The sequence below is a fragment of the Onychostruthus taczanowskii genome, unplaced genomic scaffold (genome assembly GCF_017590055.1).
Source record: "Onychostruthus taczanowskii isolate IOZ18803 unplaced genomic scaffold, ASM1759005v1 scaffold28, whole genome shotgun sequence".
Taxonomy (NCBI): Eukaryota; Metazoa; Chordata; class Aves; order Passeriformes; family Passeridae; genus Onychostruthus; species Onychostruthus taczanowskii.
In genome coordinates this window covers 5,670,014-5,791,529 of record NW_024500128.1, presented here as the reverse complement: position 1 = coordinate 5,791,529, position 121,516 = coordinate 5,670,014, and the positions used below count along the sequence as shown (strand labels likewise).

Here is a 121,516-nt window from a genome sequence, read left to right as displayed (position 1 = left end):
ATCAGCAGTCTGGACAGGGCGGATGCATTTCTAGGACTCTGCCCACAGCTTACCTGCATCTGAAAGGAGCCACATTTCTGCACCCCAGGGTTGAATGGGGATTGCTTACTGCTTCTTGGTGGGGAGAGCCAGCAGTGGAGCCTGGCAGAGCTGGGAGCTTGGGTAGCTTGTCCTCCCCACTCACCCTAGGGAGGTGAGCAGGGCCAGGTCTGCTTGCTGGCTCAGAGGAGTGCCAGACAAAGGCAGTGCTCATGCATGAAAGGACCCTGGTTTGTATGTTCTCTCTAAAATAGCATCTGCCAGTGCTGCTGTCCAGCACAGACTAACCCTTCATTTGACTTGAAGTGCGATACTGGTGTCCTCATGTTGCACAGTGCGAACCAAACAAGAAGTGAGAAGAAACCAGAAACTCTCTGAAGATGTGAGTGAATTCTTGACCTGAGACAGGGTTAATGCAGATGCACCCTATGATTTCCACTGAGAGCATAGGGAGATGACATTCTGGCTCTCATCTTAGTTCCTGACTTAGACTTAGACTTAGACTTAGACTCTGATGGCTTAACCCACAGCAGCTAACAGTTACAATTGCCAGGAAAGTGTGATGTGTTAATTTTTTTCCCACTTCTGCCACCCCAGCTTAGAGTCTACCAAATGTTAGTCAAATTCCTCCATAGTTCAGAGGTTCAGCTAGCAAATCTTGTTCACATGCAAACAGCAGGTTTTTTTTAAGGTGGGAGCAGCCCAGGTTTGGCTCCTTGTTTGTCAGGGAGGGCAGAAGGCAACATCTTGCCCTTCTGAGAACATTCAAATTCCAGCACAAGGCAGTGGTGAAGCTTATCATACAAAAAGGATGCCACTTGTTTCTTGGGTTTGTTGGGGTTTGTATGTTGGATTTGTTTTTTCTTTTTTAACAAAGGCAAAGCAGTATCTTTAACTTCCTTGTGGTAAATGAATGGTGTGTGTTGGTCCATGTCATGGTTTGACACTGGCTAAACACCAGGCACCCATGAAAGCTGTTTGCTGATCTTCTCTTGCTCTCAGCTGGGCAGAGGAGAGGAAAAAAAAATGAAGGGTTCATGAGTTGAGATGAGGACTGGAAGAAAACACTCTAAGGGCAAAAGAGGTTCAAATTTAAATGTATAAAGTAAATTTATTATTAACAGAGTCAGAGGAGGATAATGAGAAGTAAAATAAACCTTTAAACAATATTTTCCCCCCCCAGCCCCTCCCTCTTTCCCACTGACAGTGCAGGGAGACAGGGTGTGGGGGCTTTGGTCAGATTGTCACTTGAGATTTTTTTCTGTTCAGGGAGAGGAGTCTTTCCTCTGCTATGCCCTGGGGTCCCTCCCATGGGCAAACAGTCTTCTTGAAACTGCTGTGGCATGGGTCACTCATCCATGGGGTGCAGTCCTCTAAGGATAGGCTGCTCTAGTTTGGAAGCAGGGGCTCTCTTTCTGCATTCAGGTCTCCTGCTGGATCACAGTTTTCCCTGGCATCCACCTGCTCCAGCATGAGTACTTCTCTCATGTGCTGTGAGTGGATCTCCGCATCCCCCCTGGACCTCATGGGCTGCCAGGGGACAGCCTGCTTTACCATGGTCCCCACCACAGCCTGCAGAGGAATCTCAGCTCTGGCGCTTGGAGCACCTCCTCCCCTTCCTTTTCCACTGACCTGGGTGCCACCGTGTCGTTCTCCCTCACATGTCCTCACTTCCTCCTCTTCTCTGACTAGAAGAAAAACTGCTTGTAGGTACCATGGTAAACAAGTTCCACCAATTCAAAGATTCTTGCAGGATCCTGCAGTGCTCAGAGGTTGATCTCGTCTAGGTTCCGCATCAGGGAGTCAAGTGGGCAGTGGCGGCCACCCCAGCACTGGCGCTATTGAGTGCCTCTCCTCATGCAGGGCACCAGGAAGGAGAAGCCACCACCACTGCCACCCCTGCCCTTCTGCTCGCAGCACAGTTGGCCAGGGGTGGCCAAGCAGGCAAAGCTCACTGCGGGTCACGCACAGATGGTGATGGCCATGGTGCATAGCCATACGCTGTGCCGGGATGGCCCTGGTGGCACCTCACCACCCCTGGAAAAAACTGCCTGTGCACTGTTTTGATTTTCTTCTTAAATGTGTCATCACAGAGGCATTACCAGCCTCTCTAATTGGGCCAGCAGCATGTTCATCTTCAGAGCCACCAGATCGGCTCTGTCAGATGTGGTCAAAGCTTCTAGCAACTTCTCACAGAGGCCACTTCTGGCCTTCCCCCACTACCAAAAAAACAGGCTGTGCCAAATCAACACAGCCCAAATAAAGCCAGCCTGAGGCAAACCCCTAAATTGTGAAGATTTGCACTGCATGATTAATACCTGGGCAAGGCCACAAAGACTGGAAGCAGTGGCTTGACATGGACAGTGTCAAGCAAACTCAGCCCTTGCTCTGGCTCTGAACATGACACCTGCAGTGAAGCGCTCTGTCACAGAATCACAGTCACAGAACAGGTATGGTTGGACCACTGTGGGTCATCTGGTCCAACCTCCCTGCTCTAGCAGGGCTGTCCTAGAGCACACGGCACAGGATTGTGTCCAGACAGTTCTTAGTATCTCCAGTGAGGCAGACTCTACAACCTCTCTGTACAACTTCTTCCAGTGTTTACCCACACAGTAAAGAAGTTCTTCCTCATGTTCAGGTGGAACTTGCTGTGCATCAGTTTCTGCCACTCGCATCCTAGTGCTTGGCACCACTGAGAGGAGCCCAGCTCCGTCTCTGGCACACTCACATGCCCCTCATTTTAGAGATTCATACACATTAATGACGTCCCCTCTCAGTAGTCTCTTCTCGAGACTGAACAGTCCCAACTCCCTGAGAATGTTACTCCTTCCAGAATGATACTCCCTGAGAATGATACTCCAGTCCCCCGGTCCTCACTGCTCTGCATTGTACGGCTCCTCCCTGGGTGCCAACAGTTTTGGATCCCTGCAAACCAAAACTACCCTGGGTCTCAGAGGTGCCCGCTGAGGCAGAACCATCTGTTCCGTGTCAAAACAAAAAAAGTGTGGGGTTTTTCCTCACAAAACCCGCATTTCCCCCCAGGAACCCGCACGCCCGGGCCGTTAACGCGCAGTCGGCACATGCGGTCCGCAGCAACACGGGGCCAGCCGCCGGTGCCCGTCCGTGGGCCGGGGAGCCCTTGGCGGGGCGGGGAAGGGCAGGGCCGGGACGCGCTGCCTCTCGCCGCCGCCGTTCACTTCCTGGTTCCTCCCGGCGGCCGCTCCTGGGGGGCGGGCAGGTGTGAGCGCTGGCGGAGCGGGGCGGGAGCGGGAACTGGGAGTAGAGAGCTGGGAACCGGGCCGCCGGTAGATGCCATCCCGCCGCTGCCTGCGCCGCTCCACCAGCCGCCCCCCGGCCCCGCCGCTGTCCCTGGTGTCCCCGGCCCCGCGGCCGTGCGGGAGCCCGCGGGTGGCGCGGCCGTCCAAGGGCCGCGCAGTGCTCCGCATCCCTCGGCGGGGCCCCGGGCCAGGGCCGGGCGGCGGGTCGTGTCCCGCAGCGGCGTCCCCAGGACGTGTGGGCATCGGTCGGGAAACGGGAGGAGGGCTCCCGCTCTGTCCTCGCCGCCTTCCAGCGCTGGGCTTTAAATACCGGGAAGCTGAGCACGTTAAATGATAGCGTGCTAAATACGCGGTTTAGGTCTACTCCGCGGCCTTTCGGAGCAGCGTTGAGTCCCTTCGGCAGGAAATTTAAAGTCGGAGCCTCCAGCGATTTCGTCCGGGTCCTGTGACCCGTCAGTGGATTGCAGTGGTCTTGTAATTTGCCAGTGCATTGCAGCGATGGGACGTGCTCGCCAGCGAGCAGCTGGACAGCGAGTGGAGCTGACCCTGTCGCTTCCGAGGTGGCCCTATGGTCACCGGGCGTGTGGCTGCGGCTGTCCGATGGCACCATCGGCCAGGTGCGCCCCCGGCATCGGGAGTAATCCGTGGCGAAAGCATGGCGCTGTGCTGTGGCGGGTTCAGTTGAAATGGATGGTGAGTTTTACGTGGCACTAGCAAGCGATCCGGACTGGTTTAGAACGGCAGCTTCTAGGTGTTACTGGAATAGTTCTGTAAGGTAAATTTTTAAGAAGAAGCAGGAGTTCACGATGGCTCACCAGAAAATAATCTTCAAGAAAACAATCAAGAAAACAGGCCTTGGGGAGGAGGGGGCAGCCGCCTGATGGGCTCTCCACTTAGTGTGTGCCATTGAGGGATGTGGGATGGACAGCAAAGTTCGTTTAGATATTTTTCCTTTGATCCCGATTCAGAAAAGATAAACTGTGTTTTTCAACATGAGAGAGAGAGTGACAGTGTGCCAGACTCCTGGCACAGCAAAGGTGTGTGCGGAATGTCAGATCTGTGGGAAAGGAGCCCAGATTTGGATGATTGTTCTGATACGGTGGAATCACAGAGAGGGAAGGGACTGGTGACTTGCGGTGGGTGACTGCATTGGGTGTCTTGTGGTGTACATAGCAAGGCATTAGTGAGGACCATGTTTTCCTTTGCTTAATGAAAGCAACAAGTCTTTTACATAGCGTTACAGGCATTTCAGTGATAAGAGTCATCATAAGGGAGCCACGCCATTCTTACGTCTTTTAAAAATGCAGCCCCATGTGCAATAAAGATCCTCTCCTTCAAAGGCTATGACTGTCAGCGTAGCTCTTGGTGTGGCTCACTGATGCAATAGTGTTTGTCACGCCAGAGGGACCTGCTGCTGGTAGTAAGTTGTGTGTGACTGAATGTTCATTGAGATTTAGAAGGTGCGGCCCAGAAACTCTTGTGTGTTTATAGGTTTATAAAAGGGAAAATATCAGGTCTGCCTAAAACCCAAAATGCTTGTTGTGACTTTTAGTACCTATAGCAATAACGTCTATTGGGTATTCTCATGTATATTTCTGCTTCCTTTTAATTTTCATTTTAAGTGGTGTAGTTACAGACAAGGGTGTCTATTTCAGTTTGAAATTGCTTGTTTGGTTGTAGACAAAAGTACACAAATGTAATTTAATCCAAATAATGGGAGCAGGCTGCAAGAAGATGAATGCCTAATTCCTCAGCAGATGCAGGTCTGCTGTGCCTAAGTAGTTATGTGTTTTTTCTGGGCAGTTTCCTTTGCGTCAGCAAAGGGGAACAGCTGACAGTCTTCACCAGTATGTGTGTATCCTGAGCAGTGGTAGCTTAGCTTTGGTGAATCTTTTTCTTACCTAATATGAATTTACTTTTCTCAGTGGGTGGGTTGCTGTGCACCTTCAGCAGAACAGGAGCCAGCAGTGTTGCATAGTCCATGCAGTTTAAACCTGTGTGTTGCGTTATTTCAGGAGGACTTGCTCATGGAGCCAGTTTTACTGTGCAGACATTTCCCATACAGCTGTAACAGGGCATCTCTCCTGTAGAGGAGACTAGATGGGCACCCACAGTGGTGTCAGTCTGAAAATGGACTGGCTGTAGCTCAGCCAGTCTCTGCAGATGTTAGTTGGCTGAGCTTATTCTTTTCTCTGATCCTCTGCAGTGTAGACATGACCTTTTTCTTAGGGCGATATTCGGGAATACAGTTTTTCTGCCTTCCTGTCAGAAGGCAGCAGATAATGTAAAATATGACATAACAGAATAGCTTGTTGTCAGTTTTTATTTCCCCCATCCTGTGCTTAGCTGGTGGAAGCAAACTAAATGTGACTGATTGTACCTGGAACATCATATTTAACCTGTGTATGTAACTGATCTGAAGCTTTGGGTTGTGTTCAAGAAAACAAGAAGTTAAAGCTTTCCTAATTGAGGCTGTGTGTTTCCTAGGTTGTGCAGGCAGTAAGGAAAGAAGATAGCCCTCGCCTGGAGCTGCAGTGCAGCAAGTCTGCCAGTAACACTTCACACATTGTCCTTTTGAGAGGGAATCCAAAAACGCGAGCCAGCTTGTCTGTGGCGTGTGGGTGCCAAAGACCTCCCCACATGCCAGCAGTTCCCTGCTAGTGAGGTGCAAGGTGTTAGAGGCTAGGTACAGGTAGTTGCTGGCTCACTGCATGTGAGTGCTGGTGGTTAAATCCTGTCACCTGCCTCTGGCTGTGTCCCAGCTTGGGGGCTGCTTGGGAGTGCTTCTGGAGACTGAAGCAAGAGATTTGTCTAGGCTTATAGCTCCATATCTCTCTTTGCACCACCAGGTTACAGGGTGACCATACAGAACCCGTGCTGTTACAGGAGAAGAGGTAGGAGTGCAAGAGGAGAGGGAAAAAAGAAAGAGAGGATAGGTATGGGAAGCTAAGGACATGAGAGGGAAGAAAGAGTACAACAGTAGAGTTCAGATAGAAAAATGTTGGGAAATGCTATTCCAGGAGCAAGTAAAACAACAAGTAAAAAAAGGACACAGAAGACTCACTGTTAAGGTTAAGATCCTTCAACAACAGAGGAATGTTTAATGAGAGGAAATGCAAGACCTTTGTTGATGTTCCTGCTCCTGGGCTGGTGATGGATAGTGTGTTTGTCGTGTCCAGCTGTGAGTTTTGCAATAATGCAGAACTGACAGGGGTGACCAATCTTAACTGTGGTGCAGCATGCAGAAGTTAAAACAAGTGGGCTGAAGCTGAGACAGTGTAGAGTGAGTAAAGGTAGTGTAAAATACTATGCTCTTGAAAAAAAAAAAAAAGAAAATGTAAAAAAAGACATATACAGGCTTAGTGAGAAGGCAGTAGTGTACCATACCATAGATTACAGAGAGGACTGTAGCAGATGATAAAGGTAGGTAATGTGATATGCATCTTTGTTCTTTGCAGTGGCCACTTGAATTACAGATGTCCAATACAGCACAGAATAGATAAGGAAGATATTATATATGGTAGCTGGTCTTGTCTTGAACTCTTTGTATTTCAAAAGAAAATTAAAGTTTACACACAGAAGCTATTTTTTATGGCAGCAAGGATCCCTTCTGCTTGCCAGCGCTAAAGTGAGCAAACAAGAAATGCTTAGTTTGTCAACTCAGATGTTCTTTGCTATCTTTCAAAAGCTTTAACCTACAGCAACTTTGAACCTGCAGGTATTTCCAGTTCTCGGAAGTAGCAGCATATGTTTCTTCTAGTTGTGATTTTAACTTTGCAGGATAGAGGTGATAATTTTTTGGTTCCTATGTTTTTAATGTGCTATTTTAATGTATGCCCTGTGTACTTTCTGTAGTTGGCTTAGGGGTCTGCTTAGGTGTAGTCTGTAGATTTAAAATCTAAATGCCTTACAGCCTTTATACCTACATCTTTATCTACCCATATGTGTCAAGGCAGAATAATAAGCTACAGGCAGGGGAATAAAATCAGAGAGTGAGTGACTTGTTCATGCTTGTGAAGAGGGGGCTGTAGCAAAAGCAGGTGAGAGCCAAATCCTGCGATAGACCATCTTGAGTGAAAACGTATGTCTGGTAGTTAAAGTATTCTTTCTGCCTTGAAAGATAGTAGTTAAAATATTTTTTTTAGACTAGGGTTCTGCCAGCTTCTTACTATGATTAAAACTTTAAAGCTGCAGCTCTTTCCTGCTCTGCAAAACATATTCCTTGTGCCATGAAAGTTGTGTGTTTTTTTAAAATTGAAACTAAAAATGATACCAGTTTTATAGATAAACCTTCCCCTTTACTTTTTGTTTTTCTTAAAAAAAAAAGTGTTGATAAAGGACAAATTGGACACATTGAGAATTTACATTCCCCTGATCCAGTGGCTTGCTGTTTTAAGTCCTGAGTCAGCATGTAAATTGCAAAGCTGTCTAGAAGACCAGGACAGCTTCTCCTGTTTTGTCTCTCATAAGGCTGTGCATTCAGGATAACTGCAATGCTGTGGGAAAGCATGACATCCCCATCTGTTGTTTTCTGTTTCCTGGTGCAGTCTTTCCTGCACGATTGCTCTTTCCTTCCAATGCTTAACTTTAGATAAGTGGCAATGCAACAAGGATGGTATGTTCAGGATTAATATTTCTCTTTTGACATGGGTTAAGTGGCTTGTGTGTACTTGATCTATTGGGAAACTGTGAGACTGAAGTGACGGAATTTCTCTGTTTCCCTTGCAGCTCTGATAGTTTAAAACTTACCAGTTATTTTGCAATGGTTCATTGCTTAATGACGGTTTTATAAAGTACCTTCTATCTCTGATGAAAGACTTATTAAGATCACTGACTTTGTGATCAGACCAAGTCAGATCCAAGTCTGACCTCAGTCCTGGTGCCCTTGTGATTTGTGCCCTGTTTCTACATGTTGCCCCAATTTTGTCACTCATCCATAGTGGTCCAGTGTTTTTGTACCTTGGACAGTAACTACATTGTCTTTGCTCTCCTTTGCTCAGGCTAGCAGCTGACAGGCCTTTTGGTGGGGGTGCAATCACCAGATAACTCAGACTCTTAGGGCAGTCTTTATTGCGTTATAATTTATTTATACAATACATGTCCATTAGTTAAACAGTAATGCTACAGACATTAACCAGGAAGCTGTTCCATCCACCCTGAGAGACTGCATACCACAAGCATCAGGATAGGGAAACCCCTGTATTCGTAATTCAGAAAATGTGGCCTTATTTTCCTTTCAGTTCTACTAATGGAATTCCTCTGGCACTGTTGAATTTGCTTCTTGTCTACCCTGATGTAAATTAGAGGAGGACTGAGGGGTTTGTGCCTTATGTGGCTGCATCTCTCTTGAGGCGCAGCCCGATCCAAGCCCTGAGGATGGAGTTTCTAGGTATGACAGACATCTTTGAGGTAATTTCCCCCTCCCCTTTCTCTCCTTAGGGAGAAGTTCCCTCTGTGTATTTGCACTCCTGTTCAAATGTGTTCTTCAGGAAGGCATGACTTCATTTAAATCTTCCTCTCTAATAAGATGCTTCTTATAAAAATAATGAAAGTATGATTTTAGCATGAGCCATTTTTACTATGGTCTTGTTCATGTGTGACATCATTGAAGTAAGAAAGAAATTAAAAATAGAAAATAACATCAACATCGTTGACGTTATAAACAGTTTTGTAAACAATTACTACAAAGCATTGTAGTGCAGCCACTTACTCCCTTTATGTATAAAAAAATGTTATAAATTGGTTACCATCTGGTTTTACATGCTCTCTATTCCCCTTTTCAAGGGAGGTAATCCAAGCCTGTGTTTTACCCTTAGGAAACATAAATTTATTTTAAGCCTTGTAATTTTTTAAAGATTTATTTATGCCATTTTTCTTTAGTATGGAAGTGTTGAAACTGTCTGACTTCAGGAGCCAAAGGATTCAGGAGAATCTTGAGATGTTTGTGAGCCTTTTGCTAAAAGCAGATGCATAGTTGGTAATGTAATATTTAGGCTGTAACTATACTCCTTAACGTAGCCTGGATTTCCAGGAGAAAAGTGAAGAAGTATCTGTGGTAGGCACAATCCTGTTCCCTGCCCCTGGGGTGGCTGGAGGAAGGCTGGCAGCGCCGACTTTGCCCTGCGATAATTCGATCTGAGTCATCAGGTGTCCGTAAACGCAGCGTTAACTTCCGCGCCCACTTCTTCCCTGTTCCCTTTGCCACTGTAACCCAAGAAGAGGTTTCTGCCCGTTGGGGTTTTTAGCCCAAATTGAGGTGGGGTTTGTTTTGTTTTGTTGTTTGTTCAGTATTTTTTACTATGTGTGGAGTCCCGGAAGTATGCCAATGGAAGTGCAGCTCTCTGTAGCAAATTTGAGCCTGCTAATAATAGGTTTGCTTTTTTTAGCTGCCTTTCACAGACCTGTTAGGTGTGCCCCATTGACCCTCTAGGGTTTTGTAAATCAGAGGTTGGAAACCGCCATGCCAATGGATATCTGGATGAATCTGCAGGAGACTGCCAAAAATTCTCAGCATAGCTGGCCTGTTTTGTTGCCCTCCTGCAGATCAGATAAAGCTTTTTAGGCCTTGCAGGAGCCATTAGAAAAACACATATAAATACTGATATTTTCTTATTACCTCTGCTTTGGCAAGTTTTCGCAAGCTTGTTGGATTTTGGCTGCATGAAAGTGTGGCAGGAGCATAGGTAAAAACCCTTTTAGTTAGGAAACTCACCTTCTCTTATGTCTCATACAAAGGAAGATTAGATATGCAGTGTTTTAATCTATGCAGTTCTATGTACAGAAAAAATGAAATATACTTAAAAATGTATTCTCCTGCAGTTTCTGGCTATCTGTCTGGAGCTGGCTGATTTTGTTTAAAAGGACGTCTGTCCTGTGGATCTAGATTGCTTGCTTTGGCTGTAGTGAATATAGTCTGGCTAGTTATGTGTATCTGCTTCCTTTCGATGATGAAAATTTGACTTTAGTGTTGTTTGTCAGCTTTCAAGGTACTTTGTGTGTCATAAAAGCTGTTTGGAAGTATTTCTTTAAAGTAAATAAAAAACCAAACTGAAAACCTAAAAAGTCCACGATCTGCCCTTATCTCTCTTCTTTTTATTCTTTTTTTAACCCAGTATTGTTTTCATGTACTTGGCAGAACTTGAAATTCACCTAGTTCGTATGGCAGAATGAAAATGTAACCTTTTCCCAAAGTTCAGTGTTAATGGACTTGTAATGGAGGAAATGGTTGCAATGTACATAGTAATGCTGTAGTTCTGCAAATCATACCCATGTGCTTGCCTTCACTAACATGAATAATTACATGAAAATCAGCAGGTTCACAGTGATGGTGGTTTTAAGCTTGCTGTAAGTTTTACATCAGAACCTCAGGTAGCTTTCAGGCACTTATTGGGTGAAGGCCCACATCATTTGTTTGTACATTCTTAGCAAATTCTTTGGCTGTCACAGGCGATTAAAATCTGGATTTTTTTTTACATGGCTTATGGCAGGTAAAAAGACAGTTTATATAGGGTGTAATAGCATATTTTAAGTGTTCATTGTAGCAGGAAGTGGATTTTAATTTACATTTCTAACTTATGTATTACATGTTTTTTGATTGTTCCTCTATTGCCAAATGCCTTCCAGAAAAAAAAAAAAAAAAAACAAAAAAACAAACAAACAAAAAAAGGTCTTTGCTCTGTCATGTCATTAAGCTGAATTGTTGTGTGTATTGTCATTGTATTTCACATTTACCTAGTGGCCTCTCTTGTAGCCTGACACCAAGATTAAGTCCTTAAGCCCTTTGCCTGCATTGTTTACATATTGTTTGCTCTAGAGCAGGAGGAGCTGACATATTCCATCTGTATTATAAATTAAGTTCATATGCAGCATGATTGAAGGACAAACCAGTTAGGGCAAGTTACTGCTTCCACCCTGCTTTTTTTTGCTTGCTGTATTTTTTTTCTGAAAATACCAAACTGGACACTGGACAACATAAACCAAAACAGATGTTTGTGTATATAAGTGCAAGGAATTAAAAAAACCTCACTAACCAGATCATGTAGGAGAGAAGCTGAGACTTTAAGCTCCTATAACTTGACTTTTAAGATAATAAACACTAAAACACATATGTATTTCTCAAAACAATGTATGGTGTTTATGTACTGATTTATTTTGTTGCCTAATGAGGCCTCTAAAGCGAGCATTAAATGGCATAGTACATTAAATAACAAAATTTTCCTCCAGCCGTAATCAGGGGCCTGTGCTCTGTTAACTCACTGCAGAATTGAGTCACCAGACTTTGAGACTGAGGGGGCCTCAGGGCTCCTGCTAGTTTCTCCTTAGACAGTTACACAGCAATAGATTTTTCTTATTTTTCTCCCCAGTTTAGCTTAATAGTATATCTGAGAGAGAGCTGTAGAACTTTTGTTGGAGTGAAACTACTTCCTGAACTTGCAAGAGAGATTAATTTTTATTTTACTGCTGAAGTGTGCTGTTCAGGACTAAACCCACAGCTTATGACTGTGTATTTGTTCAGCTTTCAGTCAGTCTTTGCTCATACTGACCGTAAGGTGACTTGTCAGACTGATTCCTTTCTTAAATAGGACTTTGCTTTTCCTGTGACTGTTTGATTCCTTTGCTTTGGAATACAAAAGCTTAGGGGGGAAAATGGCTCAGAGTCTAGGCAAAAAAATCCCAAGAGTCTGTGTTCAGGGCTGTCCCAGCTTGTTACTGCACCTGTTGTGTCAAGTCTAAACTTTCGATTGAAAGTTGAACACCTAAATTACAGTTTTCTTTCTTACTTTTTAGTGTAATGTGATGTTCTTGTCAACTATACACTGTTGTCAGGTGTGAGTCTTTAATTATGTCAGTTTTATTTTGAGCTGGCAAACAAGCATAGCAATTTTAATAAGATTATTAAACAACGCAGTGAAGGTTAACCTGTTTCCTTGAGGAAGAACTAAGTCTTTGAAATACTTGTTATGTCTGTGTGAATGTTTGAATACATGGTTGTCCTTACAGCAGTTGTGAAAAACGGGAGAAAAGGTATGCATATACTGGTAGGTATAGATTTATCTGAACTTAGACTGCCAGATTGTTTGGGTAATCACTGTTTACAAAAATTACATAGCTTGTCTTCCTAAATATCAGAAATCACAAGGCTAAATTATAGCTGTGGTTACAATACAGAGTAATTACAACGTGTTATATGAATTTTGTGAATGAGGAGTTGTTTTTTTGTTGTGGGCTTTTTTTCTTGTTGAAGTAAATGACATCCTCACAAGGACATTTTCATCTTGATATTTCTGTTCTGTGTGATGTGTGTATAAATACAGGACTGATATGCTTTAACATTAATCCACGTGACTTTCTTCAGGTTCATAAACCATCTTAAACTCGCTTGGCAGCATACTAAGTGTTCAAAGTGGAAAGATAAGAAAATACCTAATTCTCCTACTTTATTTGTATGAGTTGTGTTAGAAAACAAATACTGTAAGTTGTCTAGTTCATCTGCTTCTGTGCACCTAGGAAGTTTGTGCTCCTGGCTTTTGCTTCTCTCTGTGGCCACAGCAGTTCCACTACCTCTCTTCGTGTCACTCGCACTCAGGCGCACAAAACTCATCACTTCTGCTCTTGGATGTAATTAATCATCCTGCTCATTAATAACATTATTCTTCAGTTGTGAAAGAATAATTGTCCACTTATGAATTTGGTCTTCTTAAAATAACAGCTGAAAAGTAAACTATCATCTCCTTCCCTGTTGAGGTAGGGGACGCAACATCTCCATTAGGTTAGTGTTAGGCGGAGTAGAGCTTTCTTCCTGTACTTGATAGAACTTAGCTGCAAAATTTGGAGAAAAGTTTGAAGTCCTAGGGATTTCTGCAGTTCTCTCACTATGTTTTATGTAAAATATATCCATTAAAAAAAATTAATGACAAAATTAGCTTTAGGGTGAACTTTCTTGGCTGAAAAAATAATTAGCGGTGAACATTTTCTCTGAATTTAAACAGCATAACAAACACTCTTGTTTTGCAAAGCCAGGAGAATAAGCCTTACATTTTGAAATAGCAGGAGGCTGATACCTTCCATTCAGGGATCTGCAATTCAGTGTATTTGGTAGTAGAATTATTGCAGCCATTTTTGTAGAAGGTGGGTCTTTAGAGGGTGTAGTGTTATGAGGCATTTAGAGCACTGAGCAAATACTCTGAGTAGAAGTGTGTTTGGAGGAGATTGCTGGGTGTGTAAGGAGCTGCTTTCAAAGTGTAGCATTCCAGGTGTGCTCAACATTGAGTGGTGGATGGATTGAGTGCAGATGGATTGATGCCGTGCCAAAGACTTAGGAGCACCCTCTCTGTTTTCTCTAATGCCTACATTCGGTGGGAGTTAAGTTGAAACACAAGCATGGCACGTACCTGGAGCATTACTCTTCCTGGTTCAAACGTGGCTCTTACTCTCTGGATATACAAGGTGTCTGCAGAGCTGGAGAGAAGAGGACAGGGCAATCTCAGTGTTGGTCCTCTTGCTACAATAGAGTTGAGTTGGCTGGAAAATGGGAAGCAAAACAAATGCTGTTGAGGGATGGGGCAAAGGTGGTGGGAGAAGCATGGCAAAGCATCCTTGCAGGGGATGTAAGGCCAGAGGAGGAGGTGGGAGTGGGACGCAGCTATTGTTGGGAAATTACATCCTCCAGCCAAGACTAGAAGTTTCTGTCAAGATCTTTTCTGGGTTGCTTCTTAATCAGTTCCTGCAAATCTGACTGTACAGCTGTTTGGTTTTGCCCTTTTACCCCTAAGCTGGAAGTCAGTGGGTAAGGAGAAAGGAAGCCTCTTCCACTTGCTAAGTTTCCCAGTATGTGTAGGAAAGACCCTTCCCTTCCCCAATATGAAGCAGAAAAAAAGGGACTCTGCCAGCTGTGACAGGACTTTTCTCCCCTCACGTGACAGTGCCGAGTTCTTGCTTCAGTTCCTGTTGTGGCCGCTCCTGTTGGCTCCTACCTGATGACTTTTTCTTCATTAAAATGCTTGTTGCCTTTCCACTTCGGGAGGTGGAGGTGGCACACAGGTAGACCTAGTGTGTAATTAAGCACTTCTTAAAAGCACTTAGAGTCTTCTGAGTAAGGAGTGTTCCGATAAGCACAAGAGTGTGGTTTCCCAATCCATTATTTTATGTTTGATTTATTTACCTTTTTTGCTTTTTCATTTCACTTTCTGCAGTTTTCCCATGTGATGACCATGCTGTTATGTGAACAGAGGTCTGGATGTCTGGCAGAGCAGTGAGCACTGTTTCTGACTTTCTTTCAGATGCAAGTATGGACATAATAGCCTATGATGATTACTCCACTCCACCGCTTCAGAGATATTGAAAGGACACCTGAATACCTCCAGCCAGAAAAGTGTGTTCCACCTCCTAGCCGCGCTTCCCTGGGAACAATGTGGTTTATTCGAGATGGCTGTGGTATTGCATGTGCTGTCGTTACCTGGATGCTGGTGTTCTATGCCGACTTTGTAGTCCTTCTTGTCATGCTAGTTCCATCGAGAGATTATGTTTATAGTGTCATCAATGGCACACTGTTCAACACCTTGGCTTTCCTCGCTTTGGCTTCACATTTTCGTGCTATGCTGACAGATCCAGTAAGTATACACCTCTCTCTGTGTGTCTCGGAAAGAAACAGGCGGTGTTTTTCTTGTCTGCTAGATGTTGGGTAAATCAGTTGCTGAGTGAGTGGCAGATTTAAATAACTTTTGTGTGTCAGCCTGCTGAGTGAGGTATGTGGTATGCTAATTTTTCGTCCCACTCAAGTCGGATGCAGAGTCAGGGACCCAGCGTTAGATTCCTGGTGTGTGAGCAGCTCCTCTTTCTCCACTGGGAAGGAGAGTGTTTCTCTCTGATGCTGTTTTCTCCCCAATGGCAGACCTCGTGTTTGTGGCTTGTTGTGTCTTGACAAACAGGAAAGCTGGAAAAGCTGGTTTTGGTTGTCTGCCTTGGCAAGTATTGCTTCAGCAGAACAGAGCAGAATATGTGTTGTTTTGAAAAGCTGTGTTACCATCTCTCATTCTATTGATTTTGTTGAATGTATTGGACAATGCTGAAATAAATACGGTCTGAGCATGCTAAGAGATGGCAGTTCTTAGACAAGTTTGGAAGCATCAGAGTTGTGAGATCCCCTTGTATGTATCCTTAGGACAGTGCCTTGAGAGATCAGATCTGCTACTTTCTCATCTTTCAGTTTGTGATAAGATAAAGTTTAGCACCATGATGCTAATTCTGAATGGCCTGGGATGTTTTATTTTGCTTAATGACCTCTGGACAATAGACTCAGTTCAAAACCCCATCTCCGCTAGTCAGTGGAAGGAAAGACAAGCTTAGACTTCTTCTGTCTCCTTCCTCACAAACGTTCTTGCTACTGTTGGGAGTGATGGTGTGCCTCTGATAACTCTGTCCCTTCCAAATGTTATTTCCCCCTTGAAACCTTGTTAGGTGATGTTGAGACTTCAGTATAATCTTTGTTTCTTAGATTCCAGATCTTCCAGAAGTCCCAGCACTGCAGAAATGGCTTGATTTGGGGTATTCTCAAAATTTGTAGTAGTAAAGATTGTTGAATTGCATGCTGCTGCTGGGCAGAAGTGTAAGCAGTACTTCAGCCTCTGAAATTTCTGATCACTGGACTCGGGAATAGAGGGGTTGCAGCAGTTTGTTAGATAGTTTGTATCCTTAGGGTGGTTGTTAATTATTGTATGTTGTGTGATTTTAATGCTTAGGGACCTTCAGGTGGCTGGAATTATTTTGCAGAGTTAGCAGCAGCTCTTGTGAAACAAAAACTGTATTTTGAAATGGGCTAGTTGGAGCAGTGTTGGAGAAGGAGATAAAATTTCTGTTGAGACTAATTGGGAAAAGATATGTTAATTCCTAGTGTGAGATGGAATTTATCTATGTGGATTGAGAGACAGTGGGATTTTGTTTCATTTTTTTAATGAGGAATTCAGCTAAATAAAATGCAGGAGGGAAGATACAGAGAAAGGATGCACTAACACCTGGCAGACAGTGAGTCTGGGATTAAGGAAGCTTCCAGGACATGGGGAACCAGGGGTATATGTAGGATCAGAATGAAACAAAAAGCACTGCTAAGGCAAACAAACAGAATTCGTATTATAAATAAATTAACAACTCAGTTCTTCACAATTCATAGCGTGTGTCCTGCATTTCAGGAGCTGCTTCCAATGAGTCCTTGCTAAAAGCATTCCTAAAGTTTTGAGCTTTGGTGCATACTGGAGAGAAAGAAGATGAGTTGTAGCGTTTTGTGGAAATTGGTTTTGGTAATTTTTAAATTAGTCAGGCCTATTGGGAGTTTTTGTGGGAAAACCCCCCAAAGACTGCTTTAAAAAGCCTCATACAACTGGTTTAATGTGCAGTTCTCTCACTCGTGTATCATTCCTGTTTACTGCTTTTAGGAGGTTGTATAAATGTTTTGGAAGGAGACTCTTCCATCAGAAATCTGTTGAAATACTGCATCCCTGTTTTTATTTCAATTAAAAAAGCCTTAAATTCACAGAAGTAAATTGTGCCAATGTACCAGCAGTGATTTCATACACCATGTTTCATGGTGCCTTTTTTTTTTTTTTTTTTTTTTTTTTTTTTGGAGCAGAGAGAGTTTCTTTAATTTGTTTGTTGTTTTGGGGTTTTTTGGTGTTTTTTTTTGGAGCAAGTTTTTGTCCCTATAAAGACTGGAAACTCATGAACTTGGGTTCCTGTAGCAGCAATATGTTACCTATTTAAAGATATATTTTAAGGTGGAAATTGCACAGCTAAGAATGTTTTACCTGGTCTTATTCTGGTGTGGCAGTTCTTAGTGTTCACTGTTTGAATGTTAACCCCCAATTTAAATAGCAAATACACAATGGAAGCATAACTATAAATACTTGACTTTTTTACTAGCAACTCTTAGTGTACACAATAATACTTCAGAAGAAATGGCTTCTACTGGCATAAAACATCTGCAGTTTTCAGTATGTTATAGGAAACACTGACATGATACATTTGTTGATGTGAAAAGAGGGATGAGGATTCTTAAATATTTTAAGGTTACTGTAGGACTACAAGAGACTAATTGCTTAAGTAGAGGTTTATTGATGTTTAAAAAAAAAACAACAAAAGCCCCACCAAAATTATGTGTAAATATGTGGTTCCATATTTTAAGACCACATTTAAATTTCTTTTCTGAATCTTCTTGCTCTTCTTGAAACTGTTGATCTTAAGGAAGCTTTTATTTCTTTTTCTTTCTGCCCCTCCCATAGATTTAAGTCATCCTGTTGTTCTTAGCAACCATAATGTGCACAAGTTAATCTCCTGGTTTGTTTTTTTTTCCCTGCAGGGTGCTGTACCCAAAGGTAATGCCACAAAAGAGTTCATTGAGAGTTTACAGCTAAAGCCAGGACAGGTGGTTTACAAGTGCCCAAAGTGTTGTAGCATCAAACCCGACAGAGCACATCACTGCAGGTAAAGTCTGTTCTGTGGAGGGCTGTTTCCTCAAGACCTCAAGAATTATTCACCAGTGTATCTTGTTATTGCAGTCTGAGACTGGAGTGGGTCAGTTGAGGGATTGGCATACAAATTCTGTTGCCAATAGTACCAGACACATTTAAGCTTCTCAGAAGAAATCTCATACCTTTTCTGACAAATTTTCATATATAGGAGGCCGCAGCTACTTGGTGCAAAGTGAGAAACACAATTTTTGAGTGCTGCCTTGGTTCCAGACTTCTAACTGACATTCCATAAATTGTCATGTAAACATGACTTGAAAAGAGACATTCTATACCAAAATGCGTAGAAATCCATAAAATGTCTACCAAAGGGTCAGTGTCTTTTCCATTTTTGTTTTTATTCACAAACCCATTTGTCTAACTGTGTATTCTATTTAGAAGTGATGTTTAAGTTAAAACTGAAGTGCAGGTAACCGTATATATATTTTTAAGAGTTCAGACTTCCACATTTTCATTGAGTACTGTGACTTTGTTTTTGTGCTGTGTGATAGATCAGTATGCCTACTGATCTGTCATGTCCTTTCTTTTTCTGGTAGGATAAACTTCCCGGAAGAGAGTAACTGGTAGTGAGCTTTTTAGTACTAAAGGCAGTGAGCAAAAAAATAACTACTTCCTAAAATTCTCTTCTGCTTTTAAAGCAAGCGAACCTGCTTTCCAGTAAGTAGTTAATAAGTTTGCACTGGTGTCACTTCCTTGCGTACTCAAAAAACAATACATACAGAGAGAGCTCGCACCTGGGCTAGTGCTGATTCATGCAGTGGTCTTGTGGGGAGGGAAATATGTGATAATGAGCTGAGCAAACTTGTCCTGCTGTTTGCTTTTTTCATATTTGTTTTCAGAGCTTCAGTTTGCAGATGTTTTTCTTTTTTTCTTGTTTTCGTTGTTTTTTAAAATTGTAATGAAAATCAGGAGTCGGTTATTCAGCAGGAGCAATGTGGTCATGCCTATCACTTATTAATGCTGCTGTAAAATCCCCTCTGACAGCTTTTCAATTATGAATGAAACTTCACATCTAAAATGCTGTCTTGATGATGACTCACAGTGTAGGTAAATGAAAAGGACTCTGGCTAAACACAAAACCGTATCACCATTGTCCTTTATTCTGTCCTTTAAGATAAGCTTTTAGACATTAAGGTTTGGGAAGGTGATCTACTGACCACTGATAATATTGAGAATCTTCAGTCAGACTTTTTTTTTTTGTGGCCTAGGGGGATTTATTAGACTTTAAGACACCAAGGTTGAGTGTATGCATCAGCAGGAGATACTGCTAGCTGTATGCCAGAGGGACCAGGGTGTTTTTGATGGATGTGCTACTTGGTGAGTCCCCTGTGCCCAGTGAGCTAGTCCTGCCAGCATTTGGAAGCTGCGTGGTTGAACGAGGGAAGTGTCTGAGTATGGGCAGTCCCTGCTCCCTGTAGGGTTTAGTTGTGGTTTGTTTCCTTTTCCACCAGCTAGCTTCCTGTTCTCCCTGTCATCCAGTTGTTTTTGGTATGTGTACATGGAATAAAACTGCCCTCCCAGCCTCCTCTCCTGTCTCTTTCACATCTGTGGCGTGGCTGCTTCAGGTAGTCCCTCTAGGGAAATAGGAGCAGTTGGAGGGTTGCTTGGGTACTCACCTTTCCCAGAGCTCAAGGGAAGTGTGTGCACACTCCTCCTCCTTCATCATCTTCCTCACCTTGCCCCTTCCTTTTTTATTAATCACAATGAGAGATACTTGTCTTTCAAAGTGCATTACCTGGCAGATAAATTGCTTTTGCTGTGCCTGCTGATTTTAGACCCCATGTAGCTCTAAATAATTTTAAGCTGCTTGTTCTGGCAAAATGAGGCTTTTTCTTGTTTCCCACTGCCTGTGGGGCTGACAGGTAGTAGGGCACCCATGTTTGCCTGAGGAGAAGGAGCTCCTGATCTGCCTGCCTGGACTTTCATTTAGGATCAGGCCTATAGCAACTCATTTGTTTTTCAGGCATGGCACATATCCTTGGGGATTATCCCCTCCCACCAATTAAAGTGAGTGAAAGGCTGTTCTGACAGAGATTTTCTATTATTTATTCATACATGCTGATAAGAACATATTTATATTTTTGTTTGAGTTTCCCTGAAGTGTTTGGGTGTTGAAGTTTATTATTTATATTAAGGTCAAGATGATTTTTGTTATAAGAAGAAAAATAAAACTAGCAGAGCACTTAGTCCTTTCTGTTTAATTGCTGCCAGAATTGTTCTGGAATGGCTGTTTCCTTTCTGAGTCTATTGTTTGTTTGCTTTGGGGTTTTGTGTTTTTTTCATATTTGATTTCTGTGCTTGTTTGTTCAATGTGGTATCAGGAGACTGACTGCCTTTCATCTCCTATCATATGAGAAAGCAGCAGAGAAAAAGACTTCCTTTATTATGTGTGTTGAAGCAGTTACTGACTAAGCAAGAGAATGATGTTCAGAGCAATATATAAAGTAATAATGTTTTAATTATTTGACTTCCAGCCACAACTTGCACGCTGGCAAGAATCTGAATTTTGATTTCATTAGTCTGTTTTTGTGAAGTACTTGAACATCTAATTTCACCTTGAATGTCTATTGTGGTACCATCTTCCTGAATGACTGCCACAGCTATTTTCTTCTAGTGTGTGGCTTACCTTGATGTCCAGAATCTTTTCTAATGCCTTATTTGATTGCAAGTTCCTGCTACCAGCAAATGTTGGCAAATAAACCCGAGCTGTTGTTAGCAACTCTTGAGAAGTATCTTTATTCATTACTAACTTTTGTATCTTTTGTATCTTGTGATTTATGTTTAGTTTTAATCTGTAGACATTTTTACAAGCCAAATAGATTAAAACTAAACAAAATCACAGATTTTTTTCCATCTGTCTGAATGTATTGTTCAAACCATATTTTGGAAAGAACCACTGATGTGTGGCATTAATTTTTGCAGTGGTGTTTTTTTTATTTTATGGTTCATTTTGAACAGGCTTAGTCAAGGAAGCAAACCACAAATATAAATGTGGTGGCAAGTAAATTCTCTTATGGTCAGATTTCACCTCTGATTCTTTAGCTGAATTTCTTTGTCCCCCAAACCCCTGTAAAATCTTGTGTTTTGGAATGAAAGTGTCGTTAATGAAGACCTGTGCTCTTTCAGTGTTTGCAAGAGGTGCATTCGGAAAATGGACCACCACTGCCCGTGGGTCAATAACTGTGTAGGAGAGAATAACCAGAAGTACTTTGTACTGTTTACAGTAAGTATTTTGCAAGTATTTTACAGTAAGTATTTTTGAGGTTGTCCAGTGGGAAGTGCTGAAATGTAGTGCATAGTCTGTGAAGCAGCTCCCAGGGCTGGTGTTCTCTTGCTTCATGTTTTGGAAGAACTTTGTGGGGACCTGCTGCAGGTTTCTATTTCACTAATTAAGAAACACCTCCCTTGCTCCCCCTCCGTCCATCCACAGCAATAGGAAAAGGCGTCACAGGAAGCATTTGTAAGGGTTTTTCGAGGTTTGTATTGATGGTTGTTCAGTGCCTATTTTGTAAGGCTAGTAGTTTATTGTGGTGCTGAGCTCTTTGAGGGAGGGCCATCCTTCTACACCAAACACTGGCTGGTAGGATCCCAGGCCATATGTAGGGTTCCTAAACATTACAGTTGTACAAATATCTCTGTGGGATCACATAATAAGAGGTGTTGCTGCATCTCAAACAAGGAGTGGGAAGTCTGCTGCATCCCCTTGGATAAGAATTCTCTACCTTTTAATTGCAAGTGGTTTATTTTTGTACTTGAAAACCAAGGAGGTGCTTGACTTTTTGTACTATAGCTGTAGCATCATGAGTAAGAAAACAGGAGTACAAACTCAAACAGTGGATATTTCTGGAAGGTTTGAAAAGTGTTTCATGAAAGTGAACTGCAAATATCCCGTGGGAGTAGTGTGAACATTACAAGGCTGAGTCTCAGTGATGCTGTGTTTTATTAATAAATCTTCTGAGATATCTGTGGGTTTGAGGAAGTATGTTCTCATATTACCAAGCAGAAAGGAGGAGATTTGCAGTTAAATGACAGGCCTGGTGTTCTATGGTGTGGTTTGCAAGGATGTGGATTACAGAACAAAATGAATCCCATTTCTTTCCTATGAGCAAGCGGGGTTTTTTTTCACCTTGAGCTAGGTGTTCTATTCCTCTCAAAAGAATTTCAGTTTCTATTAGAACTTGATATCCACTTTCTAGCAGACTGTATTTAAGACTTAATCTGGTTGAGAGAAACAAAATAAGGGTTGCTGCTTTTGTTCTTGGATATTCTTTTTGACATGAGGAAGTGAAGGAGCTGCAGCATGCTCAGCTGGCAAGGAAAACCAGAATGCTCCCCTATTGCCTTTTACTGCTTCCAGAGGTGCTTCTTGTTACAAAATCTCTCTCACTTCTGCTATATGCCTATCCTTGTCAGAGTTTGTAGGTTCAGAAGAAGAAGTAAATTTTAATCTACATGTAACATTGCACATAGCTTTTGTTTTAACTTTTTGTTACATACAGTTTTTATTACAAAGCTAAGACCTGGTTTAAGCCAAAAATGATTAAGTACGAAGTATTAAAACCTGAGAGAAACTTTCTATGCCAGTGTCTGCCTCAGAGAAAGTACTTCTTAAAAAATATATATAATTTTTCTGAACCTCATGCTGGAAAACAAAGTGCGTTTTCTGGTTAAAACAAAATTACTGTTGCTTCTCTGGGAAACTGTAGTGCTGTCAAGAGCAAGGATGTAAGCTTTGACCACAGGATACCTTGATCAGTGTTACTGTTCTCTGAAAGTCATGCAGTGCTCAGCTGAGGTAAGGGCAGTAAGCTGTGTGGCCTGGGACACAGGAGGCTGGGTTTTGGATCCAGCTGCTGTTGGATGCAGCATCTGCCTTGTGCTCGCTCAGAGCTGCTCGTAAGGAGAGAACGAGTCTGTGTAGTCGTGGCATTTGCCAGCTTCACGGTGCTTTTTCAGGGATGATGGGAGAGCTTGATGGTTTTTGGAGTTGTTCTGTGGTTTGGTTTTATTTTGAGATCTTAGCACTATGCTTTTAAATAAAGTGTTGGGAAGATTTAGCATTTTCCTCTTTGAAGTCACTTGGTATCTGTATTACATCCTTTATTTTTCAGATGTATATAGCACTGATTTCCCTGCATGCCCTAATCATGGTGGGATTTCACTTCTTGTACTGCTTTGAAGAAGACTGGACAAGTGAGTATAAACAAAATACCTTATTAAAATAACAGATTATCCTTTGAATAAGAACTTAAAATGCAGTTGGCTTGTTTCAGAAGAATGCTATCAAAGTTCTGCATGCTATCACTATTTTTTTTTTTTGTCTTTTTAATTCTCATTTCTGGGATTTCATAATTCTTTTTGAGCTGCTGGAATCTCTGTTCTGAAAAGTCCTCTTTTAACTTACACCTGATAGTGCCTAGGAAAAAGCTGATATGTAAAGGTGCCTAAGGAGTATGTGTGCAATAACATACTGTTGACATGAACACAGCACTAATTTCCTGAATGCCAGCAAAAGATAAGAAGAATGTGTATGCTTTTTTTTAAAGGGTGCTGTGAATCATTCTTGCAGGACTGCCAGGAAAACATGCTGCTCAGATCCAAAAAATCCACCCTTACAAGAACAAACAATTCCTTTCCTCAGAAAAAAAATAAACCCAACAAACCAAAAACAGAGCCCAAGCAGCTCAAAAAAGTGAAACCAAAAACCTCAGCATTCACTCTGAAGTAGTCAGTGAGTACATTTTCACAAAGTCAGTCTGTGTATTTCCTAAAACCACAAATGGATCTAGGAAACCTTCAATGTAATACTGAGTTGAACAGCAAGGAGTCAAAGAACATGTGCACATGTAGGTACTGTTTGTGAGGTTTTTTTGGGAAAGGAGGAGGGTTTTTCCCCTTGGAATTTCAGTAGTGGTATTCAATATACCTTGACTGGTTTTAGATCATAGTACTGCAGAAGATACACATGTGAATTGAATTTGAAAAGGTTGTTTTGCACTTCAAAACTTTGTAAAAAAGCTGCCAGCAGTCACTGAGAACATCTGCATTTGACTGCAGTGGCCAGGGCCATATGTCCTTTCTCTGAGCCTGTTCCTGTGGGGAAGCACTTTCCTACCTGTCCCAGGTTTAGGTGGCAGAACAGAGCTGTTAGGAGAGATGGATATGTTGTTCCAGCTGCCTTGTGTTTGTGCAGATTGTGTTAATTTCTGATTATGGTTTATCTGTTTAAGCCTAAGAGCTCATTAGAAAAATACAGGCTTTTGGTGAGAGTCTTAGATTTTGGAAAAATCTGGAGACATTCTGGCATTTACAGCACTCAACTATGACTTTGGCCCTATAACATTACTTTTTTCTGCTCCTCCTAATTACCTTCTTGGGTTTCTTTTTCAGCTCTTGCTTGATTTTACACTGTTGAGTATGAGGAAAAATAGGAACTGGGTTTAATCTGACCTTCCTTAAATTGCGGCTAAGAACATTTACGAAAGGAAGCACACCCTGGTTTTATGTTGGTGCTCATGTCCTGACTGCCAGCTTGAGATTTTTAATGGACTTATCACTGTGGAAAATCTGTTAAGTCTAAGATTTAAGAGAGAACCCCCAGGTGAAATGGAGGAGAATGGCATTCTAGTTGGTGTGCTGGGGAAACACTGAAGTGGAAAAGAAAGTTGCAATCTTGAAGTGTTGCAGGGTGGGCTCTTTAACTTTTTTGAAATTTGAGGGAGTGATCATTTTATGATTGAATGTCAGAGCTTCCCTGTGTATCTTTCTGGGAATGTTGTTCATATGATTTATTTGTTTGGGTATGGGAAACTTGTGGCTTAGCAGATGTTTTGCAGTAGGTGCATTACTTGGTGCCTACCCTTCCAACTCCATTGTTTTGTCTTCACAGAATGTAGTTCCTTCTCTCCACCAACTACAGTGATTCTACTCATCCTCTTGTGTTTTGAGGCTCTCCTATTTCTCATCTTCACCTCAGTTATGTTTGGGACCCAAGTACACTCCATCTGCACTGATGAAACGGTGGGTGTCTCGCACTCTGTCCTTTACCCTGTCTCTCACCATTTGTAGAAACAGTGACGGGTTACAGGGTTTTGCCTCATGGCACAGGGAGTCCCAAGTAACCTCTGAGGAGAGATCCAGTGTAATAAAGCTGAGCTAGCACAGTGCTGGCTGGTGCTCTCTGAGGGCTCCTGTGGCACACAGGGTACCCTCTGTATCGGCTGGGGTGCCGTGTTGACCGTACCTCCCGTGAGGTAGGCATAGGTATCTGGGGTTACTCTTGTGAGAGTATTTGTCCCTGTGGATTGGAGAGCCTTTGTTCTTTAATGAAGTGCTTTTACATTGGTATTGTGTGAAATTCAGCTGTGTGTCGTGGTTGTCACTGTTCACAGGTTTATGTGCTGGAAAGGCTGGAAAGCCAAGATGAGAAGTTGGGGGAGGAACGCACGCACACACACACACACACACACACACACATACACACACACACACACTTCTTTTAGGCTAGAAGATTTTCCAGCCTTAACTACCTGTTCAACACTTCAAAAACTCCTGCCAGAAGGAAGAAGAAAAGGGAGTGGAGTAGGCTCATGGAAACTGCTAGATACAGTCTGCTGTAAATCCACCAAGCCATCTCCAATTTGAAGATGGCATGGTAGAGAATATATAGTAATATTACAGTCCTGGATCCATGTATTTGCCCACTTCTGCAAAGATGAAGCTGGTGACTCCTGGGGGTGTTTTCACACTTGTGAATACTTGCACTCTTCACCAAGCACGCTCAGGTAATTGAATTGACCAGAGTGGCTAGAGAGAGTGGTAGTCTTAAAAGAGGGACAGCTCTTCTTTCCTCCCCTGCCTCCTTTAGGTTTCTTTCCCCTTGTTTGCCCATGGCCAGTTGAAGCTAGAGTAGATGTTTTTGCCGCTGTCAGAGCTGTGACGGGCATTATATGCTGTACAAGCCCATTGCTCTGAGCCTTTGTTTGCAGTGCTTTCCTTAATGCTTGGCTTCTGCAAGAGGCTGATGTTCCACCTGTCTGTGTTGAGAGGAAGACTGCACTGTGCTTTCTGATGGGGAGAGCCCCAGGAAGAAGTACAGCGTGGTACATATCCTGCTGAGCTTGTGTTCAGCAGTAAGTGTGTCAATTAGCAATGCTGCCTGTGGAATCATCAGTTGAATTTCTCCAATCTTTGGAACCTGTCAGGAATTTTTAGAAGCTGCTTCCTACAGCTGGGCACGCAAATAAGTCCCCAGATTTTCCCTTCCATTGTAGTTCTGGGGACTTGTAGATGTTAAAGGATGAATGCCACGTTCTAAAATAAAGGAATGAAATATGGTCTCCCCGGTTGAGTTGTGGGTTTTTATTTTTGGGTGGTTTTTTAATATGTACCAGTAAGGATTCTGCTCTGTGGAATATCTCATTGTTGGTTTGCTGGCACTGAGCTAGCTGTATGCAAGCAATCTGTTTTGAGCAGAGCAATATTTCCAGGTGAAGTGCTCTTGGTGTGCTCTCTTGCAGTGTTCTAATTTGCATTGTAGAGACAGGGCTGTATCTTGCCCTTTTTTTGCCTTTCTGTTCCAGTCACTGGGAGACTTCATTCCTCATCTTGAGTATGCAGTCGCGCCAGGATGGTTCCTTTCTGCCTGAAGGGACACAGAATCCTGGTATTTTGCTGTTATCTCTGGAGGTGACATTACCAGGGATCAGCACTTCTGCAGCTGGCCCATGTTGTGTTCATCAGAGCTCCCAGTGTCAGTAATTTGAGGCACACCGATGTATTGCAGTGCGTTGCTGTGTAGCGTGGCAGACACATGTAGGTCAGGAGGAACCTTGCCTTGCAAAAGATGCAGAGTCAAGGAACTGGGTGATCTGCCAGCTGCTGCTGCCCTTGGGAGAGTGATGCTCTTCAGTGACTGCTCTTACTCATTGTGCTTCTGTAGCAGCCAGGCATAAATGGCTTTCCTGAAAGACCAAATTCTCTTCCTGGGCTTCAGACACAATATGGGTTTTTATTTTCTTTTTAATGTTTAACTAGTGAATGTTTCAGCTGATTGCTTGATGGCTTATTTTTGTTCTGCCTCTAACCTTTACTAAACAATGCCAGTGATTTCTTCAAATCGGTATCTCAGTATCTTGTTTAACCCTCTCTCCCTGCAGTCATCCCATGCATGTTTTAGCGGTGATTCTAATGACACATGAAGAGGCACCAGGTAGACTCAGCTACACTGAGCCATGGGCACTTCCTCCTGAACTTGCTTGGTGAATCTGAGAGCATTACAGAGATTATCTTTGGGTTTGTGGGTTTTTGGTTCTTTTTTTTTTTTTTTTTTTTTTTTTTGTCTGCAAGCTTGTAATGGTTTCTTCTAAAGCTTTTCCATCTGGTTAGCACATAATGCATTCAGCCATTAAAGCACATACTTTTTGTTTGGTTGTAAGTGGTGGGGTTTTTTTTATTGACCTCAGAGGCAATTGGATGGCAGGTCTTAAAATGGTTCTGAAGTATGTAGGTCTGAAGAAAATGAAAGCAATTTTATTTCCAAGGAACAGCTTCTAGTTTTAGTATTTTTTAATATAAAACAGTGAGAAGAAAAGGAAAGGCAGTACAGATGCACTTGTATTTTCTTACTCTGTCCTTTGGACAAGGGGTAATTGAGAGTAGACTTTTCCCCGAATCCAGAACAACAAAACCTGAGTATTTGACTGAAAATGTGATATTTCTGTTTTCAGGGAATAGAACAGTTGAAAAAGGAAGAGAGAAGATGGGCTAAAAAAACAAAATGGATGAACATGAAAGCAGTATTTGGCCATCCGTTCTCTATAGCATGGCTTAGCCCATTCGCAACACCAGACCAAGGAAAAGCAGACCCGTACCAATACGTGGTCTGAGGAATTCCTGACCAGCATTTCCACTAAAATAGAAACATATTACAGCACTACTGTTACAAATTTTCCATGAATGTTTAAAACAAAAAGCAAAACAAACTTTTTTATGTCTATTAAATGGCTGATAATTGCAGAGGAGAAAAAAGCCCTGTGTTCCACCATTTTAGATAATTCTATATCTCTGGCTGAAACTGCTGCTTTTTTTTTTTTCCTCTTTCTTTTTTTTTTTTTTTTCCCTTTCTTTTTTATCACATTAACTTTACTGGCATTTGTTTCTCTTTGCTTTCTGTATGGCATAACTAATGTGAAGGGAATCCTCTCTTCTCTGTTATGACCCACCTCTTCTGAGTAAATTCTCATGCTGTCTCCTGACTGTGATGAGCTCTGTGGATGACATGTGAGTGCCAACAGCCCTACACAGACACCTTTGGACTTCCTGAAGGAGCACATTGCTCTTTCCTAAGTGAACTTGAACAGGGAAGCAGATACTTCACGTACCAAAAGGTGCAAGACCAGAAGGCAGCACAGCAAGCGAGCCAGTTGACTTGGTGATCACAAGCAGTTAAAGTACTTAAAAGTTGCCAACACCGATTCTCACTCCACCCTCCTTTTTCCTTCCAGCCACAGAACTGATTCCATCTTTCTGGCATTATTTTATCTGGTCCCTCCCTTGTGTGCAGGAAATTGTTGCCCGTTTAGGATAACTGTGGCAGATTTAGAAGACTCTTTGGATTATTACATGCCTTACACTTCCAGGAAAGAAAGCAAGCTAATTTTCAAGTGTTTAGAATAGCAGAATCATGTTTTTTGATGTGTGTTTGTCTTGGTAAATGACTTGTTAGAGCAATGCCTGCTAAACAGTGTTAACGTGAAAAACTGACATGAATGCCCAGATTACTATAAAGACTAATATTGATGGGATGTATAAGTGTTCCAGGGTGATTGATTCTATATTGTTAGCTTTGCCCTGGTTTAGAGCTTTGTAAATCTTTTCTCCTGTTTATGCATACATGTGTATGTGTGTAAGCACACGCACATATATGTGTAAGGGTTTGAAACTGGGAAATATTTATGGTAAGGAGCATGCATGCTGTTATGAACTGTGTGGTGATGAAAAGTGGGAGGGACAGAATGCATTCCAAAACCAGGTAGAGCTAAACCATTCATAATTACAACTGTTAATGTTAATTACAACATCTTGTGTTCAGGCAGGAATTTTGTTATATTTTTGATTCATGTCTCCCATGGGCTCATCAAATGAATTGCAAACAGCGGAAATACACAAATCAGCTGCATCTGTGACTTCCAAGGAATCTTTTCTTTCCTTGGTTTAAAATATTTTTTTGGAAACTGACCTGCTAGACTGCTTCAAAGCCACGGGGGAAGGGAGGGAAATCAGGGAAGGAGAAATTTAATGGATGTCTCATTTTGGAAGTAATGTGAATGCTGCATCTTTTCAATCTGTTAATGCTTCCATATGGAAAACAAATGCAATAAAACTTTTCCAAAAACTTGTTTGCTGTTCTTTCTTTCTTTCTTTGTTCCAAATCTTGGGAAAAAATCTGTAATGGTTTTCTGAACTTTCACTTCTATGTGCAAGCAGGCAGAAGCATATAAAAGTTAATTAACTTGTGTGTTCAACTTCTAAGTTGAAAAGTGAGTTAATTGGTAATATGCTGATCTGTTAATCAGTGGTTTATTTCAGCAGCTGGGAGAGACTGTAACTCTGGTTTGAGTATGTGATGGTGTTTCTCAGAGAACTCTCCCACCTTAATCTTTAAGCTGGATCTTGGGCCATGGTCAGTCCAGCCAGTGAGACATGTGCAGGTGAGAATTTGAACTGGCAGAGAATCTGGCCCTAAAGCTGCCTTGATGCAAAATCAGATATATTGAGGGGAGAGGCTTTAGTCACCTAGGCAATTAACTAATGAATGCATCTCTCTGTAGTTCACTGCTTCAAAAATTGTTTTGATTACAAATTCTGCATTCCAGTTTGGGCTTATTTTAATTACCCTTATTAGCTATGTGTTCTGGAGGAAGATTAATTACATTGTTCTGGCCTTTTGACCATTGTGGAAGAATGTGTAACTACTGAGTTTTTCTTGTTTCAAACCAAATGCAGATTGTTATACAGCACTATATAGTACTGAGATTTTCAGTCAGTGTGGTTTGTCTTTTAAATGATGCTCCATCACAGAAATGCCACCCTTACCTGTCATGTGTGTGGTGATAACCAGGGCCTTCAGATTTTCTTGTGCTGTACAACTTTGATGCAATTTGAATGGTACTAAAAGTAAGTCAGTATTAATATGAGAAAGGCAGACTAACTGGTTTGCTGATGGAAAGTAATTTCTCGGTCAGGACTACCTGATTTCAGGTGCTGGTTCTGTTTTAGTGTGGCCAAGAGAAATTGAAGGACAAACTCAATCAGAGCACTTCTGTTTTTAAAAAAACTAAGTGGTGCTCCATGCAGAAATGTCTGAAGGAACTGCTGTAAGAGAATTTCTGCCTTAATCATGACTCTCCAATGGCAATACTTCCTGTGTCTTCTTAACCATCACTTTGTCTCAATGCTTGTCTTTTTGGTTTGCTCTTTCCTTTCACATCATTAACAAGAAGTTAATGCATTTCTTCTAACATTCAAGAGCTGTCCTGCAGATTGCTTCTGGGTCAGACCATGCAGCCCACCATCCTCCTCTGGCACTGGGCAGGAGCAGATACCAAGGGCAGTAACTGAAGAAATGGGTGTTATTCTACAGCATCACAGTGGTCACAGGTCAACCTTGTCTAACTGCCCCCATGTTTGCAATGTTCTGCCTTTTACTTAAAGGGGAATGTCCAGTACCTTATATTTCTCAGTGTATGTCTTTTCAGTATTGGTTCAAAATTATGTAATTTGGAGTAGGGAAAGATGATGCTTTCTAAGCACTTCTTTAAAATTAAGTGGAATAGCTGCATGATGGGAAAGAGAAAGAGGTGTTGGTTTAATTCAATACAGAATATTCTCACTTTGTAAAATAATGGTGAGAGATTTATGTAAGTATATTTTTTAAAACTTTAATTAAGCAGTAGTGAAATGTCTTCAACAGCTGTGCATTCCTTCCATCTCCCTTAGATTCTTTTTAAGGCATAACCTCATGCCCTACTGACCATGTGGCCAGCAGCCAAAATTAGATCAAGATACAATTATAAAGCTTCTGTTTATTTTGAATACATGCTGTGAAGGGATTAGTGAGGTCAGGTTGGGAGAGACAAAGTACGCCCCTGGCTGTTCTGATGAACTACTCCCTAATTTGCTTTAGCATAACCTCAGCCTGACCTTGCTTGTTGCCTTGGTTAGCAGATGCTGATAGAGCAGGTGAGCAGTGTTTTTGGGGGAAGGGAATGAGGGGTTGCTGCCCAGAAGTGTTCCAAATTTGTATTCCCAGTCTAGATGACAGCAGCAATTGAAACGGATTACACAAATGACTGAGGGCAGGGTTGAAGCTTGTGCTCTCAGGGAAAGGTTTAAATGCCTGATGTCTGTCTCTCCTCCTGCTCTGTGCTACTTGTTTTCCTTCTCTCTAGATGCTCACTCTGTAAGCGCTCCAGCCGTGCTCCAGCCAGTTTGTTACTAACACACGGAAAACCTCAGCAGCTCGCTAAGGAACAGCGCACAACCAAAGGTGGTGTCCTGCTGTAATCTGCCGGAGCTTCTGCCCCCTGCTTGCACAGCCACTGGGTGCTGGAAATGCAGTATGCTGGAGGAAAAGCTCGTGGTAGTGCTAGAACACTGCCAAGGGTCTACTGTGCACAAACTCTGCTCCTCTCCAGCTTGCCCAGCAGGGAGGTAAGGTCAGGCCCTGGCTGTGGCACACAAAGTGTGGCATCCCAAGGGACCAGAGGCTGCAGGAGATTCTCCCTGGAGCGCTTGAAATGGGACATTTGCAAGCTTGGGAGCAGGCTGAGATGTCACAGGCCTGTGCTTAGCATTCAAAGTCCTTCAGGGCCTGAATTTTTCCCAAATTAGAGCCCTGAGGAATTCCAATTTGGTATTGCATCATTCCTTTCTGCACGTTTACTGCTGGGTTTCTCTTAAGTCAGCATGAGAAACAGGGCATGAATGAAGGATTGAAGTTCATAAGAGCTTTGCATGCAGCGCTTTGGTTTATGGTGTGCTTTCTCCTGGGTCTGCTCGTGCTGACTCAGTGTTGCTGCACACTGAGCTGCTGCTGTTGTTTTATTTGTGAGGCTGACAGCTGGTGCAGCTGTGGTGCTGCTGAGCTGCTGCGTGCATTCCTTTCCCCTCTCTGCAAAGCTTTGAATGTTTTGTGTGTTGTCAAGAAAAATCTGTAGAACTAGAAAGTGAGAAGTGTACTGTTCTTCTAAAGCTGTTCCTTCTTACAGTTTTAACCCAATTTGCACATTTTTTTCTTTTCCTTGAGTTTGGATCCCAGTATTCTTGCTTCTCTAAGAACAGACTTTCTGTGTGGTCACTTGTGTATCATCACAGGTGGATCATACACAGCTCCAGATCTGACTCCTCTCTTACATGATACAGAAGATGGGCATAAAAAATTGTACCCTATTTCACACAGTGGTAGCCTTAGAAAAATCATTAAGAAAATAAATTTTAGTTCCCTATTTCTACATGGAGAAGACTACCAGGAAAAAAATGCCGCTGCCCAAAATTTGATGGATCTGTTCTTTAAGTACAATCAAAATGTTTGCTTTACTAAAAGTGACATTCTTGGAGGGAGAATGAATCAGAATATTGACTGGCCAAGGCTCGTCACATTTTGAAGCCTGCACATTAACCTGTACAGATTCTCTCACCTCCCAGCAGGTTATCTGGCTTGCATTGTGATTTGTCTTTGACAATTTGGTAAATGGAAGTTGTGTTCTTAAATATTTGCTCTTAACTTGCACAGAGTGAACTTCTAGTGACTAGCCTAGGTGTGGCAGTTGTAAATTCCTGATTGCTGGGAAAAGGTGCAGTTTTTTGGCTGTGTCTGAACTATTGCAAGAAATGCCCAAACAAGGTGAAACTCTTAAGTTGTAACTGTAGTTTGTCACTCCTTGGAAGGGTTTGAAAAGCTATGTCAGAAGAGGTCCATGTTTCCCAAAAGGCTGGCTTTTCAGAAGCCATCCCTGTACCCTGAAAATCAACCCATGCCAAAATACATCCGCAAGATTCAGACTGTCCATGAATTTGATCTTGTGTGAGGGTTTTGCTGTTAAATTTGGAAATGAAACTCTCAGTAATGCAGAGTGTCTGTCCTCATTGTAAACTCAAACTGGAATAGCACCAGCCTGGCTATAGGTAGGCAGTTCTGCATGTGCTACAGTCCTTGATGCTCAAACACCTGCTGTAAGCGTGAGATGACCATAAACTCTTCTCTTCTTGCAGGGTATTGAGCGACTTAAAAACCAAAAGCCAACCTGGGAGAAGATCAGCGGCTGGGAAGGAATGAAGCTGGCGTTTGGAGGTGCCTTCTCCCTGGGTTGGTTCAACCCTTTCTCAAACCTGAACTGCGAGAGCCCAGTGCCGGCTGAAGCGGCGGCAGCAGCTCCTGCATCTGAAATAATGACCCAAGAAGAAATCGAGCAGTTTCTGGCTCGAGATGTTGCCATCCAAATGTTGCGTGAATAAGCAAAACGTCCTTCTCCTCCAGGAGAAGCTTTGAGGTGTTGTTTTTTTTTTTAATAATTACTTGTGCTGGAGATTTAAGGGTTGTTTTTTAACATACTTTCTGGTGCATTAAAAAATTCAGGAGTATTGGTCTGGAACAGATGCTACAGCACTAGCAGAAGCAATGCAAATCTCCAGAGAGAGCCTCATAAGTGATGGGGTTCATAAGCTCATTTTCAGACCCGTGTCAGCTGCTTTATCGGTCTTTTCTTACATGGCATTTAAGGACAGTTTATAATTGTCAGATAGATTGGCTCCAGTTCTCAGAAATGTGCCATCCTAAGGAGTCTGACTAATCTTTTTTTTTTCTTACAGCCCTATGGAAGACTAAATGTGTGATGGCAAGATTAGCCAGCTCTGAAAGTTTTCTGGAAAAATGCATCCTCTTTAGCCCATCCCATCCCATTCCATCCCATCCCATCCCATCCCATCCCATCCCATCCCATCGGTGCTGCTTGTGGGTTATGAATGGAATGTTGCTAGTACACTGGTCTTAGCAGAGGTGGGATGCAGGGCCATGGATGCAGCAGATGGATGAGCTCATCCTGGGTGTGATTCCTTTGGGCTCTGAAATATCTCCAGGGGTTAATTTTTACCCTCTGTGCTTGTGAGACTGCCCAGGACTGGTGGTGCTTGTTGGAGGTGGCGGTGGGCTTGTGATGGTGCTGGCAGGAGCGTTGACCCATGCCAGTGCAGCCGAGAAGGAACAAGTGTTGGCTGGGATGCCGAGCTGCTGGTGCTGGTGGGGGGAAGCTTTTCCCTGGGGCTGTGGTTCGTTGGCATGTAAGATGTGTGGAGTGGGAGCTGCCTGGCTGAGCCCTGCAGCCCAGGGAGCAGGGAAGCAGTCTAGGCCAGGTACCAGGGCTATTTTTGCAGTGAAAGAGAGGGCGATGTGAACACCCTGTGGTGGAGGTACTACCTCTCTCTGTTTGACTTGTCTAATTTAGATGTTTCTGTTTTCTTGGTAGCTAGAGTTGGTAGAGAATGAATAGTGCCTCCTAATCTAATCTAACTGGGTTTAACATTGTCCTACTAGTATGTGAAATTACTCCAGGTTTCCTTTCACTAATTTTGCAGCCAATCCCTGGGGAATGCTGGTGAGCCTTTAGAAGGAGCTCATATAGAGGGCATCACTTCAGGAGGCAGTAGTTGCAGCAAAGTCCTACAGAGGTGTTGCCAGCTGCTGCATTCAGATGCACTGCAAACACTTGGCATCCTCCAGATATCAGGCTACTTTTAATTTAGACTGTTTTTCATCTGTGTTTTTGTTCCTCTTCTGTCATATCCCTTAGATTAATTGTCATTAAATTTGCAGGAGACTAGAAATATGCTACTGGTTTCCCCCTACAGAACATGCTTGCTTTTATCTCCCCCTCCCCTCTAACCTGGACCAAAGACAACTGCTTCCTCTCAAAAGGAAGAGAAAGGAGTTCTTGGGATGAAAGCATGGTATTGTGAAAGACATATATGAAGTTTTTATTATTTATAGGAGCAATATGAAATGGAATTTGTGCAAGATTTTTTTAATGTTTGTTTTAACCCCTTGGAAAGCATCTTTGTGTACATTGATTGTGTGACATTCAGGGCTAGTGTGGAGGGATGAGATTCTCTCCTGGACTTGTCCTCTGCCACAGCAATCCTTTTTTCTGGCAAAGGTAGTGGGAACAAATAGAGTGCCTTGGCTGTTAAGAGTACAGCTTCACCAAAATCCAGGAAGTATTTCTGAATAGTTGTCCCATTCCTTGTTCCCTCTGGATGTCTCTTTGTCAGTGAAAAGTAGATCTAGAGAACATCATTAGGAATTGTGTATTTGTAACCTTTGGGATAAAGGGAAACACCCCCCATTTGAGGGGAAATTCCCATCCCATCCATTTAGATATCCTCTCATTTAGATATCCTCATTTAGTCATGAGGTCTTGAATGTCTTTCTGCTGTGCAGCAGGGTGTTGAGGGAAGAAGCTCCTCCTTCTGCACTAGCCTATGTTCATCCCTGTCAGCATCCCCCAGGAAAGGGATGTCAGGGACATACACGGGTCTGTAAGGGATTTCCTTAGGGAGGAATGGGCATGTTGAAAGAGGAGGAGTGCCCTTTTTAGCTATGTTTTCTAATTTTACCCTGCTGCTCCACCTCTGCATCCAGTTAACACCCCTGCCTCTGGTGCTGTGTCTGCAGTGGGAATGGTGCTACAGGGAGGAACTAGTCCATGGCTGAAAATCACTTTGAGGCAGGCATATAGGGATGTCAGCTTGGGAGAGACCCCCATGTGCTGCGTTCCAGGGATGCTTCTCAGGACAGGGACCCTACTCTGGGACATGGCTTTGGGTAGGCATGGATGGAGGCAGCCAAATTTCTCCTCCACTCTCAAACCTGGTTGACTTCATCATGAGAACAGTTGTAATTTGTTCTGTTTCCCACCTCTCCTGTTGTTCCTCAGGTGCTGGCATTTCTGGGTTTGTTTTTTTAATAGAGGAAGCAGAAAAGTAGTGTGAAGAGGAGGGTAAGAGCCAGAGCAGTCATCTCCTCTCCTCCAGTTACAGTCTGAATGAGACAGGGACGTGTCCCTGGGCCATGCTCTCAAGGACAGCCAGCTCCAGCTGTGGTGCCCCCAAGACATGGCAGGGTGACTTCCTATGCCCAGCAAATCAGTTCGGGTGTTTCTTGGCTGTCAGTCTCCCTTGGCCTCTCCCAAAGTCCCAGTACCCCTTGGTGTATCTCCTTTCTGTCTCAATGTAGTATGACAACTGTCAGAAATCACAAGTCTTCACAAAGTGGAAAAATCTGTTTTATCCACAGCTTCTGTATAAACTTCCTTCTTTAAGGATTGACTGGTAGCTTGAGACCAAACATGATTTACATGGAATTGAAACTAAGCTCAGTGTTTACCTTCCTTTCCCTCTACACACTTCTTGCCCTTTGTTAGAGCATGCCCTCATGTTCAGACCATGCTGCTATGGTCCTGGCTGGCTCGCCAGGTCCCAGGAAAGACATTCTGGAGAGCCTGCTTGTAGTGCCCTAAATTTATGGGGCTAGGGAGGATGCTCCCCCTGCACTGCTCAGTGGGACATTGTCTGCTGAAGATCCCTGCTGTGATGTGAGGTTAATATGTGATGGACAGAGTCGTGGCATTTGTGGAAAGTGTTCTCGTACTTCTCACCTGGTGTCTTCTACAGCAGGTTTTCTATGCAAATAGGGAATTTACATCTCGTGAAGAAATACATTTTTTGCTGTTTGTAAGTCCTTTTGTGCCTTTGGTCGCTGCTGCACTACTTCATCTGCCAAGCACCACCTGCTCCTCCCTACTCTGCGGACGTGATGCACATGGACCCTGCACCCACTCTGCCTGTGGAGAGGAGCTCCCACTCCCTGCTGTGCCACCACAGGAGGTGGCCTTTGGGGACCCTGTGCTGCTGTGGGCAGAGGGCCAGCAGGGGTCAGGGCAGCCTTGACCCTCTTCTGTGGCCTGGCAGCCACTTGCGTGCTCGTCTGGGAGTTCCCCAAATCTTTGAAACACAGAAGAGTGGTTAAAACCTTTTTGCCGTTTTATGTCCTTTTCTTCCCTTTTTATGGGCTGGCACATAACCAGACGTAGTCACCATTTATTTTTTCTGCTCCACTGCCTTAATGCTTGAGCATTTGCCTTTTAAATAAACAGATAAATTACTCCCTATACTACTGTGTGACCTGATTTCCTCTTTACTTGTGGAAATGCTGGGCTGGCCATGCTGTGGGACGGGGAAATCCCTTGCTAAAGGTGGGCTCAGGAGCTGCTGGGGTGTGCAGTGCAGTGGTGGGCTCCAGCTGTGCACAGCTGTTGTCTTCTCCAGTGTGACTATGGCTGGAAGAGCTCCTGGTGTACACTGCCATCGAGGTTCTTCCTGTAGTCCATCAGTGTTCTGGGTGGAAGGGGAAGAATAGAGGTTGTACATTTCTAGGGAAGCACTAGTAATGAATGCTGCTGGAGATGGCAGCATCTCTTCCAAAAATGCCTGAAAACCTTCAAAAGAAGTGGGATAGGAAGATGTATGAAAAATAGTGTTTGGGGAGACTGTGCTGGGTTTGCTTTTTCTGAGCTCTAAAGAGAAGGAAAGGCACGTGCTGGTACATTCCCCAGATGGTGAACTGGGAGGAAGAGGAAATTGCCCAGGAGGGATTTGCTTGAAATGTTCCTTGAGCTGCACCGCAGCCCTTGGTGCAGTGAGATCCCTGTGTGTCCTTCCGTGTGGGACCACAGCAGTGCTGCCCCTCCCAGGCTCACACCCATCTCTGGCTGAAACTGGGACCAACACGAGCTCCAATCCCTGGTCTGAGGCAGGAACATTCCCCTTGTGGGTCCAGAGCCATCCCAATGTGACAATATCATCAAACCAAATCACACAGTCCATTTTGACAATCTTTATTGAATCACAATTAACTGCAGTCAATGCAACTGTGCCCTTAAGGCAGTTTAATTCCCTTAGCTTTATGGCATTTTTGCTCTTTAGAAGTACTGTGCAGCAATCAAGAAGGCAAGAAGTGCCCGGTGATGCGATACATGTAGCAAGGCCAGCATTTGCACACTGATAAGGCACCGATCCTACTCGGTGATGAAGACGCCCTTCTCTGTAGAGATCCCTTTGATCTGGTTTGAGATCAGCTTGGCTACGATTTTCTTATCTCCTAGTCTTGTCGGAGTGCATACTATTTCAGACTTGATGATCCTGCCAGGCATTATATCCCTGAGGACAAAGGAAAAACCAAAATAATCCCAGCATGAATTGGGGTTATTTGCCACTTTTGGATAATTTCTATTAAAGGAATAGTGACTGCGTGTGTTCAGGGTGGGTGTTCCCCTTCCCCCATGACCAATTTGCAGCAAATGGGGCCTGGCATGGTGGTACTGCCTGGTGGTCCCAGTGATCCTGGGGACCTTCCCCAGAGTTCCCTGTACTGCTGAAACACTACATTCAGCTCTGAATGAAGCAGCTGTGCTCACACTTGTTGGGCAGCACAGCAGGAGCGTGGGGGGAGTCCCTGTCATGCCTGTCTGCCCTGAGCCTGTCAGATGCTGTGTGGGTCTTTCTGGCCAAATGTGGTGCCGTTTCAAGCACAGCTGGCAAAGGTCCCTCTTACTGCAAATCCCATAGCTGCTTCTTCAAGGACATTTAAAAAAAAAAAAAAAAACAAACCAGAGCAGAGTCCTGCCATGGTAATTTCATTGGCTCATCTCCTTACCCCAGCTCAAATGTTGTCATCTTAAATATGCCCAAGCCCTCCACCAGCAGCTTGCAGTTTTCCAGGGCCACATTCAGCTTGTTCTTGAAGATGAATGCACAGTTGAAGTCATTGTACAGTCTGGCTGTTTCTGGCATCTGGCAGAGGAGGAAAGAGAGAAATAAACCCAAAGACTGGGGATTAGAGGGGTAATAAAGATGCCAGAGCTGCTGCAGGTTTGCTCACCACCAGCATGGTAGGGGACAGCCCCTTCATATACTTTCCACCCACCCAAAGTACTGTGTTTTCCCAGATGGTTTCTCAACACATTTTTCCTTCAGGAGGAAGAGCTGTGGGCTTGGAGATGGGCCCTGTATAAACTGCCCTCTCCCATCCCCTTCCCTTCAGCAGCCCCTGCCTTCCCCTTTTAGATGGGGCAGCAATAAAACTTTAATTTCATGGCTGCTTTCGACCTTCAAAGGAATGTTGAATAGCCAAATAAGAGGCCAAGAACTGAGCATCCTAGGAGGCAGCTGTTTGGGAGATCCCCCTGGGAATTCTAGCACCACCGTGGTGCTGCAGTGAGCAGAGCTTTAACCATTGTCCTCCCGGAGCCCAGCTGGCAGCTGCCTCACCTGGACAGTGATGGGGGGATACTCGAATCTCATTGAGGTCTCCTTGGTGAGTTTGTCATTTGTTTCCTTGACCTCAGCAATGGCCGTGACAAGGATGAGCACTTCATCTTCCACGGTGGATAGTGTCTTCATGTATGCATCAGGTGCTATTTTCATGGGGATCTGCATCTCTGCAGGAAAGAAAACACAGCTTGATGTTTCATCACATGCCCAGGAATTGGGTGGCAAAGTCGGGTCTGGTGGCTGGAGTCCCAGGGTGGAGTCCCAGGTGCTGAGACCATCCTGCTTTCCCTTCAGGCCTAATCCCTGGCTGAGTGGGTGGTACCTGGCACATGCAGCCCTTGGGAAGGCTGGCTGAGTCCCACCATCACCCTGCTCAGACAAGCACTGGCTTAGACTCACATCCAGCACCTCAGCAGCCCTCCTCCCTGGCTGCCCCAGCACTCAGGAGGAGGCAGAGGAGCAGGTGGTGGGGTACATCTAAGTCTGCACCCCCCAGGGTTTCTCTGCCTGCTATAAAATTGCAGGCTTTCCTTTCACTACAGATTTTATCTTTGATTGCCTGGACCACCTTCCAGTGGCTCAGAAAAGCCACAAAGTCAGCAGTGCTGGTGCTTGAGCATTGCTTTAGCTGCAAAGCTTCCTGGCTTCTGGGAATAAAACAAAAAATGCTTATCCTTTTCTCTAAGTGTATATATGTATGTATATATGTATGCATGTACATATGGGTACTTTGTGTCCTGTCCTGCTGCATTGCATTTTGACAGCAACAGTATATGAGTGAAAACATTCAGTGCTCATCACCAGCAAAGTTGGTTTTCTTTGGGTTTTTTTTTTGTGGGGTTTTTTTTGGTTTTTTTTTTTGTGAGTGATTCATGCTAGGAATCAACAAAGGTTGTTAATTATTTATTACATGTTAATCTCTTGTTTAGCAAATTTCAGTTACATTGCTTGGGATCAAAAATACAACCCAGGTTACTCAAAGATGTGCAGAGCACAGCAACAAACAGGTCCTGGGATCAGCCACAGAGGCAGTTGTGGAGAGGGAATTTGCCTGTGCAAAGAATTCAGAAAACAACACTCACCATCATCACCACCACCCAAATTAGAGCGGCAAAGAGAAAAACAAAAAAAGGCTGAAATTTCCAGCCATTTAAATCCTGTGAGGGATCTGATCCACAAAGCCTGTGGTGGCATCTTTGATGTTCAGACAGTGAGGACAGAGGGAGATGCTTCAGCACACCTCGCTCACACCATGAAGACCTCTGTCTGCCCACACTGATGTATTCCTAATCACCTCCTTGAAGCTGCAGCAGGGCCTTCATGTTTTGGTCCCTGCTACAGAGGGATCCCAGTCTGTAACTGAGACTTCCAAATGCAGTGAAGAGGGAGGCAGGTTCTAGGCAGGCAATTTCTGCTCTTCACAGAGTACAGAGCCATACACTGGTCTATAGTGGAGCCAGTACAACCCCCAGAGTGCCACAGTAAATTAGTCTACAGAACACAGCAAGCTTTCTGTGCTTACCAGATGGGCCTTCAAGATTGATGGTCTCCTTGATAGTTCCAAGATTGGCCTGAACTTTTCCAGTATAGTACTGCAGCTGGCAGGAGCCAGTAAGGTCAACGGTCCAGTTCCCAGGAGCAGAGATCTTCACTGTGATGGCCATTTCAAGGGGATTGCCAGGATGCAAAGGTTCTGTATTGGATATCTCCAGGTGGAGCCCAGTCTTGGTGACTGGCTCCTTCATGACCAAAGGCTGGGTGTTGGCACCTTGTATCTGCATAGTCGAAGCATAGCCTGAGCGAGGCACCAATCCTGAAGGGCGTATGAAGCTGTAAGCTCTTTGCATGGACATCCTTTCCTCTTTGGAGCCTGGATGAAGAGAAATATGGGTGACAGCTGTATCTCAGTCTCCTCACCCAGAGCTATATTCCCTTTATTTATGCTTTTGCTGATAAGCAGAGAGGATGTCAGAGCACCTCCAGCCTCTGCTTAGGACAGCTTCTTGGTTTATGCTACCACCAAATCTAGCTGTAGCATTCTGGCCTGGAAGAATTTCCTGGAAGAGACAATTTAGAGGATGGATACTCTTAAATATTTCAGCCTGATATTTTTGCCCTCCTCACTGAGAAGGTTTTAACAATCTAGGACAACATGGCTGGATCTTGAGAACTGTGGGAAGGAAATGTGGGATTTTTTTTTCCCAAAATTGTTTGGGGAATGGAAAGACAAAATGAAGAAATGTAGAAATGAAAAAATAAAGCAAAGGTCACTGTGATGAGTAGGTCGATCACTCAGCCCATTTCTTTCACTGTCTGGAAGCTTGCTCGTGTCTCTGAGGAGCAGCCCATAGGTGTCACTGCGGGCATGTGGATGCCCGGGAGCAGTGCTGCCTCCCGAGGGTTTCCAGGCCTTAGGCCGAGTTTGCCACTGCAGCTACTCCTGCAGTTTCCTCCTGGAAACAACACGTGCTGTGGGGTGACCTGCATGGTCGGGGTCTCCTCCTAGAGGATGGGGGCAGTTACCTTCGGGGTACTTGTACTCTCGGGTGATGTCTTCCCGCCTGTTCTGCCCCACGGCCTTTGTGCTGATGTTCTTGCCAATGGCTTGGGTCTCGGTGCCGACCTTGAAGTATTTATCCTTGCCGTTCACCTTCTTGACGAGCCAGTAGACTCTGTCTGCGTTCACTTCCGCGTACACGAACTTGGCGTCGTAGGGCAAGTACACATCTCCTTCCCGGACAGCCTTCACCGGGCATGGGCCACACTGGAAACGACCTACAAAGGGCATCCAATACCAGATGGTTTTCCAAGACCAGCAGTGACTCCGGTTTTTGCTCCACACCCAGACAACACTCAAGCAGGAATCTGTGGCCATGGCAGTTGACACTTAGCAGTAAACAGCCCTGCAACTCAGTAATGAACTCCAAAACCTCTCATTTATCCCACAGCTGCTTGGGAATTTCTTATAGATGACCAAGGTCTGGTAGGAGCTTTTGCATGTTTCCCCTTACTTAGATAATTTTCAGGTTAGAAAGCCTCGGCTTGGTTTGATGAAAGGAACGGAACATAACAATGCCTTGTCCAAACGCGGGCAATGTGTTTTAAAGAAGTAGACAAAAGAATGTTAAAGTAGGTGCACAGGATGCTAAACATAGCTGGAACCAGTGGATAAACAGATAACGAGGAATATAGTGGCTTTTGTGGCAATGTTATGTGACAAGAAACAACAGCACGCACCCTAAGAGAAGTTCTGGGCAAGGTCACCTGTAACACTGGGGGTACTCAGTGAGTGTGACCACCAGGGACCCCTTCAGATGAGCCCCCAGAACCACAAAAGGCCTTCCAGTATGAGTCAGATGCAAACAAATTAGTTCTAGAAGAAGTGATGTTTATGTATTAGCCAGAAGGGACACTCTAATGAATATGTATGATCATGATGGAATAAATAGCTTGTTGCAAAATTTCATGATACACCCAATCAGAGGAAATATCCTCCGGGTGTTCAGCGTGCTGCAATAACGAATACCTGCTTTCTAATGCTTCAAAATTGTGTTAGAAAGTTTCTTTCTTAGCCAATTTCCATATCAAGTTATGAAGTCAGCTGCGTCCTGACACCTGTGTTTGATTTCTAGGAAATATTCCACTTTCTGCACTGCCCTGAGGATTAACCTTTTGGGTTTTTTCACCTTCAAATTCCCTGAACCTGTGCATGGAGTGTAGTCACCGATTTTGGTGGACACTCCTCTCACCTACCAATGAACAGGCTCATGAGCCCAATGACTCAGATGTACTCTAACCTCTGAAACAACATTCACGTTCCCACACGGTTGGTTTTCTGCCTGCCAAGAAATGCTGATCTTTCCATCCTGGGCTGAGATGGCAGGAGCGAGACCTGCTGCTTTAGAGTGTCACTGCCCTGGTGCATGAAGTTGTATGTGGGGTGTACCTGGTTTGCTTAGTGGGAGGCATGTTTTTCACACAAAATATCCCTGCCTCCCTCAGGAATTGCAGAAGAGCCTTTCTAGGCAAATCCTACCTTGACTTTGCTCCTGAGGGGTTGCATCAATTGCCTGCCAGCCACTAAACCCATTTGGAATGTCTGTTCTCTTCATCCAGGCATCATTCCACACGTGGAAGTTCCTGCGTTCATTTGGGTTGGAAAGAAAAGGAGTGAGTTGTTACAGCCTGAAGAGTCACGATCTCCTCCCTTAATCCTTCAGTAAGGGCAGATTTAATGGGTACTTGCAGGTAACCCTGTGAATCCCCTGGCTTTCTCTCTCTCTCCTGGGCAACAAACCCCAAGCAGCAGTGAAATTCTCAAAGGAATTGCTGGGGCTGGGAAATGGGGCACTGCAAGACAGCACAGGGTGTAGGAAGCATTAGCCCCATTTGGCAGTACCAGACAGAGTCCAAGGACAGTGAGTTCAGCTTTTCTCCTTTTTCGTTCAGGTAAACATCAACTCTCAGGTTCTCCTCCGTATCGTGGGCCGAGTCGAAGGTACTCACACAGCGGCATGGCACTCCCAGGCAACGCATGACTGCAGCACAGACAGACAAAACACAGGGTCACAAAATCCCTCAGGCTGGTGGGTATCCTTTCATCTGACCCCTCTGCCCTCCCAGGCTCCTCTAGAGCAGGACTGTGTCCAGATGGCATTTGAACGTCTCCGAGGATGTAGATTCCGTAACCTCTCTGGGCACCCTGTGCCAGTGCTTGGTCACCCTCACAGTGAAAAAAGCTGTTTTCCCAGGTTCAGACAGAACTCCCATGTTTCAGGCTGTGCCTATCACCTCTGGTCTTGTCATTGGGCATGACTGAGAAGAGCCTGTCTGTGCCCCACTCCTTCCTGTCAGGTATTTACACACAAGGATCAGAGCCCCAAAGCCTTCTCTTCTGGCTGAGCAGCCCTGGCTCCCTCAGCCTCTCCTTACAGACACAACCTGCCATCTCTGTTGCTCAGATGCACAGTAATTTGGTTTACTAGCGCAGTAATTTGGGTCAGAGAAGGGAGGCAGGTCACTCAAAACTGTTCACCTGTGTTGAGGACTCCTGCGAAGACCCAGCACTGGCCATAGCAGACCGGCTTCTTGGTTTTGTAGTACTTCTGCAAAATCGTGACACTCCCAATCCAATCCATAGGGGATGTTCCACTGGTGTAATTCCCTGACCAGTTCCCCAGCAGGACTCCGCTGTCATCGTTGGCATTAACCTGGGGCCACACACACACACACACACACACACAGAAAAATAAAGGGATGAGGCTGAATGAGGCTTAAACCCCAGGGTCTCTGCTTTCCCTGTGGCTTCCCAGGTGCTCCACAGCCATGTGGGATGCATCAAGGCTGCTGGTCCTGGCTGGGGGCTCCCCTGGTTAGAAAGCCTCCACCTGGATATCTAGAGGGAGGTGACAACTCTGCTCAGGTCAGTAAAAATTAACTCTGCATCTTGTGTCTTAAACCACAGGGCTCCAAAAGGGTCCCACCACAGAGAGTATCTACCTGCCCAAAACACAGCCCCTTGTGCTGGCCTCACCAACACAACTGATGAGAAAGGACGACCACTGGGGCAGCTGCAAGCTTTAGAGATGAGAACATGCTATATTTTTGTTTGCCTCTTCCCTCCACCCAAAAATGCCTCTGTCTCTTTGCTTGCAGTTTCCCAAGGAATCCCTTTCAGATGCCTCCTGAAAGGGTGCTCATGGTCCCAGGGAAAGAAGAGCAAGCAAGGACGAAGGAAGATATGAAGGGGCAAAGCACTGCACTGAGAGAGGCTTACCAAAGCAGACATGGCTCTGGACACATGTGCAGGGTCCCTTCTCTCAGCCAGACTGAGCTTGCTTTTGTCCAGCAGATACATGCAGGCATCCAAGACAAATTCCTCAAACTGTTTTGGGGAGAAAACGGAGACATTTTTGTATGCTGCTCTAAAACAGAATTTGCTCGTGATATTGGATTTCCAAGGCAGTGGGCCTTCCCAAAGCTGTTCTCTCCAAACAAGGGCTCAAAATGAAACCCAGCCTTGGAAGACAAAAGCCTGTCTCAAGCGCCTTGCAAACACAGTTGGAACCTGACCCAGCAATCTTTACTCCTGTGCACAAAAGTCACCAACGTCATCTCCCTGCAACTCTGCAAATTACTCACAAGAGTAATGAAAATTTAAGACCTCTACTGATATTTAGTCTATTGACATAGGTGCAAAATGAACCTTGGAAAAAAGAAAGGTATGTAAATGCTAATTATTACAACAAGAGTCGTAACTAGCAATTGCTGATAAAGCCCCCTGAGGTCCAGTTCAGAAAGATGTCAAACATATGATCCAATGAAGCTTGTCAGAACATCAATATCAATTCTCATTGCTTAACAGCAGGATAAATATTAGGATAGGAACAGCCTTTCAGATGATGCCCTTTGGCCCCTTTCATGTAAAGGCATCAGTGTGAGCACCTTGCTGGGCTATGTGTGTCCTGCAGATATATATTCTGCAGATATCCTGCAAAAAATTGTAGACTTATAAAACAAAACAAAACAAAATAAACCCCCAGATTTGAACGGTTTTTTGCTGGGGAGTTCTGTCTGGATAGGGTGCAGTATACCATGCTTGGTGCCTGTGTGCTTTGTACAGGGTGCAAACAACTCTGCTCTGGCATCCACCTCTTATCTCTAGCCCAAGCCAATTTGACATTCCACTCCTCTGGAGTTATCTCAGAGGCAGCATGCAGGAACACCCTTCCTGAGAGAGTGGCTGATTGTGTCCTGCACACAGCTGTCAGTGAAGGCACCACTTGAAAGGTGATAACCTCTGCCAGTAATTTTACCCTTTTTATTCCCGGCTATGATGCAACAGGTAAATAAGATTTTTTCCCCCTCAGCCCTCTCCATGTCTCACTAGCTGACTAACAGCACCTACAGTTGCATGAGAACAGGAATTCCCTTGTGGGAATTATTTCAATGAGAAGTACCCTGTCCCCAGTTTCCACATCCTTCACCAGGTGGGTCATATCATCAGACTATGAATGTGCCACTAAACCCCATTCTCCAGCTGTGGATGGGGAACATAAGTAGGCACATAGGTGACTCTAAGCAGGTGAGCCCTCCCAGTAAAGCTGGCAGGGTCATTCCAGCACTCAGAGCTACTCATGGGCTTCATGCTGAAGGGATGAAGAAGGGTAATAGGGTTGACAAGACAGCTTGTTTTACCTGCCCAAAATTCCAGGGCCTGTCGTAGATGCTGTATGCAGACCCAACATAGATGTAGCCGGTGTCGTTGAGCACATATTCCTCCTTCTCTGCCTCATTGGCCATGTAGACAACATCATCTGCAGAAAAAATTCCAAACCCTCAGACATCAGGTGGTTTGCACACCCTATATGTAATTTTCCATGGAAAGCTAAACTGGGGTAACCAAGGATCCGTAACATTCACACCAACAGATGACCATGCAGCATTCCCATTGTTTTGCTCCTATCATGAAAGTATTTTCAATAAGACTAATCTTTAATTTCCCCCTGTAGGTCCATTGTTATGTGACCACTCTTCTATTATTGCAAAAATCTTATTTCTGAACACTGTAGAGTAGTAGGTATACAGCAGAGAGGACTGGGGAACTGATGCCCATCAACCACACAATTTTTTATTCTGGTTGTTTTTTTTCTGGATCTTAAGCCAGCTTGGTTCTCTCATTTAATCTTTGGCTGGCTCAGGGAAACAGAGAGGGATGATACAAAGGCGCAAACAAATATGACAGATAGATGTCCCTCTATGTCCTGGCACTGTTGAATATCCAATGAGGAGGTGGCTCATTGCTATTGCCCAGCTTCCCACTGTCTCCATGAGGATGCTGCTTACAGTATTTTATGGGGAAAAAGCAATGTATGTAAGAAAGAACAGGGAAAAGATGAAGCAAATTCCATCTGGTACAATCCCCAGTAGGAGTAATTATCACTCCCAGTTGCAGGACCACTCACCTTCACACCAAGGATTGAACAAAAGGTAAATTACACCATTTTCAGGCTTGTAAGTGTTAGTGCCAGTCTTCACGTGCAGGTTGTATTTTCCCACGGGGGCATTGGGTGAGCTGGTGACAGACAGCAGGCACTGAGGAGACAACAAGGAGAGATGGCATGAGGGACACCCCACCATGGCCACATGCATGGCACAAACATGGTGCCACAGGGCTGGCACAAGTGACAAAGCTGGGGGCCACTGAGATCCCTGTGGGGAAAGAGGGGAAGGCAAGAGGATAGGGTGAAGCCTGCCTGTGCATGGGGGAAGCAATGAGCCAAGGAGGACAAGGCTGCTGCCCATGTAAAATCACAGAACTAAGGGAAAGCAGGACGAGGGTATGAGGATGCTTTGCTCTGTAGCTTTTGATGGTCTTGGTATTGGGTTTTGGGTCCCTTGCCCACAGGCTTTACCTCTTTGCCATTCCTCTCGACAAGAGAGATTTTCCACCCATTGAAATTCTCCCGCTCCGGTTTCAGCGACAGCAGGCTCCCCCTGTTTTTCATTGGATTTTCACCTAGAAACAAGCCCAAGACAATGTGTGTGAGGGTTTCCCAGCTCTGCAACGCCTGTGCAGTGCCAGGAAGAGGCAGCTGGATGCTCTCTGGCTTTGCCTGCTGGCCACATCCTGCTTACCGATGCCAAAGCGCAGGGACAGCTTGTCGGCAGCCCTCAGCTCCCTGCTGAGGCTGACCTGCACCTGGAAGGGCTGCCCGCGCCGCACCACCAGGTTCTTGATGTTGTACCCATCCGTGTGGTGCTGCCGGGTGTTCTGGCTCTTCAGAAGGTCAACCCCAGTGACCGTCAGACTGGTGTCTGGAAAAACATTCGGAGAAAAGGAGAAAGGAAAAAGAAGAGATGGTCATTTTCTCAGTAAAGACAGTTTTCTTCTTCTTAACGCAGCCCTGTGAGTCATCAAAATATCTCAAGTAGCAAGAGATCTAGCAAAAGACAATACAAAATAAAATAAAATAACAGAAAATAAAAATTTTAAAACTTAAACATTTAAAATTTCAAAAATTTAAAGAAAATATCCAGAGGTGAACCTCCGATCCCCCTGGGCAGACATGGAGAGAGGAGAAGGAGGCAGAATCATGCCACAGCAGCTCAGGGCTGCATAGTCCAAGGGCAAGGCAGGAACTTGTCCCTGCTCTGGATGGATTGCTGCAGAAAACTCACCACAGAGCACTACTCCCCTTCAGGGGAGCTGCTTTTCCCATTTGGCTTCAGCAGAGATTTACTCCCCAGCAAGAATCCCTTGCAAGTGCCTTGCTCCCATTCATTCCCAACAGAGCAGCTGATTTTTAAGACACAATATTTAAAATTACTGCCTCCTCTCCTGCAACTCTGGATGGGATCAGGGCCAGGAAAAGCCTCAGCATCTCTGTGCCTAGTGGCTCGTGGTTCAGGGCTGTGGCATAGGAGTGGAGCTGCGAGAGGCACAACCCAGTGATACTCCTGAGCAAAAAGAAATCCCTCAGCTTTGAATGATGATGGAGAATTGGGGGTCACTGCGTCAGGCTTTGGCAAGCTGCCCAGTTGTGACAGGAAAAGCCAGAGCATGCTGGAATGTGGCCGAGCTGTATTTCTTCAGGAGCATTTATGTCTTGTACCTGCCCATTAAATATCCTCAGAGGATGAATTCTGTGTGAACAGTAGGGAGTAACAATACCTCATAAGCACTCTTCTCATGAGTGATTCAGATGAAGACATGGGAGCGGCAAAAACGGGTTACGGTAACTTTGATATTAGCAAGTCAAAAGCATAATGGTTGAAGAGATTAATTCACCAAATGTCTTGACAGATTTTCATGGTACCTAGCAACCATGTTAATTTGAGTATCAACAAGAGCCATCCTTAACACAGAAGAAGCTGGAATCTGGTAGCTGGTGTGGCGTGAGAGATGCCACATGCAGGGCTAGTCCCAGGGCAGGCTGAAATCAGCAGCACGCTTCCTACTGCAACCTGTGCAGTGCAGTGACTGCAGCCCTGGGTAAACAGAACCGACCACCCATGGATCCCCACCATACCTCTGTGTATTTCTTCTTAGTAAATATAGAAACTATATTTATCTTAATTACATACCAGATATCATTGGCTCAACAAATAGACTTAAAATTGACCAGCATTTTTTGTTAACCAACTTAATATTTGAGTGCTTTTTATTTGCTTGCTGCATGCCAGTTGCCAGCCTTGGGCTGATATTTTGCGCAATGGGGTGTGTGTGCATTTGTGTCAAAAAATTTCATCTGGAGCTAGCTGCTTAACCCTCTTGAGGGCAAAGAGGAAGTCCATCTTCAGCATTAAGAAATCTCAAAACACCAAAGCTGCTCAACCTTGTTCTTTATGGAAAACCCTGGTGCTGGGCTGAGAAGACACCAGAAAGCCTTGGTCCTGGGAGAGGGATGCAAAGGGATATGAGAGTTGAACACATAAGATAGCTATGAGAAAAGGGCCCAAGGAAATCCATCCATCCAGCATTTCTTAACTTAGGGACTGCATATCCATCCCATTTCTGGACATCACCAGTGATGCTGAGGATGCACAGGGAAGATTCAGTGACAACAGCTGCCCTGGAATATGGCCTGACCGTGCTAAGCACTGTGCAAAAGACCTGTCTCCACTCAGTGCTGCCCGTCAGTTGTGCTGCATTTATTCCTGTGCAAACACACCTGCGATACCCTGTGACCTGACTGGCATGGCGTCCTGTGCCAAGGAATGCCTCAGAGGGAGCCAGTGGCACACCCATCACCACATCCGAGGGGGCCTGGCTGCAGCTTGTCTTCCCTGGGCAACCCTCACCTGCTGCTTTTGTCTTCCTGCCCTGCTTCCTGCCCTGGGCATGGAGCTGGGCCCCCACACACCCTGTGTCTGGCTGCCTGCAGGCACCTTGGTGTGCCAACATGGAAATTCATGATTTATAGAAGAGCTGAGTATACCTAGAATGTGCAGGACAGAGGCTCAGGCTGTGAGAGGCAGTCCTGTTTGTGCTCATTCCTGGGCCAGGCCAGAAGGAAACCCAAACCTCAGTTCCTGTCAGATTTCTTTTCCTTTTTTAATAGAAAAAAATTCAAGGCAGTATTTTGTTGCCTAGTTCCATGATTTATCCTTTATAGAGCTAAAGGAGCTTTATAGCTCCTTTCTACACTAATCCACAAGCCCCATTGCATCGCTGCCAGAGAACAGTGATCAAAGATGGACATATGAGACCTTGTCACTGGTAAGAATGTGGGGCCTTTTTTCCCTTATGATGAGGATGTGATGTGGTTTTTAAAACCTATCAATATGGAGCAGGGTATTTATAATATATCTGGCTTCAGTGGGAACAAGGGCTGCTCAGAAGGGAATTGGGATGAGAATTGTAGTTTTTCAAGAGACAGCTTAATTTGGACACCTGCACTTACTTCTGATTTTTGCCCAGCCTCCAGGCAAACATTCATGCACATCCCTGAGATGTGAGATCACATGCCAAAGATGCTGCAGTCCAAGATTTCCTGGAAAATTTTGGCTCATCCACACTCAGAGTACAGAGGTTTAAAATTGAGGGACTCAGAGCAGTGTTAAAACACCCCTCTGCTCCTGAAAGCCATGGAGACCTGCTCCCAGCTCTGCTGTGGGCACCACCCAGCCCACGTGTGCATCTGCTCAGCTACGTCCCAAACCCCAGGGGTTTTGGGCATTCTGGGGCTGGGCTGTCCAGTGGTGCTGGCTCAGCAGCTGCTGCAGGAGTGACCCAGGCACCTTTCTAGGCAGGTGCAGGATCTTCTGACAACAGGGCAGGCAGGACAGCCGTGGGACAGAGCTCAAGCCCAAATAAATTCTCCTTTCGGTTATTTTGAAACTTCCGTGAGATGCTATCAGCCATTGCTAAAGAGCAATAACCTACATGATAAAGTAGCCTGAAAGAAAGTAATTATTTTAACATTGATGTGGAACAAATTTAAAAGAGCTGTATTTCTTTCCCATTGTCACTGACAGAACCAGATGTCTACAGGTTGAAGAACAGTGATGAAAAATGATTAGTTTACCAATCTGTCAAAAGCAGAATTTGCACAGCCAGAGCAAACTGATCCCCTGTGAGCAGTGCTGGCATCAAAACTTCTTTCCTCAAGGTGTCACCCATGGCAATCAGAGGGCTGAGAACCTCTGGAGCTGCCACCCTCCCTGCAGGAGACTTGCCAGACTTCACACCTAATGTATGCCAAGCATTAAAAACTCACCAGTGCTGCTGAACATGGTTCTTGTCAGAGTTTCTACCCAAGATGCTTGCGATGCCAGCAGCTTCCAAACTCCTGAGCAGTCTCTGCCACTTGCTTCTGAGTGTGGAGAAGGAAGACAGGCTGCCCTTTTTATCTGTGTCTTGCTCTGAGGTGTCAGCAGGTCCACTGCCAAGGGGTGGTGTCTCGAGAAAGGAAGTTCCCGTGGAAAAAAAAAAAAAAAGACTACAACTCCCTCTGCACATAGTCAGACCCTGAAAAACAGCGAAACTTAAATCCCGACTCACATGGAAGGTGAATTTGCATAATCAGATGACAAGTGGACAGACCCTTCACTGACAAACAGTAAAATCACGGGCGAGGTGAGTAACAAGAATTCACCAATGCCCTAATATCCAGGTCACCAGGACTGCAATTCCAGGGCTAACTTTACAAGGAAGCACACAAACATTTAATCCTTAGGAGAAGAGAGTTCCCCATTAGGACCAGCCTAACATTCTTATAAGTTAGTGAGGTTTGTGTCATCACATTTGGAACAGAAGTACTTGGAGCCATGGGCTAAAATCTGGCATTTACACATGTGGGTTGAAAAGCTGAAGGCTCCTAGCAATGGCCTCCTCCCCACAGGATGAGGTGGACTTCAAGGGAGATAGCCCAGTGGGAGCACTGAGTGGGAAAGAGGAGAGTCAGGCTATGTCTGGGAGAAGGAAGAAATGTGGTGGAACAGGAGCTGTTTGCTGGCTGCTCTGCCAAAGGTCTCTGCCAGGACATGGTTGAACCCCACATGCCCCACTGTCACCCTGGTCCTCAGGGCGACCAAAGATGGAGAGATGACCCTACACCACAGAGAGGAGAGCTGGTGGTAGACAGGCCACCAGTGACACAGGCACAGTGTCCAGAAAGAGATACAAACATCCCCAGGCATCCAGAAACTTAGAGGTGGCTCAGCTGTGGGAGCAGCCTCAGCCTCCCGACGCCTCCCTCAGTGGGAGCAGCCCAGGGTTCAGCAGTGTAGAACTCCGTTTGCAAGGCTGCCCCATCTAAATGTAGGTTGTTCCTAAAGAGGATCTCCCTGTGGAAGCCTTCAAAGGCACCGACTTGTCTCCACTGGTTTAGGTAAGCAGGCATTTCCTTTTAGGAGGGCTGTTTCCCTTGGTGCAAACGTGGAGCTGAGTTAGCAGATCCCACCCTCCGAGCGTGTCGCTGCTTGCTGCAGGTGTATGTTGGGTGTCCTCACTTGAGAGCATGACTAGGGCACCACGGGGCACTGAGGGTTCAGCACGCATCCATAATCTTGCCGAACATCTGAAGATGAACAAGAACATCTGAACCACCAATGTTCTTAGCAGACGGAGCATCACTCACCAGCATTCAGCACCAGACAATGCGCGGGCAACTATGTGTTTCACTATTGACAAAAACACCACAGCCCTGATTTACCTTTCTGTGTCACTTTTATTCTGCATTTCCTTCCTCCTAGAGGGTGAAAGACATTTTTGTTTAGAAGCAGTATGGGATGAAGTGAAGTATACACGGAATATCAGTACAACAACATAACCAGTAATGCATGTAATCTGAACAATTATGATGTATCTTACTGGTTTCCACTAACTGCAGCAAGAGTAATCCACATCAGCTGAAGTCACTGACAGTAGCTTCCTAATCCAGTCTCAACCTGTTTTATATATCATTCTATGCTTGATTGGAGGCATCTTAAATTGTGTTGACACAATAGTCCTACAGCAAAATTACAGATTTTTGCAAACAGGAACAGATTTATGTTGGTAACACTTTGCTTCTGAAAAAAATGTTCTAGATGTGTGATGGAGGGTGAGCAAGGGAAGCAGGGCATGTATTCACCAGGCACAGTCATACTTCTAGTCCTGTGGAGTTTTGCAAAACTTTAATTTCAACAGTGTGCTTGTCCTGACCCTCACTTTAAACATCAGAGTTCAAGGAAAGATTGTAAAAATTACCCTGGTGTGGGTTCTGCCCTGCCACCTTTGAACTTCCTCCATCTTGGAAGGTGGCTGACCTTTTTTTGGGGGCAGGTTTGGCCATTGGGGCATGGTTTCAGTTCTCCTTTTGCTTTGTGCAGCTGCTGGTCTAGCCTGTTCCCATTAGCTTTCTCTACACACTGGTAGTATCTCAATTCAACAAAACTAAACTTGGCGCATGGTACCACGCTCCCAACACAACCTCCCGCCCCTGGCTCGTACAAGCCTGCCCTGCCAGGAAAGGCCATGAACTCCAATACTCTCCAAGAGTTGTTGGCAAGGTCTGAGAAGAGGAATTTCAGCTTAAACTACAGGAATGTTTTTAAAAGATGTGGTTTCAAGTTTTTTCACGTTGTCAGGAGGTGATCTCTATCTTTTTACAGGTAAATCTCCTGTCTTTGCTGATCAGAGTGGCTGGCTATGGTTCAACTCCATGGCTTTTTTCTTCTTGGCGCAGCAATGAAAAACACCAGCTCATTTAAATTTAATCTTTTTATCCCCAAACAGTTATAACAGTTAATCACTTCAATCTGTCTCATAAAACTATAGTCTTTTAATTAACAGTGGCAGGAGATTTTTTTTTTCCCCACAGGCAATCTCCCTATTCCAATAATTTCAGCAACTTACTTCCCAGCTTGCAAAATAGGACAACAGAGGCGGTCAGCCTTATCTACATCTGTCTGTTGCAAGGTCACCTAATTAGCTGGCACAAGAAGGTAATAAAATGCAAACAAATAAAATAAAATTCCCCAGTGGCTGCTCCCCTATTTGCAAGCTTGGCCTTTGTCTCAGGTTTTGTTTATTTTGTGTATCAAAAATGACAAAACAAGTCAAACTTCCAGAGCATGACCACAGGTATTGATGCCAAATAGGAAAGACAAATCCTCAGCTTAACATTTTCATTCATTTGCAACCCCATGAGAAGCTGCCCTTTATAACAGCAGTATACTGAGCTACATTTTTTGTAAACACCTGAGGCTTCAAGTTGATTTTGTTTTGTCGGGTTTTTTTTTCCTATGTCTAGTCAGAGTAACACTCAAAATAAATAACAGAACAAAAGGTTTCCTTTTCCGCGCTCTGGAAGGGTGAACTCATCCTCTCAGCCTTCCCACGGGGTTGCTGTGAGGTGTCAGAGGGTGAGCAGTGCATCCGGCATGGTACGCATGGACACAGCCCCTGTCTGGCTCCTGAGGGGCACCACGGTGAGGAGATGTCCTCCACTGACCACAACAGGACTGCTCCCACGTGCACCACCCAGTAGGTGTTGAGTCCTGCCTGAATCACAGCCTAGGGTGTGATAAGTAAGTAAGCAATCTTGGGGGTGTCAAAGAATAAAAAAGCACAGAAGAACAGCTGAGGATCTGGTCCATCTAATTTGAGCTGGATTTGAGGTGAGCTGCTCTCACAATTTCATTAAGATGTACCTCAGTCTTTAGGAATGTCCTAGTATTGAGACACACCACATCCACACAATGATCCTGGCATGCCAGCGCTGCTGTTGCTCTGAAAGGAACATTGATTTGATCACTTCTCACTCAAGTACTTCCACCATGGACCATGACAGTGGTCTGTGCCCACAGGGCATCCCATGTATCCAGCAGGCAGATTCACTTCTAATCCAACATGAGCCAGCTTGTGGTAGGCATTCGGACGTCAGGGGTTGATGAAAGATGGCCAAGCCCAGATCTTAAATGATTCCAAGTCATCTGGCCCCAGGTACCTGGTAATGAGTTTCTCACAGGCAAATACCAGAGAAGTGATTGATGCCAGTATAATTATTATGGAAATTCCACTGTTTCACAGCATCGTGAAATCATAGACTATCCTGAGTTGTAAGGGACCCACAAGAGCCATGGAAACCCTACTCCTTCCTTCCAAATGAACACTGAAAGAGGATTTTTGGACCTAAGTTAGGGATATAGGTGACTGGCTTTGGGCATTTACCTGCAGAAGGAATGAAAACTGTTATCACCCTGTGCCCAACCCAGCACCACCCAAGGGCTCTGCTCCTGAAGAAGGCAAAGACAGAGATCAAACAGCGACCATTCCTCCACATATATCAAACATAGACTTACGGCTACTCAGGCAAAACACTCTCCCTGCCCTGAAAGAGACGTTCTGTGGGCCCAGAAATGGAGGTTTTAGGCCACTGACAAAAGAGAGAGCTGCTTTAAGAGCAAGCCAAAATTCTATGATGTTAAAATATTTTTTAAGATCCCTTTCCTAGCTAAGGCGCAAAAGGCAAAATTGCAATATCAGTCTAGATATATGGAGCAACGTGTGAAGGCTGAACCTGGAATTTCAGTACTATGACTTCTTGACCCTCAGTTCTAGTACAACTGTTGCACTGGAAATACTGAAATACGCATGCTCCAGTGCCGAGATATTACGTATTAGTCTAAAACAACTCAACATGAGGTACTTCTGCTTCTCAGCAAAAGACTTTAGAATTTTGTGCAATAAATTACAAAGAAAGATCTCCATCATGTCACCTTTTCCAGACAGTAGCTGTTTTAAAAATATTTGCCCATTTTTTGAACCTGATGAGCCAGCTAGCCTCTGCTGCTTACTGCAGGCAGGAGTTCCTCATCCAAATGACACACTGCAAGAAGAGGAAGCTCCTTTGGCTTTGACGCTTACTGGCTGCCTTTGTGGCAGAGGAGACAATTAACAGCGCACTTTCTCCATTATTCCAGCTTACTTTCTCCATGCAACTTAGGGTCTTCTCAGCCCCTATTACAAAGCACGATGGTCTCCTCTGCAGTCTGAGTGGCCCTAACCTGCTAATTCCCCCCTCACACCTTCATCCCTTCCAGAGACCTGAAATGGGGAGAAGGACCCCATCACTATGCCATCCCATAACCTACAGTGTGTGTTTGGAAAGGGTCCAACAAGTGGGTGGGTGTAGTTATTCCAGGGCTGTATCCACCCTACTGCCACTGACCCATGAACTTGCTTGCATGTATGACCACACTGACTGATTGCAGTGTGAACACATACCCACAGCCTACACCTAAAGCAAACAATATGAAAAGGTACGAGGAAAAATAAAGCAAAAGAGGGCTGCAAAAAATAAATGGTAAGGGCAAGGAAATCAACAGCGCAAATATTGAATCAGGGATAAAATAGTTTATCCATGTATTAAAAACAGTTCCAGCGAACAAGGAAAATACTGAAAGAATACCTTCCCACCTACAGGATATATGTTTGGTTGCAAATGTCTAAGTGAGAAAACAGAAACTTGCATGCCAGTGTCTTCGAGTAACATTTCTTTCTGCAGGGGACGTGTAGCAGCTTCTCCCACCTGTCTGTGTGGGTGTGTGTCTGTATACATCAAGATGCACATGGTCTGCAGACTACAGGTCACACTGAGCCATGCTGCATTCCCGCCAGCCAGCATTGCAACTGAAATTGTCACGTGGTGGGAAGGGAGAAACTTCCTAGAGCAAGGTTTGCAAGGAGGAGATGGTCCTGCACAGTGCTGGGGATTTGGCTCATGTGCTGCACCAGAGCAGACCAAAACCACAGCAGGTGCAAAGGTTTTGTCCCGTCCCTGAATGCATCCGTCAAGTGACAGTCTCCAGGTATGGCAGGACTGACTGAGCCAAGGGGTCTGTGGCTATTTGCCCTGAAAAGCAACCAAGCCACAGTATTCCCTCCCACCCACCCCTTGTCACAGCATCCACGCTATTGTCCTTCACAGCAGCTCATGATGCTCCACTCACTCCATGACTACCAGGGTTTTCTAGGAAGCATTTTCATGCAATACTGGTTCCTAGCAGAATCGTGCTTGTGATTGCCTAACACTGGAGTGTCCTGAAGGGGAAAAGTCACTTACCTCCTATCTGGATGACGAAACAGTCAACTGGCATTGGAAAATATATTTGTAATGCCTCATCCTTCCCTGGGGCACTGCTCATTTCTCTCTAAGTGTTGCCTTAATTTACTGAAAGCAATTAGGGTCAGAGCCCTGGCTGCTGTTCAGACATTGCGCGCTGCAGGTCCCAGTGTCAAGCAGAGCTGTCCAACTCTCACTTCTCGCTGCAAAACCAGAGATGCTCTGCCTGTGCCAAGGGAGGCCCTGAGTTACTCACACGGCCGAGCCCCAGCCCCGAGTCCCACAGGCAGCTTGGACTCTCACAGGCACACAGTGATCTCTGAGAAAAACGAGACTGAGCAACAGGTTCAAAATGTACAAAAGTGGTGGCACCATCTACAGCACCCCACCTACTACCACTCCTTTCAGCCCTTCCCTCTCGCTTATTGCCATTGTCATGGATTTATCCCCTCAGGGTGCAGTGGAGCCTCTGAGTTCCGCAAAACCTGTGCAGGAGCTAAGCAGGTTGTGCATCATCTCCCCCCAGCAAAATGGGAACGGGAAGCCCCACCCAGGAGTTCCCCAGGCTTTAACCCAGCAATCCCTCAGGACTTCAAAGGCATGAAGGGAGCTGCTTAGGAAATCTTGGCAATTAGTACAGCCACTCACAGACACCCTTCCTTAAACCTCAAGGGAAAATTGAAACAATGAATAATGTTATTAAACAGTCAGAAACTGAAAAATTTGGTTGGAGAGTGAATAGCATGGCTGGCTGGTTGCTGCTCCCAGGGCAAACAGTCTCATGTGCATGCCAAGTGCTGCTGCTGGCCATGGGTCACTGTGGTGCTGCACACAGCCATGGGATGGAGTAACACAAGGTCCAGGCTTCCCAGTCATCCCTCCGGGCATCCCATGCTGGGGAGCTGCAGCTGGTCAGCCCTGCCCAGCCCTGGGAGCCATCGCTGACATTGCACCCACCTGGCTATCCCCTCAGCCAGCGAAGGCTCAAATTCACAAAGCACTTTGCTATTGTGTGGAGTCCTTCTCCTTTGAAAAATTTGTTTTAGGGCTATGAATGCACATGCAAGTGTTCATTATTTCTGTGGTCAGAGTCCAAGCCTCTGGCAGCCTAGATCTCCATGGTGCCTTCAAGGGGGAACCTCCTTTCTGTGGCACAGCGGGATTTAATGGGAACTACTAAACATGGAGGCAGAAGGTCAAACCATTATAGATGGTGGTGATAATGAAATTGGCCCCTGGGTCACAGGAAATCCATCTGTCTGCCCAGAGAGGATGGTCACCAACACTAGATTGAGTCACTTGAGGTTTTGTCTAGCTGAGTCTTGAAAACCTCCATGGGCAGAGACTTGTATCTGCTTGTATAGGCAACTAACCTAGTGACATTTTTTCCCCTGATGGACAGCTTGAAAATCCTAAGAGACAACCTGTGTCTGTTACCTTGTTTAGTACTGGCCATTTCTGTGCTGTCTCTGGAACTCCTTTCCAAGGCTAACTGGGTCAGCCTGAGCCTTCCTTGTCTCCAGCCAGGCCACATCTCCTCCTACGCCCATGCCATCTTGCAATCCTTGAGCCAGATCAGTTTCCTACATCCCTCTTGAATTTGGGGGTCCAGCACTGGAAAAAACACTCCAGGTAGAACCACTGACTATGTTAGGACTCTGAGAGCACCACTGGGACTGGCTGCCCCTGCCCAACCCACAGGGCTTCCCCCTCCTCCCTGCCCATGGCCCAGGACCCCATCTCAGATTTTACAAGCAAGTTGCTGACCTCTTTTTTTTGGTGTTAAATACCCGGAAAGAGACTTGCCTTAGAAAGGGCACTGAAACACATAGCCCAACAACCATCTGCCTAAAGCAAGGTGTTATTTTACAGTTTAAAGTACTTTGTTCTGTCCTCAGGAAGGACAACATTCTCAGGAATATTGTCTTCTTTAATCCTTTCCATTAAAAAGTCACGTGGTACAACACTCCACACACTTGATTTTTAGGGGCATAGCCCTGGTTCTCCTGGGAAGGCTTTCCCCACTGACCAGATTTTCCTCCAAGACCAAGTGAGCTGCAGGCACCACACCACTTGCTGTAGACAAGTGCCCATATTGTGCAACTTCCCTCTGCACCTCTCAGATCCCCAAAATGAAGATTTGCTGCTGCTCTTCTGCAGAAGAGCACCCTGAACATGCCAGGATTAGTACCCATTTATTCCTAATTCCATGTTTTTTCTGTGCCAGACAAGGTCAGAGCCACTCTTCTGGCAAGTTGAGTCACAGGACTTCCTTCTTCAAAAACACCCCACGGCTTGCAAGATCGTGTAATTATGTGTGCATGTGGGACACTCTTGCAATGTGATAATTTAAGGTCTCTGAAGGGTCAGCAGAGGGCACTGAGTCAAATTTCTTGGAAATTTTGAATATACCAAACTTGGCATAACAATCTACCAAACTTATTTATCACATCTACTTCAAATAATTATTACCTAGGCAAACATACCATCCTTCAACTGATTTCAATATATGCTGTGACCGAGATGCTGTACAAACTTTCAGTGACTCCTTGTCAATGACAACACAGACATTTAAAAGTTTTTATGTATATTTCCTTATCTAATCAGTCAAATTACGGTTTATGGTGCAACTGAAACTGTAATTTCATTTGGCTTTGTTCCTTGTAAAGGTATATGTGACATTGTTTACCTTAGAATACAATACTCCTGGACATTGTTTATACAACAATTTTCTGTTTTTCTGTTTCTGCTTCCCACCATTAATTCAAATATTCTTATTTGAATCTTCCTGAGTGTCATTGTGAGCCTTCCTGTTAACCATGCACCTGCTTCTTCTACTCTTTTAAAGTATGACATGGTATGGCCATGCCTGATGATGAACAAGACGCTGAAAAACACCATGTTGTGTTTGAGAATGAGAGGTACGTGCAGGAAAGACTCGTTACAACCGGCACTTGGGAGGTGAGAGAATCATGGAGGGATTTGTGTTGAAAGGGACCTTAAAGATCATCTAGTTCCAAACACGCTGCCAGGACCAGGGACACCTTCCACTAGACCAGGCTGCTCAGAGCTCCATCCAAACCAGCCTTGAATAGTGCCAGGGATGGGGCATCCACAGCTTCTTTGGGCAACCTCTTCCAGCAGGATTTCTTTCCTTTTATTTAACCTTAGTTTTCCTTCTTACAGCTTTACTCCCCTGTCCCAGCAGTTCCCGATGAAGAGTCCCTCTCTGGTTTCCCTGTAGGCCCCCAGCAGATACTGGAAGGCTGCTATGAAGTCTCCACACAACCTTCTCTTCTCCAGGCTGAACAGCCCCAGTGTTCTCAGCCTGTCTTCCTGAAGCAGGTGCTCCAGTCTCCTTATCAATTCTGTGGCCTCCTGGACTTGCTCCAACAGTTGCATGTTCCTCCTACGTCAGGGGCACCAGAGCTGGATGCAGCACCACAGGTGGGGTCTCACCAGAGCAGAGCAGAGGGACAGAATCACCTCCCTCCACCTACTGGCCACGCTGCTTTAGATGCAGCCCAGGATTTGTTTGGCTTTCTGGGCTGCGAGCCCACACTGCTGGCTCACGTTGAGTTTCTGGTCAGCCACCACCCATTAGTCCTTCGCCACAAGTCTGCTGTCAGTCATGTCTCTGCCCAGCTTGTAGGTGTGCCTGGGATCAAATCCATGTCTCCAATTTAGAGACAAGGATGTTGTGCAGTACAGTGTCTAATGCTTTGAGCAAGCCCAGGCAGACAACATCCATGGCTTTGTCCCTATCCACCAGTGCTGTAGACACAGCACTGTGTTCCTGTGAGATTTTGCTAGAATTTGACTGCAAACATGTGCCCAAGACTCTTCTCTAATAATACCTCACCTCAACTGAGCAAAAACTTCATGCATGCACACTGCTGTAGTTCCCACATAAAGGTAACCTACCTTCTGCCCTGGTAAACCAATGTCTTGGAGATGGCCATGATCTTCAGCCACCTTACAAGGTTCACCACATCTGAATCACTGACTTGTCAAAAACAGTTCATTTGCTATTCTCACATTGCTTTATTGTGTGTGTATGTGTGCTTCAAAATATCAAAAAAAAAAAAAAAAAATCAGCCACTGAGCTTTGGACACAGTTTTATTTTGGAAATCCCCCTCTGGTTTTTTTTTTTGGTTTTTTTTTTTACCTTCAGCCACATTTTGGATGATCCCATATGAATGGTTTACCAGAAGTACACTGCTTTGCCACAGTGATTACAGTTTTTCTTGTAGCGCTGGCCCCACGGGCAGACATGGCCAAACTCTTGTGTACACAAGAGGGGTGGGATTCTGCCATAAAATGAACCTTGCTTGGCAAACTTTTCTTACCATGGGAATTGGTGAAAAACTTACTTCCGTTCCCACCTTCAAGTATTTATGAGAGAATTTACAGCCCTGGTTTATATTCATCTGCCTTAAAGGTGAGCACCACCAAGTAAAGTGCTGCTCACACCTTCTGCACACGTTCCACTTCCAAAGAAACACCTCCTAAACCTTGACCTCCAACAATGACCGTAATAAAGAAATGTCAGTTTTGAGATAGTCCAGATTAAAAAGCTTTCCAAATGGTTTATTAGGAAATGGGACAACACCCAAACTAACCAGACAGCCTGGTCCTTCTACTGGTGTTTGCATGAAGGCAGCCATGGCTTACAGCTGGGTGAGGGTTAATAACAAGGGCAAATAAATCAGGCTTCATTAATTTTCCATTATCTGTGAAGATCTAAGGAGACTGATGTACTTAGAAATGCATGGCTCCTGGCTGTCATGTCTGCAGACCAATAAGCGATACTGGTTCCCTGTGTCAAGTCCCAGCTTCCCAGGCAACTGGATGTGTCCCACCCTACCACTGCTGCCACCCAGAGAGCTCCCCAGGTGCAAAGACCCATGGTGGAAGGGAGGGAAGGCACCCAGAGCACTCTGCCCTCTCCCCCACCACATATGCAGCTCCCCTCTTTGACAGGAAGACTTGAGAGCACACTGAGGGGAGAGGCAAAGGCTTTGCCCCTCCTGGGACACGGCTGCCGGATGTGGTGAGCTAGAATGGCAGGGAACAGAGCAAACAGCTCTTGGCCTCTTCTGGGAGACAGGGACTCTTCTGATTCAAAGAAGAAGGCACAAACCCAACTCCAGTGGCATTCCCATCGAGGAGTCTATTTGACACTTGACACAGCACAGATCTGGCAGTCATGACAGACCTGGCAGGTTCTGATACAGATGCTCACAGAAACGTGTCCTTTGGTTTTCTGCACATGCCACAACCGTGACTCACCTTCTGTCATTACAAGATGACAGAGACAACCTGGCAAGCCCAGAGCAAGCAAGCGATATCACCACCATGATACATACATTTACAGAAATCATTGTGTTTCTTAATTAGGATTCCAACTGAAGAATTTCCAAGGAGGAAAAAAAAGAAGTGGGCAGGGGAATTAAACCGATACCTTACAAATGATGATTCGTGACGCATTCACCAAACTGACACCTGAACACGCAGTAATCACTGATGCAAAATTTAGCAGATACCAGTGATCTGGTTGATCACATCACATCAGTGGGAATAAGCATCATCCAGAGGTGTAGAAAAAACATGGCTTGAGAAACTCCCTTTTACCAAACATTAAAGCAATTGTCAACTCGAGTGGGGATGAGGGATGTATTGAACATGGGTACTCCAAGTGAAAGCAGGTTGCCTGTTGAACTGTCCCAAAACTAGTTTGACCTACATAAAGCAGGAATGGTGATCAAAACCCTATTCTGGGTAAGGGTTTAAAGGAAAGAGCAGCAACCTTACAGTGACTAACATGTCAGGAATGGGTAAGTGAAAATTCTAGACGTCAGATACAAATGGCAAGTTCAAAGGTGTATGTGACTGACAGAGGAAGCTGAAGGAATTAATGAAAGTCTCCACAGCCTTACAGGTAGCAGTGGGCATAGAACCATTTCAAGAGACAGAAAGTCAGGAACAGCAGAGCAGAAATAACAGCTGCCTTCAGCATCTAATTCTGATTGTTCTTCTATTTTGGGATAGGTCCTTTCATGGAAAAATACTGATGCACAAGCACCTTCCACAGCCACCATGTTTACTTTCAGCATTCCCCAAACTGGGAAAGCTTCACAGCCACAGGGTGTGAAGAAGAGGAGTGGCTGATAAGCCTCTGGCCCTGATTTTCACAATACTGACTCAGAGCTGACCAGCTCCCTCCAAGCTGTCACTGCCACCATACCACCACCAGGAAAGATGTGACCAATGTGATTTTGGAAGTCAGCAGATGAGCAGTGAGCAGGGGTTAGCAGCCGATGTGTTCAGAGGCCGGTGGGGACTGGGGATGCTGTCATGAGACAGGCTGGAGAGGGACAGCATGGCACCATGACCCCTCCAGCAGCTATCATTCCTTCTTCTCCGCTGGGACCGGCACCAGCTGGGGTGCAGCCGTGTGCAGCAGCGCGAGCCCACAGACTGTCATGGCAAGGCCGACCCACCACAGAGGTGTCCACGTCTCCCCGAAGAGCAACCTTCCCAGGATAGCCTGAAGGAAAACAGAGACACAAAGCTTTGCTGGGCTGAGCTGCCCCAAGGCCTCCTGTGCTGCCAGAGCTGTGAGGACTTCTGGGAGAGACAGCCCTGGAAAAAACCTGGTTGAGGAAACTCCTGCTGGGATGACCAACAGGAATGGCTGCTTGACATGATGCTGGAGATGACTAACTTCACCAGCAGCCTGGAAGCACAACCATACCGTGGTCCTTAAGCAGGATTTGACAGATGCACATGTGCTTTGCTGCCTTCCCAGCACTTCTCAGGAGCCAAATTTGCCACTGACTGGGCATTTATTATTATTGTCGATTATTAGACACCACCATGAGCTGTCTGACAACCGGAGCACAGAAACAAGGTGGACTGCTGTCAAGAGCAAAAAGCAAGTGGAAAAAACCTGTGGGTTGAAGACTCTCTTGCTGTCACTAGAGGTGATGCATCTTCAGACCCAGCTAGGGTGACTCTGGCTTGTCACAAGTGAGGTGCTCAAAGGAAAAGCAAAATGAAGCAAAGTTCCCAGCTCCAGCTCCCACTGGCAATCAGAAAACTTCAGTAAACTGTGTTGCTGCTGCAGGGCACAGAGCAGCACCCTTCCTCCTGCACCACCCAGGAAAGTTCCACCATCTGTGCCACGAACAGCTATCAGAGCAGCTGAGGCCTGACACAATCATTTCCCATCTGCCTGTAACTCTCCCTTTGCGGCCAGCGATGCCGGTTGCACTGGGAGATGGGTTACAACCAGCACGGGCATTCCCACCTCGCTGCGCTCCTCAGGCTTCAGTGTCTGGGGAAGGGTCTACTCACCGAAGAGATGAAGTTGGAGGCTGTCGTTGTCACAGAGGCAGCAGCTGAGGAGGAGGAGAGTCGTAAGGCCTTTGTGAAGACTGTCCACATCACTGCATTGCACACAAACACCAGGCCAACACAGATGAGGCGAAGCAACACTAGCAGCTGCAGGACAAAATGGAAAACTCTGTGTATTTTCACCCCGCACTTATTCAACCTCAATAATTCATGCACACTTTGGAGCCAAACCTAATGGTGTCGGCTTTTAAAACTGAATTGCAGCTAGTATTACATGAAGATGAATATATTAAATCACAGAAGGAAATGGAAACAAGGAAACAGCTCTGGACAGACTATGAGCCTGCCATTCCTGCTGCAAGCCCAGCCTCACATTACAACCTCAGAAGTGCTGGGATAATGTGCAGCAGCTGCCATGCCAGAAGCCAACATGCAGAAAGCTCTCCAGTTCACCAAGTGATGCCACATACAACACTCAGAAATGCCCTTCACTTACCATTTGATGTATGGAAAAGGGTCAAATTCAGTCTGACAACACCAGAGATGTACACGCTGGCACTGTGTGTGCTCCAGAACCCAACTGTGAATGTGAGCCAAGACCTGGGTGGTCCCAAAGCACTGGTCCTTACGAGCTCCCAGGACCTGGCCTGCCCTATGCTGCAGTGAAGGTAGAGCAGGATCTCTGGGAGGAAAGAGTGGGCTGAGTGGCTTCATGCCTTGTTTTGGACGCTCACTGGAGAGCAGGGAAGTTTACTGATGGGGTCTCTGCTCTAGCATTTAATAGCAATAAAACCAATTCTGAATTCAAGGGCCTCATGAAAGATCTCCCTCCTTAGACAACCTGACCAGGTGTGTAACTGCCTCAGTCTGAAAAAAGGGCAGCACAGTTGCACCTAAAAATCCAGTGTCATTCACAGTGCCCCCCCCCTTCCTAGTTTAAGCAGCTGAGACCATCTCCCCAGCACCTGGGTACCATGTAGCTGATGTGAAGACACCAAGGGAGATCACAGGCAGGCAGATCACAACTCTCACAGTGACAAGTAAAAGCAAAGCTTTGTCTATGCCCGTAGCAATCACAGCTTCATAGCCTGCCATCTTTCAGTCCCTGGTGGGATCCATCTTGAGGCAGACAGAAATGCAAGTCTGAGGCCACCACCAAGTACAGCTCAGAGGTGGCACCTGCCCTGTGGGAATGGCTGCAGCGTCCTCCTGCCAGCTGCCCAAATCAACGGCATCCACCAACTGTGTCCTGCTCCCACTCAGAAGAACTTACTAATTGCAAGCAGTGGGGGAGCCCACAGTTTTCTGAAGCAAGTGATATGGCAAGTACAAAGTTAAAAGGAAAGCAACACAAAGCAAATCCATGCTTGATGGCTGGCACTAGCTCTCAGAGGCTAATCCCACTCCAGCGAGGGATGGTGCAGGTGTGTGGCCACATTTTACCCCACTTGTGGCAAAGGTCGCCAACTTTTGCAACTGATCAGGGCAACAGTAAAGATTCAGAATGACTCCCACCAGTGAATCACTTTGTTTTCCCACTGACACCCTGGCAAACCCTGTGTGGATGGTTAAGAGGGACAACCATGTCCAGCTACTACTGCTCCTCTGAGGAAGAAAACTTCTGCTGTGTTAGGGCTCCCCACAGGATGGGGTATGCCTCCCAGTTTCACTCTCTGCCTGTATGACCTGGCAGTTTTAGTTTCCTCAGGGAGCTATGTACATCCATGCACCTCTAGTGAGTAAGCAGACTTGGGAGTAGGGATGAGAGGGCAAAACAATTCTCTGTGTTTCACGTAACTCCAGTGTACTTCTGGAGCAGAAAGACACCATGCTGCTGAGGTAAAAAAAAAGCCTTAAGAAATTTTGTTACTGCCTCCATCCATTAGCCCAAGGGTGTAGAGGGATGGAGCCCAGGCTCTTCTCCAAGGTCCATTAGGATATGACAAGAGGCAACAAGTGAAGTATGGAACAAATGCCATCCGAGGAAAAGCAAAGGTGATCAAGCATTGGGACAGAGGTCATGGGCTCTCTGACCTTCTAAGTATTTAAAACTTAACTGGAGAACATCATGTGTAACCAAGGCTGCACTAGAGACCTCCAGAGATCTTGCCAGACTTGAGCTAGTCTGAGACTATTGGTGGTGAAGCAAAGCTGGCTCCCACCATCACAGCAACTATGCCACCTTCAAAAGTGACCCAGAACCCATGGCTTCTTCTGATCTCCTGATGCAGAGCCAGGGAAACCAGCTGCAGGTGGCACATGCCCAGAAGGAAAGTTTATCAGAGAAAGGTCAAGTTTCTCTGTGCCCAGGGCAGCAGAGTGGTCATCGCAATGGTACGCAGACAGAGAGATCCCCATGTGCTCCCCACAAGGAAGGAGGGAGATAAATTCCTCCCCTGCTAAGGGCTCAGCTGAGCCACCCCAATGAGTCAAGGATTACTGTTCTGATTGCTTTTCTAAGCAAAGATTAATTTCAGTGTACATTTCAGATAATCCAGAATCACTCCTGAAGTGGCAGAAGTAATTTTAGATGAAGATTGGCAGGGGAGCGGAGAAAGCAAAGAAAAACTTTTGTTCAAGTGCAATGAACCTTCCTGGTCAGACTGCTCTCAGGCTGGGCCACCACAGCACATTTTTGTGGCCAGGAAATCCATCCCTGTGGTGCCATGAGTATCCTGCTACCCTGCATCACCAGCTCTTAGAAGTGTCAACACACTTTTTGCTGCCATGCTCCGCACTGCACAAGTGATGGCGGTTATTCCACTTATTTCTGTAGCTCTTCCTCCAACACAAAACCCCTGGGATCTCTGTCACCTCCTGGCTGCTCTGCAGAAATGCCTTTGCCACATGAGTGCACTGAAATACTTATGTATCTACAGTCCCATGCAATTTAAGCTACTAGGAAGATTATGGCATTTACATAAAACTTGGCTAGTTTTACAGCTAAGCTGATTAATTTAATTAGTAATTGTCACCTGGAGTGGACCTAAAAACCAAAACAAACCCATCTGCCCATAAAAAAGAAACAGTCACAGAAAACACAGCACGGCAGAGGTTGAAAGGGATGTCTGGGGTTCATCTGGTCCAACCTCATCACTCCAGCAGATTGCTCAGGTCCATGTCCAGACACTATATGAGTATCTCCAAGGATGGAGCTCTACCACATCCCTGGGCAACCTGGGCCAGTGCCTGGTCACCCTCACAGTTTCTGGATGTTCAGAGGGAACTGCCCATTTCAGTATAAAAAAGTGCCCTTTGCCTCTGGTCTTGTTACTGGGGTAACAAGGACTGGAATTCGCCACTGGAATGAGCCTGGCTCCATCCTTTGTGCGTCCCCCTTGCACGTATTCAATTCTACACATTGAAAAGATCCCCCTGAACCTTCTCTTCTCCAGGAGGAACAGTCCCAGCTCTTTCAGCCTCTCCTCACAAAAAAGATGCTCTGATCCCTTCATCATCTTTATCAGCCTTTGCTGGACTCTCCAGTAGCTCCATCTCTTTTTTTTGCAGTGGAGAGCTCAGAACTCAACCCAAAACTCCAGGTGTGGCCTCACTGGGGCTGAGTAGAGGGGAGGGATAATCTCTCTTGACCTTCTGGCAACACTTCACATCAATGACACGATACTTTGTCATAGCACATTAAAAAGAAAAGAAGTACCAACCTCCCCCCACACCCGCCCCCAAACCATTGGGCAATATTTTTATACATTTCAACACAGAAAAATACTCAGAAAAGATGCTGTCAGTATTTTGAGTAATTCCATTCTCTCAGTACAGAGCACAATTCGGGTTTTTTTGGACAGAATGAAGAGTATCAGGATTTATTTCTCCTTTCTGAGATCTCAGAAGGGATCAACAGGCTTGGCAGGTATTGACCTTTGCCTTTTAAACCCTCTGTAATAATCACACAGGTCAATCACTGAGATCTCAGAAGGGATCAACAGGCTTGGCAGGTATTGAGCCTTTGCCTTTTAAACCCTCTGTAATAATCACACAGGTTGATCACTTGGTTTTTGGTTGTTTTTTTTTTTTTTTTTTTTAATTTTTTTTTTTTTTTTACTTGTGCAAGGCTGGATTTGCTTCAGATCTAGTTTCCCTTATGGGTTCCCTTTTTTATATTTGCCATGTGAGTAACAACCTAGGCCTAAATGAATCTCCCCAAAGTGCTTTTAGGATACATTTAGTGCTTTTAGGATGCTGCCTGTCCCCACTCACACACAGCCTGGTGTCCATGTCCCCCTGTGCCGTGGCTGTGCCCGAGGTCACTGCTGGAGGTAAGGACACTGCCTCTGAGGTGAAGGGCCAGCAGTGCCGCGTAACCGCAAGCACACGGAGGTCTGTGAAACAGGACCGAGATAAAGATCACAACCAACGGTGAACACCCAAAGAGCAGCAGAGAGGAAATCAAGGGCTCCACCTCTCTGCTCTGCTCTGCTCAGGGCCGAGCAGAGATAGAATAAAAGGACGAAGGGCGCTGCTATCAGCAAAACAGCGATCTGAGAATAAGCATTTGATGCTCAGTCATACTAACATCCTGCTTAAAATAGCATTGACGTGGAAGGACTGGAAATGAGCTCCCAGAGCTGGGCTTGGTTCGGGGCATTCCCTCGCCACGCTCGCTCCCCTCACACGCGGCAGCCTCGCCGCGCTCCCCGCGCTGTTTACGTCGGCACCGCGCCTTAGTCAGTCCGGCAAGGCTGGGCTCCCCCCGGGCTGAGTCACGGCTCCGCCCGCCGAGACCGCCCCCCTTTCCCTGCAAATCCAGGGCAGCCCCTGGGAGCGCCGGAGGAAGAACCAGGGCGCTCCTTCCCCTCCTCCGCCGCGACGAGCGGCGCAAGCCCCGGCGCCGAGTGCCGCCTGCGGGGCGGCCGCACGGCACCTCGGGGCGCCCAGCACCGCCTGCTCCCTCCTTACCGGGCCGCCGGCCGCCTCCCCGCCCGGGCCCAGCGCCAGCTTCGCGGCCCGGCCCGCGCAGCGCCAGCGCCGCCCCGCGCGGGCGGGGCTCAGGCGGGAGCGGGCGGGCAGCGAAGGAAGGGCGCGTGGGCAGAGCTCGCTGATGGGCAGAGCTCGCTGATGGGCAGAGCTCGCTGGTGGGCAGAGCTCGCTGATGGGCAGAGGCTGCATCGACACAAACTGGGGAGCACGGGGCCGCAGCATAACGCTGTTGCTGCTGTGGCCACGTACAGCACAGAAAAAGGGCAGAAGCCTCTGCCGACGTGAAGATAGTCCAGAAACAGACAGGAAAGAAATACTTGTAATCTAGAACATGGCTGTCACAAATAAAAGCATCCTTGATGAACCCCTCTTGGCCTGTGTGCTTATCCGTGCTAGTTCTGACCTCTGTTCACACCCCAACGCCTTCTCTTTGTGAAAAATGTGTATTTTATGATTGGCTTTCTGCAAATATTAAAATGAATATGGTATGTGTTATGTTAGAAAGTTATGCTGTATTAATTTCCTTAAGTAGTGTGTTAAATACAGTTTTAGGTTATAACATAATGTTAAAATAGAAAGTATGCTATGTATGATATTTTTTTAAAAGAAAGGACTTGCACCAGATAGCAGCCCCAGGACACCTAAGTCTTTCAAAGAGAATTTATTGCTCCCTTATCAGCAGAAAGTGAACTTCTTCCCACCTCGCTCAGACAGGAAGGCACCGTTAGGATTCATAGGAAGAAGTTGACGATTACCAAAGTGCTGTGTTTGAATGGAATTTATGCATAATGTATGAGGTGTATGAATATGCAACAGGGGATTATTTTTAAGGGTTAACCCTTGGTTAACGGGTGTCCTTTTTCCAGCTTGTGTTGCCCAGAAAAAGGTACCCAGATGTCCATATCTCTCTGTTTTTATTGTCTCATATTGTCCTAATCTCAATTGTTCAAATTTTATTACTCTAATTATATTACTAGTGTTATAACCATTTTATTACCATTAAACTTAAAAATTTTAAAAACAAGTGATTGGCGTTTTTCACACCTTTAAGGTCAGCTTTTTATTTCTCCACGTCACATCTCAAGTGGAAACAAATCTGCAGCTTAAAATAGGTAAGGTGGTGGAAATTCTTCTTTCCCTCAGCCAAATAATGTAATAAATCATTAGGTATATTCTACCATTTACCAGACACATCTTTCCTCTCTATTCCCTTTTGCCCCAGTGGTTGTGGTCAAAACTAGTATTGTATGAATTAGCCAAAAAAAGAACGATAGGAGTAGAGGCAGTAAAAAACCTCTAGTTTGATATTGCTACAGAAATCAACATTTTGTGTTCCACTAATAATCATTTCAGTTATTTGCAATAAATCTTTAAGTGTGATTAAATGAACTTATGCTGTACTCCTATAAAATGTTCTGCATATTTTCAGATCTTCTTTCCTAACATTTTTCACTTCTTTGATAACAAAATGGTTGCAAAACCCTCAGAATTTCCTACAGTGCTAATATAGAGTTTTAAGTCTATACTAACAGAAAAGAATGTTTGAAAAGCATTTTATTTTCAAAAAAAAGAAAGAACAGAAACAAAAAATGTATTTATAGTACTATTTACAAGCCTGTTACTAAATTCACATTTACGCTTCATTGACCAAAGTTTAATATGAAAATTATTTTTAAGCAACCCAGGAAAATCATTCTATGCTTAACTAAAGAAACAAACACAAAGAAATTGTGCTTTTTGAATTTTGGCTCTGATGGAAATGTAGCATTTCAGAAGTGGTAGGAACCTGAATAAAAGTACAAAAGGAGACAAAAATCCAGGTGTGTTCCCAGGGAAAAAGCTTTTCCTTCGCAAGGTACGGAAGTTTCAGGGAAGCATCTACCCAGCATCTAACAAAATCAGGTTTTTAAATGGAAAAAAATTACAAAAAGGTATTAAAATTTAATTGAAGGCTGCCCACAGAGCTGGAATAACAATCTTCACTTAGAGTTATTACCGGCAAAAAATCTACAGGAATACTTGATTATTCCAGAACCACAGCAAAAGTCAAATTTGACAACTGACTTTTGCTTATTCTGTACACTTTAAAAATATGGCTCTGCAGTTTTATTTATCACTACCGCTTATTATGTCTACAAATGTCACATTTTTTTGATTCTTTCAAAAAAGTGTTTTCAACTCGCAGTTTTTCAGTCTCCTGTAAAACAGAGAAAAAACATGGGTATATTAAGGAAATTATCCTCCCTTTTTTTTTTTTGTATTTTTACATAAGCAGTATTTAGAGTTGTTCAAGTGTTTTATGCACTATATACTTGAGGAAGTAAAATGGAGATCAAAGGTATCTCTGTTCCTCTCCAACAGAAGAGCAGGAATTTTAGTCTTCATTCTCAAAGCTTACTTAGCTCTTTGCTATGTCAGGCCATTACTCCATCTGTAATCTACTCTGCAACTTACCTCTGTAAGTTTAGCATAATCTTTCTTCAGTTTCACAAGATACTGAATCTTCTGGTTTAGGTTTTGATGACCAAGTAATTTCCCATTCTCCTCAGCAAGCGAGTGAACTTGCTTCCTCAGCAATTTTATTTCCTGTAATAGTAAATACATTGTGTACCTCTTAGCAGTAGCCTCTCCTCTTTTCAAAAGCAATAGCTTCTTAGAGCTAACATACTAACATTCAAGTTTGTTGTAACATATGATGCAAGAGTTGCTTCACTCTGCAAATACATGTTTGTCTTATGTTTCCTTAGACACTATGTTAGATCCCTCTAAAAGGCAAAAAAAAGCACCATTTGATTTGTACTACTAAGTGATTTCTGTATCCAGACTTTCACTAGAGCAGAGAACATCGCAAATAAAGCTAAACTGCAAAACAAACCAGCTGTACCTCTGCTAAATAAGATTCTTCTGTGAAGATGACAAAAAATTATGTATATGTAACCTTTTCAATCCTGTCTCTTTCTTCATATGCTTCCTCCAGTTTTGATCTAATTTCTTCTTTCTCATTAAATGCTTTGAGCTCCAAAGTTCTTGTTCGTTCCATCTCCAGAGTCATTTCACGACAGCTTTTCTCTTGGATTCTGAGGATATTTTTGGCCTCTTCTAATCTGCCAATATAAAATAATCATAAATCATTAAAAACCAACAAAAATGTCACACAACTGAATTCCTCAGTCAGTCTTGGACATGGAGGGAGGGTCCTTTAAAAGCGTTATTTTGAGATATTGTATTTCCCTTAGAATTTAGTGCTAAGGAAAGGAAAAATTTCATTCTGCTTCACCGTTCTTGTGTTTGAGAGTATCAACTAGGCAGTGTTTTGGAGCTGCTCTTCTCTTTGGGAACTGTGCTGTTTACAATCCAGAATATACAACTCCACTCATGACTGAAAACAGAAGCTTCACCTACAAGAACACTTTGAATTAATTCACCTAAGGAATGCTAAACTCAGCTGCTCTACAGGTTCCCTTTATAAAATGCTTGTTTGTCTGTGGCTTTTTTTGAAAAAAAAAATCATTTTTCAAGCTGAACCACAGAAATGTAAACAAATAGCATAAAAACCACATAATTACATAATGTTTAAAATTATAAAACATTTGCAGTATCAATAAAGAAATGAACAGTATTTTAATTTAATTTGAAAAGGAATGTGATTACAATTCACTGCATAAAAATAACTTTAAACAATTAAAAACATCCCTTGCAATTAAGCTTTTATGGTTCTCCCCTTTAAAGTATTGTCCCAATGTAATGCTATGTAGTAATAGGTGCTACTACCACCTACTGATGAGAAAGAGTAAGAATTCAAGGTATCTTGCAGAAGTGTAAATACTTCCAAATTATGCCTTTTGTAATTTCAGGTCTTGGACTTTTATCGCTTAAATGTATCTTTTTTTCTGTGATTAATTAGTTTAATACTAGTTTCCAGTTCAAGGAATAATAGTTAGACTTACTCTGCTTTGATTTTCAGCATTTCTTCCACTGCTTTATTCTGGAAAAGTTCAAAAACATTAGATGCACCCTTAATGTTTAATATACACATATATTTATGTTTAAAAATATGCCACTTAATTGATACTACATATCTCATTCCAGATCATCCTGCTACCTAGTAGTTCACATCTCTAATATTCACTTTAAGTTAATCTCTTTGCTGTAGGCACTTATTTCCCATTTCATGCCAGCACAGCTGACCCACAGCAGTGTCTCTCTGCCCACACTCTGCCCACAGCAGAGCTCTAGTGGGGTTCTTCTGTCTGGGACATCCATGGAAACCACTGCTGTGACATTAACTTCCCTTTGACAGAGCTCTGACATTAGCAAGTGACACAATCTTCACTTTCCAACTCTGGGGATGAGTCAGATTTAGCAATCTGAATCTGTTTTTGCTAATTGTGCAATCTGACACCCAGTTCACTGCTGTCAGGCCAATATAGAAATCCTAAGAGCTAAGTCTCAGGCTGTGTCTGTTAGAATTCACTAGAAATTGGTGTTTGTTTTCCTGTCATGAAAACAAAAAAAATCAAAGCAAACCAACAAAAAAAATCACATTAATACTTCACAGCAGGTCAACGGCAACTGACACGAGAAGGATAATATACCTTGGCAAGTCGCTCTTCAGCAATCTCTTCCTCTTTCTCTTTAAGATACTGAACATCAGGATGTTTCTGATCACTATGAAATTCAAGAAAGAGAAAAAAAGTTTCTTACAAACAGAGGAAAACAGTTGTAAAAACATGTTATCCAGATTAAACCAGTAAGTGTGTGCAGCTGTTTTCACACATGTTCATACTCAAAATACTGAACATCATAAAAAAATTCTGGAAGGGTTTAAACTTCTAAACACATTTTCTTTCATCAGAATATAAAGAAATTAATGTATTAATGGAAACAATTACAAATGTAACAGATATGCAACTTATGCTTGTTAGACAGCTGTGCTGGTTTTGGCCGGGGTAGAATTCATCATCTTCACAGCAGCCATTACGAGGCTGTGTTTTGGATTTGTGCTGAACACAGGGCTGACAATGTAGAGATCTGTTTCTTATTGCTGAGCAAGGCTTGCACACAGCCAAGGCTTTTCTTGCCTTCCATACAACCCCAGCTTCCCACACTGGCTGGGAAGCTGGGGTTGCATTGGAGGCTGGGAGGAGACACAGCCAGGACAGGAGACCCAAACTGACCAAAGGGACATTGCAGACCATGTGACATCATGCTCAGTGCCTAATAAAGTGGGGGGAAAAGGAGGAAGAGGGGATGTTTGGAGTGATGGTGTTTGTCACCAAGTCACCGTTGTGTGTGATGGGGCCCTGCTCTCCTGGAGATGGCTGAACACCTGCCTGCCCATGGGAAACAGTGAGGGAACCCCTCGGTTTGCTTTGCTTGTATGCGTGTGTGACTTTCACTTTCCCTATTAAAATGCCTTTATCTCAGCCCACAAGTTTTCTGGGTTTTGCTCTCCTGATTCTCTCCCTGATCCCACTACTGGGGGAGTGACTGAGTGGCTGTGTGGGGCCTGGCTGCTGGCTGGGGTTAAACTACAAGAGCAGCTTTGGGATGGAGGTGCATATTTTCTTATTTCACAGTGTTCATGTGTGTGGAGACTGCAGAAAGACTTGCTACAAGATCACTGCTTAGTGGTCTTGCCAAGTTAAGGTAAAAGCTTCTTGTATTCAAAAGACTTCACTAATTTTTATTTTGGTCGTTTTTTGTTCATGTGTGTGGAGACTGCAGAAAGACTTGCTACAAGATCACTGCAGAATCAACATGACATTGGACAGAAATAAGAAAATACATACAACTAAAATAACTCACTTCTAGTGTGCCATATGGGAAAAAGTTAATTGGCTAAGAGTTTTGTAATTGCATCATATTACAATAAAGCCACTGTTTTCAGTAACTTAATCTTGTGAACAGATCAGGTAGGTTACTGAACAATGATGCAGTTTCTAAGGCTTTCTGCTTAGTTTGCAACAGACATTTGAAATTGTGTTGTGAATTGAAATGGAAATCACAGTCAAGCAACCATGGTTACATTGCCATGGAACAATGGATTCTGTGGCTTTGTTTTTCACAGTTTATGTAGCTTTTCTAGACCAAATTTTTCCACAATAAAAGCATTACTTTTATGTTCTTCACTTGTTGGATTCCTGACTTGGGACTTCGGAATATAATTTGGATATGCGCTGAGAATTCCCTGCTCCTTTTAGTTGACAGGAGTTGTGGTTTGAATAGACCAAAGGCTAATTCTATACTGGAGGCTTTAAAATTTCATTTATGTTTATATTGAAACTTCTGTTGCCTTTATTTGGACATTCCTTACCTATTGGATCCATAACTACACAAGTGACACGGCAATATATAATACCCAGGAATTACTATGCAGATAATGATTTCACATTGTTTCCATTCCTTTTATAAAACTTTGTTGCATTTAAGAACTCATGATTTCAGGGTTATAAAGTTTACAACCCTGTAAATAATCTTTATAGAAAAGCTTGAGTCAATCTCTAAACAAGCAAACAACATAAGACTGTACTTCAAACAAATCCTGTAAACTTTATCTTAATTATGTCAAGTTAAGAGAGATTTTTTTGTGTTTTATTTTACTTTACCTGTTCTTGTTTGGTCTTTGAGCTTCTACAAGGCTCTGTAAACTCCTGTTGTTCTCCACCAATATCTGCATTTCCAGACGCAAGTTCTCCAACTCATTTAATTGTTCCTAAGCAAGTGAAATCCAAAACATTTTATTTGAAGACCAAATTGCAATTCCTGTTTTCATTTCTAGTTGAACATGTTTTTGAGTAAAACACAAGACAAAAAATATTTCTCAGAAAACAGGCATGGTTCTCTGGCAAATATCTGCATCACCCTTCCATCTATAGTTGCATTAGAAACTTTATTGAGAATAGTTTCAGCAGAAAATAGAGAACTGTGTCAGCAGCAAAAATGATGTTACCATTTGACATTCATGAACACAAAACAGCACAGTCTTCGGGAAAATGAGATTTATAGACATCGCAAGCAAATTGTCACCACTTGTTCCCAGCCTAGGTAAAGGGAAAACCAAAAACTGCCTTCCTGCTTTAATGGACATACTACTAAGCAGAGCCCACAAAAAAACCTGAACTCTGCATACTGTCTCATTTTGACCTTACAAGCTGCCAGCAGAGATTAACTCATAGTACCTTCAGCCTTAGAATTTCATCATTTTTTGCTCTTCGTTCTTCATTCAGTTCATGCACAAGGTGCTCCAGATTTATTGCAGAGGCCCTTCGATCAGCTATTTCTTGCTCATGAGTTTCCAAAAGCTTGGCCAAATTCACATCAAAATTAGGAGGAGTTTTAGGACGCTGGCAAGTGAAAAAAACCAAACCACATAAACTATTAGTAAAGGACTGTTTTACCTATGTATTGATTACATGTTTTAATATTGAATTGGAGACATAAATTAATAAATTTCTGGCAGACAAATCATCAGTATTACAAACTATGTGAAAATGTTTCACTCAAATGCCATACCTGAGGAAATGAAGATGAGTCCACAAAGCAATCTATTTGCTTCATTTTCAGTTCATATTCACTTTTCCTGTTCTCCAGTTCCTCTGTCATTTTGACTAACTATTAGAAACACAGGAAGAATTAAAGTAGCTCATAACACACACAAAATAGGAAACAAAATAGCACTCAGATCTATATTTTGAGTAAGCTTAAGTACACCAGAAGTTATTTTAAATTAACAAAGACTTCACTTACATAACTCTTCTGTATTTAGTCAATCACTGTTAAACTTTCAATAGTTGTATGCAACAAGCATTTTTAAAAGCATCTATCCATCTAACTACTTTGTAGTTCATCTGAATTTTGTTCTTGTTAGTATTTGATTTTCTTGCCTTGCTAACCAATTTACCTTTGAAAGGGCGTGATAACACAGAAAAAAGCTTTTATGAACTTGGTTGGCAAACATTACTGGTCAAAACATTATTTGATACAAAGATTTTAGTGATATAGATTTGATCAGTTTCCCCAAGAGAATATGGTAACTTGACGAAAGAACTCCTCTTCCAAAAAAATAACTCTAATATTAGAGTCTTTGCCAACACAAGTATATTACTTAGCACTATAATAGTTGTGACAACTAGAGCTAAAATTTGAACAAAGGTTTAACATAGCTATTTAGTATGCAGCAGCTCCAAACCACTGCATAATTTACAGAGCTCAACAGTTATCCGTATTGCATAACGATACCATTTGTGGATAAGTGTTAAGCAGAGGAAAAGGTAATCCCCTAGGTTACACTGCTGGTAACCTGAGGTTGCTCTGCTCTTACAGGTACTGATAATTTTACTCTGCTATCAGAGTACACATTTTTGTGATCTCTAGAAAAGAATTCCAAAACATTTTAAGTTACCTAATCTTTGTTCAGAAGTTTTTGAGCTACTACTTTCTGTTTACAAGAAGGAGCATTTCTCTTCACCAAGAGGACTATGTACCAGATGCTCTAAAATGACAAGTGAAACCTTTTTCAGAAGCTACAATTGACCACAGCTCCCTCTCAATGAGCTAACTGTGAATATTTCTTGGTTTTACCTGTTCCCTGAGTTCCTGGATTACAGCTTCTTTCTTTGCTATGTCCTCCTGTGCACACTGGAGCAATGCATGGTGTTTCTTAGAGGCCTCTGTCAGGCTGGTCAGCTGATCAGCAGTGTGACGCAATTCTTCACACAGAAGGTCCCTCTGTTTTAAGTCGTTGGATGTGTAAAAAAGAAATATTAAAGTTATTGCTCTAATTCAGTTGTTTCAAGATGTTTTGTCATTGGTGCCAAGATTGCTAACAGCTACAAGATCTCCCTTTTCCTTCTACTTTTTCATCATGAATTGTAGCAAGCATTCATCTGTAAATTTATTTTAGCATATTTGCATATCCTTGGTCTTGGTTACAGAACAAAAATGAGAACTTTTCCCCAGGACGGTGACAATTAAGATTCCAGTGGAAGGTCTTTGAAATTGATCACTATTTTAAAATATAATATGTACTTTAAAAGAAACCAGAAAAGAATGTATAGATTTTAATCACACTGAAGTGATTACAGCTTTTTTTGGTGCACTGCTATTCCACAGATTCCTTTGGATTTATTTTAGGATCTATACTCCCACCCTATCTGATGGGGCATCATACCTAAATAAGATATGTTAACACATAAGGAAAAACTTCACCTAGTATTTTAAATGCCACCTCAGATTAGTTCTTCTTGTCCAGTTAAGAAAGCATGAAGAAATTAGTAACTGAAGTAAAGGAGAAACACTATAATTTTATTGGGAGCCAGATATACCCAAGGATAACATTGAAACAGGAACTGGCACTAAGTTAAAAAAAGCCAAAAGCCCCAAAGTGATCCATTTGCTAGACAACTCAGCTTTGGGTTTCAGAATGTCTCTTTTAGATATGACTATTAATGAACATAGGCTGTTTATTTTAAAACAGATTTCCCTTTTGTTTAATGTCCTTTGAGAAACACACACCTCCCTGGAAGACTTTATTGGTGCTATTTGATTGGACTAGCGAATCTAATCATAGATGATCTTGTAGAAGTTACATGTAAGGAGATGCTAGTGAACTGTTTGACATGTTCAATGAAATAATGGTGACACCAGTAATAGAAAAGACAGAGCTAAAGAAAGATACAATATTAAAAAGCAAAACCACATTTGAATCAAATGTGTGCCCTAGATCTGTTTCCAGCAGGTGGAGCTTTTAGTTAAAATTATGAGCAAAGAAAAGACATTACTGAATATAGTGCAGTGGGGGAAGAGACATTGTGGAACATAATATATTCTTCTAACTATTTTAATTTCTCAGCTGCCATTAAATTCAGCTGATGATTCCTTAGTGGCCTTAACAAAATTAAACCAGGCTCTTAGCATAGGCTTTTATGAAGTAGCTTATAAAATATTTATGTCAAGTAACATGGTAATTTAACAGAATTTGTCAGGTATCTCATGAAAAATTCTTTTACGAACAGCTTAACTAGCTGTAGGTTGAACTAAAATGAGGTTAAGTTTTACATGAGCATTTTAAGCAAAACCACATCCAATTGGTCTGGTTGAACAAATAATCATAATACACCAACATTAATGTTTTTACCTCAATGTTATCGCTGATTTCTCTTCCTTCCAAGGCTTCCTTCAGTTCTTCAATCTTCTTTTCCTGATCCTCTATGATTCCTGTGCTTTCTTCTTTTGCAGCCAGAACAATATTATACTTGCACTACAAAAGCATTCAAATTTTAAATATTTTAGAGAAACATGTTGTCAGGTAAAGTTGGCAAACAGAAGACAAATAAATGTACATCACAAATCCTATGATGACAACTGCATTTAGAAATTAGTATCAATGACTAAAACCAGAATGATATATTTTATTACATCCTAAATTAATGTAAACTATTTATAGAGATTAGTTGTCAGAATTATATAAAAAGATTATTAAAATGAATTAGCCACCACAATACATATTACCCACTAAAACCATTATTAAAGAGATAGCCATATTTAGAAATCTGTCTCATGAACATTTTTCTTCTATAGACCTTTGGCATTCATACTTCACACATAATATATTGTATAAAGCATTCTGCTGGTTGCTCTATCAGTTTTCAAACCAGACCTATTTTAATAAAGCAGAGGTATCATATTTATTCATAGTTATTCAAACACACAGTTTTAGTTCTTTATACTTGTTTTCAGATGTAGAACATAGTTATACCAGCAACATAAAAATTCACTCCATCAAAAATGAATTTACAATTCAGCTTCAATTGCTGAGGTCTTAAATTGCAAATTTCTGAGAAAATCTAAATGTGACTGTCAGCTGAGTGGAGTTTACAGGATGTGAATAGGTCCCTTTAGAGACACAGCTTTTTACCCACCACGTGGAGAGGGTTCACTTTTTGAGACAGCCTTAGGCATAAAATGTTCAGAAGATTTCAACATGTCAAAACAAAGAAGTTTCCTTCTAAAACACTGTAGCAAGTTATACTGTTTGAAACCCATGGTAAGACATGTCATTGCATCCCATTTCTAAAGAACGATACCATGTCCTTCAAAATGACAGAACATACATTCATATCCTCGAGCTCTCTTGTCAGCCCATCTATGGACTCAGTTTTATGATTAATTGAAGACCTCAGCTCCTGGATCTGTCTCATCAAGTCAGTTACAACTTCCTGCAACATAAAAAAATTAATCTTGATAAAATACATATAAAATCCATATAATGTATAACTGGACTTTTTTGGTATATAATTTGTCCATCCCAAACTTTAATCAGTCAGGTGAAAATGAGTCCTCAGACTGCACATATAAAAAATTTTATAAAAACAGAAAATTTGTTGCTAAATCACTGGCTTTTGTTCTAAGCACTTAAACAAAGAACTAAATAACCTGCAGTGTTCCTTAGAAGATAAGACTGGCCTGCTGATTTAGTCTTAGGCTGTAATGGGTTACTAATAGGAGAACAGAACCTCTATAATTTAAGGGTACATTTGTTTCTAATGGAAAAAGGCATATTCAAAAAACACCACTGCACTGACAATACCAGGTGATTCTGACCCTCTGCATGTCAGGTTTTTGGGTTTATGATGGAAAAAGCAACACTTACCATTGCATAATGCCAGGCAGTAAACACACCGTGTGATTTCTTATGACTGTTTTATAGACAGCACATATGCTTGCACTAGGGGAAACAGCTTTCATACTACAACAGTCTTTACATAAAGAAATGCTTTGATTTTACTAATAAAGATAATGTGACACACAGTCACATTCTTACAACACCTTTCTTACCTTTTCCATCTGCCCATTACAACAGAGCCCTGACTGGAAGGCTTTATTAATCATCTGGGGAATTATGCATTGTTTAGGCATTGAATGTATTGTCCAGTAGACAGTTTTACCTTAATTTTTTTTTTTGCTTAGCCTTCAGTCAACTTGTCTTTTCTCTGAATGCATACCAATTTCCTACCTCCCTACAAACTCTGTGCTAGGAAAAAGTAGGATTTATTTTACCTGTCTATATAACCAGGATTGCCTAAAAGCACAAAATTACTAAGCAGCAGTAAGGAAGGCTCTAGTCTTTCATCTCTACTACAGAACAATTACCCACAAGACTGTGTATCAGTAACAGAAATAAGCCCAAACCTTATCTGTATCATTTGTCTTCTTCAAAGAAGCAATAGTCTCTTCAGCAGCAGCCAGCTCCTGTTCCAACGTCCTCAGTTTTGCTTCCTAGAGGAAATAATATTTGTGAAGTAATGTCTTCACTACCTGTGGTGTATTTTCTAAAGAACCGAGTCATGAAAAAGAAAAGGAAGTAAGTTGTTAACCTTACCTAAAAAATTAACCAGTAGCTTAACAAAACAATATGTAGCCTGAGCACTCTACATTTATTTTGCTGGTAATCAACCTAACAGTCAGTACACCAATAAAATTATTATTAATGCCCAAGAAAAGCCATGAACATACAATTCACGTATTTAAATCTGCTGTTGTACCTGCTGCTCACACTGTGTCACCACTTCTGGAAATGGTTTCTCCACCTGTCCTTTTTCAAGTACTTTCAAGAGCTCTCTGGTAAAAAGAAAAACATGTTTTGATTGTATTTCTCACTAGAAATGTAAGAGAACTTTAACAAGAACAAAGTGATATGAGTTTATTTTATTTGCATTTAATTTTTTTAAGTTCTTCAGTGATCTCCTTTTCAGTGCTATACAAAAGACTAATACTTTAGTTACTACCTTACACTGCTATCAGTGACTGAACTTTATCTTTGACATGAAAAACTATACAATGAAATTACTTTAAATAAAAATGAATTGCTGTTCTCATTTGGATGAAATAAAAAACCCACCTGGAGAAAAACAGCTCTACAAATGGGATTCCCATCTGAATACAACATATAGCACCAGTGAGGTCAGATGAAAATAAACCCCACTGCTAATTAAAACTTACTTTGAATTGTTTTCTTTGTCTTCTTGTAATTGTAATGTTAGTTTTTCATTATGTTCTTTTTCTGTTTTCAGAAGCTGCAAAAGGTTCTAGAATATCAAAATAGATGTTTGCTATAAGAAGTTACAATATAAGATCTCTAAAGCAATCTAAAACAAAATAAAAATCTAAACAAATCCTTAAGATGACTGAAAAAACTCAATCACCCCAGAAAATCTTAATTGGAAACTGGAAGATCTTTAGTTTGTCCTCAAGATGTTCAAAAGTAAACTGTTATTTATATTAAGTAATCAGATCTTTTCACCTGCCATTAATAATAGTTTCATATAGCTATGATGCTCCTCAATATCCAAGGCTATGAAGGGAAAAATTGGAATTTTCAATTGTAGATTAATTTGGGGGCATTTTAAAATTCTGTATTTGTTGAAAATACTGAAGTATACAGAATTTAAACCAATAATATTCAATCTCTCAGCATTCTCTTAAACACTAACAAGGAAAATTGATATCAAACTTGCTGAGCAGGCATCACATACCCTGCAGAAACACAGGCAAAATTATCTGCAAAATCCCTTGAGCAACCTTGCTGCTGTTTTGCAGTCACTGCAGTCTGACAGGCTTTCAAGGACAGTATCAACTAAATTGCAGGACAGTGATCCACCACAAGCCATAGATCATTTTAACAAGATCACATCCACTATGAAAATTTTTAAGAAACTGCTTTGTAAAGATAAAATAATTAGGCTAGTCTTGGCTAGCCCTGAGATAAAAGGTCATCTCAGCATTTCAATGTCAAGATTCTTTTCCAAAGAAGCTTCTTATTCCTTTAGTAATTAACCCATCTCCTTCAGCATTTCCAGAGCAATTTCTTCAGCCTAAAAACTTCTTATTCACGATGCTACTCTGATAGCCTGTGGTTGAAAAATCTTGCTTCTTGCAAGTTTGGAAAAAGAATTTGGGTACATCTTCCAAAGGAAATCGCTAAGAAACTTATTACTACTGTGAAATGTTATTAGTGATACAATAATAGAAAATAGGCAATCTGGGTTCTGTATAATCAAGTCCTTTAGAATCCTTGACTGTCTTACACTCAGCTCAGTTTTCATTGCTTCTGCTTCTTGCTTCTGGTCCTCAAGTTGTTGCTTCAGCTGGTCCGTCTCAAACTTGGCTACCTCCTGCAAATTGTCGTAGTCATCCTGCAGGCTTGCCTTTTCTTCAAGAATCCTTTCATGTTCTAGCCTTCATAAAAAAACCCCAGACCAAATAATCTAATAAGGGTTTGTGTCCTTATAAAAATACTCCAATCAACGGTATTTTAAAATATTCAAATAACTTACAGAGGGAAAGAATACTCTCCAAACAGTATTTCTGCTGACACAGAGTGCACCAATACAACCACAGCATTTAATTTCAGTTCCAGGTTCCTAGTCTTACAATGCCTCACTCAAAAAATTACATTCAGCTAAGACATGACCTGCTATAATCCAAAACGTAGTGAAGTTTTCCAGGAACAAAAATCAAACCCAAAACATAAAACCAAAGCACAACAAAACAAACGAAACAACACAGCAACAAAACCCAACATAACTAAATCACATTAGTAATTAAAAGCCATACTGATGATCATCTCCTTATGATAATGGCAATTATTGCAGACAAGGCAATGAGCTTTTTTGGCTTTGATACTCAAACTTCAGTTATTTTTTGTGATTTCTTTCTGCTTGTAATTTTTAGAGCAGCACCATTTTGTCACCCGCTTCACGTGACCAGACTGACAAACTGTCCACTTAACTTTTGGAGAGCAGCAACTTTATACATATATCCTATTTAATGAGAAAATTATATAGGAAAGCAGAATTAAGGCAGGCACATTTTGTTTTCTTTCTAATAATTCCACCATGTTGCCTGAAAGAAACATGAAAGAACAGAGCAAAAAAACCCCAATCAAACAATCCAAACAACCAAACACCCTCCCCCCAACAAACAAACAAATAAGCAAAGGACAAACACAAACCAACAACTTTGAAGAAAACATGTGAAGTGTAAGTTGACACAAAGGAGAGGATGACTAAATCACTGGATGCATCCAGAAGGCATTTTATCAAACTGCAGACATACCTGACACTGTCCAGCTGGAACTGTACATCCATATGTCTACCAGAAAGCTGACTTATTTCTTTCTCTTGCTTTTCCCTAAAGGCACTATATTCCAATTTTACATCAGACAGCTCCTTGTCTGCAGACTGCAGGACAATGCGCAAGTCATGGACTTCACTTGTTAATACTGTCAAAAAAACCCAAAATAATTTAGGTGTTATTTGGAAAACTGTGCTAGATGTAGGATACGGAATGCTACAGAACCTGCTGGGATCACAAAGCTCTGCATGTTTTCCGTGGAATTAATCGAAAGTCACACACAAAAAGGCTTCATGAATGGAAAAGGTCAACAAAACACTGACTTTAAAGGTGAATCAAAAGCATCCCAGACAATATCACTGTAATTTTCATAGATAATAGGGGTTTAATCCTTTAGTTTTATTTAATATTTTAATTTTAAATACTGTATCTTGTACTTCCTTCACACTCAAAGATGGAACCATTTTGGATATTGTACACTGTGCAAGACTAGGCAAAGATGACACGCAAGTATTAAAGATTGCTTTCTTTATAAAAAAAAAAGAAAATCAAACCAGTATGTGTAACACCCCAAAGAGTTACTCAGCACATGCTATTGTTGATTTAAAATAGTAAACACCCCAAAACTTTTTATAAAATTTTAGTATTGCAAAGACTTACGATCAGCATTGTTTTGACTTTCCTGAAGCTGCTTTTCAAGAGATTTTATCTGTTCAAGGAGCTCCTGGCGCTCTTTACTCCAGTCATTCCTTTCAGATGAAAGAAGCTTAAAAAGAAAAGTAAATTTTTTTAAATAGAAGGAAGTGTAGGAGTGGGTAGGTCACACACTGTAACAATAATATAATGATGTAGTAAAGCATTTAATCAACTGATTATAAACACATTTTTCTTTAAATTCAGTATTTGTTGACTCTGAAATCCCTCAAAGTCCAAGGGAAAAATAATTTATATAACTGAAGACATTATCTTATCTAAAAAGTTCATTTAAAAGGAACCCACAGCTTAGGAGCTGATATCAGAGATATCAGAAGTGAGACTGATCTGGAAAGAATACAGGCCTTATTTCCTTTTCTATGAAACAACCCTACCAATTAAGCAAGGCTTGCAAATATTTGATAGGTAGTTCCAATTGAGATGAATATTTTCAGCATTCCAAAGTTTAAAATTTCCTTGTTACTATAGCTGTTTTCCAGAAATCATGAAGTTGGCCAAACCCAACCACAACAGTGTTTATTTTCTTATATTTAAGTTCAAGCAGGCTTGGATTCACAAGATTTAAAGCAACAAAATCAAACTCAAAACTGCAGTGTTATATTATATGAACCTTCTCTGCTTACTCCACCTCCAGGGGAGTTGGATTAGATGACCTTTAAAGCAAACCAAACCATCCATGATTTTAAATCCTTGTGTTCCTGCACAGCCCTGAGTTATGATGCTATGTAAATTTGTCAAAATGCAAGTAACGTTGCAAGATCTCACCAGACAACACAGCAATATGACTGTATGATGGTTACATGAGTCCTACATTGCATTGTTCTCTCACCTCCTGTATTTGTGCAGAGTGATGCTCCAGTTTATTAATATGCTGCTGGAGTTTCATATTCTTGCTTTCCTCTTCATCGAGCTTTGACTGCATAGTGCTCAGTTGCTCCTGTGACACAACAGACACCCAAAATTAGAGCACCCATCTTGCACGTTTTTTCACATGCCATATGGCAGTCTGTGCTTATTAAATATAGAAAGTCAACAAGTTTCTATTTTTATGACCTGAACCAACAGAAAACAGAACACTCAAAAATCAACTGGTATCTTAAGTAGCTGATTTCTCCTATTTCTAACTTAACTGCCAAAACACAAGAAAATCCATCAGTGAATACAAGGACTGAATCCAATAAATACTTAGCTTTCAGACACATGTTTATCTTGGAAAAATAAGGCTTTAAAAAGAAATTATTCAAAACATACACTAGTTAAACTCCTTACAGGATCTCTGCACTATGGTAAGCATCAAGGAGGGGTTTGGGCTGTTGTGCCAGGGCTTTTCATGCACTGAAGTTAGCTCCAGCTTCTAGAGAGTTGTTCAGATAAATTTCTAGTGTTCTTCTATGTGACAAAGACCTTCCCTGCCCACTAGAAAAGATACAATACAATGTATAATAGTGGCAAGCATTATTTGGCATGTTTCTTCAAATAATGCAGTGTTGTATATTAAGCTTGTGTATTGTTCCAAATGTAGCTGCCAACTTACAAACAGGATTCCTTAGAGACAAGTTATCAGGTGTAAATAGAAAAAAGTATGAACATCCTGCAACAAACTACTTATGATATTCAACCCTCAAATCACTTTCAGTATTTTTGTTGTAAATCCTTTTTCAAGTATGATGTATAGAGAGAACTGTTTAGTGTTAAGTATTAATGAGGGACTTCAATTTCCCATGCAAATCAAAATGCACTTGGTGCAGGGGAGATACTTCACGGCAAAGCCTGCTTTATAATAAATTGCACATACACTTCACTTTTTATTCAGAACATTCACCTGTGCCACTTTGAGCTCCTCAGCCATAGCTTCACATGCTTGTTCACTCATCTCTGTGGGAACTGGCTCTTTTAGAACGTCATCCATCATCTCTTCAGAATACTGAAAAACTTCAACATTATAATCTGGGCTTATTCGCGGCACAAGGCGAGACCTTAGCTGGTAAGCTCTAGTTGGAGTGGTTATGCTCTGTTACAAAGATTACAAAGCAGTCTTTATTTTAACTGTAAAATGAAATTAAAACTTTGTCTAGTATTGTATTTTTTTTGAATTCTATAAGCAGAATAATTAAACTACTATTACTTCTTCAAATTTGTCATCTGATAACAGTAGTAGCCATTCACTTAATACTCCAGAACAAAAAGTAGCCTGTTTGGTTTATATGGAGAACATTCCAAAAAACTAGTTAGGCTAAGGGATCACACAAATGACAGTCTGTACTCTTGCACAACTCAGGAGTAAGTATGTGTGGCCTTAAATAAACTTATTCTCATACCTTAAGGCTTTCTCTATGTAGCTTATGTAGCTGAGAGACCTCTTGGCGCTTGTGTGCTTTGGTTGCCTCCAGAATGTTTTCAAGATGCTGGTTTGCTTTCTGAAGGGATTGGAGCTCTGATTCCAGTTCCATCTGTTTTTTCCTGTTTAGGAAGTATTTTGCTACCGTCAAAACTACTCCATGAGTATGCCTTCCTATCAGTAAGGATACACTGCAGTACTGCCAATGAGCAAACTGCAGCTGAACTTTTACCCAAACACTGAAATGCATTATTTTGAGAAGAAAGCCACTATTGCTGTATTAAAAAGTAAAAAATAATGTATAAAAAATTAAAAAGCTAAGCAGCTTATTTGTGCCTGCATAATGAAGCAAGCAGATGGATAACTAAACATGTCAGAAAAAAAATCCATTACATAGTAAGAAATAAGCTGAGAGCTCTGCAGTCCCTTTTATGAGAAAGTGATATCACCCATACCAATATGGTTTTAAGCTTTAAAAACATTATCCAGTTATAGGAGAAGTCTAAACTGGAGCTTGCCAGGATTAAAGAAAATCCTTTAAAGACTTTTTTTTTTTTTTTTTGGGCAAGTGCTGCTCCGTTAAGATTATTTTGCCCTCTAAGAGTACGTTAGCTAAAATCCAACAGTTGAGCAGAAATTTAGGAATAATTTTCACTAGGTATTTTGCAGAGCTACATGCTGTTACTGTGATAGTTGCCATTACTGTCATAATGGTAGGGTCAAAGTCTATACACAAATGGAAACATCCTATTTAATCTCTTGGCAGTTTAATGAAATAATTTTCCGTCACGCTCTTGGCATCTGCAGCAAAACTTAGGTAACAGAGTAGAAGTTCTGACTGCAATTGGACAGGACAAAAATTAGCATGTATTGTTTTTGTGAAATTGCTATTTTACTCTACTTTTATTCAGTTACAGCATATATTTACCTGTATGTAAAGTTTCAGTTACTCTGAAACTGGAAACAAGTTTAAATTTAGTGAAATTTAGTGACTCCAGAGGCTGAAAAACACACTTCCGTTTGACTGCACTCCACCAAGAAAATGTTGGTAATTGATAATAAAGTGCATACATACTAACAAGAAAGCAAGACAGTCATAAAACATGGAATACATAAAATAGAAATCTATTTAATGGGCAGAAAAATAAGTAATCAATAGATAAAAATATAAATAGACTACTGCAATTAATGATATGGAACAATAGATGGACTGCTGAATTGATAACCTCAGTAGATCATAATACTATTATTTATAAAGTTCACAGGATTTGCTACACAGAAATCTTTGTACAAATTTTGTACAAAAAATGTAAAAATACAGATTTGCACAATTGCCTTAAAAGAGCAAAAAGGATATTAAAAGCTACTTTGTAAAAATAGGGGTGGGGAAGCAAAATTGTTCCTGATGCTTTTAGAATTGCAATTTAATATCACTGAAATCAAGAGAAAGCAACATTGCTAGGTATAGCTAAAAAAAATTTTCAAAAAATCAGGTCCCTTTTGCCTTCCAGGTTTTCATTACATTTGCTGGAAATGTTATTTTTCTTCTATCTGCAGTTACAAGATCTGAATTTTTCAGAAACGGGGTTAATCAAGTGAAGTAATGTATTATTCACAAGCATATGAACACTGAAGGTAGTAGTGAGGCCATTCCCATTATCTTGTGCTGCCCTCTAGGAGAACAATGACAGTAAATTCTTTACTACATTAATAAGGGCAAAATAGAGCCTTACCTCATGTTTATGGATATAATGGATATAAATGTACTACTGACACCATGTCTTGGCTCTGATTTGAATTAAACCTTTGTTCCCATAACAGGTCTCAAGATAACAGTTTTATTGCCTTCATAAAAATCTTTGAAATTGAGATAAAAAATTAACCAACAGGTCAGCCAGAATTTTCTCTTGGGTGCTTGGATTCTACATTTATGTTGACTCAAACTTGCAGACTTTAAGTGATGTTAAAAACTACTGTCACACAAAACCAAACCCCCAAATACCCCTCTCCTCCTCCTATATCCCATCTTCCTGCCAGTGCCTCCACCTGTAATATTTCAATTACTGAAAACATCTGCTCTGGATGGAAACTAAGCCAAACACTCCCAGTGGTGTTAAGCAGGTGACTACCAGAATTAAAGGGTATATCCTTCTCCTGCACGGTGTGAAGCATTTTTCTGCATCTTGCTGTCAAGAATGGCTTTGGAAAAGACAAAGAAACCTGGAGCAGTGCAGACATACTTTCAGATCTAATGATGGCTGCTCCCTAGTCTGGGAATTAGCAAGTTCAACAGGAACATACCCTGTGTGAGCATGCCATTATTCTTAAGCTGGCCCTTTCTTACATACCAAAAGCCTAGTTGGTATAACCAGGATCAGTGTATTAAAAAAATCTATATGAATAATGACTGAAAACCATTTAACATTTAATTACAGATATTTCAATACTGTTTTGTCTCACTTGGTTAGCTCTTTAAATTCTTCGTATTCTTGCTTTGAAGTTGCCAGTTCAGCTTGGGTCTGCAGCAGATGAGCTTTCAGTCTTTCGACAGATGCCAGCGAGTTGCCTTCCACTGACATGGTGGTGGAGTGTAAGCGGTGACCTAAAGAACAAACAGAGACCCTCTGAAATCACACAGCAGCTCAAATACCTAAAGTTTTACTAGAATGAAAGTGTTTGTCAGCTTTTGAACAGCACAGCAGCAATTGAGATTGACAAAAATAGGTACTGGCAGCAGTCCACATGAAAACCAGTAATAATTAGTATTACTGCAGTCTTCATGATAACAAAGGAGCACAAAATGAGATTATAGATGAGCTTTACAAGATGCAAATCAAAATTCCCTATTGCTGGAAGGCCAACATGAATACAGTAAAGTGAAATTGTTTTATCAGTCTTCAGATACCACTTTGAGGAAGGCAAAAATACATCAAGACAGACATTTTGAACAATGCTGCACACAGCAGAAACACAATAAGCACATTTATCTGGAAAACATTAGCCTATTTTTACCTTTAGTATTTTTCTCTGTAGCTGAAGCTTCCAAAAAAGCTTTTTCTAGCTCTGCAATGGTCTGAGCATCAATTTCTTGGGCCTTTTTAACTGATTGTAAAGAACGAAGCTTTTTATTTTCCTCTCTGAGATTATGGTTCTCCATGGCGTACTTTGCAATTCGTGGGTGTTGTTCCATCTGTGGTAATCAATATTTTATTCAATAGTTTTTATTTTCCAGACAATGCTAAAGCTATCTAGCTGTTACTCTACTACCTTTAATAAGGATTAAACTGTTACAGAAAAGGAAAAGAGGACTTCCCCACAGAGGTTAAAAGTACTCAGTTTTTCTTTGGTTAATTTTCTTACTGCCTTGGAATCTACTCTCAAGACAGTGAGTTTACATCTTATGTGTTTATTCTTTTACTGGTGATAAAGCAGCAGGATGCTTTTATGCTGCTCTCGATACTTTTCCATTTTCACTTTAAACTTTGGCTTTTTCAACGCCATAGTAATGGCATCTTCCTTGCAAGCCATTGGAATGTTTTTGTAGTCAATAAAAGACTGTCCTGAACTTTGTTTCTTTTCCTCCTCCCTTTCCTTTGAAGCTCAATTATGAGCTACAGATTTATGCTACTCTATCAAGACATTTACTTCTTTTCTCTCCTTGTGCTTGGAGGAAATTGTTTTTCAAGAATTTGCCTTCTCTCTTGGGTTTCCTTTTTCTTCAAAACTGCCTCACAAATGATACCACACCCACCAGACACCTGATTAACCCAAAGATGTTCTTCAAACAGCTCCAGGACCACATCCCCCTTTATATGTCTACCTGGCATGTGTATTAGCTTTTGAAACCCATGGCATTATTGCCATCCTGCTGTCTTTCCCTTTCAACTGATGCCAAAGAGCTGAAGTCTGCCATGTGAATGAGGATATGTGATTTGGAGACTTCCTTGAGTGGCTGAAAAGAAACTTGGTCCTCTGCCTAACCCAGATCAGGTGGTCTGTGACAAGCTCCCACCACAACATCACTCTTACTAAACTCTCCTCTTAGGCAAACTCAAACTCTAAACCCAGCCATTGTCCCTTCCATAGGGAAGCCCCATGTGTTTGAGATGCTTCTATAAGGGAACCCAACACCCATCCTCCGCCTTTCTGCTTGACCTTCTTAAAAATCCCCTATTCGCCCATCACAGGACTACAACACCTGAGCTATCTCACCAAAAAAAACTGTTCCAGAAAAGAAAAAAACAAAGACTTTACCTGTTCTCTGAGTATCTGCACTTCCTCCCTCAAGTCACTGAGGAGATCATCTTGCTCTTTTGGCAATAACATTCCACCAGCTTCTTTATGTAACCTCTCCAAGCGAACAATATGGTGTTCCCGGAATTTAACTATCATTTTATTGGACTGAACAAATTTTTCCTTCTTGGCACACAGGTCTTCTAGCTGAGCCACTTTTTCTAATAAATTCTTAGAAAGTACATAGACAGATTAGTGAATTTTTAAGGTGCACATCTTACATACATATGCACAGGCAGATAAATCATGCAAAATCTCAGTTAACAGTAATTTTGTGAATACACAGACTATCATTTTTAGCAGATTTGTAGAGAGCAACAGTTCACACCAATAACCAAAATTACACAACATATTGCAAAAATTGTACTTAGAAACTCCAATATCATCTAGTAGAGTAAGTATTCCGTTAAGCACCTCAGATGCACATCACTAGAGTGCCTGTTTCAGTTCATTTTCTTTAGGAAAAAAAATCCATTTTGGCTGTTTCAGTACTATACCATGACCAAAGAACAATAAAATGAGAAAGACTGGGATGTTTGCTTCAAAAAACACATCGTTGGTTAAAACACTCAAAATTCACTAAAACAGAAGCTTGTTCTGTTCAATTTTTTTAAATTAGAAAACCCCAATAAAGCCCCCACCCCTTAAAATTAAATATACTATCAAAGTTATCCTATGGCTTGTCAGAATTTGAACGACACACTAGAAACATAGAATTATTTCAGCTGGAAAAGACTTTTAAGATCATCAGATCCAATCATTAATCCACCACTGCCAAGTCCACTACTAACCCATTGTCCTTAAGCACTGTAGATGTTACCTTAAATGTCATTTGACTAAGTTCCCTTGTTACCAAACCTTGTTATCTTTGGACAGAGTATTTTTATTCAAAATCAAGGAAAATCATTAAGAGAGTCAGCTTCACTATGCTCACTGGTCTCTCACCAGAAAGTACACTGAATGCACTTAAAAATATCAGTGTTTTCTTACCTTCTTTTCACCTTCTGATTTCTCCCAGAACAACATTGCTTCAAGAAAGTTGTTCATGTAATTTATGTTGTTCTTCCCTTTTTTAACAGCATCTGTAGGGGAAGTCAAAGAAACAAATGCCATATTTATTAAAATACCACGTAGACAGGTTTTTCTACATTTATAACATGACAATTGTGTAAATTCTAATAAATTCTTTAAACAGTGTAATTCTTCCACAAAGATCATATGCCGTACCCAGAGCACACTGTTTTAAACAGTCATTCCGAGTCACCTGCAAGTGCTGATAAAGAACAGAGCTAATTTACATAACTGTATAATTAACAAAGTTGTTCAAGCATTAAACAGCCTTGCAATGGACTTTGGACTTTAATAAAAGTAAAAGAATCAGTCTGTTCAGCTAAGCATATCTGTAAAATGCAAAATCCCTCTGAAATTAATTTGATAACACTGAGCCATTATTAGTACAGTGTGTACATATTAAAAGTGGACTGACTGGTTTATGAGAAGGAAGTTTAGGAAAATAAGCTTGAATTATGTGGACAATTAGTGGCTTAATCTGGAAGGAAAGTGTCCACACAAGGGATTAAGAGGGTTTAATAATCCACTTAGAAATTAATTCAAAATAGCATGTCTGAATATTCTAATACAAGTCTACTTATTTATGGAGTACTAATCACCATAGTATCTAGGTGCATGATAGCTACATGATTGTGATTTAATATATTTCAAAATGCCTTCATGTTTCTGAAGCACATAGAAAGCAGATTTTGTATTTCTGTGATTGAGTATTACAAACATAATTTAACTGCACAGAACACAGCTGCGATATATTAGGTTCTTCTCAAAACTCCTCCTGAGTGTTTAGCCATCATCACTTGTTTTCCCTCAGAACTCTATCATGGGTCTAAACATTGAGCCCTCTGGCAATATTCATATATTTATGAACCATGATTTAGTGTCCTACCTCACCTCTGACTTGTTTTTACTGGTTGAACATGTATCCTAACACAGAAGTACTTTTTCCTTAGGAAAACTCAAGCCCAGATGCTTTACATTAGACAAGGCTTCCTAACTTCTGTCATAACTTCTCCTGCTGTATCTTCTATTTCTTGGCAAGGTCAAGAAAGAGTTGACTCATAAAAACAGTAAGAGTTACAAGACAAAGTTTAAGACTTTGCAATCAAACATCATCAAGCAGCGCATTTCAGTCAGAAACATACTGGGAAGCTCTGCTGAGATTTGTATTGCAGATAAAATGGCCTAGTGGGAAGCTTATGGAAGATTACTTAAAAACTCTATTCCACCTTATATTGAAATCAAATGTCAGTTGAAAGTAAGCATCCCTCCTAGGTTCTTCTGGAAGGGGCAAAAAATGGGAAAAATGGAAGAAAATCCTGCCCCGAGCTTAAAAAGAATGCAACATTTTGCCTTCCCTCTGACAAATATACAACGAATCACATGCAAACTTTTGGTTACTTAAAGGATTAGGCAGAATGTATCTTAAGAAGTAGAAGAATATCTAGGTACCATATAATAAAGTCATAGACCAGTACCCAAACTTATGAGGAAGAAAATAAAGCCACATTAACAATTTCTGCAAGGTAGCAGATACAAGTAAAGGAAATAGGATCCATAAGCAAAATATGACCCCTGTATGTCAGTCCCTACAAAGACATTAATTGTTCACAAACTTAATGAAGGTCCCCAACCTTCTGGGTTACAGAAGTAGCAAGTTCTCCCTCACTTCCAACTCTTACCTTGTGATACAGAAATACTGCACGCAGATGGCACTGAAGTAAGTTTAGCAAGCTGCTCTTTCAAGTTCTTGACCTCAGCTTGCAGCTGGTTTACATTTCCTTGTGTATCTTCATTTACTACAGCCTTTTATAAATAGGAGAAAATTAGGAAAAGGTATAAATAAAAATCTTACATGATAAAGAGAAAACTCAAAGAATGCAAATCAGTAAAATTACTGAGAACTCCTTCCATCATAGAAAAGGAAGAATTCCTCAAAAAAGCAAAGTTCCATTCACTGAGAAATCAGCAAGTTGCACTTCAGATGGAATTAGATGTTAAAAAATGTAATGATTTTGCAGAATTTTGTCTGGACCTGTTTCAGCAACAAAGCAGTATACATCAGAGAGAGTTTCAGCTAAATCACAGCATGCATTTAAATACTCACTCATAAAAAATGACATTTTGGTCACTAGAATTAATACAGAACAAGTGAAGAGAAACAACATTGAATCAGAACATTTCTTTGTCAATTTGCATTTTTGGTATAGATTTACTTTTCTAATGAAGTGCTCAGGGAGCAAGCAATGAATACGTGCTGTTAGCAGCCACTACTTAGTGTCCAGCTGTTGTCCTTTATTCCTAACCAAAAGCAAACAAGCCCTTTTCAAAACCAGCTTGTCTTAAAAAAATCCCACAAAGCAAATTAATGTTTTCAAATAAGCAAAATTAAGTAAAATTAATCAAAGCACTGGAAGCTACCTTGCTTGCAGACATGTTGTTAAATGACAAGTGTCTGTTGCTACAATAAAGACATTAAGTAACTTTCTTACCTTGTTTTTAATCAACTTTGCTCTCTGAGCAAAATTAAGAGTGGACAGTGTTTCACCAAAACATTTGGATCCTGGGTGAACATTTGCAATTATACACGTTTTTGCATTACCACCAAGAGAATCCTATTTAAAAACATGGAAGTTAAGTTTTATTTGCATGTTTTTGGTGACAATAGGAAGCCATCACCTAAAAGATACTGTGTATCATTTGGAACAAATTGCAGAAATAATTTTGTTTAACAAATATCTACATAGAAGGTAAGTTTCTCAAATTTTATTTCAAATGCGGGTATAAAGGATGTTACCTTAAATAAAGACTTAATATGGTCTGGGTTTTGAAGCCCCAAATAGAGATACTTTATTCACCTGAACAGCAGGGAGAGGAAAAAATTCTAAACAGCTGCAAAAATAATTTTGGTAATTAGCATATTAGTGGTAACGCTACTTTCAACATCATCAGTTCGTTGTTCCAACCTATCTTCCTTCTGCTTGCAACTATCAAACAAAATCACAAACCAACAGATTCTTGACCAAGGATATAAAAGGATCATCTCCCTTTTACATGCACAGCATTTCTGGGCTGTTAAACAAGTAGCTCTCAAATCTCAAGAGAAGGCAGCATTTATATCTAAAGACTAAAAGTCTGCCACTACAGAATAGTCCACAAGCCTTGATGGCATTCTTGCTCTGTAGCAGTGAAGCTCATGTTTCTGGGCTTCTTTGCTACTGCACCTCAAAAAAACAAAAACTACTTAAAGTAACAGCTCACAAAGTTGTTATTCTCTTCCATTTTTTTGGTATTTTGGGTTGCATTGGAAGAACCTAATTCCTCAGTTTCATCAATCTACACAGAACTGGGATGGAACACTGAGAAATTTTGCTGTGATCACAATACTGTGTTGTAATACAGATACTATATTATAATACAAAAATATACTGCAGCCATTCACGTACACTTCACAGAATTTTGGTGAGTGCTGACATCCAACAAATCTTTGACTGCTTAGATCTTTGTTTTGTCCTCATTTTGAAAGCACATGAAAAGAGCCTATAAGCTGTCAGGTAGGAGACTAAATTTAACTGATCTTTAACACCAGACCAAACCTAAGCACATATAAGCTAATTCTGGAAATCACAGCAAATGTTTCAACACATCTCTAAATATTACACTTTGATACACATTATTTCCCAAATTACAAGGATGCAAAAGTGGCTTTTTTTAAAAATTAAAACTTCCAAATATGTATGTAGTACTAGCTTATGAGAATAAATAGATTTGTCTTCAGTTAACAGCAATAGATTGATCAGAAATCTGTCTAGGCTAAAAAGATAATTTTCAATCTTTTTTCCACTTGCCCAATATTGAAACAACTTTAATGCACTGGAGTTCAGCTTTTAATAGTTAAAAAGCCCAATGAGATATATTTTTCTACATCCCAGGTAGCAGATAAATCCAGAGGATATACATTACCCGTAGCAGAAAAGTGAGCTTGGAATCCCGGTAGCAAATGTGTCTCTGTTTGCCATTGCCCACATCAACAAGTGCTGTGATTACTTGGGCCAGGCAGCTTAGTGATCGATTGATGTTGCCTGCTTCCTAAAAAAGAGGAGGGAACAAGAGTGAATGGATTTGGTGGAAGGAACAGGGCGCTGCATCTGAAAGGAGAAAGATGCCACAGGTACTACAGAACTAACCTTTAACCTCAGTCCTTCTGTATGGGTGTCTTTCTGTCTCTCAGATCCTGCCAAGTCAACCAGGTTGAGCAGGGAAGACCGAATGTTAACAACCTCGTTGTTTTTCTCCATGGATTCCACTGTGATAGTGAAAACTGCGTGGGATCTGGAGGATTCTCTGTTCATGGAGGTCGATGCTACTCGACGGTTTCTCCAGCCCATAGTTAATACCTAAGCATGAAAAAGACATCACAATTTCAACTGTGTCAGACTGTACTTCACATACAGGTGACATAAGCAGCCATAAGCACAATTCCATGCAACAGCTCCTAAAAATCTCAAGGACAAGGACTTTTTTACTGTTTTCCAACATAAGTATTTTAAAAGCAAAAAAGATACAGCTACAGTCAAGCTTAGTAGCAGAACTTGTTAAAATATTCACTTCTTCTCTCCAAAAGTGCCACTGCTGTTTGAAAGCATAACATACCCCATACTGGGGTACGTTAGCAGTACACACAATAATAATTTAAAAAAATTGAAGTCACACAAGTACTATCTTTATGTGTACCATTCACGGAGAAATAAACCTGACAATTCTGGAACACATGGAGCCTACTTAGCAGGAAATGCAGTTTTCTTTGGCTATTTCAGAGATGTGTAGGGCAAGCATTGGGGAAAAATTACTGTAATTGCCATTCAGATATTCCAAACTCTAAAACCTTTTTGATTTCTTACAGATATGGGATAGTCAGGAAGCATTGACTAAAACCAGCTTTTTTTTCCCTGTGTTTTGAAGTAGGGAGATAGTGGGGGGAGAAAGCATTACAGAAAAAAAAAAAAAAAAGTAAAAAAATGTGCTTTAATCCAAGAGGAATATTTCCCATGTAAGATTTAAGATGAATAGTCCAGCATTAAAAAGTGCAAAAAATACCTGGTATGCTTCAGCAGCAGATGACACCACCTGTTCAACAGCACCATCAACAAAGACTCCCTTCTTGATGTGTTCTCTGAGAAAGAGTCCAGCTGAAGCAGAATCTAGCAAGTCAAATATCTGTTCATTGTAGATTTCAATAAATGAGCATTTGCAGAGAAAACTCTTTCCACTGCCAGCCTGAAAAGCACAGTAATTTACACTATAAACAGATTGGTTTTATTCAGTCTGTCATTGTATGGCAGCAAGTCTCTTTTCACATGCATCTAAAGCTATTAGATTGCATATATATTCTGCACACTACACGTTCCTGATGCCCTGGTGACAACCAACATCCAGAAACCTAGATGCATTTCTAGACTCAAAATACAAGCACACTTGCGTCTGAAGAAACTGTACAATAGAGGTAGAGGACTTGAGGCAAGCATTTCTCATTAGCACATTTGAGGCAATAATCTTGGTAACTTAATGGCTGCACACACAGTTTACCAACCCTAGCTAATGTTTACTGTGAGACATTACTGCAATAGCAATTATAAAGTAAATGTACCTTTTCCTTTTCCCGCTCAATTAGAAAAAATAAGTATTCAAAGCTCCGTGGAATGACACCTCTCAGACTGTGAGTGAAATTATCAGAATCAGATGGTCCTAAAGAGATTTTTTAATTAAAAAAATTAATTACTACTCAAGAGTAGTGATTGACATGAGGAATACATCTCAAGACAAAAAAAAATTAAGGAAACACTGAAAGATTAATCTGTCATGCTCTTACCCATCATAGTAAAAGTTTTTCCTGACCCAGTCTGGCCACTAAAAAGAAAGAAAGAAAAAAAGTGAGATTAAACTTTATTCTGAATTTTTATTCATCTTAATCTTTTAAGGAGAAGTCAAAGCTTAAAACAAGCAAACAATTTTCTAAACTGAAGACAAGGATAGAGAAACAAGCTGAGAAATCAGTCAGCTAAAAAGGTATAAAACAGAACAGCAAATTTTACCAAGAAATCCCATTAGATAAATCCCATTTTGTCTCCCCTACCCCCCACCATTTCCTTCCTCATTTCTGTTGGAAAGGGTAGTTAGCATTAAAATGAAGGTTTTCAAATATATATATATAAAACTAATTTTTGGGTCAATCTTTAGAGTTTTATGTCACTCAGGATATATTTAGATATAAGGATATATATGACTTAAAAGTATTTTTTTCTTTTATAGTTTTTTTTTTCTAATGTAGTTATTAATCATGCTAAAGAAACATCAGGGCAATTTCATTTTTCCACATTTGTATATTGTAACAAAGTGGACTTCATAGTTTTGCAAAAGCTGTGCTACATTAAAAACCCCCCAGTAAGGTTTTGATTAAGCCAGCATTTTCTAACCAAAGTACTTCCTCAGTTTTCAAAATGAAAAAATATTAAGTTAATATAACTATATTCATACTACTAGTCATGGATATATTTCTACCTTAAAAATATTCTAAAAGTAAAAATTATCATTCATGAGTTTTCCCACAGGCAGCCAAGAGTCACTGAAGAGTTGAGCTGACCAAATGTCAAGTTAAAACAATTTTCATTCCATTTTACTAAAAAGCACTAGCTTTCTCTTTAACAGTGCAATGAAGCTCCCACTTTTTAAGTAAAGAATAGTAAGACTGAAATGAGTTTACATCAGCACTATTAGCCTTAAGTTAAAAGCATGACACCTACATACAGATGGGCAAGGAGTACCATCCAATACTGCAAGAACATTGCTTATGCTATGCTGCAGTAAGGAAGCACTTTTAAAGTTTACTGTACATCAGGCAGGCTCTGGCTCTTGAAACCCCAACTGCTTATGAGCACGATCTCCTTAAATGTCACCATTGCTAGGAAATGACTGTAATTGCTACGAAATCACTTACTATGCAAAGATGGTTCCATTGTAGCCATTCATACAAGATTCAACAATGTTTTTAGCCACACTTGAGAACACAGACTCCTGGGGATAAGGGAAAGAGAAAGCACTTGGCACTACCTGTTTAAGAACCTGTTGTATCAGTGTTTCCTATGCCATAACTTTATAGAATATAATAGATGCATTTCTTAAGGTTAGACATGTACCATGAGCCCTGGAATTCTCACAGCAAAATGATACATCCTAAGTCTTTGTGACATAAATCACTCTCTCTGAAAAAATTGTATTCCTTGATAAACTCAAAGAGACATAATAAAATTCAGCATCATAGTAACAGCTTCCAAATACATAATAATAATTTTGATCCAGTGGTTTTGATTATGTTACACCATTTATACCATCAGTAGGCCAGGTGCCTGTGACACTTATAAAATCTAGCTTTCAACATTTGCCACTGCACAACTTAGTCTCATCTGTCTTCACCATTTTTCTCTTAGATCTGCAAGAAGAGCCTAGCTACAAATAATAGCCTAGAGCAGGTGAGGTTTTTGGGAGGTTTTGTTTTGTTTGTTTTTTTAACAGAATTTAAATGGAATTGGGAGTCCTAGAACAATTAAAATTACGTTCAGAATGTCAATCACCATATTATAGAAATTAAATTGAAGGACTTTCTTTCCAGTATTACTTGTCCCAGGTGAGCATTTAAAAGGCAAAAGTAGAAGAAGGAAATAGAGTAAATAGAATATAAACTCTGAAGTTCCTTAAATACAAACGTGCAGGGCCAGGAGCTGAACTTGATGAGTCCCTTCCAACTCAACATATTCTGTGATTCTGTGAAATCACATCTTAATATCAGCTACTGATTGCCAGTTATTTTTATACATTTGTCGCAATAGGCAGATTTATTTTCTATGGTGTTACCATAATGTTTACAAACAAAATCTTCAATTTTAATTCAAACTCCAATTACAGAAATTAACAGCTAAAAAAAAAAAGCCACATCAAAACTGTTAAGAGAGCAAAATTTAGTGCAGCATTCTGTACTATAAGAATGTATTTCCAGTCTGACCACTGCAAAAAATTAGACCTAATGCACTACATCTTTAGAAATGCTTTGCACAGTAGTTGCCAAAACTTGGGTGAAAATAGCAGTAGTTATGAGATTCTGGAAATGATTACCTGTGTTGTTTGCATATTTGCAACGCAATCAAAAGTGAAGATCTTAGGCTCAGGCTTTGAGTGCAGGCGGATGGTATTTGATGAAAGCACAGATAAACACAGGCCATGTTCTCCATCGGTTAATGCAGCGCTCTCTGAAGGGGGACGCACCCGTACGAAAACTTTGATAGCATCACCTTCAACACTAAATAAAAGTTTATGCATTAGATGGCTGCCAAATTGATCGGCTGCCTGATAAAATTAAATTGTAACAATCAGATGAAGCATATGAAGTCTTACAAAGGTCTGTCAGAAAATCATACTACTTGTAGATGAAATCAATAGAGGTAAAAAAGTGGCAGATTTGAAAAACAAAGAACATGCAGTTACATGTCACTCACTGCTGTGGCACCTAGCTTTAGCTCTAAAAGAACACATTGCACAGCGAACATGAGATACCCTTCTTATTCCTGGAAGCTTTAATGGACCAATGGATCAGATAATGCTACAGTCCAGCAAAAAAGTTGTTAGCATTTTTCTTTGGTGCTCACAAGAAGGGGAAAAAGAATCAATTATTGATCAAAGAATCAAATCAACATAGCAAGTTCCTGCATCTAAAACATCCCTAACCAATTTCATCACATTTATCAGCTTCGATAAGTATGACTTACATTAAGGCTCTGAAGAGTTCTGCCATAAATACCAATACACCCATAAAATATTAAAGAATTAGATTCTTACATGAAGTGGTGGCAAACTTGGATTTACTTTACTTCCCGCTTCTTTTCCAAAAGTTTTAGCAGGAGGGTGTTGTAACTGCTATTTTTACTTTTGGTAACAAGAGAGAAGAACAGTTTTAAAACTGGGGAAGGGTCTTCATGAATGAAATGTGCAGTTGGGTAGTGGAGAGGAAAGGGCTGAGAACATAGGCAGCAAGTGAGAAAAATCCAGTATAAGGTTTTCCCTAAGACACACCAAATTAATTTGCCAAATGTGCTTTCATTATTCTGAGCCTTGGCATGGTTTCCACTAAAGGAAAGTGGGCTTTTTGGTTTTTGTTTTAGGGCTTCCTCACAAGACTGAAGTTCCTAGTGGGATATTTCTTCATATAAACTCTATAGAGTCCAGCTGCAGAATTAGTGGAAAAATGAAAATTTATTGCATGGCAGCATTCCAAGAGGAACCCAACATGTCGGCGTAACAGTTTCATTATGAATACTTTTTTTTTTTTAAGCCTCTATGGTTATTAGGAGAGAAAGGCAGCAATCTTAGGCAGGTAAAGATTGAAAGAAAAAACTTTATCTCACAAAGTTATGCTAGGTTTTGTTTCTGTGCAATATGATTAATAATATATGGGAGCTGGCCAATATTATTTTACCTAGATGTGTTCAGCAAAGATATTGAAGAGTCACCCAGATCTCCTATAAAAGAAAGAAAGACACAAAAATTTAAACAAAATTACCGCTCAAAACTCCTGACTTAAATAAAAAATACTGTAAGCAGTACAGAGGGAAATAAATAGAGAGCCTTATAAATACGTGTTTTGTGCATGAACAAAACTGCATGAAAATATTTGGTAATTATCTTCCTTTAGCAGAAAGATTTCAGTTTGTTGCAGAGGAAGAGAAAGCTCCAGTCCTTTAATGTGGACGTGTGCACTCTTATCAATGTGTCATTTGTTTAGTCTGGCAAGAAGGCTCTGGCAGACCTTCATCTATCTACACGCTACAACTGCCTGGAAGGGGGTTGGGGTCAGACTCTTCTCCCAGGTGACACGACCAAGGACACAGCCTCAAGCTATGCCAGAGGAGGTTCAGGTTGGACATCAGGAGGAATGTGTTCACTGAAAGGCTGATTAGACTTTGGAATGGGCTGGCCAGGGAGGTACTGGAGTCACCATGCCTGGAGGTGTCTTGAATGGCACTCAGTGCCATGGCCTGGCTGACAAGGTGTTGGTCAGTCATAGGTTGGACTCCGTGATCTCAGAGGTCTTTTCCAACCTCACTGATTCTGTGAGCGAGGCTCATTTTGCACAGCTTCAGATTTCAAGGAGACAGCACATATTACCCCACAGCTAGATAAAGTGACTTATTTTTTACTTAATCTGACATCAAAGTACATAATATAGTCAAAACATTAACTAACAAAACGAACAAAATTGTGTTTAGAAAATAAGCAAAATAACAATGAAAGACAATGCCTCAAAATATTCTAATAACAAAGTATTTATGAAATCTCTATAAGCACACAGGTTTTTTTTTGTAAGAGGATCACCTTTAATAGCAGAATGAACAATGATGTGCAAAGATGCCTACCTTCTCTTTGACGTTCATACTACCTAAATATCCTGCTGCTGCATGAGCTTTTTACGTGCTGTTTTGAATTACTCAACATCTGAGAAATATTTTAGCTTCTAATTAAGTAATTTATTCTTCAATTGCACAAGTTATCAAGGAAATCAGACCGATAGGTACTTGCACAACCCTGGGAATAGCCTGAAATTGTGTCAAGGGAGGTTTGGGCTGGTTATTAGAAAAAGGCTCTTCCCCAGAGGGTGGCTGGGCACTGGAACAGGCCCCCCAGGGAAGTGGGTACAGCACCGAGCCTGACAGAGCTCAAGAAGCGTTTGGACAATGCTCTCGGGCACAGGGTGTGATTGTTGGGGATGGTGCTGTGCAGGGCCAGGAGTTGGACTCGACGATCCCGAGTCTCTTCGGACCCAGCTTATTCTGTAATTCTGGGAAAGGGCCGACTTCCAGGTACCCCGACACCACCGGGGCAGCGCTCTGCCCGCGGGCACGGCAGGATGGAACCCCCTGGAGCACCCATCCCCAGGGCACCGAGCCCCTCCGCGCCCGGCCCCACTGGCTCTCCCACGCGGGTGATGCCTCTCCAGGGCACGGGACAGCGCGGCTCTCCCGGGCAGAGCCGTCCCGCAGTCCCCCAGTCACCCCCCCTGCTCCCCGAACCGCGGGCACGTCCCCAAGCCCCTTCCCGGCCGTTCCCACTCACCTCTCTCGCCAGGAGCCATGATCACTCCAACCCCAGCGACTCCCGCCCGCCCGCCCGCCACCCCAAAATGGCGGCACCTTCGAATTTGGCGCTCAGCGGCGCGGCCCCGCCCCCTGCCCGAGGCCAGCGCCGGCGCCGCCATTTCGCCCGGCGCGCGCGGGCCCCGCCATTGGCTGGGAGCTCCGGAACGGAGAGCGCGCGACGCCGCCCGCCCGGAAGCGCGCGCGCGGCGGCGGCGGCGGCAGCGGCGGCGGCGGCCATGAGCAAGAGGAACCAGGTCTCCTACGTGCGGCCGGCCGAGCCCGCCTTCCTCAGCCGCTTCAAGCAGCGGGTCGGGTATCGCGAGGGCCCCACGGTGGACACCAAGGTAACGCCCTGGCCCGCGGGTGGGAGGGGGCAGCGCGCGCTTCCCGAGCCTTGATGCCCGCCCATCCCCGCCCGCTGCCTTCTCGGGTAGTGGGCCGTGGGGAAGCAGCATTTGTAATGCAAGGGGGAGCCGCGATGGGGAAGCAGCATTTGTAATGCAAGGGGGAGCCGTAGTTACTCTCTTAAAACTGACTGAAATCGTGTGTGTGACTTGGTTTTGCTTCTGTGTTGGCGGATGAGAAGAACTGCGAGGCCGCTGTGGCGGCCTTGCGGAGCAGCCGCTTCAGCCTCTCCGTGGGCTCTGGGGGCACCGGGGAACAGCGGTGATGTCCGAGCTTGAGCTGGGCTGTAAAAAGCGGGGGGCGGTGTGGAAAAAAATGTTCTAAAAGTAGGGTGAAACAAATTATAGTAAGGGAGTTAACATGAGTTCGAACTGGTGGAGGAGGAATTTAGGTTCGGTATATGGAAAAAGATTCTTGAGTTTGAGGGTGGTGGACAGGTTGCCTAAGGACATGGGGAATGCCCCGTCTCTGGAATTGTTCAAGGCCGGGTTGGATGGTACTCTGAGCAGCCTGGCCTAGTGGGAGGTGCCCTTGTCCACGGCGAGGGGGTTGGAGCTGGATGACCTTTAAGGTCCCTCCCAACCTAAAACGTCTTGCTGTAGGTCTGTGTCATGAACTGTGTTGTGATGGCTGGAAAGGCAGGAGGTTAAAAGGCAGCCTTTCCTGAGGTACAGTTTTTTTTCTGCTTCCAATGTGGTTTTGCATGTGTTTCCCTCTAAATAGGATTTTACAGGATACCTTAAGAAATGAACTTACCGTTTTATATTTATATATATGCATACTCAGTAGATTACAGTAATACTGTTTATACTTTTCCTTACAATATAAAGTTTTGAGGTCCTTTAATATTGCCAAACTTCAGGTTGCTTCACTGAGGTTTCCATACCAGAAGGATTTTTAAAAAAAAAATAAAAAATTACCTGTCTTGATTATTCTGTTCCAGTGCACAAGTTTGAGAGAGCAGAAACAGGAGTATGGGCTTGTGTCAGTGCTGCTTACAGTGGTTTGTTTAGTCAGGTTAATAACCCAGCCACCATGGACCTACATTTCCCTTTGTGCTGCTTTGAGTACAGCATAGAAGGCTCAAGTTTGGACCCTTGCATTTAAAGCTTTTCTTAGTGTTGCATAGCAGATAGTGCTGCACAGTCAAGATGGTGAAGAAAAGGAATTAATTTTGTGCTTTCCATGTTCCTTCTGGTTTCTAACTGAATAAGCCCATCCTCCCATGCTAATGTTTTCAATGGGAAGCCATGTCTCAGGGATAGAATTGGAATGTCCTTTGGACAACATGTGTTGGGAGGGCCTGGCACTGACAGCTGTGCCAAGTCTCCTCAATAACCCTTCTGCAAAAGTGAAACCAAGGAGTATTGGCCCACAACTGGAGTGACGATCAGAATGGCTTTTATTTCTCTCTTGTCCAGAGAGAGCAGCTTCCACTTGCCGATGATGACAGCGACAATGGCAGTGACAAGGAAGATGAGCAGCCTCAAGTGGTGACACTGAAAAAAGGGGACTTGACTGCAGAAGAAGCAATGAAAATTAAACAGCAAATCAAAGAGGCTTTAAAGTCAAAAGAATCAGGTGAATTTCAAACTACTAATTTCTTGCTTTGTGTAGTCAAAGAGATAATCCACAAAAGCGGGTCTGATACTTGCTCAGCTTTCTAATGCTTAATACTACCTTTGATTAGTTCTGAATTTTTCACCTAAATAATTTGCATTTCTGGTTCCTAATCTCAAGTTGTTAAGTGCATATTCAGGCTGTCTGGTGTTTTATAATGATGTAGTTCTGTGCTTCTTGATTGTGCACCATCCTCCCTCTAAATGTGCCCTTAAATTCTTGATTGTGCACCATCCTCCCTCTAAATGTGCCCTTAAATTAATTTTTTTTTGTATTTTTGTAAATGAATTTTTTTGTTGTGTTATTCCAGTGCACAGTCTTTTGACATCACCTGTGATAATTTTTTAACTCATTGACTAGTTCAGCTGAACTTGACAGTGGAGTGGATGTTTAAAAGGTAATTGTATGAGTTCATGAAAGAGAGTGTCAGGGCAGAGGGATTCAGGTCTGTGCTTTGGTGGAAGGAATTGCAGACGTGTGGCTTGGGAATATGTTCACTTACCTGACTTGTCCATGTGATTACTTGCTTAAAATCAGCCCCAGTATGTGTTGTGACTTGCAAATATATTAAGCAAGATAAACAGATGATAAAATAGTGCCAAAAACCAGCAAGGTCCAGGAAAAAAATGTTTCTCTATGTTCTAGTTTAGGGCAAACTTGGGAGACAACCTCCAAAAGGACCTCCCCCCCCCCAGAAAGTGAACTCACGTGGCCCCTCTCTGCAACTGGTTCGGGAAAAATTTCCTTGGAGAGAAGTGGAAAAAAAACTATTTAAACAGGCAAAGCACTCCCCAGCGCAAAAAATGAACAACACTAGATGACAAAACTCATTCGTTGCTCTGAGGAGATGGCAATCCAGAATGTCTCTCCTGGTGTGGTCACTCTGTTATCAATGCCTCCGGTGCTGGGAAAGGCTGCTGCCCAGAGGAGGCTCTGGCTGGCCACAGAGTGTGAGCTCTCGGTGCTCCCCAGGTCCCAGTCCAGAGCAGGTTCAAATGGTTCCAAGGAAAGGGAAAAAAAAGACAGTTCAGGGAAAACTTCCCTGCCTCAGCTAGCTAAACTAAGTAAAAAGCAAAGGAGGGCTCTGCTCTGCTCCATCTGTGCCCAGACAAAGCAATCCAGGGCAGCAGGTGGAAGAGGAGTGTGATTTCTGATAACAAACTCCTTTTTCTTCTTCTTCTCCTTGCCTTCGGTCTCAGAACCAGCTTTGAAGGTACAGATTATAATACCCAGCATAAACAGAGCAGAGGACTGGGGATACAAACATCATAAAGTCACCCTAGGACACTTCCACAAAGAATTACCCAGAATGGAAAGATGGAAGAGGTGTGGGAGGAGCTGCTGAAGTTTTACAATAAAGATGAGAAACTGATGGATACAGTTATGTTAAGAATTTCTCTCAGTATTCATCATTCAGATATGGTAGACGTAAGTGCTTTGGGCGTCCAGAAGCTTCAATCATCACACAGGGTGTGATGAAATGGAGTTTTATCTTTTGCTGACAGAAGACCTGACAAATTGAATATAGCTACTGTTGTCTCTAGTGGAAATGTCTTTACAATTAAGAATATAGGAGTTGGAACTGCACAAGTATAAAATAGAAAGGTGAATCATAGAAACTGGACATCTTCTGTGGTTAGCCATTATGGCTATTTACAAAAGCTGCCAATTGAATTTAGAGCGCACTGTGAGGCCTAGCACATGACTGTCAATGTGGCATCCTTAGCTTGTCTCTTTGTCTGCCATATGGATTTGAAAATTCAGGTTCATGCTGTCTCTGTGTATGTGTTGAAATTCAAATGGTATAAATGGAGAAGTCAGTAGCAAAAGTGGGAGAAATATGTTGAGAATCTTATATTTTTTGAAAAACAGATTGATGAGAAATCTTAATTTTTAATAACATAGGTTCGCTTGAAACTAAATAAACTACATCCTATTTTCTGCAGGTAGATATGTATTTGTTAGGTCTAAGCAGGGATGTGACTTGAACTCCTCTGAGGGTATATGCTCAGCTTTGGGCTTATTTCCTGGTGTCTTGTTATTGAAGTGTAATGGATAGAGATGCTTGGTGTCACAGTTTCTAAAGTCATCACAAAATTTGTTTCACCCTCCTAGTATTGGGAGACGTTTCAACTTATTGGAAAGAAATACCATGGTTCTTTCTGAGCACTGGCTTCCTTTTCATACAAGCAACTTGAACTTTGAGTGATCACAGTAGGAGGAAAAATGATTTTGTAAGGCCAGGCAAAAAGAAGTAGTTGTCCATGAGAATCTATTGAGGTGGAGTCCATGCTGTGAAAAAAGTCCAAAAGAGCTACCAAGCTGAATACACAGTGTGAAATGGAAGTGTATTTGAATAGAGTGACTGAACTTACTTGGTGGAAAAAGACATTCCCAAGACATAATTGTATGTAGTGAGGATGGCAGCATTGAGTCCCTGTAGGACTTTGTCACCTCTGCTTATTACCCCTTCAGTCCTTCAGTAATAGCCTGCATTTGGAGGAAAAAATCCACAGAAGTAGGTAGCAGGAGTGTTGGGGACTGCTGCCCTCTGTTCTGCATTATTGTGTTACTGTTCATTCATCTGCCTTTGCAGTTAATATGAGGTCTTCATGCTCTTTTCCTTTTTATGGCTTATGGGAATAAACAGGGCAAGCACTAGTGTGTTCCTCTGCTATGGAGAGAACCCAGTGTGAAATTTCCAAGGAAGGGAGGTGAGTCTGACTATGCTACAACTTGCTGAAGGCTTTTTTGCGTTTTGGACCATTTTTGCACTGTCAGTCTGACCTCTAGATTTAAATTTTGATTTCTAGTCTGAGGCAGGTGTTTAGACAGCTGTTTACTTCCAGTCTAATAAAGAGAGTATTGAGTAACATGAGAATTTCTTTTATTTTTTGGCTGTTAATTCTGAAAATGGGAATTACAAAGAAAATTTGGTGCTGCATGACTTGGTTGCATTTCATGTTGCCTTGATTTTAATCCCAGAGTTGAAAGTCAAATTAATTTAATAGCTACTCGACCTTATATAGTCCCAAATCAGATCATTAGTGAAATTACGTGAAGCTAAAAAGGTAATAAGAAAGTAAATTTCCCATCTGATAATCTTTCCAGCATGCATCAATGCTGAGGCACTTTGATACATCCTAAGAAATGTGCTACTATCTGTTGTGGATACAGTTTTTCAAAACTTGAGAAGTACTCAGTTTTGAGGTTCTTCCATGTTTTCTCTTATGTTGTAGTGATTGTCTTCATTTGAAGGACCTTATCTTCAGGTTTAGGATTGTGATATTACCCCAGAATTTTCCATATCTCATTTACGTACTTTCTCCTTTGTTTTCTTCTATAATCATTTTGGCATGGCTACAGCTTTTGTTCGTTTTGGTTTTGTTTATTTTTAATTTTAGATACCAGATGTTCCTATGACTTGCATTTTCTTTTATAGATGAGTAACATTTTTGCATACATTTTTGCATTAATTTTTGCATTAATTTGGTTAAACCAGCTGATTAATTCCTAGCTGCACTTAGTTTCTTCCTAAGGCAGAGCAAATCCTAGCTTTTCTGTTGGCTTTTGCAAGTAGAGTCACAGGGATCTTTTTTATTTAGGACCAAACCTTTCTTATGTGAGAAAACACCCTTCTATATTGAAGTATTTTTCTCCATGGAGCAGAGACTTAGAGGCTTTTTAAAAAGAAGTAGTTTGTTTATCAGCAGTGATTTAGCTTAATGTTTTATGCATCATTTTAAAAATTGTTCCTGTTGGTTCAGAGACAAAGAAAAATGGTCTTATGAAAAATTAAATTTGCACAAAAGAAAAGACGTGAATTACTGCAAGATAGTTTATCTCAGCATTCGTTACAGTCTATAAAATTGATTTTTTTTCTACTGCTTTTCTACTTTATATGGCCTCTGGGACACTTTGACATATGCAGATGACCAAATTTGGCAAAAGGTATCCTTTTTTGTTCAAAGCCTTATAATGTTTTTCTTATTTCATTCTATATGCTGGGTTCTGGGGAGGGACAGTAGAGCAAAGAGGCAAGGAGAATACAGTCCTTGCTGTCTTGGCTATTGGAGCCCTTCCTGAATAAGCACAGGCTGTTCTGATTTAAGCAGCTGATATATCAGATACATCTCACAGAGGTAATGCTGCTTTCTGAAATTTGAAATATTTTACATATGTGTGAATTAGTATATAAAATCAAAGCTAACGTTGCAGTATTTAAGTAAGGAAAACTTTCCCAAGTGTTCTCACAAACAATTGAAATTGACTATGGAGCAAGAGTGACCTTCTTATCTTCAAACCACCAGTGTGCTGAATTCCTGGAGTAAATGCTTCCAAAGGCATGGATAGAGAGTGGATGGCCAGAAAGCATTGGAAGGAGCATCTGAAACGGCTGACCTGAACTTCTAACCTTAGAAACCATTAGGAAATTTGGCAGGTTATTGTAATTCTTTTCCTAACCTCCTATCTTTGAACAGACGTGTATGGGTTCCACTGTTCCTCCTGTTGCTCCTGACAGTTCAGTGGCACTTGTGTTTCCTGTTGTTGCCTCATTGACATATGTGGACAGAAACTGCTGAAAAGTGGTGCTGATAACTACACAAATGACTACTAAATGAAAAAACCCTCTAAACTGAAGAGCAATATTTCATTTTTAGGCTCTCATTTCTACTTTTATTTTAATATATACCTTGAAATTAAAAGAAAAGAAGAAATTTCTGATTTTGTAGTTTCTTAAATTAATGTCACTTGTGAAGTAAGCTTTCAGCTCAACATCTGACTGTGCTCATGTTGGTCAACCAGTGGTTTGTGATCCAAGTAAAAAGCAGCAATGACTAAGAACGGTGGGAATTTGAACTGCTAGTGTAGTTTTTGACTAATTTTTGAGAAGTGGATTTTATTATTTCTCCTGTAGTGCTTTTATGTATTTTACTTAGTGTGTTTCAATGTGCTTACCAGAAATCCCACTTTCATAATACTAACAGAGTCTTTTATTAGGACTCTGTTTTAAAAACTACCAACCCTGAGATTGTTTCTTTAGTTTTTTTTTGTTTTTTTTTTTGCATTGCTTAATGCAAGTCAGTTTTTTGTAGGTCTTTGATGCAAGCAAAAAAGATAGCTGACACATAAGAACCTGGTGAAATTACACAGGATAAAGTGAAGTAATTTTACCAGCTGAAAAAGACAATCTTAACACATCAACACAAATTCCTTGAACTGCCTCATCAAATTTTTTTTCAAAAAGCCTAGTCTGTCCTCACTCTCCCACAGCAGGCTAGGCCTACTGTGTTTCCTTATCTGCTTCATTCTTTGTCAAGCACTGCCAACACAGACTCTGAAGCTAGCCTGGGCTTCCTGCTGAAAGGAATGTCCTTGAGCATATCATGAAATTTTGACAGTGTTTAACCAGGACAAGAGCTAAAATAATTTCCTTTGATACAGAATGACCTGTGAATAGTATTGTAGCCCTGGAGGTCAGAGCTGAACCAGTTGCCATTTTGGTGGAATTTTTGAACTTTGCTGTTTGTGCCCTTAGCTTATTACATGTTTAAATTCATATTGCAAAGATACTTATCAGTTTCTCCATCTGGTTTGCAAAATGAAATTGTTTTGTGCAGTTCACAATGTGGGTAGCAGGCCAGTTGTGAGTAAAATTAAAATTTCTGTCATCTTTTTTTCCATGGATTACAGCCAGGTAGCTGTTTGTTTTCTTTTATTGATATGCTTTGAACTATATTTTTAGGGGTTAGGTTTTAAATTTACCACTCTAAGAAAATGCAGTAATCCATTTGTTAAAGAGTATCCAGTTGATTTTTTTGCTCCTTGTGCTTATCCAGTAGCTGGTTGTGTCATTTCCACAGCTGTATGGGTATTGTATACAGCACATAGGCAGTTGTGTCTGTACATAAAGGGAGTTCTCCTTATAGATAGATTTTGGGTTTTTTTCAGAATTTGGCTTAGATTGTGCCTCAGATCTTGTTAAATTAAAATCTTGTTAAATTAAAAGATCTCTATATCCAAATAAACATTGTAGTTATGCAACAATGTTATGCAAGGGGAATAATTTGCTCTAAAACTTCTTACCCCAAAAATGGAGGCCTAGTTTCTGAGAAAAAGGATGCATAGTGTATTCTGATTCATTAGGTGTGATATGCTTTCAGCAGTTCTATTTCCCTCCCAAAATTTACTGTAGGCACTTCCTAAACTTCTGTATCACATGTACAGCATCTAAACACTTAAGCTGTCTGTGCAGAGTTCACAATGGATCCATGGAGAACTATGCTTTTCATATCTACAGTTTATTATTGCTGCTAATTCCTTGTAACTGTAATGCTTTTCTAATGTGCCAAGAAGGAAGTATTTTTTCCCAAACCTGGTCAGTTATTTTCTGCATATTATCATTTTCTCATAAACTACTGTAGAATCAAGGAAATGTTTGGTTTGGAAAAGACCTCTATGATCCATGGAGCCCCACTTATTAAGCTTGCACTGCTTTGCTGCCACTAAACTGTGTCCCCAAGTGCCTTGTGTTTTCTGAACACTGCAAGGGATGGTGTTTCCACTACTTGCCTGGACAACTTGTTCTAGTGCTTGACCACTCTCACAGTGATGAAATTTTTCTTGGTATGCACTCTAAACTTCCCCATGTGTCCATTTCTTGTCCTATTGCTTGTTTCTTGGGAGAAGAGACTGATGCCTACCTCACTACAATCTCCTTTTAGGCAGTTGCAGAGAGAGATGAGGTCTCCCCGGCGCTCCTTTTCTCCAGGCTGGACAACCCCATGTCCCTCAGGACTTGTGCTCCAGCTCGTCACCATGTGCACCTTTTGGAAATACGCATTCCATAGAAGCCATTGGCAGAATTGGTGCCTAGTTTTTCAAGCTAGGTTTCTTCTTTAAGAGGGTCTCTGAAACTTAAGGCATTCTTAGTGAAATTTCCCCCTGAAGTTGATGTCTTCATTTGTACCACACAACCCTTAAGATACCAGATTTATTAGTTGCATTGTTTTGAGAATGCACTGAAGAGAGTTTCAGTCAGTGCTGTGTAGATAACACTGAAATGTTAAGTCTTCTGCCATAGTGCTGATATACCGAGGAAAGAATTTGTGCTAAAGAGAAAAGTTATTTATTGGTTTTAATTAAATAGCACATAATCTTGTCAAACACATTTCCGTTGAGTAATGAATTTCACAAAAGTAATTTAGGAAAAATATCTTGCACAGAACCTATGGCTCCTTAACATTCTGTCACATATACATTATAAAAATTGCAAACTACTGCAGCGTGAACCTTTTTGTCTGATTCACGACTTTACTACACTTTATCTTCCAGAAATACTGCCCTGATGCTGTTACTTATGCAGTAGCTTTCCCACTCTGCCTGATAATCATGGAAGGGGCTTCTAATTTCAAGATTGTTTTCTGCTCCTCTGCATGCACTAGTGCAAAATTAGTCAGTTGGAATAGTTGGGTGATTTTGCAGATACAAAGAAACCCTGAAACTTTCATCCATTACAATAATAAAGGGGATGTTTATTACCACGTGATCTTTTCAGCTGTCTCAGCAGGACAGAATATATTAGGGGAAAAAAAATTTTTCTTGTATATGTGTCATTTTGTTATTTAAAGAGATGCCATAATTCTGAAATAAGTGCATTTTTTGTCACGAGTTTTACAAATACTGAAGCAGAGTAAGAGGATCCTATGAAGTTGTCCTCTCCATTTTGGTAAGTGGATGTGAATGGAATGTGAGGGAAAAGCTCTACTGCTCACAATCTCTTCTAAGTTAGAGCTCTGGTTAGTGAGACCCCATTTCCAATGGGAACTGCAGGAGGATTGTCTTCAAGGGCTGGCTGACATGGAGCAGTTGTGTGTAGATGAAGGACATTCATTGATACAGAGTTTATTGTCAAAAAGTACATTTTCATGATGGTTGTATTCTCTCACAGGCCTTACTGATTTTGGTTCAATGTCTGTATGTGTTTGTGAACATATGCAGATGAGCTCTGACTTTGCTCTCTTTATTACAGATGATGAACCAGAACCTGCTGATGGAAAAATTATGTTCAGGAAACCAGCCAAACGTTCATCAGAGAAGTGTTTGGACTTCAATGTAAGTTCAAGTAAGAAGATGAAAGAAGCAAAGAAAACTAAGAGGGAAGCAACTACTTCTCAGAGTACAGCTAAGCAAGTAAAAAACAGCAGTCTTCTCTCATTTGATGATGAGGAAAATGATGATTAGGGATTGTAGTTTTTTATGCTTGCTCGTCTAGAGACCTGGATAACATTGAGGGCTTTCATAGGAATTGAAGCATGGTGTCCGAGTCTTTTACTTTGTTATAGTCCAACTAGAGAAATAATGTATAGAATTAGCATGAGCTAAGTCTGCAGTTAGTTGGAACTGTATGGCATGTCTTAATTTTAAAAGAGAATTTAACCACGTATGTAAAAGCTATTTGAGTTCACAAATGAGTAGCAAATGATACCTGTATATATTCAGCTTACAAATTTTCAATCAATTTTAAAATGCCCTCCATTACTAAAATGTATTTCCTCTATATTGAATAGCCTTAGTTGACAATTGTGGTTTTTACCTGTTATTATTGACATTCAAAAGAGAGACACTTCATTGCTGTGAAACAGAGACTTTCTGTCTCACAGCTTAACAAAAGTTTGCAAAGCCTTTGCATTTGTGATTTGCAAGATTAGCTTTTGCAGAGCCTTGCAGTAAATGAGGCTGCATTTGCTAAATTCATGTAGTCATGATCCTGTCTTTAGTGAATGCAATTTAAGAAACATCAAATTCATTTGAATTGATTGTAACAGCAAGGTATAAAGATTTTGATTCTAGTTGATGGTATCAACTAATGCAAAAGAAGCCTAAACTATTGGAGATTGTGCACTTTGGTTTTGACACTGATGGGCTCAGTGATTTGATGGTGTTTTGGGTTTTTTTTTTAAGTATATTTGTTCCAGTTAACTACTTACGTGTTCATAATTATTTGGGATCTCAGCTTGTTTAAAAACTGTATTTCATCTTTAAGCTGTGAAAAAGCATTAATTTAGTATTCTTCAAGTAGGGGCAAAGTTGTAAACAGGGAATTTAAGCCAAGGAACACTATAGCTGTGTGTGTCTTGGTTTAAGATGTTTTAAGACAGTTTCTGGGGCAGACACTGAAATGAGTTACTGCCCCTTTTAGTTTTAACTGCTTCCCTTTCACCGATTAGCAGAGATGAAAGCAAGAACATTTAAGTGAAAAAATAAAAGTTTACTAAAAAATGAAACAGCAACAGGCAGGATAACAGTAATCATCACTAGATACAAAGGTGCTGAATCCCATGGACTGCTTGGGAACACAGAAGACAAGATGGCAGAGAAACCCCTCCCCAGAAATGTTGGTCTCCATAGAAGACCATGTGGTTCAGGGGACAAAGACAAGCTGGTGGAGAAGCCCCTTCTCCTGACCATGTGTTGGAGAGAGAACAAAGGAAAAAAAAAACACCACAGCATCTGAAACTCTGTGATTATGAAAGTCTCTCTTCTGCAAACAACAACCAACAAGGAAGAAGGACAAAACAAAAAGAAACCTGGATTCCAAAACCAGTCAAATGCTGCTGATCTGCTTGCTCCACATCACTGGAGAGGATCTCTCTCCTGGCAGCTGCAGTAGCTCCATCAACAGTGGCAGCTGGAACTGGTCAGTGGCTGGAACTTGGTCTCTTCCTCAGCAGAAGATGACATGCAGATGCCTGGGGCAGCTCGGGTTCCACGCCCTCCCACTGCAACTGAGCGCTGCTGGGGGGCTGGAGTGACTGTATGGAGCAGGGGCTGTTCCATTTATCCCATTGTGCCACGGCTGGCCATCCTGGGTGGCAGCAATGAAAAAGAAAGGAAAAAAGGTCTGTAGAGAACGTCCTCCCTGGCCCAGAGACCAAAACAAAGGGGAGCATAGAAAGGAAGTGTCCATTTCAGCATCTTTCTGTGACAGGACAGAAATGACACTGAGAGCTGATGGGATTTGGGAGAAAAAGGTGGTAAGAATGTCACTTGTGACTGAAATTATTTGGATGTATGGTGTGTTCTGTAACCATATGAAACCAGTTCTGCTGTGTGACAGGACATTTGAAATTATTTGGCCTGTAAAGCTTCATCAAGGAGCAAATTTCAAGTTGCTGTGTGAAACAGCTGGCTTTAGTTTCTTCATCTGGTAAACAATAAATTATACTTTCTTTTAAGTGGTCCAAAGATATTTTAATAAAAATTTCAGTACATAAAATGAGATTTTTTTTTTTTGCCTCTTGATATTGGAGCCTCCTGTACCTGCTGCCTGTCCCCCTACACACCAGCTTCCTGCAGCATAACATCAGATGCAAGTCTGCACACTGTTTTGCACTGTTTGTGTGAGTATGTTACCCTGATTTTGAAAAAATCTATCTGTTGTCCTTTCAGAAAATTGAAAGCAGACCTATAAATGGATATAAAATTCTTGCTGCACTGCTTTCATATTAGAATTGTGAGAGAGGTGCTGTGTGACAACCTGATTTTTCCCATGAGGACAGGCTACATTTGTAAATACATAATTTGTATTCTCTACATATAAAATAAAAAGAAATTTAAAGAAAAAAGTATAGAACCAAAGGTTCCCAGGAATTAATATTTCCATCTATTTTGTATACTTAAAACTTGTTTGAATCCATGAAAAATATATACCAATACATACATTCCTGCCCATGAGTAATCTTGTAGCATTCCAGCATACAAAAGGAATATTTGGGCATATGTCAACAATGGAGTAAATACTCTGACTTGCTGAGACTCATCTGAAAGAATGAATTAACCATTGTCTGCTTACTTAAACTTTTCTGGTTCTGTTTGTCAGTACAGAAATGTATTTGCATACATTTTTCTTGCACACCGTGGAAGCTCATAACTTGAGCTGTGGGGCAATTTAGGAGGCAGTTTAGACTATCGAGATAAATGCTTGCCAAGGACCAGAGGGCATTTGGTTTTACCTTAAAATTAGAGAATACCTCACAAATATGCAGTTGATCTGGCCTGTTCAAAATAAGATTGAGATATTGTTTGGTTCTGGACAGTAATTGCATTTAAACAAAATGGACAAAAATTTACCATTTTTAGTGAAAGACTTGGGAGACTGAAGTCCAGTAAATGGAGGGTTACCTTAAAGTATTGAGTGCAGTACTTTTACTTATTGAGTGTGGTAGTTCTGGTTAATCATGCTTCTTGCTCTACAACCTCATGACAGATGTCTGGAATGCAAATAAATGGATTGAGTTTGCTTGGAAATAATAAATTAAAAGGTATGTTGTTGTTTAGGCAACACAGCAGGGGAAAGAAAGGTGGATACGGAAACCCAGTTTCTTTCCTTTATTCTGATTTGTAGTGCTCTGACCAGGAGACCTTTGTATTCATTGTATTTCACTCCGAGTTCACCCAACAATAACTAATTGAATAGATTTATTAAGAGATGTGAGTGATGCACAAAAGCATTTTAATCAGGTAGTCATGTGAAAATTCAGTGTTTTTACCGTGACACACCAGGAAAATCACACACACTATCAACTCCCATGAAACCTGTGGTTAAAGAGAAGAATCACTTGTTCATTTAGGAAAGAAATGTGAAACTCTTAAGCAATCACCTCTCCTAATGGGCCATGGGAAAATAATAATCACAACTTTCTTATAAAGGGGAAGCCAAAGCTAGGTACATGGAACATGAGGCTAGGACATGAAAGGACAATTTTCCTGGGTTTTCTTTTTCTCTTGCTCTTGTTTGCCCTCTTCCCTGTCCCTTTCCCTTCCTGTAGTAGAGAATGTTTATGCCTTTATTGTCTCATGGAGTTTGCCGAGTTAAATGTGAGAGCAGTGCTGGAGGAGCAAGGTGAGAATAGCTGAGGCTTGTTATCCAATACAGGAATCTTGGTCAGATGTGGCCTATTACCTCATATGGGAATCTTGTACTGTTTCTATTAATAAAATCCTTGAAATTTCCCAGTTCATTAAAACTAAAACATTTATTGATGGTATTAGCTAAGCAGTGAGGTGCAACAAATCTGGTGAACTGTAGTAGCATTGCAGCAGCAGATGCTTATAATGGAGGCTTTTTACACTGCAAAGGTGCTTGGATGTCAGCAGGAGAGGGGAGATGCTCTGTCACCTGAATTTCTTTTGAAGAACCAGGATTTTTCTCTAAATGATAGGAATCAAGGTGAATCATCAAGAATGCTGCATTCTTGATGGATAGAATAAACAAGAAAATGCACGTGTGGGCAGGTGTCCAGGAGTTCATACCTTTGAATGTATTTCTGAAATGAAAACAAATTTGTTGTACTGAAAAAGTTCATCTCATTGGCCTAAAGAGGAAGGGATGAGTCAGAATTATATTCTGATAGTTTTTTTGTCCAGCACTTTTCCCAGAAATATCATTTGGAGGATCAAAGGCTGTGTTTTGCAGAGACTGAGCACAAGAAGCCTGTATTTAGCGGTTTTAATTACACATTTTTAAGTTTCATCACAGGACTTAATGTCCTTTTTTACAGTGCTTCAGTATATAATCCTGTTAGGAAGCTGCAGATTTAAAATGAAGCAGGAAGCAGCAATGTCATCGTTTCAGCTGATTGTCTCCCTTATGCTGTAGTGTATTAACTAAGTAATGCTTCACTTGGCTGTGCAGAGCCAACTGCCTTCTCAAGGACATCAGGCTTGCCTGCAGATGAGTCATTACCTTTTGTGCAGCACAAGAGGTATGATGTGCAGCCTCAGCAAGTGTTTGTCCATTGAGGCTGGTTAATAACCTATAGGCCTGTCCTGTGGCAAGATGCCATAAATCAATCCTTTGTGCATTCAGCAAACAGAAGGGCTTGTGTATCAGCTGCCTCTTCAGTATCATCCCCTTATTCCCATTCCTCGAGCAAGGTACCAATCTGCAAAGAGATTTTTCATGTTGTAGACCTTCCCTTCTGCCCCACTTGAGAGCATTTCACAGGCAGCAGTCACAAAGACAGCCATTAAAACCAGGGGAGACACACCACAGGGTTATATGTGACTGCAACCTCCTGTAGACTTCCTCAAGATATCAAGAACCTATAAAGTCTCAGAGGCAGCCTCTGGGAAGTAACTTCCTCCTGGGGAAAATTAATGGGACCAGCCAGGAAAATGACACAAGATTGAATTTTACTGTTATTTACCTCACTGTTAGTGTATTTTCTGTTGAAGGTAAAGCAACAGCTGGTAAAGCAGTTCTTTCCCTCTTATCAGAAGTGGCTTTGGTGCCATTCCAATCCATATGGCAAAGGATTCCTCTTCCTTGACTCTGGTGGCAGTCCTCAGTGCCATGCCTGATTAGTTGAGGCCGTGGGCAAGTGGGAGCTACCTTGTAAGAGGCAGAAGTTATTAGAGGAAGGTGTTGTCAAGCCTCTGTAGGATAACAGTGATCACTGCACACTTTTAGTTTTGATATCATGAAAGAGTTGTTCCCTTAGGGACAGCACACTAACAACGAACTTTAAAAGGGCAGATTATAAAACTATGAGGAAAATGGTTAACAGCAGGCTGAAGGGCAAAGAGAAGTACTTAAAAACCATAGAGATCTGCCTGGAGGCTATTTAAGAACATTGTATTAGAGGCACAGATGGTTTGTATACCTCTGAGCAAAAACAGCCTATGAGGAAGGATGAAACTCACAGGGTTACGTGGGAGAAAAGCGTGAGTATAGAAAGGCTGAAATGCATCCCTTAAAGACGACGACTGTCTGAATGACAGACGAGGGAATGTTACCAGGAGAGTGGAGGGAGCTGGAAAGTCAGTGTGAAGGAAAAGACTATAGCAGCTGCTGACTCTGGACCCCCAGGATGAAACATCGAAAAGAGTGAGTCTAATAAAGTCCAGACCACTCTGCCTCTGAAGACTGGGCTACTCCACATGAGACTTAACCAGAAAAAGCAGCATACTGTTAATCTGAGTCAGCTAGCACAAGCCAAAATCTTATTAAAGCAGTCTACATTTTTAATATGTTACTGGGCCAAATTTAAGAGTAAAGGAGTAGATTCAATCACAGTTACTCTATGCTAGGATTTTATTTTGACCTTGTGTTTTATACAGTTCCAAAAATGCTTTCAATCTTTGCTGAAGAAGGTAAGAGATTGAAAAAAAGGAAATTGAACAGTCCTAAAAACTCTGATTTTAGTAGAAGAAAAAACCCTACATGAAACCCTCGTAAAAGAAAAAACCCGACCTGTTCTCACACAGCCTTGGGCTGAGAGAGTCTATCTGATAAGGATGAAGTGAGGTTTGCACAGCATTTTTACACCAATGTGTAATTGGGCAGACGTGGAATTATATTGTCGTGTATCAGAACAAGAACACACTGATTATAAATTAGGCAGGGAACATCTCAAGTATCACAAACCTGATGATGTGTGCATAAAGAGTCCCTGTGAAATCAATGAAAGCTATTTTCTTGTTTAAAACCAAGGAAAGGCAGGGGAAGGTTAGAACAACTTATTTTTGCAATAAAACCTTCATGCACACAGTCTCACTGGAACTAGAGCCCTGGCATCTAGGCTGTTTTATTCTGCCCTGTTAAATTGAAACAAACAATTCAGCTGCCCGAGTCCCTTCTTTTCTCCTCTGACATGCCAGCTATCTTGAGAGAAGAGATTAAGCATTGTTCTGATGAGTGCTGCAGCAGCAGCAGCAGCTTTATAATTTAAGGACTACATAAAATTTATGGAGCACTGAGAAGAGCTTAAATCAATTTTATGATTTTCATAAATTATTTCAGGCAGATGAACTTTGTGCAAAAAGCCAGCGATGTTTGAGCTGTTTATCCAATGGACAACAACATTGAAAATAGGGCTTTTCAAAGGCACCTGTGGGAATTATGCATCTGAGTTTGATGGGAGTTAGAAGACTTGTTCCTTTGAGCTACTTAGTATTCCAATGTAAATTTTTAATAATTCCAAATTGCTTAAAATACTTGGTAAAAATCAAAATTAGAGGAGGGTTAAATTTAGAGCAATTTTGAAATTTCATTTAAATGCTGCATATGCTTATAAACAGTGGATGGATAGCCTGTAATTCTACTTCAAGTGACAAACCAGTCCAGCACTTGTAGAGTTGAGCCTTTTCTTACGACAGTGTATTTTCGGGTTGTTTAGGCCCCATTCACTGAGG

The 121,516-nt window shown here is 42.0% G+C and overlaps 5 protein-coding genes across 6 annotated transcripts; 2 read left to right on the top strand and 3 right to left on the bottom strand.

Annotated features, from left to right (window-relative positions):
* Positions 1-14,596: 14,596 nt before the first annotated feature.
* On the top strand, positions 14,597-35,223 carry ZDHHC3 (zinc finger DHHC-type palmitoyltransferase 3). Of its 2 annotated transcripts, XM_041407870.1 has the most exons (7): positions 14,597-14,926; positions 17,665-17,789; positions 20,960-21,056; positions 22,945-23,026; positions 24,723-24,853; positions 33,107-33,384; positions 33,704-35,223. In XM_041407870.1, the coding sequence occupies exons 1-6, from the start codon at positions 14,621-14,623 to the stop codon at positions 33,347-33,349; spliced, it is 984 nt and encodes a 327-aa protein (XP_041263804.1). In that variant the 5' UTR covers positions 14,597-14,620; the 3' UTR covers positions 33,350-33,384; positions 33,704-35,223. The 2 variants fall into 2 exon arrangements, with proteins under 2 accessions (XP_041263804.1, XP_041263805.1); XM_041407871.1 differs by lacking the exons at positions 33,107-33,384; positions 33,704-35,223 and adding an exon at positions 27,562-29,232.
* A 2,663-nt stretch (positions 35,224-37,886) lies between these two features.
* On the bottom strand, positions 37,887-51,553 carry TGM4 (transglutaminase 4). The gene is made up of 14 exons (XM_041407853.1): positions 51,439-51,553; positions 47,855-48,034; positions 47,632-47,735; positions 47,182-47,311; positions 46,415-46,533; positions 44,994-45,101; positions 44,253-44,427; positions 43,617-43,755; positions 43,254-43,357; positions 41,741-41,992; positions 40,740-41,087; positions 39,215-39,384; positions 38,601-38,737; positions 37,887-38,104 (listed from the first exon to the last, which is right to left on the bottom strand). Exons 1-14 carry the CDS (start codon positions 51,452-51,454, stop codon positions 37,963-37,965), a joined length of 2,124 nt encoding a protein of 707 aa, XP_041263787.1. The 5' UTR covers positions 51,455-51,553; the 3' UTR covers positions 37,887-37,962.
* A 9,823-nt stretch (positions 51,554-61,376) lies between these two features.
* TMEM42 (transmembrane protein 42) lies at positions 61,377-69,787 on the bottom strand. Its single transcript, XM_041407724.1, has 3 exons — positions 69,545-69,787; positions 64,631-64,777; positions 61,377-63,821 (listed from the first exon to the last, which is right to left on the bottom strand). The coding sequence occupies exons 1-3, from the start codon at positions 69,785-69,787 to the stop codon at positions 63,681-63,683; spliced, it is 531 nt and encodes a 176-aa protein (XP_041263658.1). The 3' UTR covers positions 61,377-63,680.
* Positions 69,788-71,681: 1,894 nt separating this feature from the next.
* Positions 71,682-104,289, bottom strand: KIF15 (kinesin family member 15). The gene is made up of 35 exons (XM_041407723.1): positions 104,271-104,289; positions 102,637-102,676; positions 101,280-101,463; positions 100,108-100,184; positions 98,983-99,020; positions 98,761-98,858; positions 98,211-98,390; positions 97,301-97,510; positions 97,077-97,202; positions 95,606-95,728; positions 94,796-94,919; positions 93,036-93,127; positions 92,007-92,216; positions 90,765-90,942; positions 90,213-90,354; positions 87,733-87,874; positions 87,237-87,425; positions 86,244-86,351; positions 85,361-85,466; positions 84,683-84,848; positions 83,653-83,803; positions 82,568-82,653; positions 82,111-82,186; positions 81,758-81,844; positions 80,680-80,784; positions 79,704-79,826; positions 78,149-78,295; positions 77,081-77,179; positions 76,747-76,911; positions 76,174-76,280; positions 74,161-74,233; positions 73,513-73,550; positions 72,504-72,669; positions 72,020-72,151; positions 71,682-71,762 (listed from the first exon to the last, which is right to left on the bottom strand). Exons 1-35 carry the CDS (start codon positions 104,287-104,289, stop codon positions 71,682-71,684), a joined length of 4,188 nt encoding a protein of 1,395 aa, XP_041263657.1.
* Positions 104,290-104,475: 186 nt separating this feature from the next.
* On the top strand, positions 104,476-116,597 carry KIAA1143 (KIAA1143 ortholog). Its single transcript, XM_041407918.1, has 3 exons — positions 104,476-104,637; positions 106,120-106,279; positions 114,351-116,597. The coding sequence occupies exons 1-3, from the start codon at positions 104,530-104,532 to the stop codon at positions 114,560-114,562; spliced, it is 480 nt and encodes a 159-aa protein (XP_041263852.1). The 5' UTR covers positions 104,476-104,529; the 3' UTR covers positions 114,563-116,597.
* Positions 116,598-121,516: the final 4,919 nt, after the last annotated feature.

Coding starts and splice junctions, on each gene's coding strand:
- KIAA1143 (XM_041407918.1), top strand. CDS start 104,530: ATGAGCAAGAGGAACCAGGTCTCCTACGTGCGGCCGGCCGAGCCCGCC. Junction 104,638..106,119: donor GCCCCACGGTGGACACCAAG/GTAACGCCCTGG, acceptor TCTCTTGTCCAG/AGAGAGCAGCTTCCACTTGC. Junction 106,280..114,350: donor TTTAAAGTCAAAAGAATCAG/GTGAATTTCAAA, acceptor TCTTTATTACAG/ATGATGAACCAGAACCTGCT.
- ZDHHC3 (XM_041407870.1), top strand. CDS start 14,621: ATGATGATTACTCCACTCCACCGCTTCAGAGATATTGAAAGGACACCT. Junction 17,790..20,959: donor GACAGAGCACATCACTGCAG/GTAAAGTCTGTT, acceptor GTGCTCTTTCAG/TGTTTGCAAGAGGTGCATTC. Junction 23,027..24,722: donor CTTTGAAGAAGACTGGACAA/GTGAGTATAAAC, acceptor TTGTCTTCACAG/AATGTAGTTCCTTCTCTCCA.
- TGM4 (XM_041407853.1), bottom strand. Junction 47,736..47,854: donor GTCCCTGCGCTTTGGCATCG/GTAAGCAGGATG, acceptor GCTTGTTTCTAG/GTGAAAATCCAATGAAAAAC. Junction 44,428..44,993: donor CCAGAGCCATGTCTGCTTTG/GTAAGCCTCTCT, acceptor GTGTGGCCCCAG/GTTAATGCCAACGATGACAG.
- TMEM42 (XM_041407724.1), bottom strand. CDS start 69,787: ATGCTGCGGCCCCGTGCTCCCCAGTTTGTGTCGATGCAGCCTCTGCCC. Junction 64,778..69,544: donor GGGAGGCGGCCGGCGGCCCG/GTAAGGAGGGAG, acceptor TTTGTCCTGCAG/CTGCTAGTGTTGCTTCGCCT. Junction 63,822..64,630: donor CCTCCAACTTCATCTCTTCG/GTGAGTAGACCC, acceptor GTTTTCCTTCAG/GCTATCCTGGGAAGGTTGCT.
- KIF15 (XM_041407723.1), bottom strand. Junction 97,203..97,300: donor CAGAAGGACTGAGGTTAAAG/GTTAGTTCTGTA, acceptor CCTCTTTTTTAG/GAAGCAGGCAACATCAATCG. Junction 76,281..76,746: donor ATGAAATTCTAAGGCTGAAG/GTACTATGAGTT, acceptor TCACTTGCTTAG/GAACAATTAAATGAGTTGGA.